Here is a 137,645-nt window from a genome sequence, read left to right as displayed (position 1 = left end):
GTGGCAGCGGCGCGGGGTTTGCGGCGGGCGGGGGGAAGGCAGGCCGGGGGAAGGCAGGCCGGCCCGGCTGGCCGCGCTGCGGCCGGCAGGTGGGGCTGTAGGGAAGGCGGCGCCACGCAGGACAGCGCCGTGGGAGCCAGCCAGCCCGCCCGCCCCCCGTTCCCCCCGGCAGCGGGAGCAAGCTCCGCCCCTCCCGCCCGGGCCCCGGCGCGGGGCTGGCGGTGAGCGTGCGGGTTGGGTGAGCGCGGGGTGCCCGCCAGAAATTTGCAGCTGGGCTGGAGGCGTTGGTGCCGCCACGCCAGCGGCACGGAGCCACGCACGCCGCGGCGGGGTCAATAGCGGGTTTCCCCACTCGCAACGCAGGTGGCCGTGCCACGAGTATCGTTTACGCTCGTCCTCCTTGCAAAGGGATAAGATAAAAAATAATATCAGAATTCTAGAGACGTTAAATATAATCCCCAAAACACTCAGGAGCGGGTGAAGGAAAAAGAAGCGTTCTTCTGGCCCTCCTCTTGAACCCATCCCGGTTGTGACTGCTGCCCTGAGGTAGATTTACGAATAGGGCGTCAAGTCACTGCACGTTGGAAGAAGAAATCGGGCAACGGGAGGAGGAGGGGTATTACTTCATTCATTCATTCATTCGTTTTCGTGAACAGAGCCCAGGGTGCGTTCAGAAAGGAGGGGCAGCGCAGTCAATGAGAGGGGAACGAGAACAAATTACTTTGTCTACAGAGGTGTCCAAAATGCAAGATATCCCTTTCCACCGGTCACAAATCACCATAATTTAGCCACTGAAAGAGGAAAGAACAGCCCACATCTTTAACATCAGTTCGAAAGTGATCCTGGCACAAATGAAGGCTAGAGATGAGCCCCGTGAAAACAACTGGAGGCAGCTACATCCAGGAGACTTTGGGGAACCCAGAGGGGCCGGGTGCTGCAGCCGGGGGTGGGCTGTGGGGCAAGCCGGCTGTGCGGGGCACCCTCAGCCCCCGGCGCAGGGGCTGCGGAGGCTCTCGCCGTGGCAGCGTGTCTCTGACCCACGGAGGTTTGGGGTTTTGGTGGTAACATGGAAATTCCTTGGGAGATCCAGTGGCTGCCAGGCGGCCTGCCTGCAGTTGAAACAAACTTACTTTTAGCAGTGAAGAACAGCAGTTGGCCTGTATTTAGTATGTCTTAGCTAATAAACCCTAGATTATATTAAAACCGTAGATACTAATCCCACTTTGCAGCTAGAAATCTGTAAGTAAAAATGGATACAGAGGCCGCAGCTGAATAGTTACTGTTTTTTTCAGCAACGGTGCTGAAGATAACAGAGTGTAGCTTAATTTTCTAGGAAAAATGCATGTTTGAAGTGTTTGTTAGTTGCAATTAGGGCATGGAAGACGCTGGACTGCATTATTGAGTCCTCAGTCACATAGTATCACTCAGTCTTACAAGAGTTTTAAATTCTGTTGTTGTCTAATAGGGTCCGTGGTCTCGTCCAACTACCGCAGCGAGTGACACAGCTTCGCTTAAGCAGTCACATACCAATCAAACGTACGGCTTTGCCGCCATGCCTGCCCGGCCTTTCTGTTCTCTCGTTTCAGCTGTCACTAACCACAAGACCATTTAATTCAACTGCTTTCTGTTCAGCTTAAATGAACAGTGCTTGCCACGGGGAACAGCCTTAACCAGGGTAGATCCTTCCGGCAGCTGATAACACTCCCCAGCAGAATAATGGAAACGGAGGCAGTTAGGAATCAGGTTAGATTCTCCCGAATCCCCCTAAAGATTCAAAATAACTTTTTGCCTCCAAACTGCATGGGTTTTCTTACCATGTTGTGACTTGCAGTCGTAAGGTGAGTTCTTGCTTCAAGTATTAAACTCAGGGAGATGAATCCGGCATCACTAACGCTCACATGCCTTGAGTCCCAGAAGGGGGAGGAAATTAGCTCTGCAGTGGAGCTCGCTGTGCTGAGCTAGAGATAGCGGCAGGAGAGAGTGGGGAACACGCAGCCAAGTAAGAGCCGGCATTTTTTACTTTCCCTTTGTGAGAACACTCTACGTGGGCTGAGCCTTCTATGGTCTGGACTCCAGGTTTTCAAACAAGGAGTCCAGTTATGGCAAACGTTTATGTCTAGGAGAGGCTGGAGGGTCAGAGGCTGGTACCAGCAGCTGAAGGCTGTAGCATGGGTATCAGGGAAGAAGGCTGAGGTAGGCAGCCAGCTCCTCAGACAGGAAGCCCTCCCTAATGAACCATTACTTTTTTAGCCAGAGCGTTGAAGAATAGAAATCTTTTGGTGAATAAGTTAAATAACTATATATTAACCTTCCCCTTAAAGCTGCACAAATTGGAATTAAAGCTATGCATGGCTTACTTATTCAAAACGGGAATCTTGTTAAATTAATTGGAAGCTATAAAATTACCCGCTACACAGGAGTGCGCGAGTGAGCGCGTTAACACAGACACAGAGCCTTGATCATACAAGACGTGTTGCCAGCTTGCCTTTGGCAACACTTACTACTTGTTTTGGTATGTGCTGCCAAGTATGTGTCTGCTCCTACAAAGTGCTGAGGCCTTCCTAAAACGGGGAGCAAAGACTGAACCTTTCAGGGTCTGCGTGTTGTTACAGGGCGTTGATCACTTCAGGCTCAGATACTAGGTAAAGGAAATCTCTGCCAGGCTTCCTGGCTTTAAGTGACCTCTGTTAGCTCTCACTGAAGGGTGATCGCATGGCCCCTGGAAAGATCAAGCCTGTATGAGCACTTGGGTGGGATGCTGTTTGTGCCTTTTGCTGTAAACAGCAGTATTTGTCGCCACAGCATACCTGGAATATGATGGGGAAACTGTGAATTCATTCTGGAAAATTATAAACAAAGTTGTCCTTCAATGATGTCATGTAGGGCTTGGCTGAACTATAAATGAGGAGAGGAATTGCCCTCCGACCCTCCACGAATTTTTGCAGGCTCTGTTTAGGATCTGCAAATCGAGTCGGATTCTAATCAGCTGCCAGGTCTAGCACTAGCTTTGGTGAACAAAACCTGTCACGCCTATATATCAAAATGTTTGGTAAGTGGCCAGCACAATTCTCTTCTCCTTGTTGGCAATTATACTTGCACACAGCCACATTTTCTTTTAGTTTAAATCCACGCACCAAAAGTCCTATTATTAAGTGCTTTTCTCCCATTGAGATTGTCATGGAAAAGACAATTTATAAATAGTACAGCTATCAAAGGAGGCACATCGTCGACTCTTAGGTTGGTTACTTGCAATTCATCAGCAAGGTCGTATCTGTGACCACACATCTAGAAGATGTACTTTGATTCCCACACTTTGTAAGGAAAGTAATTATCCAAGGCCATTGTTCATCATTTGCAGTATGTGTAAAACGTACGATAAATGAGTTCTGAAGTAAAAGAGTGACTTGAATCATAAGCTTTATTTTATTAAGCTATACTTCTTTCAAACCTAAGCATGAAATATTGCATTTTCCTTTCAGTAAAAAAAAAATAAATCTGGTCTCCTGCACCTTCAATTGTATGTGCTGCATCATGCTTCAGATTGCCAGATATACTTATGAAGAATTATATGCACTTATTAATTTTCAGCTTGAAGACAGGTATGCTGATTTATTACTCTGCAAAGAATTAGCTGGCTAGCTGATGCTTATGTCTCTGATACATTATGCAGAGCCGATGGATGTTCACAGCACAGCTCAGCAAGTAGGGGTAGGCGTTGCTGTGAATGACCCATCTCAGTCAGAACATTTGTTTAAAGGAAATCAAGTTTGCACAAAAATTCAAAATTGCCCATTGGAAAAGTAAAGTAGTAGCCTCAGCATTTATTATTCTCTAATATATTTGCTGTCATGGCATAGTCTCTGTAGCCTGGTTGGAATAAAGCATCATTTTCATCAAACATGCAGATAAGAAAAGCATACCTCAGTTTAATTGATGCAAACATCCATTCAGAATTTCTTGAAATGTGACTGTGTTTATTCTCCCCACTGCTCATCCAATATTTCTTTGTATTTACCCAGCAATTATTAGCTCCCCAGCGTAATCTCTCAAGCAGAGATAAAGAAGTGATCATCCTGCTCTACTCAGCACTTGTCAGGCCACACCTGGAGTACTGTGTACAGTTCTGGTCCCCGCTGTACAAAAAGGATGTGGACGGGCTGGAAGGGGTCCAGAGAAGGGCCACCAAGATGATCAGAGGACTGGGAAGCTGCCATACGAGGATAGGCTGGGAGAGCTGGGTTTGTTCAGCATTGAGAAAAGAAGGCTCAGAGGGGATCTCAGCACCATGTACCAGTACTTCAGGGGTAGCTACACAGAAGATGGAGACTCCCTTTTTACACAGAGTCACATGGAGAGGACAAGGGGGAATGGACACAGGTTGCTCTTGGGGAGATTCCGATTGGACACGGGAGGGGAATTTTTCACAGTGAGGACGGTCAACCATTGGAATAATCTCCCCAGGGAAGTGGTTGACTCGGCCACATTGGACACCTTCAAGATTCGGCTGGACAGGGTGCCGGGCCATCTTGTCTAGACCGTGCCCTTCCTAGAGAGGTTGGACTATATGATCCCTGAGGTCCCTTCCAACCTGGGATTCTGTGATTCTGTAAATCACACCTAACCAATACCATGCTGTCACAGAAAATCTTGAGCTGTAGCAGTGTGGCAGTGTCTTGGACTTTCTTGTTCTCTGTGACATGCAGTTTGGGATTTGTCTAATGACAGCATGTCTCTAGCGGTTCACTTCTAAATAGGCTTGGCTGTGTTTTATCCTGATATGCAACATATGTACACTGCATAGCCATGTGCAAACGATAGCTTTCGCTTTGCAATGAATAAAGTATGTTTGTAGGAACATCAGTACTTAGGGGAAGACATGACTCACTTGGATGATACCTGGCGCTGGAGACCAATACTCTGCTTGCTCCCTCTAGGTGGGATTGTTCCCACTATGGGGATGCTGTAGTGGGAACTCATGGTCTGCATGTTTTGGATAACTAGCACTGTTTGTCACACTTGCAGCTAACCGTTGTAGATTGTATTGAACTTCATGCTGCAAATGAGAAGCGCTCCTACAGCAGTCTTGTGCTTTCCTTCAGTATTCAGGAATATACAGTGTTTTACCATTGATGTAGAGTATGTTTACGTCAGAGTGTACAAACTAAGCTTGTTCTCATACAACAAGCCCTCCCTTCCCCTCATGAAATAGCATTAACACTGCACTAAGCCCAGACTAATAAATCCAACCCTGCTGAACACTTCTTTGTTGCTTGCCACAGATGTGGCAGCATTCCCTCAATGCCTGGGCCTGCTGGGCTATTTCGGTGCTCTGTGGCATTTGCTTAGCGTTTTCTAAGCATTTTTAAAATAATTCCATATATAATGGCAGGTAAATTGTTTGACACATAGATATCAACATTTATGTAACTGGCTTGTTACACTTTTATTAACTTTGCAAAGAGCAGTGGAACTGCTGGAATTACTGAGGAGCAGGGGAATACGTGAGTAGTTTTTAGCAGTGCTGCAATATGTTCTGGTTTGCATGCTATACATTTCCAAGAGGATGTCAGATGTGCTTTCATTGTATAGTCTGCTGTAGTTCTGCAGCCTACTGGCCTGGACAGATTATTGCCCATATGTGGCGTTTGCAGACCTGGAGGGATAGTAAAAGAAATGGCAGAGAATATTTTGCTCAGCTGAAAATACTTTGGCTTTTTGATAGAAGTAACAGACATGCAAATTTGTACAACAAACAAGCTATTTTCCTAAAAGTATAAATGCTTAAATGAGTGCCAAAAAGGGTGTGTGGGTGTGTGGGTGTGTGTGTGTGTCAATAAAAAGGAAGGAGATATCTGACTTCTGAAGCTTCCAGCACTTGGCTCAGTGAAGTTCCTCATTGTCTGTTGCCCTGGCCTCCCTCCTTGGGATCTCAGAGGAGTTTGGGGAGCAGGAATGGGGTAGTTCCAAGCCTGTGTCTGGGTCACAGGAATCAGAGGAGACTGTAATCCAGAAGCTGCTCTTTTCAGTTGTATGGAAAGGAGTTGAGGCAAACTGCTGCTCTCAACAATATGCTGAAGCATCCTGAAGCACAGAAAAGTCTAAGCATTCTGTGCCAAAGGAGGTGAAAGGGAGATGTTTATTATAATCCATTTCCTCTTCATCTACCACTCTAGGGCTTAAAAGCCTCTACAAGTATCCAGTGAAGGGAAGCGATCTCTGCTTTTGCCTTCTAATCTTTGCAAATGTCTCTTCCCACCTGAGCTGCCTGGCCTTATTTTTCAGAGACTTCTCTGAGGTCACCATATGGTTTCTTTCTTTGTTCTTCACTCCTACTCTTTTGAGACTTGAAGCAATTAATAACAGCATTATCTTCAAGGTTCTGGATATCTCAGAGGTGAATCCACTGAGACAGGAACCACGCCAAGCTGTTTTAGCTCACTGATCAGTTTCTGTGGTAATATTTTTGTTTGTTCTATTCAATTTACTCAGTCATTATGGCAGATCACCCTCAGGTGCAGTCTTCAGAAGCTCTAGAGATCTTGAATTTTATATCCTCTCTTCTTTCCAAGCGTTTTGAATACTGAGAACCACAGTACTGCACAGAGTATGTAGCAATGGATAGGTGCTGTGCCAGAGGACCGTACAGTTTTTTACTTTGGGAGGCAGATTAACTATGGACTCTCAGTGTGTTACGGACATCATATAAGGGAAGAAGGAACAGGCAGACGAACAGACAGAAGATCTGCTGAGACCAGGTTGGTGCCTGTTTACCCTTCTACAGTCAGTTCTAAAACTGGTGGGTACCCAGCCATCTCAGGAGTATCCAGCAAATAAACTTTGCTGCTGTTTATGCTAGTTGCTCCCAGTGGTGTCTGCAGCTAAGGCGGCATAGCCATGTGTTCAGAAATGGGAGAAAAGAAGGATAGCGCACTGCCCTGTCAGGCCAGAACTGCACTTGAACGTGCTCTGCAATTATCAGTCCATCTTATATTCCCTGCAGGCCAGTTCAAAGTTCATCAGGCTGTTAATGTCATTTTGCGATAAGTTTCAGAATATGTTTTTATGAACAGCTTAAGCCAATCTAAACCATAATAATGCTAAAAGGAGTAGGCCCGATCTCCCCTCTCACTCACCGCTCTTCTGCCCTTGCCCTTGTGTCAGCGCTAACATTCACGTGGTCAATGGGGAGCTGAATCAGGTTCCCAGACTGGTTGATTTATTTTTTTTAGCAGAGTTGTTTTTCAGCCAGATGATCAAGCTGAGCATACTCAGTGTGTGCCTTCCTGGTCTTAGACCTGGCACGATGGGGAGCACATGGCCACGGGCAAGGGCAGAGGTGGCTCCATTCAGGCTCTGGTTTCAAATTAGTTTGCACCAATTGCACCACAGGCCACGCAAGTAAATAGTGTTAGCACTTTACTGCTGGTTCACTGCCGTGTCTGGAGTGTTCAGTTCCCTGAACAGCCAGCTAGAATTATTGTCTCTCTGCCATTTGTCTTCTGCAGATGAGGAAACTCTGAAAGAAGGTGAAAACTCCATTCACATGCTTTCATTTGCTGGCATGGGCTGAAAGCTTTAAAATTTCTGCTTCGTTGCTAGTATAAATGGGATAAATAACTAGGACTTCAGTGGGAGACAACTGAGCTAAATATGAGTACAGGGACTCCCAGTATCATGGGACACTGTTGAGACCTTATTTGACATGCATTTAAAATATTATTCAAAGAGGATTTTTAAAGGAAAAAGGTTTTAAAAGAACTGCTGCTTTGCTGAGAGGCAGCACGACAAGATCAAATTAAATAAAACCTGAATTTTAAAAGCATCTTGTGATTTGAGATACTGCAGAGAGCCTCTTTAGAAGGTGTCTGAGACTGAGCACCCATCAACTGGGGAAATCCCTAACACTAGGGGCTTTAGAAAAATCTAAGCTTTCATATTTGAACTAGTTCTCCATACAGCTGGAAATCTAAAGTAAACAGGGCCTAAGCAACTTGGCCAAAGTAATTTAGGGAATCAGAACTGCTGACTGCTAATCTTAGCTCAAGTTTCTAGCTAGATGCCCAGAATCCTAATGTTTGGCTTTATTGTTTTCTGCTTTCTCTTTAGTTTCTGCTGCGAGGTACATTGGGAGAACAGTAGAGCAGTGAAGACTGTTAACATAACACCTTTGCCCTCCTTCTTAAGAAGGACCTGTTTTTTGCTGAGGCTTGGGGAGAGAAGTACAGACTACATCATAACATATTTCTGTGAGAAGTCATTTTTGGCTATCTCTCACGTTAAAAAAACATTGCAGATGGGAGGTTAAGGAGGGTGTGAATAACCTGGTTTCTTTTTTGCAAGGGTGATGTAAATGCAGCACATTGGATTCCAGGACAGCTTTGTTATTAGTTATGTGTTGTCATTACATCTGCATATCACAGTCACAGGTCAGCACCTGATTCTGTCAGCACTCTACAGACACCATAGGGAGATGTCAGTTATTGACCTGAAGATCTACCTTACTTTTAGGTTTTTAGAATAAGACAGTTGAATACAGGAAGGTGGACTGTGCAAGGTGACAGTTATTGATGAGCAAAATAAGCAGTTCTCATGGTTCCAACCTCCCTGGTAGCAGAGATAATACAGCAAGAGGATTTGAAAGAGACACAAAGTGGCTTTGTGAATGCTTACAGAAGAGTTCTGCCCAGGTGAAACAAGCAAGTAGGGGAAAAAAAAAAGGGGTAGATAACTTTTCAGATAATGCTTATTTTTTATTTAGGTTACCTCTCAGAAGACTTGCTCCAGAACCCTGATTGTAAGCCTTCTGGGGTTAACATTAACATTTTAGTTTGGGTCGGTGAACTTTTGAAGAAAACCTTCTGATTGCCCCCACTCAGTGTATGTTGGTTTACACCACAGACTGGTCTCAGAGCAGAGGAATTGGATTCCTTTTTAGTGAAACTAAATCAGAAATATGTTCCAAATGGCAGTGGGGGGTCAGACATACAGAACCAGACAAGAGATAATATAAAATAACTTTTAAAACCTCCACAAATACATTTAGCATGGAGTCAAGGTCCTCAAAACCAATTGCTTTACTCTGTAGATCCACTCCTATTGCATGGTCCTACTTGCTAACGTAGACATAAATTATCTTGTTTCTTTTGTTGTTGTTGTTGAAAGGAATACAGCTTTTTGATAGAGTTTCAAGTGCTCTTTGCTTCTGTTTCTTAAGTATGCTGATATCCTGTCGTCCGTAACACCTCAGTGGCACTTGCTCAGGCAGCATTATATGCTTTGCTTGGTATTTGCAGTGAAATTGCACCTATCTCAGGACAGTTTCCAGATTCACAGTAAGCATCTTGTAAGCTAAAATGGGGTATTGAAGGTAAATCTCAAATGCCTACTCAGCATTTTGGCAGTGGCACATATGGAAACAAACAGTTCAAGACAGTGAAGGTCAGAAATTCTGTCTCAGGGGATTTTGACTTGAAATGAGAGAATTTTAAAAATATGTTACAGGTTTTAACAGAACATTTGGAAACACTTTGCTCATAGAGTCATTCATCAGTCTCTCCTCCCCGCTTACTTGGCTCCGCAATGGAAATATCTAGGGGCAGTATACTGTTGATCTTGTATGTGTTTTATTAAGGCCTAGCACATTTTCAGATCCTACAGAATAGGTCAGAAGAGAAATATTCTGGTAACATGTGGAACACAAGGAGATGAAGTAGTGGGCAGAAATGAGGAAACATTCCCCTGTCTCCATACACTCAGGGAGAGGGAAGGGAAGAATTTACCACAAGTTGTTAAGGGGTAATGTAGCACACTCACAATCAACCACAGGGAAAAGGAGGGCCCCAGAGAGGTGAAACCTCATTGTTCCCTCAGGCTGTACTTGGACTGGTACTGCTACCCATAGCCTCTCCTGTAGTGCTCCATCTTAAGGCTTATATATGTATATAAGGTGGTGGTCAGAGAGGGTGGTCACAGAAGAATCCCAGTTTCACTGGGACTGAACTCCTAAGAGAATTACGAAAACAAATTTCACCACCTGTCACCACAAATCCCAGGCACATTTATTCAGCAAAGCCTTTGTAATACACTATAAATAAGTAGCAACATAGGCATTTAGCAGCAAGAAAACAAACAAACAAAAAAACAAACCCAAAAATTAAAAGCGTAGAACCCTTCTCCTAAGAAGGGTTTAAAGGACGCTAAACCACATGTCACAAGTGTCAGATCACACTTGTAATTCATTGCTAAAAGGACTTAAAAATGTGCTATGAAGACAATAAAGCTGTTTTAATAGAATAGAATACTCAAAATACATTACATTTGAGTGGTGTTTTTCTAAGCAGCTGATATGGCATTAAGTGTGTTGTTCACATAACCATACAAAATTAAGTCTGTGTAAAGACCTGTTCCGAGTGGGGTAGGGCAGCATGTGGCAGTATGCCGCAATGCCATTTTTTTTCCAGACATCAGCTTGCCCCTTTTTTTCTGGAATAACAGCAGCTTTCAGGAAGCCTGAAGAAGTGGTGTAGTAGCTACTGTCTCAGAGGAAAGCAAGCAATCAACTGCTGCCACTGAAGCCTTGCGAGTGCTGGGCAGCAAGCTGTTCTGGGAGTTGTTGCTGTACAGGAAGGTGCGATACTATCCAGGATTCTCATTTCTTTGTGCTCCAGATGCAGCAGGACCTAAGTAGTGCCTACTAGTTGATCTTTCTGCACAAGGCATGGACTTCCAGTGGGTCTTGGAGCAGACCCTGGCTAACAGGGTTGTGTTTGATCACTTCGGAAATTCTAACCAGCAAAAAGAATTTGTGTTAAAAGAGAAAAAACCCAAACTCATTTTGGCGCCATTGTTGCTGCTGTGCTAAGAGAAACAAAAAAGAGGAGAAGACTCCTTACAAATGTTAGTGAATATTTGGTTTGTTGCATAAAGTAATGCTGGAATACACATGGGGGTTACAGCATGCTGCAAACTAATTTTCTCATGGGAAAGTGAAGGCTAGAAACACTCGGAGTATACCTACACCTGCAGCTGGGTGAAGACACACCTCGCTGAGATTTATACCAGCAAGTGCTGTGAAGTTCTGTGGAATTGTGCAATTGGCTATCTTTCTAGATTTTTTTAAGATATGAAATATCTGGGTTTGTGTGTGTGTGCATTGCTTTCCACCAAAATCGTCCATTTCTCCCCAAAAAGAAGCAGATGTGGAAAGAACAAGCAAAGGAATGTGGAAGAAACATAGCTCCCCTAGCTAACAGATGCTGTCTCTTGTGATGTCCCAAGTTACCGTTTGTTTGCTGAAGGGTGAACTGTGAAAGAATTTCTGTGCCATTTTGCTCAAGAAAAAGACAAACCCATTAAATAAGTCCATAGCACAATATTGCACAATGAGAGATAGCAACGCTTCCTACTGCCATTTAGATTAGCAAGTAGCGGGAGGAAAGCAGTGTAGCAGAAAGATGAGGCAAGAGGCTGATGTAATCACCATGTTTTTCCCTGGTGTCTTGTTTGGTAGCTTTCAGGCCAGCAAAGGTTATCCTCTTTTTGACTGATCCTGCAACAGGGACTAACAGTACTGGGAGTCTGATGTTAAAGCAAATGATATCCGCTGCAGATGCTGCCTGTCAGGTTGTCAACAGTTGATACAGTTAATTCATTTTCTCTTGGTCTTCTGCCTTTGTTCTTCTCTACATCCCTTTCAGTAAGGACTTCTGCCTCTCTGGTTCTGGCAGAGGGTTTCAGGTACATCCAGGGACTCTCTATCCTTCAGCACCTTTAATTTGACATTAAGGGGTATTCTTTTACTTAGTGATATGCAGATGAAGTTACTCCCTGTTTCGACAAAGGAAAGACAATTGAAACAAAGAATTAGCTTAAAAAATGTAAGATTTATACTTCCCATGAGCTAAATCAGGTGTGATCTTTTAATCTTAAATATAGACTATAATGGCTTTCATCAGTAAGAGTATCACTAGAATCAGTAATGTGACAGTGTCATCTCTGTTCATTCTGGACCACTGAGTGAAATAAAGTGGCTGTACCCCCTCTAACCAAACTCTCCTGTGCTTTGCTTTACTGAATATTGCCTTTAAGTTCCTGTTCACACAAGAATGGTTATCTCTGGTTGTACTGAAACTTTTAACTCAAGTGGTCAACCTAGCAGGAAGGAAAGCATAAAGCAGAGAGGAGTTCATGTCCTCAGCTATTTGTACAGCCATTTTGCCTTACACAGCTGTGTGATGATATCACCTGAACAGGTCACAGCAATTCAGGATACCAATTTGCAAGGGACCAACAGAGTTATCAGAGCCAGCTCTCACTCTGCATAAGCAATCATGCCATACATTTCCATCCAAATTTATCAGATCTCACTTTCAAAGCCATTAACTAAGTTTGTCTTGCTATGTTTTGGAAAACCGCTGTTCTCCCACAATTACCCAAATTTGAAATTGTTGAACAAAGTGTTGTGAGAACAGAATCAGAATTTCTGAGCCGTTCTGCTCAGAAGAATGGCAAACCCATTGAGTAAGTCCATAACATAGCATTACACAACAGGAGATACATGGTCCTTGTAGGTTGTTAGTGCAAGAAAAGACAATACAAGACCTTAGGTGTGCAGAACATGATTTTAATTTCCAGTCCACAAAGGTGCTTCTAGCCATTCACGCTGTCATGCCCACATACCTGCAAGCACTAAGACATGTGCATGCCCAAGCAATTTTGCCATGATCACCTTATGTGATATGGATGGCAACAGCAAATAGCTTTCAGGTCCTCACTACACTTCTTGGGTTCCTTTTCATTGTTGATGATAAATTGGATTTGGACGGGTTTTTATACTCTTTAAGAGTCAAGAATTATTACGGGGCAATGTTTTTGCCTTAGAACCTTGTTTATTTTATCCTCCATGAATCTTCAGCAAGGTTGCTGCCCATTCTGTTTGCTTCTTCATTTCATATATCTTTATGATTATGGACTGTCTTAATGCTGAGATAACAGGAAGAGGAATGGCATTTCCAGTAGCTTTGCCTCTTTGCTCCATTGTTTCTTCTGCTGCTTTCACATGCACATTTCCATCCAGACCAATTCTAGGATTTCTTTTACATATTTTACACCCTGTAATGGCAAACAAGCTTTTACACGATTCACTGTAAAGAAACTCACAGTCCACCTCGTCTTACTAGTGCACTGAGAATCTGGGGTTATGGCCCCAGAAATCTTGGTGCTGCATCAAGTGTTGCTCTCAAGCACGTTACCTCGAGGGGCATTATTTAAGCATAAATAACTGCAGTGAAGTCAGCTTAAGGTCTTTTCACGTGCCTGGATACTTTCCTTTGACCCAAGGCTTTCCAACTAGTATTCCTCCCAGTATCACAGAGAAATTGGGGAATGCCTCACAGCTTATATGAAGGTACAAAGTTTATAAGAAGAAGTAATACTTTTTATTAGCGTAACAGGAAAAAAAAAAAAGACAATCATTCAAGCTCAAAGTTCTTTTAGCAGGTCACCCAGGGTACAAAAACACTTTAATGATGACTAACGTAAGTCTTGCAAATATATATTCCAGGCTGTTTCTCCTTGCTGCCTATATTCAGGGGTGCAGATATACTATGTCAGGTCAGCTGCAGAATAAAATGAAACCTTTAATACCTTTTTCCAAGTTGTGCAATCTCAGTGAAGAAATTTTGATAATGACCTTTTAAAATTTATACTTTATTTCCTTCTTCTAGCATTAAGCATGCTAGGTTTTGACACTTTTTTGGTTATTACAGGTTATTGACAGGCTCAACGAACACTCTGAAAACAAAGAGTATTCAGTTCAAATTCCAACAAATTGTAGTCACAAGACTGGAGTCACCAATATGGAAGAGATCTATCTCTGAAAGATAATGATTTTTTTTTCTTTTTTTAAATTTCTTTGCCTGATGGAAAATATTTCATCATCTGGAATATGGAATTTGTCATCCTGGCTTGAACCAGTCTAGTGGAGCTTTGTCTTCAGCAAATGCATCTAGCCAAGTAATGGAGGACTGTGGAGCCAAAGGGAGTAGTTTTTCTTTTATGACTCTTACAAATGACTCATTTATTTGATGAGGTTTGTTAGAGTGGCTTGCAACCAGTTAGTAGTCACTGAAATTACATAGCACTCAAAATAAAACATTGGTGCAGTAACTAACTTGGTGATCATCTGCAGAGTTTAACTCTGGATTAATTCCCTTTGGTATTGCAAATTTGTAGTTTGGGTCTTAGATACACATTTGGTAAAGAAATAGCTGCAACAATATAAATTGTTATTGACCAACTCTTTGTTGCTGTCCTTCTGCCAGAAGTGAACACAACCACATTTTCCACATAGTCCCCTGTCAAATCAATAAAGAAGAATGGACCTTCAGCCAGCTGGATGTGAAATCTAGTAGTCTAGTAACAGAACCCAAATCACTCTGAAAGGCAGTTGATGCTGAGCTTCCAGATTTCATACGATATTGGCTTAGGAACACTTAAACATTACTTGTAAGAGGTTTGGAAAAGATAACTGGGGCTGGGCAGGGAGGGGAGTAAAGATTGGCAACATCTTAAATCACTGCGACTGGTTCTTAAATGAAAAAGCACACAAGCTTTGGAATTCTAATCTGCCATCACAGTAATTACAGTACCATGGCTTTTGTCATCCTTTACAAACCCCTTGGAAGTGCTGATAGGAGGGTTCAGAATAGATAGGCTGCTCACTTACATTTGTTCCAGAAGTATGGCCATTAGTCACTCAGGAGACAGCTTAAGAAAAAGTTTGGCTTTTCCACGGTATTGAAAAAGAGGTACTATTTGATTTTTGCCTTGAAATGCAGCTTTCAACATGTTGAATGCGAAAACCTGCACGAAGAATGCAAGGTTCACCAATAGCAAAATTTAACAGGTTCTATTGTTTTGTTCCATAAATTGTCAGTTGTTCTCAATGAGATGTGAAAGAATGTGTAAATGCCTCCCTAGGATTTAATAAATTGTAATTGACAGCACGCTAAGGCTATGAAACACCTTCACAGAAATGTAGCTAGGAGCAAAAACATTCACCAACTGAAAGGCTTGTTTTAAGCTTGAGTGAAAAAAGAGGCATTATACTTCCCATTCAGTGTTATATATGCACAGCATAAAATCCAAAGAAAACTGAGGAGGAATGCTCTCCTGAAAAAAATAGGTGTTATCTTCCACTGTCTTTTTAGCACGGGAACATTGCCAGGCAGCATCACTCAGCAGCCTCTCAGAGCGTTCTTTGCTTCAACTAATCTGAAAACCCAAGGAATGACTTTGCACTCATGCTTGTACCAAGGAAGCTGCAGGAAGTTTTCCATCCTTGCTTAGCGCAGTCGGTGGTACTAAGAGCTGCATTTGTCAACAGCTTTGCATTGCTCTCGGTATCATGTCAGTTATCCCTGCTCCTGAGGTTTCTGCTGGCAGCACTGTCCATGCTAAAGCTGCTAACAGCAGTGCAGCTGAATCACTGTGAGCAGAATTCTTTACAATGCACCAAACTCGAGCTGACTCAAAATAGCAGTGATGCACTGTCATCAAAAAGTGTCTGCAAGTAGAACAGATATCATTAAGGCTGGCCAAAAGCCACCCAGTGTGAACAGCTATGCTTCTAGTATCTAGCTAGGGTAGATAGAAGAGTTGTCTTTTCAATACAGTAGCTTTGTCTAGAAGGCTGCAGTTATTTAGAATATGCACAAGTACACACCATCAAGGGTGGAATCAGGAAAAAATATTCAGTGGGGGATCTTTAGTGGTGCTGTAGTCTCAGTATTCACCTTTCCTTCACCAGCTGTGGGAGCACGGGCAGGTGACATAGCTTGTGGCATCTCCACCCTGAAGGCAAAGACTTAAGAAGTACTGAGGCTACCTTGAGGCTAGCTAGAGAGACTATAGGTGGTGTTGCCACATAGGTCAGTAGAGGCTGCAGAGCCTGTTTAAGTATCCAGGTAAAAGTTTGCATAGCTGCCCACAACAGCTATGCGAGCTGCTACAACATCTTTCTCTAAATCATCTGCCCAGAAATTAACTCCAGACTGTCCCTGCAAGCTGCGGTCACATACTTATTGTAGTATGGGCACATATTCTATTTTACTCAGTAATTTAAGTGGTCAAGCCCTCTATGAATTCATCAGAGTCCACTGGCAATCAGAAACTATTTGTTAATGAGGATTTTATATCCTCTCCCCAGGGGGCTCTACTGACGCAAGATTATTCTGAAATGATGTGTGGAATAAGAGTCCCTTTTTCTGCGTTAGTATATTCAACTTTGCTGGTGAATAATACAACTTTAGCAAGGCATCCATAATCCTGTAGTAGTTGTCGTCCACGTGTGGAGTTCCTCTGAAAAACTAGCCTGCACATTCTCACCCTGTTCTACTCCAGACTGATTTGCAGGTGCCCTGCTAGGAGGGGAGGTAGCTCACTGTTACTTCTCAACAAGCTCCCCAAAACTTTTTCATTTCTTCATAAATACCTCCCTCTTGGCAGACCCCTACTGAAGGGCTGTGCCTCTTCTGCTGGCAATTCAGGACCATTCTTTAATGTCAGCCCTGCCCAGCTTTTCTGTTCGTGCAATTTATTAAATACATCCTTTGCTACCCGATGAAGACATTTGCCTGCTCCCTTACACCTGCCAGCGGTAACATTTCTGTCCTATATAAGCTTTAGGGGCTTGCTTGAGTGCCGAAACGTGTTTCTGGGTCTGAGCAGGCAGGTACTTTGGAGGAGAGCAGCAGTCCCTTACCTCACTTTGGATCCCTGCAGCCTTATTCCACCTCCAGAGAAAGACCCCGCACCTTCCGTCCTCATCCTGCGCTAACCAGAGCCAGACTGGCACTCTTGCTCAGCAGCATTTAACCAAAGTGGCATCTCTCACCATGCCTCCAGTGAGACAGCAGCAAGGATGATAAATACCTGCAGTTTATGCTCTGCCTCGGGAGGAGCAGGAACGCCAAGGACCTGGCTGGATCCTTACAGAGCCCAGCTCAGGCAGGTGCTCGCAACCCAAAGCTCGGGAGCCGCAGCACCCCAGAGCACCGGCCCTGCCGAGCTGGCTCTGAGGGGGGCCCCAGGCCACCGGCAGGGCCTCCCCAGGCGCCCCTCAGGAGCACGCAGAAGGGTGTCCAGCACGACGTCATACTCAAAAATGGATAAAATACCTCCTACGCCTCAGTATGTGATTTTAGCCATCTGTGTAAACATGCATAATCAGTTCTTTTTCGCTGGCCGTAAGCATTTGTAATCTACACGCCTGCTGAAGTTTTTTCTTTTGCATTACTTTCTAGAGTGATTTTTATCTTTAAATGATCTGAAGGGTAGTGGTAAACAAAAAGTTGCAAAATTATTCCGATATTAATTTCCACCTTGCCACCAACTGTCATTATCTGGGGTCTCAAGTGGAAACAACTTTGCTTTCTTCCCAAAACCTTCTCACTACCCTTGACAGGAGGCAATTTTATTTAATGAAGACAGCCATACTTCAGAATAAAGGTGTCAAGTGAATTATTCATGAGCTCCTTTATCGCCAAAGCATTCCAGCTGCTTTATCTCACTGGAAAATTGTAAAAGAAAATTAAAGTTTTTTGTTGAAGTGCAGCTGTTGCTTTGAAAAGCATCTGTTTACCAACTAATATTGGGAGACTGTAACATCCTCAGCTTCTGCTGTCAAGCAGCAGAAGGAAAAGACCAAAAGAACTGGAGAAACAGACACACTGGAGAGAAACTAGCATAACTGACAACATCAGCACTGCAAGGAAATCTATATTCAGATATTTTTAGGTGCCTCATTTTCTGCAATTGATGTCTTGAGCAGTATTGAAAAAATGGAGCGGCTGAGCTTTTTTCCCCTCTTATTCCCCTTTCTTTAACATATGACTGTCCTTCACTGTGAGGTATTTCATTACAGAGCAGCCCTGTCATTAGTGCAGTATGTTGATGTGTATCTTTACTCATGAGGAAACCAATATAGTCAGCACAGCTATACATCAGCACAACAGCCTTTGCATTTCATCCGGTTTCAGAGCCAAGATGCACATACGCTGATTCAATTACGGAGTAAGATTCACTGCAGCAACTGTGGGCCTTATTCTTGCTTCACTGGCTATATAGTATATTAAATTTGCACAGATGCGCAAAAGCATTGCAAAAGAAAAGATTTTTTTTTACTTGTTGATGTTTTATTATTGTAAAAACTATATTGAGAAACACGGTTAAAAAATCACCATACCTTTAGAAGTCAGACCAAACTATACATAAGCAGCTTGCTGAACTTATTATAGCACTCTAGAGGTTTGTGAGAGCAGACGCGCTGCAAGCTCTTGCCCTTTATTTCACCAACTCCATCCTTCGACCTTGTGGAGAGAGTTCTGGCTTAAAAGGCAAGTTACCATGATTTACGCTTTTACCTCTTCTCCTTTACAATTTTATTGCTAAGCATTTTCTCATAGTTATTTAATCCTAAAGAAAGTGCACCTCCGTGCCTATGCATGCAAAGACTGCCGTGAACCACAGACACCACACATTTTATATCCCGGCAAGAGAAACTGGAGTTCATCAGTTATGCTGCTCGTGAACCATATTGTTGACTCGTTCACAGCTGTGATACACAACCCACCTTTGCAAAGTTCAGCGATGAATGAGTTTGGCAGAGAAATATCACAAATCACTGCCCCAGCTCTCCTTTACTTGCCATAACTGCCAGGCTCCACTCGCAGCCCAGAGCTGGCAGCAGACTCCCTGCCTGCTCCGGTCCAGCCCCCTGTTCTATTTAGCATCACATCTTTTAAGGCTTGTGAACAGCACTTCGAAACATGATTTCTTGTGCATTGTTAGAACATCTCTTTATTCGAGAAGCAAGCAAGGTTGTGTCTCCCAAACAGCAGGTCATCTGCTACATTCCATCACTATTTAGCAAATAATAGCTGAATATTACAGAATTATTTTTACCTTTCATTTATCAGCCTTTGTGCCCACAACAGGGCAGAAATAACATAGTGTAGGCTATCTTACTTGTGACACTTCCTAATTTTGGGGAATTTTATTTTTTAATCTCAATATTTGTTTTTGTGTAGGATATTTTATCTAGAACAGGCCTAATACAATGGCATCTATCCTGAGATACCATCTTCAGTTATCAAACCACAGTAACATTTAAAAATGTGATCAGAGTCTTAAAGGCTCAAACATAAAGATAAGAGAATACACGATCATAAAAAAATAACTCTCTTCAGTGCAGAGGTAGATTGCAATTACTCCTAATTAATTCTGGTGCTGCTGAGATCGGTATCTGGTTTAACATAGCTGCCTTGCCAACTGGATGCTAATTTCTGCCTACTGAGCATGAAGATTTTTCTCAGTTTTAATTTAACTGGTAACATAGGGTTTGGCTAACAGCTGCTATGGCAGCTATAGTGCTTCTCCCTGTTACATATGATGCTAAATTTCACAGATGATCAAGAGAAGCTACAAGCAAGTGCTTCTTGAATTTGGGCAATACCCATCTGCCTGGCTGGTAGGACAGAACTTCAGGAAAGGGAAGAGGGATCAATGGGCTGATTCTTTTCCATCAGTAGTCATCTGGACTGTGGAAAGCAAGAGAAAACAGATGGATCTAGCAAGGAATAAAAAAATGTTTCAATAATGATGTTAGGAGATCACTGTGCACTGGCTTGAGTGACTGCACCAAGTAAAAGGTAACTTCAATGCCTTCAAGTCTTCAGAAAAGAACTTTTTTGACTCAGGCTTTCTGTCAGTGTTGTGAAGGTAGAGACAGGCCAAAATAGTGCTCTCACTGGGGACAGCCTGTGGTGTTCCTTCAGCCCCTTGTGGGTTCCCAAGTATCTGGACAGGAGAGAACAAAACCACACTTCAGAAACCCTGCTTCTCACTTTTTTTTTTTTTTTAATTAGGAGTGCTGGTAAGTAACTTATTTTCCATCTGCATACCTCCTCTGAGTTTTCTTGGAATAAGCTATTAGGATTTTTCTGAATCTATAGGATCATCAAGGAATACTAAAGCTGACATTAAAAAAATCCACAGAAGAGAATCTGTCCTTGTGAACATCAGCAGCTCTAACATTTCTCATACGCTTTCGGTTTGTAAGTACTCCAAGCAGCAGACTGCCTCTGAACATCTGTTCACCAAATGTCCCAGAGAGACTGGGTTTGCACTGCAAATTTCAAGCATCTCTAATATTGCCGTGCTATACCGGCATCTTTGCTCCCCTTGCGGAAATGTTTTTAATGTATATAACTTGGAGAAATATATTTGTCTAAAAGCTGATAAATTCTGAGATATTTTTAAAATTCCTACCTATTTTTAAATTCCTACATATTTTTTAAATCTTGAAGGATTTTTGAAAACATACCCCCTCATCCTGCTTAGCTCTTCTTTTTAGCTTTCTATTTTCTTTGCATTTAATTTTCTTTCCATGGCATTTCTTATAACTGGAAAAGTTGTTTGACTTTTTGGATTACGACTTTTCATTTAGATGCCCGCTCGGGATGCAGCTTCAATAGATAAAGCTTCAGGATAAAGCTTCAGTGACAATTCACTAAAATAGAAAATTGTATTTTAATGTTTGAGATCAGGCCTCATCTGGCATGCTCATTTACTGCAAATCTTTACAGTGCTGTCTATCTTGCAGTAAATTTTTAGGCCATTTTCCTGCACACGCTTGACTTGGCAACTGTGTGTAGCCCTGTGTAAATTCAGTGTTCTTTCATGGATTTTAAAGTTAGGCACGTACAAAGAGATCTGGCCCTCAGGGTACGGGAATACCTGACTGTGTTTATTGTAGCAAGAGTGAGCAGAAGAAAGACTCAGTTATGCTACGGAACTTAGTAAAACTAACCCCCAAACTCAGTATAGCCATACTTTGGTTTTGACTCTAGATCTTCATACTTTATGAAACTTTTCTTTTTTTTTTTTCAATCCCAATATTGCAAGTTAATAAATATGACGCTGATAACATAAACTTTTCTAGAAATTAATACACTCCTTTGTAACTATACTACAATAGAGACTTCATAAAAATTTATCTTGTTTACCCTGAATGAGCAAAAGAAAAATAAATTAGCAACCAAAAAAACAAGAAAAAAAAAACCCTCCAGGCCCTTTCTGAGTGAATCTTACCCCTTCAAATCGATTACACTTTGAGTAAGTACACTCATTAAATTATAACAGACATGCTGGAAATGTTCCTCCGTTAAGCTATCCATAGTTTTAGAGAAGGCAAGACTTGCCAAATGCATGTTATTTAAACTATGTGGAAAGTACAACAGTGATCAGAAATACAACTGTTCAAAAATGCTTGACCACTTGCTAAAAAAAAGAGGCTACGTATTCACCAGGAACCCAGGGATTCTAGTAGCAAGGGCTTTGCTTTTGAGCCATCCTACTTCAGAATGGTTCTTCTGGGGCTTCACCAGATCCCTTTGCTGCTTCCGCAAGGCCACAAGACAGGGACACTGTTGAATTGGTTCATATGCTAAAGCAAAACCACCAGACATCCCTAGGAGTTTTAATTTAGAGTAAATTATATATTTACTCTATATTTTGTAATTTTTTTTTTGTATATTTTGTATATTTACTGTATATTTTGTGAAACCTTTTGTCTTTAGCTGTGCTTTTTTAGGACAGACTAATCCTGAGTTTCACTGCAGTGTTCTTGCACCCGAACAGTGGGGGTTGCCATATCGGTTATGAGCAGAACTGGCGCGTTGTTGTAGGAAATATTTGTAAAGCATCTAACTGACCAAGCGCAAGAGAGCAGCTACACATCCTGTGGCCCAACTTTAATTGTTTTTCTAACATCAGGGCCAGGAGCAGTTGATGTACCACACCCAGAGGAGTAAACAGGAAAGGCTTCATCTACCGCTTTGCTCTGCAGCGGTGCGTGCCAAGGGGGGACGCAGGATACATCCAGGCGGATCCACACAGACAACATGAGCTCTTCGGTGCTATGCTCGGAGCTGGCCAAGACAGCAGACAGGAGGGTGCTTGCACCAGTGCACCTAGGCAGCCTCCTGCTCACAACTACCTCATGTCCAGCTGGAGTCCAGGGGGAGAGGCGGAGAGCCTGAACTCTGCCTGCGCCTCTTTGTGTAGATGACCTTTCAGACAGACCTCTCTCTTTCCTTCTTTCCTTCCACCCAGCTGATCTCCAGTGTTAAAAATTTGCTGCAATTTAGAGCTGAATATTCAAAGGCAGCATCAGCTGTAGATTCCAAATGATGCACTTGGGCACAGAAGCAGGATTTTCTTATCGAAGGGGCTGTGTCCTCTGATAGAAGTGGAGTGAAGAGAGTCCTTGCAAAGACAGACAAGAGATGTCTTGCGGGGGGAAGTCCAGCAGGGGAAGATAGGGAACCCAGTGGTAAGTCACCGGCAAGTTGTATGAGAGAGGGATGATAGGAAAGGTGCCAGGTCACCCACAACCAGGGCAGGGAAAAGTGGGGTCACTCAAAGGAGGGGAGTGAAATAGGGCAAGGGCAGCTTGGGAGATGCTCTTTACTTCTTTCATATGACAGATGCTTCTGAAACCTGGTCTCTCCTTTTTACTGCGCTACTCATCATTCTCCCATCTAGAGCTCTCTTTGTGGGTGTTGCATCCCCACGCTTCTCCTGGGCAGTTGGTTCCTGGTGCACATCTACGTGACACTCTGCTGAGCAATACTGGAAATCCTGTAGCTAGCACGGAAGAGCTGGTATGTCACCACAGCCCAGCCCAGTGCCAGTCACAGATTGTAATTCGAACTCCACAAGGGTAACTTTGCCATTAGCCTTCACCTGAGCTTGTCAGCTTAGGCGTGGGCAGCTGTACCACTTTGATTTGCAAGCTAGCGGGTCTGGTTCCTTCATGGGATCTCTGAACTGTACTGTGGAGTCTAGTCGTCTGCACAGAAAACTGAAATAAGTTCTGAACCATGTAATCAAATCCTGCATTTCACCGAGTTCCTGTTAGTCACTGTCATCACACCTCAAGTCACACCAGTCAGTCCTGATTGCTAGTCCTTCACTGAGTTTATTTGACCACCCCTTACCCTTTCAGAGTATCTGTACGCACTACAAACATTATGTATACCTAATAGGACTGCTGTACAACTGGAAAATATTTTATTTGTACTACTAACAAAGAATGTCTGCAGGGTTGCATGGCAAATGTAGTGAAGGTAGGAGTGGTACCAGATTTTTCTGAGTCTCACTAAGATCCACTCCTCAGGCACAAGACTCTAATTTATCTTCCTTACACGCACCTTCCCTCTCCACCAGAATGCGTTTTAATATCTAATCTCTATACTGAATAATAATATCTCAGCTGTCAACTGCCTGGAATTCTTACACTGGGGGGAAAAATGAACATGTATAAATGGCAAACAAAATAGTATTCTAACAATATTTAGTCTTTGCCAGTCAATACTGGCAATACGAGCACATGTAACTAAAAAGTCAAGGTTTTATGTAATAATGGACATGATGTTGGCTCAATAACATAAAATGTATTTTAGTTTTAGACTAGCCTTTATTTTAGGCCTGATCCTACTCTGATTTTAAATCCTGGCTTTAGATAACCTCAACAGCAAATCTATAAATGACTTTAAGCACACTGAGTCGCGAACAGTAGAAGCCGTTACTTTCTCACGCTGCTGTAAATGAAGAATAACTTCAGCGAAGCTGCTGTGGCACCAGCAAAGGCCAGCGAGTGGGGAAGCAAGGCGGCAGTACTCGGTGAGGAGGCGGTCAGCCAGTCCTATTGCCTCCTGAAGTCTGCAAGCAGGAAACAAAGCTTGAAGAGGGGCCTGGGAAGAGCATCTTGCCCTACATTGCAAGAGGCTCCAAGAAGAGAGCAGATCCTGGGGACGTGCCGTAAACCATCTTGTGCTCTGTTTTTATTGTGGCCCAGGCAAGCTCTCTAAACCGCGTGGGAACGCTTGTGTTCAGCTCTGCAGCTCTGCCTTCTACATGGCACCTTCCCCTGCTTGCTTATTGCTGGCTGGCAATGATGTTTGGGCTTGCAGTGACATTAAGAGTCCAGCTGTGCTCTGTGTCATTTTTCCTGTGCAGTCTCCTGTTTGTGACCATGGGCTCTGATGGTCAGAGGCTCTCCCTGCTGTAGGAGGGCTCCACCAGAAAACAAGACCTTCTCCCGTGCTGCTGAGAAACAATGCCTGATCCAAACTAACGCCACTCAGGTCTCTCGGGTTTCTTTTCTTTGAAAGTGATATCCCAAGTATCTGTTGTGAGCTTGGAGGGGCGGGAGAAGGGAAATGAGGTTCTCACGTGACGGTGCAGTGGCTGTGCAACCAGGCTGTGGCTGGCACACCCCTGAGCTGTGCCACCCAGCCCGACCCCGCTGCCTGAGCGCTTGCCCCACCACCCCGCACCAGGCCCAGCTGCCCAGCTCCGGACAAACCCTACCTTGTCAGAGAGGTTATGAAGAGGTGCAGAGGCCGTGGCATGGTGCTGCACGTGAGGGAGGTGCAGCTCTGGTTGCTGGGGAATATGAACCAGCTGTGTGTTTCTCCATCTTTGCATGTGAGATCTGAGAGCTGGAGGTTGCTGTCACATCGCAGGCCAGGCTGCAGTTAGGAGCGGCTTTTGTGTAACGGGCGATGCAGTGCAAGTACAGCCCTTCTCAAACTGATGCTGAATGAAAAGCTTTGTCACGTGCAGGCTGCAAGCTGTATGGCACAGGGCATGTTCCTGCAGAAAATGCCTGCAACATTACTTACTGCAACTGCAATGACGTTGTAGCTGTATTGGGCCTGGTCGTAAATAGAATTTATTGTTGGTGTATTTCCACCCTCTGTTCTAACAGGAGAAGCCACAGCATATTGCAGCTGTTTTGTTTGTGTTTTATATTGAGTTCATGAGTTGACTAGAGGACAAGGTGGACCATTTGCTGTGTTAAAACGTAACTAGGAATGTGGCATAAGGGCATACCGTTTGCCTTAAAGGGAACTTACTTAGGTCAAAACTGCCTGCGAAGCATGGGACTGCGCTAGCAGCATTGAAAGCCCATTTTGGTCAGTAGGTAATCTCATAACTGAATACTTAGAAGTCTTTTCCAAATCTGAAGGCAAAATTTTTGAGAGACAAATTAGCAGAAAGACACGCAGAAGAGTGGGCATGCAGTGAATTTTTCCTTAACTGTTATTTCTTCAAATGGAAAATATGCATTTCGCTTTGCATTAATAGCTTCATTGTAATGATGAATGCCTCCGTCCCTTTCTGTGATTATTCTTCACTTAAAAGCTCGGTTGCCAGTAACAGTTTGTTAAAAGAAACAAGTAATGGAACATTAGCCACCTCACCAAGCACTAAGAAATTTTCTTTAATTACAATTTGTGCTCTTCTAATAGCCCCTTCTGCCTAACATGCATTCCCCTCCTTGCCCACCAGAATACAGTTAATTTTCAGGATATATTGCAGGATCTATCTTTTAACTGGTGTCTGTGGGAGCAGACAATCATAGCTCCCTCTTTTTTTTTCTTTTTCTTCCTGTGTGTGACTTCCAGGATCACGTAGATCTTCCCCGGCAGCATTTCTTGGTTCAGGCTTTCAAGTGTGCTGACAATGTGACCTTTAGGAACCATTACCCTGCAATACGGTAAGGTTGGGTGTATTCTGGTTGAAACCGGGTGTTTGGATAGTTGCTGGAGGCTTTGTGAAACTCCTAAGTTAAAGCACAAATGATAGAGGAATGACATTTTCTAATGCCTGGTTTGTTGAGTGACCTTTTGCATCTACGAAATATAAAAGTAACTAGGTAATCTTTCAAAACTAAAACTAAGAAAATAACAAATGTGCACCTAACATATTTTTTTTTCCAATTTCATGTGAAGCCATTGTTTTAAAGGAAATAAACTGCCAGGGGCTTTGGTGGAAATTAATGGAAATGAGGCTGTACTTTCCTGGAAAGTTACCTAAAAAGCAGTATAGTATTTCTGGCCTTGCCCTTACAAAGATGTGTGCATGCGCTTAGCCTAATGCCACTACAGCTCACACTACATGCATAAATCTTTGCAAAAGGACGTTGTAAAAAGACTCTTCTAAACACAACTAGTTGTGATATCATTATAAATTACAAAACTTTCCTGTAACTAAGGAACTGTACATACCAGTAAATCAAAACAATTCAAGTATTTACCATTTGCTAGAAAAAATAATGTCAGTTATGTAAACTGGATTCAAATTTGGCCTATGAAAGTATGGTTTAGATCTGTGTGTGGGCCTCCTTTTCTCCCCACCCAAATAATAAATACATGGATATTTGTCAAATATTTTATGACACCAACTGCTATTATCTGCTATGTACTCAGTTCCTTACAGAAGAAACTGTCAGGAACTGCATCTTCCACAACCTGCTCAGAGAAGGCAGTTTTCACCTATGATGCCATCTAACTTTTGAAAACAATGAACGGGTCAGAGCTAGGAAACAGCTACTATTTCGTAGGGGTTTTTCATGCATTAGAGGTATTAACAAGCTGGAAAACAGGGAATCAAATTTTACAGTTCATTAACCATTTCTCCTGTTTTTCTTAGAGATGGAATATCTTCATGCAAGCAGCAATGCAAAGAAGAAGAGTATTTGCACGCTGAATCAATACATGAACCGACAAGCTTGTCAACTCTATTCCAAGCATGCCTGATGCCATGGCTGGGAAACCTGCCCCACCAGTTGCTTGTCATCAAAGTCTTCTTTCATTTTGCAAAGAGCATAAAAAGAACTATCATTAGGAGCAATAGTGAGATTCACTCAGACTGATTTGGGAAAAGCTAAATCATGGTTTTCCAGCCAACCATTTGCCTGTGTTTCTGAAGCTTTGCTCAGTGATTTGCGGGGTATTTTCGCTGCCAACGGGAAGCAACTGCCAGCCAGATCTCATGCCTTTTGGCCTTTTTGGTCCAGGGCAAGATTGACGTGATCTACACCCTAAGACTAGTAAGAAACCATTTAAATTTGAGTGTCTGGTCTTTGGTTGTACTGCTCAAATACAAATAGTTCCCCGGATCCCCTAAATACTAAAATATTGGGACGGATTTTTTTACTGGTGATTATGTATTACATGTCATATTTTACATGACAATTTATACTGACGACTTCATCCTGAAGAAAAAATAAACCTATCATACCTATTACTACTATTCCTACTAGCACATCTTTGGAAGTAGTATTTATTAATTTTTTTTTTACTACGACTGCGGTCTCCCTCCCACACGTGATCACACAATTGTTTGCAGGACTGCTGCTGGCGGGGTTTAGAGTAAGTCATTGCGTTATTATTTGGGTGGGGAGGGAAGGAGGAAAGGAGGACCACACACAGATCTAAACCACACTTCGATAACTCAGATTTCAAGCCAGTCTGCATAACTGACATTTTTTTCCAGGAAACAATAAGTACTTGAACGGTTTTGATTTACTGATACGTAGCATCTCTTGGTTATAGGGAAGTTTTGTAACCTGTAATGACATCACAACTTCCCTGTAAACAGGAAGGTTGAACCTCTCTTCCTACGATACTTGTACGGCTTCCGTTATCATGAAGTGCCTCTCGGTCTGACGTAACGTACCTTCCCAAGAACAGGAAAGCACGCAGGGACCGTCGATGCCATTGCACAAGGCGTGCTGGACTATAGAGAAGGTGGCTCTGGCACACAGGGTGGATTAAAGCTCCCCGTAAGTATTGGGTTTAGCGGAGTACGTCTGTGTGGTTGGCACTGCTAAGTGCCGAAGGACGCCATCAATCCAGGGGGAGCAGACACCTGAGCACCCCCTGTGTTCCCCAAAGGTGTGCTCATGCTCACGGGGTGTTCAGCTCACGCTTATTACACCTATAACCTTACACTTATTTTGCAGAAATGAGAGGCATGGATTTCCCTGCCTCCTCCCTCAGCTTGTGGGGGTTCACCTCTTCAGTGTCTTGGAGATGACACGTTGGAGATTACAATACTGGGGTGGACTGGTTTTGAACACAGCCACTGTGTCATTTCTGATGAGAGTGGGATGTACGGAGAGAGGAATGCAGGTTTTACAGGCCAAGGAAGAAGAGAAAATTGTCAAAAGGAAAAAATAAAAGTCAAAAGAAAAAAAAAAAAGCAGCTGTGTTTGTAGTAAGAGGTGTGGCTGGTAAGAGAGCCTATTGTGTCCTGGGACAGTGGGTGTTTCCAGTATCTTCCTGCTATGGTCCACCTTAGAAACACTTAGAAAAACTGAGGCCAACACGTCAACAAAGGTCAAACGGTGTCTGCTGGGGCATTGGAGCAGGGAGTATTTGCTGTGACGAGACACTAGCATCACAAGCATCGAGCTGGTCGGTTATCAATGAGCATCTTCAGGCACAGGAAAATGCACAGTTAGCACAAACTGTTGACAGTATTTTCCTTTGCTTGTCAGCACAGCATCCCTCATGTTCCAGTTCAGCTGAAAGACAGCTGTTCTTCCATAAGCTAGTTTGAAGATATTGTTCTATTTTCATGATAGTCCTATAGTTAAATATGACAATAGTTAGGTAAAGCCCTACGTCATCTCCACACGGCTGGTACCGTTCCCTCCGACCAGTAGCTCGTACCCGACTGAAGATACAGAAGGAAGGCCAGTGACATCTCAGGACTCTCCAGGTGAAGAACCCAGCCGTTGTGGGATCGTTCGCTCTCTGCCCTGCAGAGCCTTCTCAAGAGGACTCAGAATTTTTCTGAGCTAGTGCGGGTCTTTGCCACTTTAAGTTGGGCTACAAGCTTCAGTTTCTGAAGCAGTGTTGCCCTTTTTCTAAACAATATGTTTTAAAATGAGAAAATACCATGACGATCTACTGTCCCTAAAGGGACAATGATTTCTCCGTAACACTCCATCCTTAAACACAGTCATCAGTTATTCACCCGCCAATAACCGCAGCTGACAACCCATTCGGCGTTCCAACCACAGAGAAGACAGGCACGGATTAGGTTAGTTTTGGATTAGAGGAATTAAAGGTTTGCATGTTTTGTGCATGGTGTGGAGAGGGTAAAGTAGTTTTAAAAAGATTTTAAAAAGAGATACAGGTCTTGGGTAACAAGGACAGAGGTGATGAGCTAGTAAATTTTTTTTTTTTTTTGCTTTAAGGTCCATAAATTAAACTGATAGCAATTTTAACTGAAGTAACCCTAACCTAATATTTTCTAGTAAAAACATTACGTAAAATTATTACATTTGGATTTTATATTTTGCCAGAATTAATTGTAAAAAAGCGTACAAAAATTAAACCACATTGAATTCCTAAATGTTTTGCATTTAGGAACACGGCCAACAACATTAGCCACACGATGCTCATGGTACAGGACTGCAAGCGAATAGCGGGTAACCTGGTTTCTCGTGGGCCAGTCTGTTGTCAGCACCAGAGCCGCGGTGAAGAGAACCGTTCGCTCTTCTGCGGGTCATCGGCATTCACGAGAACAAGGACCACCTTCAGGTTGATTACTTTATTCCTTGAAACACCCAAAAGAGCTGCTGGGAGGAAAGGCTCCAAAAAACAGTGTGAGACCCAGAAACAGCTTCTTCGCTGGGATCTACCCGGCCCTCCTACCTTGCGTCATGACCTGGCTGGCTTCTAAGGAGGTGCTCGACCTGTAAGGGGAACATCTACAGTGTTAACTGCTGACAGAGGAGTAGCAAAGAGGAAACTTGTCTCCATGAACAAGGGGCTCTTTGCCCTTCATGCTAAAGCAAAAACCACAGAGAACACGGTGAGGTGTTTCTCTGCCAACCTGTCATGGCTGATCCATTAGGACTCGCTTCAGGCTATTACGTTATTGCATTTCCTTACCGCAGCGCCGCGCTGCGTTTTCGGCAGCAGGTGGTACTTTTGGAAAGGCTGGCGACGAGGGCCCACCGTTATCTGGGGAGAAAAACGAGTACCCTGAGCTCCGCCAGCGCAGCCTCTACAGTGGGGTTGGCAGGTGAGGGACGGAGGCCCTCACCAGGGAGCCCACCCGCGGCGGTGCCGGCAGGGCAGGCGGGGGACCAGCAATGGGCACCGGGGATGGGCAGCGGGCGGCCGTGGTGTAGGCTGGGGAGAGACCAGTCACCCAGCGTCATGAGGGGTTTTGACGCCTCTGCACCCGCCCGGTGGCGGCGGCGCTGGGCCCCTGGGTGCCCGTGGGTCTGCCCCATGGCACGGTGACGCTCTCCCACGCAGCACCCAAGTCCCGGGGCTGGCGACAAGCGCAGGCGGTCGGTACTTAAGATTAAAACCAAACCAACTCAGGGAAAAGAAGCTAAAAACGAAATTACGAAAAAGGCGCCAGGCGGAGGACGGGCGCAGGCGGGGCGGAAGCCCTGAGGGGGCGGCCCAGCCACGCGCGACGGCGGGGTCCCCACGCGCGGCCGCCGGTTGCGGGGCGGAGCGGCGGGGCGGGGCCGGGAGGGGGGCGGTGGCGGGAGCGGGGCCGGGGCACTGCGGCGGCGGCGGCGGCCCCGCACCGGGCGGGGGGCGGGTCCTGCACCTTCCCCGCCGCAGCGCGGCGCCGCCTCCCGCCCTCGCCCGCCCGCCCGCCCCGCCGCCACACCTCCGCCCCGGCGGCGCGGCACCCGCTGCCCCGCTCCGCCTGCGCAGCCCGGCCATGGAGCAGGGGCCGGCGGCGGGGTCTGCTCCCGCCGCTGCCGCCGCCGCCGCCGCCGCCGCGGGCACCGGGGGTCTGCTCCTGCCGCTGAGCGAGAGCGAGCAGCAGCGCTACTCCGAGCTCTTCTCGCGGTGCTGCCCGCCCCCCGAGGCGGCCGCCGGGGGCAGCAGCGTGGGCGAGCTGTTCCGGGCCTCCCAGCTGCCCCCGGACACGCTGCACCAGGTGGGTCGGGGGGCGGTGCGGGGGGACAGCGGGGGGACCCGCTCCCTTCAGCCCGGCGGGAGAGGGGCTGGCGCTGCCTCCGCCGGAAAGTTAGGGGCTGGGCGGCGGGCCGGTGCCGTGCCCAGCCCTGCGGGGCCGGGGCGAGCGGCGGCGGGCGCGGAGCGGGGCTCGGGGGTCGGTGCGGGCGGCGGAGCGGCCGCACGCCGCCGGGGCCGGGCAGCGCTCCCCAGCGCGGCGGCGGGGATGGCGGCGCCCGGGGCTGCTTTGTGTCCGCGGTATTTTTTCCAGACGAGCTGCCTCTGCCGCCGGTGCTGGGTAGGCGCGTCCCGCGTTCCCTCCCGGTGCCCGTGCGTTAGGGGTAGGCGATGCCCCGTTTGTCCCTGCTGTGACAGGGGGCCGCTGGGCTGGGCGGGAGGGTATGCGTAGCCCTTGGGCGGCTGGTGGCGGTCTCCCGGGTCAGATCGGTAGTGCCATTAACTTCCTCAAAAGGGCCCCCGAATACCATCCAGACAGCTGCGTTCGCAGAGCCGCGCCGGGCGTGCGGCGTGTTTAATTTCTGATAACCTGATACGTTTTTTTGGTAGAAGAGTTTCAGTGAAAAAACTCTGTTGGTAAGCTGATGTTTTGGTGTTGATCTGGCTGCTCTTGAGAGCAAATGCATTTGGGTAGAGAGCAAGAGGCTCTCGCACCGCCGGACAAGCAGAGTCCCAGAAGAGGTCCCCGACAGAGGCGACGAGCCAAAACCCTCCTTAGTTTTGAGGAGGAGCTCGGTCTATATGCGAGAGGGCTTGTGCCATCCGGTTTCCCGTGACAGCAAAGAGCTGGACTTGCGGTTTTCACCTGTGCGTTAGTAATTCAACTAAGAAAGCCCTGTAGTTGCTTTTGACAATAAGCTAAATAGAGGTAGGGTATTCCTATTTTCTTTTATTTTTATTTTTATTTACAGGAATTCTGTTTTTTCAGTAGTCTTTATTTATCAGGCTGAAAAAAAGTTATGTTGAAATTGAGCTGAAGTATAGTTTATACCTGGGCACTGCCTGAGGGTACTAAACTCCTCTGCTGCTTTCCTGATAGCTGTCAGGTCGTCTCATAATGACTTATATGAATTCAGATTACACAGGTGATTCTGTATGAAAATGATGATATTTCGAGGATTTTTTTTTTCCTCTCTCACTTGCGCTGTTTACCAGATCTGTAAAACAGAAATGTTACCGAGCACTGTAGCGCCAGTTCGTTTTGGTCCTTGGCCTTGGTCTTGCAGGTGAATTGAGCCATGAAAGTAGAGATCTCGCGTAGACCTCGTGCCAAGAATAGGTCTTTTGCCAAGAGAAAGAAGTGGGCATTTAATTTCAAAGAGGTATACTTTAGAAACTTGTTAAAGCCCTGTTAGTGAATTTGTGTGACTTTTGTATTGGTCACTTCATTTTCTAAAGCAGGATGGCAAAAAACCTCTTATTTTTGCTATGCAGCTCCTTACCCTATCATTTAAATGAAAATTATTATCATAGTCTGTTTTGGGGTCGTTTTGATAGTAATGTGTGACTTAAGCCTGGAAACGTTTGGGCTTTTTTTGGTTTTGTTTTTAATACTCTTGTTGCTTTTTACTGTTGTAGATTATTTCCAGGTATATTTATGCCAGACAAGAATGTTACTGGGACACAAGCCCGTAATTGGCTTCAGGAATATTCAGACAACAAGGCCTGTGGGATCTGGGGCTGTTTCTCTTCCTCCTTCCTGCCCTCCCCCTCTTGTTTATATGGCACTAATCACAGTGGTGTTCTGCTCTCCGGCTAGAGCGCCTGTCCTCAGAACCCACCGCTGTCAGGTATTCTTGCTAACCTTTACCAGGACTTAAGAAAAATAATGAATTAATGTAATGTGTTTAAAAAAAAGAAAAAAAAATGGAAATGTGTATGTTTTCATAGGGAAAACCCCACAACATTGTTTGAGATGTTTGCTGATATTTTGTCTTTTATCATCCTCCAAAAATGTAGTCTAATAGTCTCTGTTTAAAAAACCCTACCATTCTAACAATAATGGGAACAAGGCACAGAAGTTCAGGTTATGTTTTCTGCTAGTACAGGGAACACCCATTCTAGGCAGAGGCAGCTCGTTTGATATTGTTAGGATAACATGTTTTCTTTGAAATAATTGTTGACCATGAAAGTTTTCATCTTTTTTTAAAGCTTTTTAAAATCCCCATCTGTCATAATTAGTGCTTAGTATGCAGGCGTCCCTACTGACCAACTGAGAAATGGTCATGCTGAGTTTTGCTATGTCAGAAGCAGGGAGATTTGGATTGGAAACTAGTTCTGGATTTCTCCTAAGCAGAGCCTGCACAGTCCGGAAGGTACTTAACACCATTCCCTGGCCCTTGTGTGGGCTGTAACAGGAGGCAGCTGTGGACCGTTTTGTAAGCAATGTGCAATTTACAGCTTCCTATTCTCAAGGTATTCATTGAGGAGCGGTTTTACAGATCAATGTGCTTCCAGAACTGGCATTTAGTGCCATGGCAGTCTTGAACCTGTGCTTTTGTGTTCAGGGATTTGTACTTGTGTAATAAGTGGGATAAATCTTTGAGAGAAAAAAGACGCTTTTCCTTATACAGTCTTTGATTTGAGATTTCTTGTTGATAAGGAAGATGCTCACAAGCATCATGGGAAATCTCCTTCCATAGAATCATAGAATGTCCCGAGTTGGAAGGGACCTACAAGGATCACAGAGCCCAACTCCTGTCTCACTGCGCAGGACAGCCCCAAATTCACACCACGTGTCTGAGGGTGTTGTCCAAGTGCTTCTTGAATATTGTCAGGCTTGGTGCCGTGGCTGCCTCCCTGGGGAGCCTGTTCCAGGGCTCCACCACCCTCTGGGGGAAGAACCTTTTCCCGATACCCAACCTAACCCTCCCCTGGCACATCTTCCTGCCATTCCCTCGGGTCCTGTCATTGGTTGCCAGAGAGAAGAGATCAGCGGCTGCCCCTCCTCCTCCCCTGGTGAGGAAGCTGTAGACCACGATCAGGTCTCCCCTCAGTCTCCTCTTCTCCAGGCTGGACAAACCAAGTGACTTGAGCCGCTCCTCATAGGGCTTCCTCTCCAAACCCTTCACCAACTCTGTGGCCCTTCTCTGGACCCTCTCTAGTAGCTTTCCACCTTCCTTAACTGTAATGGCAGGGTTTGCGGTCTAGACAAAAATCATGTGGGTGCACCCCTGCTGGAGTACTGCTGTTGAATTTGTCAGGTCCTGTGGAAAAAGCAGTGATGTGCCCTCCCAAACAGCAAACGGGCAAGGGTTTGGTTTTGTTTAAAGGTTAGCTGGCTTGATCCAAGAGGTTATTTAGATGAAAGAGGCTAAGTAACAGAGAGCAGGTAGGGAGTGTGAGAGCATGTGCCAGAAGAGGAAATGCTGGAGTAGATGGAAAAAATCCAAGACCAGGCGGGTCAGTAGGAGCAGATGGTGTGTACCCAAGAGTCCCGGGTCTTGCTAAGAATGAAGTGATTGAACACAGATTCATTACTTCCAGGCTCATTAAAGCCAGCTATTCTGCTGGGCGACAGGATACAGCAGAGGTTATTACCTATTTAACTTTCCTGAAAGAATGGATCAAAGAATGAACTCGGCAAGAGTTATTCCAGTTCTGGAAAAATGGTTGAAATTAGCACTAAAATTAAAAATGTCAGACACTTCACAGGAGGGAGAAGGGTACGACGGGCAGGATGGCGTGTTTTTTGCGGGCTATATAATCATACCTCCCCCGTGTACTGAAAGTCTTTGACCAGCCATATAGTGTGGTTAAAGGCAGAACTGTTAAGATTTTATTTAGACTTGCACAAAGCCTGTGGCAGATCTTTCACCAGAGGCTTTTAAAATAACTGTAAAATATCTGTAATATCTTGTCTGAAAGATCTGTGCTAGAATTGTTTTTATTTTTGTTTTTTTACAATATTTGTGACAAAGGAGGAAGGAGCAGGCTAGTCACGTGCCATGCCGTTATGTAGACTGTCAGAAATAGAGGAAACTCAATAGCATTAGCTGGATTTATATTTACCCATGTTGGTGACATTGAAAGTGGTGTTCCCTATGCTTTGGCTCCTAATGAAGGGAAAAAGAACTGAATTTGTGCAAAGAAAAAAATAATCCTGAGAAAATAAATGTTTTGAAGTCACTGGGGCCACAAAAATATGGCTAAAGCAAAGGCAATCCTGGAGCATACTTTGTTATGTAGGTCATTATCAGTAACACTTCTTAGGAGGGGAACAGGCAGGCAGAGGCACGCTAGTGGTTGGGAAGAAGGGAGAAGTGGCTGCATCTTGGGGCAGGAAGCACTGCTGATGGCTGTCAGTAGATGACGACAGGTTTGTGTGCCTGCAAGGGCAAACCCTCTCTGGAGTTTCTGGCCTTTTCCTTGGAGGAATTGGTTTGATTATACTCCCTGAGTGTACTGGATGCCAATACTCCATGCTAACTGCTGTGCCACAGGTGTTGACGATGGCTGATTTGCCTTGTCTCATTTTGGGTCATCAATTTGTGACCCCATTTTGAAGCTGGTTACCTCTGCTCCTTAAGCCGGGGACACCACAGTGTGTTTGTTAGGGGTGCCAAGTACCAGTGGATTCATGTCTGTATGGGTTTCAGATAAAATAGCAATTTATAGGGTCATCGCCCACCGATCAGCAAAGGAGAGGTACCTTGTACTAGGTTTACTGTTTGTTGGTATTACTGTGGTTTGTGAAGATTTTGTCTTAAGAAATGAGGGAGCAGGGTTGGACTCAAGGCTTACACTGAAATGCTTATCTCTTTTTATTAGTTTCTGACTTATTTGATTAATTCTCACTTGGTTGTCTGATGCCATCTTTAATTTCTGGTTTTATAAACCTTAATCTTATTTGTGGACTTGTGCTATCAGCACAGAGATCCAATTTTCTTAAGAAAACGCATTTGTTCCTCTGCAAATGAACACGCTGCGTTATTTTGAGCTCCGAGGATGACAAGTACAAATTGTATGATGCTGGGGTTACACAGACACGGCATTTTTCAGCTGGGCCTCTCCTTCTAGCCCTGTGTGAATAGGGAACACAGACCAGCGATCTTGCTTTTCTTCCATAGGCTTCGTGAGTTAATTTGTGTTTATCGTGACTTGTCTCGATAGTTACAACTCTGCAGTTTAACCATATTTTTGTGTTCAAAAAGCAGAAGTGTGATAGATTAAAAAAAAAAAAAAAGCTAAGTTGATTTTTCTTTGGAAAACAGCAGTATGTTTTTTTTATTCCATTAGCATAAATTAGTACCTGCATGATAGCTGGGGTGGGATTAACTGTCTGCCTCAAACAGGCAGAAAAGAATAAGAACTGTGGCAGTTAAAATAGGAGTGAGGGAAGTCTGGACTTATCATTACTTTATAAAAGATAAAATCTTTTCTGTTGTGCCCCTTCCCTTGACAGAATTTGGCATTGTGCTAGTGCTGGAAATGTGATTTAGCTGACTGACAGAAAGTCCATCAAAAAGTGATGTTAGGTAAGACTACACATGGAGAAATTATACCCTACTGATGCCTCAGAGTCAGGAAGAAGCAAAAGCTGGGAGCAACTTCATGTAAGCGGTACAGCCAGAAGACGAAAGGAAAACTGACATTTCAATATCTGTCCTCTGGCCACAATCCCCAAACTGTCATTGCCTTTCTAGACTCACAAGCAAACTTGTCTTTATGTAAGTAGGAGCATGCAAAATCCAGATGTAAAAAACATAGTAATATTATTTATTAAAAAAATAATCTAAATTATACCAAAGTAAAGGGTAAAACTTAACCTGAAGCAATCTTGCTATATTCCATTTAAAAAAAGTTGAGGTCTTAGTACATCTTTAAACTATTATTTATCATTTAAACGATCATTTACTAGTCACTCCTTACAAGATTAGTACTTCAGCGTTGAGGTACACAGTAGAAGATTTGTAGAAGCTGTTCCTTCCCAAGTGTGTTTCAAATCATGCTCTAAAACCAGAGAGTCATAGACCTGCTTTTCCCATACATTCAGTGTAATGGTTGGAATTAGCCCGGTCAAGGCCTCCAGCCTTTGGTAATTAACCCTCATTACAACCAAGTACAAATTAATTAATTTTCCAATAAAATAATGCTTTGCTGTGGCAGTGATCTAAAATAATTCTACAAGAGGGATGGAGGAAAAAGATCCATTGGGATGAAAAAGAGTCTTTCCTCACGAGAGATTGCGGCAGTATGAAGCAGTGATGAAAATGAAATTTTTTTTTTTTAAATAAGTGGTATTGTCATGGTATTTAAGTAAGTGCAGTGGGTTCACCAAGCTGTTCCCCTCACTTACTTGTGCATGTATCTGCAGCAATAGCAATATGCTGTCCATATCGTGATGCTTATATACAGATTGATTGATGATGTCCACAATCTGTTTTGCAGAGGACATGTAATACACAGAATTCCCCTACTTCAGTGGGGGAATCTAGCACAGAGATAAACTCTGAAAACATGAATTTAGCTGCGCTGAAAAACTTAGCCAAGATAGATTCATGAAAGATGGAACAAGCATTTTTGTGACAAGAAATCAGGATAAATAACCTATTTAAATTTGAAATATTATAAACTGAGGAATAAGTTTGATAAAACATTTGTAAAGCAAGATTCTTTGATGTATTAACATCTAAATATACCAACAGTATGGTAAAATAAAACATTAATGCTCAATATGTGCTAGTTCAACTTTTGAAGGCAGTTGAACAGCTGAGTGGATAATTAACTAGACAAGGTTGCTGGAGTAGAAAACCAACTGTGAACAAATAGCAATCCCTGTTATCCTGAACAGAGGGAATAGTTTTTTTCCAATGTATTCAGAAGCATTACTTGGTGACCGCTGCATAAAATTGAGAACTCTGTTGGGAAGTGTGGTTCTGCACCTCCCCCCCCCCCCTTTTTAGATACAATGACAAGGTGGGAGGATGTGGGGGGGACGAGATCCATTTGTTCTGTCATCTGGTAGGACACAGTGACCAGAAATAATCGGCTAAATCAGTAACTGCAAATTATACTTAGTTTATTTACCAAAGTGTTTAAAAAGGCAAAACATGTTTTTATGAACTTCAAAATGTTATATACATAAGAAGTGTGTGGTTTTCGTTTTCTAACAAATGAAGATGGTCTGTGTATTTTTAAATGAATTACAGTTGTCATCTAAATTTAACTTGGCAAATATTGCATGTACCTACACAAGTAGATGTATCTTTTACTAAAGATGATAGCGGAGCAAATTTCTTATGAAATAAACATTAAGATATATATTAAGCTACGTGGTTGCTTAAATGTTTTAAAATGCTGCTTGTTAGTAAAAACAGATGTTACCATATTTAAAAAAAATAATCTTGATTTAATGATGACTAAGTAGACAGATCTTTATCTAGAAAAATAACTAGGTAGTTCCAATACAAATAAAAAAAATGAAATTAGGGTCTTAAGTCTCTTTGGACTTAAATAATGTTTTAAATAACTTATTTCTTCTATGAATCTGCCTTGCAAACATGAAGGTTAAGATGCTTCATGCTGCCCGTTGTTTCAGACTGGGTGGTAGTTTGGAGAGGAGAGCTGAAGAAGCTGTCCCTGACACGTGTCCCCCCAGCAGGTTGTCAGGCCATGCAGAGCACGCCTGTGGTACGCGGCGGGCTCTCTCCAATTGGGACTAGGCCTGCTTAAAACTACCCCAAGGTTACACGCTGCCTGTTCAATTGTCGTTGTACCTGGATGGGTCATTCAGTGGCCTTCCTAATGTGCGTAAATTAGCGAGCAGAGCTGCGAGAGTGCCCCACTTACAGCAGCATGATTAGCAAATATCTTAAATAAAAAAAAAGTCTTGAGAAACTTTAGGTAGCCTGATGACCAAAGCACGTCTTCAGCGTTTCCTTCTGCTTCTTTATTTTTGATCTCTGTGGGGTTTTTTTCTGCCCTGAGCTGTCTTCCCCCATCCAAAACAAGCTGCAGATGGTTCTTCCAGTATCTTATTCCTTGCATCTGCGTAGTCCTGCAATCTGAACATGCACCTCAGCTGGTCGTCTTCTCTGCAAGGAGGTGGTGGGGAACTACGCCTTTGAGCAGGGCCATACCTGAAACACTGGGTTCGGACCCCATCATTCCCATTGGCTTGGTGGTACTGAGAATTTAGAGATGGGAAACACTTAGCTGAGCTTGAATTTAAGCTGTCTGAACATGGCCCGTGGTGTCTGTTGCTCACTACAGTACAAGTCATGAAGCTGAATTCTACTTTCAATAACAAATGTCTGTGGTGTTACTTGATGATGATGTGTTTTTTGGCATCAGTCTTTCAAATTAATTTACTTTTTTTTATTCCTTTCTTCTTAAGGTCTCTCTTTCCACACCAAGAAACATTAGATCAGCTTTGGCATAGGTAACATTTCACATTTCATGCATTATTTACTTATGGCATAATTTGCACGATGATGTCCTATGGAAGCCAAGATGATGGTCTTTCAGAGTAAAACAATGTGTCTAATCATTTGCAAAACAGGATGAGAGCTATGGGCTAACAAATGCAGTCAGAATTATTTTGTTACCAACAGTAACAGCAGTGGAGCAGTAAAAGGTGAAGCACTTGGAGGTTTCAAATGCCAAAAATAAAAATAAATGTGGAGGGAGGCAAAAGGAACTCAACAGTGTGATTTATGTATTTATTTAAATTTTTTTCTTTCCCTCCTTTGAATAATTGCTGCCTTTATAAGAACATCTCTACGTTTTAATAGCCATAGGCTGCCTTTTCTTTAATATGTACAAATAGAAATGCAAATACAAGTTGTGATATAAAATGTGCTATAAAATGCTGGCATACTGTGCATGGGCATTGGCAACGATGTCATCTTTGACTCTGTGTGATGCCGCTGCTGCTTTGAGGTACTGTGCTCCTTAGCTGAATTGAGGACGCAAACAAGAAGGTTCTCACTGACTGAATGACGCATTTCAACACATAAGGTGCAAGCATGCTGGGTGAAATGGTGATAATGTTAGGGTTTTGTTTAGTGGTGTGGAAGAGGAAAAAAACTTAAGCCGCTTTTCCAAGCGATGTATTCTAGATTCAGACTAGAGGTAAATGGGGTTTAAAATCAAGGGAGGGCAGGAGGTGTCTTTTGCACACACCGTAGGCAATGGAGTTAGCTACAACAGTACACCTTCAGTTAAGAAGTCTTTTGACAGCTTTTCAGTCTTATAAAAATAATCCATAACTCTCAACTAAAGAAGGATTTTAGTCTGTGATATTAAGATAACTGCACAACTGTAGAGGATAATGTTTTGAGTGTTCGTTGCATTGTCTTTAAAAGTACCTGCTGTGGTTATAAGCGCTAGGAAAATGAACTCAGGAAAAGTGCCAAATGTGACAGAATAAGATGGGTGCAGGGAGCATCAAGTCTTCTGGGGGGGAGCCAGTCTAGAGAATTGCATCATAATAACTACTGAAGAAAGAACCTTATTTTAGAAAAAATTATTTTGATGAAATGGGAGGTAAGTCCGTATGTGGTTTCTGTTTGTGTCAAAACTGCATCTTGTGTCACAGAGTTTTTCTCCTGAATTGCAGGGTCTCATTTTGTCTGCAAAGCAGAACAAAACCCAGAATTACATTTTTATGTGAAATGCCAGAATTTCTTCTGGCCTTCTGGGGCAAAGTTAACTGAGAAATGTTCACAAGAGAACTTGATCTGGAAATGTTTAAAAACCTGTAATTTCTTGAACTAAATCAGAACACTTTGTTTTGAACTGCTTATGTGTTAAAGCACTATGACATCTTAAATGCATAGATTTTTGGGAAGGAGGACATCATCTTTGTTCCTTTCTGTTGGATAGACTGATTCTGCCATTGTGTGTAGCAGTGATGGTGGCCAGGCAGCTTGTTCAGAAGGGAGGCTGTGGTGCCTTGTAAATGTCATCTGCTGAGGAACCATAAGGGTGTGGAACAGCAAAACGACAGCCTCTGCGAGACTCTGTGGTACCTTCGTATTAAGGCAACCTGGAACAAAGTATTTAATCTCCTGGCAGATATTTGAAAGGTCATTGGAATCCAAGTGGGGTTGGTGTGTGTTTTGTTTTGTGGGTTGTTGATTTTTTTCTTTGGGGCGGGGGGGGGGGGGCAGCACATGAAGGTTGGGTGGTTTTTTTTTTTTCCATGAAGAGACACAAGATTTTGCAGCATTTTCAATTAGCCTAGTTCAAGATGACTAGATCTGCTGGCTGCCATCTAGCTGGGGAGGATTTGTCAGGGTTTCCGTGTGTGTGTTCGTTGTCACTTGGATACTAGCTCTTGCGAGTTTTAGAAACTGGATCTGGATGCACTTTCTGCCACTGCTTTCAGAATGCCCCACTTTTTCTTTTTTTGGCAGGGGGGTGGTGGTGGTTTTTTGAGTTTGTTGGTTTTTGGTTTTGTTCTGCTTATAACTCTTAAGTATAAAAGATGGAGGACCGGGAGACACCAAGTGTCAGCTCTGCCATGCAGAGTTGTCCATAATTGCTTCTCATTCTGAGAAGTGGGAAGCAAAATGTTTAGCTCGCTGGCAAGTGAGTTTTTCTGACATTGTAAAAGTTGTGGAAGACCTAGATGATTGTAGCTGCTAGAAATATTCTCCTATTTAGCTATGTGGATGTGTCCCATATGTCCTGGACGTCCATTCTTCTCTTCCATAAACTCTGAATTCAGTATTAATGGTAAAAAAGGGTCCTAAAAATTTTCCTTTGACCCAAAATACAGTAATTCCCTTCTTAAATGGAGCAAGAGGAAGACTGAATACAAAGCAATTCCAAAGTGATAGTATGTTTCCGTGGATCATTGTGGGCTGACTTCTAGGTCACCAGCCGGGTTCCTTTCTGGGTTTGGTAACCGCGACGTTCATGTCTCCCAGCAGCTTTTTGTTCTGATACTTAGACGGGATCCCTGCGGTTCCAGTAGGAACAGATAAACTACAACTAGTTTCCCATTATAAGAATGTAAGACAAGTGAAGACCTTACCTGAGGATGAGGGAGCTGGGAGCGGGACAGTGGTGAATCTCATTACAAGCAGGGATTGTGAAAGAGACTGGAGAAAAAGCTTGAAAGAGTCAGCCAGGTGGCCAGTGTGTGTATTGGGGGATATCTGGTTTGGGAGATGATTAGAAGGCAAAAAAAAAAAAAAAAAATCCTGATTACATTGTTAGCTGCTGTTCTCTGTTGTTGAATAATAAAAGTCAGGAACCAGGAAGCTGCCTGTTTCTGTTTTTTTTTATTAGATGCTTTAAATACCATGGTGATGAGCAGGTTATAAATATAAATGTCTGCTGCAGATAGAAGGTAAAACAGGCTGGAACGTGATAACCTTTAACAAGGGCTAACATAAGGTTTGAAATTATTCTGATGTCTGAAACTTCCTACAGAGTCGTTGAGTAGTCTCTTGAAAAGCCTATCAATAGCAAAGTACGCCACAAGCTCAACCAAACCAAAACACCCGTCCCCGTCCCCCCAAAAAAAACCCACCAAACAAACCCAAAAAATGCAACCAACCCAATCCCTCAAAAAAAACCACAACAAACAACAAAAACCCAAAGCAAAACCCCAAAATTACACAACCTGAATCTTAGGCTGGTTTTAGGTTGAGTATCTCATGAGATGCCACCAAAGTTAAAAATGAAGAGAGCTTCAGCTTTATTTTTTTTCCACCTGGTATGCGATGGAGGGATACCACTGTAAAAAATAGTAGGTTTGGGTTTTTTGCACTTGCGTTGTAACCTGCTTCTACCCACACTTGATCATGGACTTTTTTTAAAAACAGCAGTGAATGATTGTTCTGGAGATATAGTATACTTACAATACAGCTGTGAAGTCATGCCTGTCAAAACATGTTCTGGGTGTTGTGAGAGGAAGGAACTAGGATGGGGAGCCTGGGTGTGATGATGTTACAGAACCTGGTACCTCACAGTGTGACAGGTCCTGGGTTCACTCGCCAGAGCAAATACTGTTTCAGGACAGGAAAGAGCAGCATTGGGCAGTGCTGATGTCAGCACAAAAAGAATTCTTAATGTTATTTACATCGAGTTAGTCCCTTATTTTCCTTCTGTGTGTCTCTCTCTCTGCTCCTCCCTCCAATATTATCGTAATTATCTCTTTTATTTGATCTAATCTAAATCAGGACTGTCCTTGAGGAGGATATTCTCCAAAGGAATATTTTTCCTTAGGAAATACTCATTAGCTGTTTTTAGACTGCATTATTTACCATGCATATATTTGATTGCAAGGGGAATGTGCAAGAGGTAAAGCTTTTAAGTCAAGTCTAGCAAGACACTTTATTTTAGTAAAACTACTGGATTTAAGCCCTGCAACAAAATAGGGCACTCTGGAATTGCAGTGAAGGTCTTGTGTTCGGATACTGAAGGACTGGTCTTAAAATAAATATCCCTGAGTGGGGAAACATCCAAAAGGACAAAGTAGAGGATAAGTTTGTGAATATTTTTTTCTCTCTCTCACTATACAGTTTTGATTATTTGGCAATATCTAAGTGCAAATATCAGTAACAACCAAATTAATACTGAAATAGGAACAGTAATACTTGGGTCATCCTCAAATTAGTACTGAGACAGGCGCATTAATACTGGGGTCGTCCTTCTAGTAACTTGGTCACTCAGGGTAAATTAAGTTTCAAAATATGAGTGTTTGACACTTTAATGAAGAAAAAGACGAGCAATGTGTCAAGGGCTGTGGATGTGAAATACATTAAAGTAGATGAGTAGTGTTATCTAGTTTTCCATGGTTCCCTTCCATATAGAGAATTTGGGTTATCTATAGTGCCTTAAATAGATGCAGGTCTGTCCTATGGTCAAATTGGCATTTACCCAGAACAACATTTCCACAGTTTTCCACAGCACTGTCTAGTTGAGTGGCATAGTTTGTTTGTGACTCTACAGAGCTAAATTTGTTTGGAGCAGTGAAATTATTTGGGTCAACTCTAAATACTTGAAATTTTGCTTTGCTTCCTGATGGCTATCAGAAGACATGTCTTGCAGGCAACATCGTACAGCAATTTTCATTTGTAGAAGAGCATTAAGCCATTTCAAAACCAGTTCACCATTGCTGTAAAATGGCCGGGGCTATATTTTTATAATGAAAGACCGTACTGGAGTTGTGTAGTTCCAAGGAAAGGTAGGTTTGAAGCATAAGCTAATATGTATTACATTGCCATAGTGAACCACTTCCCAAACTTCATGCATAAAATATTTTAACCTAAAATGACTTTTCAGTCCCCCTTTTTTTTTTTTGCTTTGGCGCTGATGTTCTGCTTCTGTTAGAAGCTTACCTCTCCATGCTTTTAATACCTTCTTACAATATGTTTCGTTCTCTCCTGAGTTAGCCGTTTCTTGTGGTCTGTCTGGGAGGAGCGCTATAAATGTAATGCTAGAAGTACTTATTGGCAGTAAGAACCCTTAGTTTACTCCTCCAAGGCAGCAGTAGCTCATTTATTACCAAGGTTGCAATCAGAATATGAAAGCTAGTTGTGTCCTTGTATGACACCCATCAGTCTCATTAACTGTTAAATGGTCAAATGGCTGAAGATATGTCTGAGTTTCTGAATGTGTGATGTGCACTATGGGGAAGGCACCCTCTCTCTGGTTCTCCATTAGGGGCTTGCTTGAGGTGTCACCCTGCTCTTCAAGCAACACAAAGTTTCATCTCTTCCTGGGAATGACCTACCAACTAATGGTCTTTTTGTTATCACTGTATGGCGAACCACAAGCTTATATATTCCTAAAGGTCTTGCCATTTCCTACATAGCTGTGTGGTTTCAGCTCAAAAATGAGGGCAAAAATGAGATGGTCTCCTTTACTGCTGCTTATTCCACTTCATCTTTCTTAATGTAATCTAAAATTTGCCAATTTCCCATGTCAAGGGTTGGGTTTTTTGGCCTGGTTTTCGAAAGAAATGAGGCTTGTGCTATGATGCTGTTAATTTGGCCCAGTAATAACTTCTGAATCTGTTAACTATTTCAACAAAATTTCAAGAATATTGAGAGACTTTGAAGTGTTCCTAAGACTTACGTGAAAGACCTAAGTAATGGGGTAAAATAAACCCTGTTATTTTTCCTGCTGAGGGAAAGGTCCCAAAGTGAGCTCAGACAAGTTTAAACATTAAAGAATCCATAGAGGAATGTCACCTCAAGACAAGGGTCCAGAGAAAGTTGAGATCTGTTGGTTCTGCTGCTCAAAGGCAACTTCTTAGAACCCATGTAGTTACTAAACAGCGGTGTGGGCATGAGATAAAAGATGGTTGAAGAACAACATCCTAAAGTTACTGTGATAGTGAGTGGGGAGGAGCAAAAGGGGAAGGAGAGTCTCTCCATATCTGCTCTGTGTCTCTATTTTTGTGCCCCTCTCTGCCCCCCCATCACTTCCCACGCAGCTCCACCTGTGCTGCTCTTTGTTCCCCTTGGTTCCAGCTGGCAATTTCCACCAGCCAAGAGAGCTGCTGCTTCAGCACTTCTCTGCATCTGCCAGGAAATAAATAAATAGTGGGAAGAGAAACGGAACGGATGTGTTCTTGCTCTTTTTGTAAGCTTTACTTAGGGCTCTTTTTAATTGTATGTCTTGCAAAAATGTATTACTGTGAGAAAATTTCCTTGAAACTAGAGCTGAATTCTATCACCTCCTTGGTTTCCTTAGTTTTCTGGCATTAAGAAAAAGGCAAGTGCTTTAACACTGATGCGTTGGAGATGGATTCTCATTTATACAGCTATTAAATATGCCATTGCCATTGAGAGGTTTAATGTAGTGCTCTGAGGGCTTGCCAGGTGTTGTGTTTTGTTTGCGTGCACCGCTTACTCATGCAGTGCTTTGCAAGGTGGCTTGTACCTGCAGGTAGCTGCAGCCCAAATTTGATTGCTGCATGGCTTTGGGAGCTGTTTGCCTCTCTGTCCTATAAATTCCCTCTAACTCCCTGGGAAGCTGAAGACGATGTGCTGGCACTATTTTTGCTCCTTTTGTGTTAGTTCTTTCTCCTAGTGTTTCCAGCCTTTATGGCTGCCATCTGTCCAGGAGCAAGAGACAAGAACATGCCTGTTCTCTTCTTTTTTTTTTTTTTTTATTGTACTTGGGCTCAGGTTCCCTGTCACCTCAAATCATGTCTCATCATATGTCAGGGATTCAGATGAACAGGTGGATTATACTTGGCACAAGCAGCAGGTGAGCCCCTGACATACAATGTGCCAGAACAGCATGTTGCAGTTGATAGCTGCCTCTAAATTAAATACCCAACTCCATCGCCATTTGCTCATTCCTCATTTGTTTGTGAAAGGAGGCATTAATTTCTTCATCCATGTCTAACAAGTCTAGATCATTTAGCAGTGGTTTCCCTTCAGGAAGTTTCACTGCTTGTGGTGCCGGAGCTGCCCTCTTTGTGGTGATGTGCAGGAGAGGCTGCCTGCCTGATTCTCCTTTACAGCGAGGTTCTCTCTTAGCACAAAATGCCATGGGTGTATCTCACTAATTATCTCCCTGTATCTATTCCATCCTTAATTAAGAGGATCATGCCACCTTTTGAAAGTATTTACAGGTTTTTAAGTATATTTCTTTACAAAATTCAGTGGGTTTTGTTATGAGTAAATATGAGTAATAGACTTCCCTTATTTTCGTACTGTGTCTCTGCTTCTGTTTTTCTCAGCTTGGAAGGAAAATTGGCCTTATTTTCAAACTTCCATTACAGAAATGTTTAAGTATAGATATTGCAGGGAAATAATTTCTTGTACAAAAACCGCACAACTATTTCCAGTGGAATTTAAAAATAACAAACATGATCATTCATCTCACTGCAGAGTGTTTCTGCTGATACAAAATCTTGGAAAAACTTTTTTAGCGATATCTATTATGATCTAAACTTTGCTTGACCATGTACCTTTTGACTTTGTGTACATGTTCAAGGTCTTAAGCTACACAATATGCTTGTGATGTGGTTTGAAAGACTAGTTGGAATGCAGTATAATTTCTGAAATGATAAATTGTTAACATTCTTACCTAGGGTTTTGAGGAATATTACTCAATACATATGCTTTTTCTTGATTAACACTTTTTAAATTTTACGAAAAATTGCACCAATGTGTTAGTCAAAGACACTATAAGATACATGTTGTCAGTCTCTTGGAAAGCTGTACAGTCCTGTATGCTTGTGTTTTACTGGCTTGCCCAGTCAAGAGCGAACTTCTTGCATGTCCTAAAAACACGAGGGCTGAGCTTCTGCTGAGAAGCAGGATGCAAGCAGTGGGCACACCTTCACCCTGGTCAGCTAGGTCTGAACATTGCTCTGCTCTTTGCTTTGTTACTGACTCTGCTACTTTCAGAGCAAGAAACCGGTGGGGAGGAGAACCAGTCTGGAGTGATCGTGGATCTTTTGAGTATACAAAAGGAAGAGGGTTTGATCATCAGTAAGAGAGGCTGCACGGTGAGACAGGACTTTGATTGTCGTTCTTATTTTCCATGGTGTAACAAGGAATAAAAGAAAGGGTAATTAGCAAAAGCACATCTCAAGTTGGTTTTTTTTTGTAGGTGTTAGGTGCCGCTGAGGTAAGGACCAGCGGACATGGTCCTGTCTTCCAGTACTTAGGACTCTTGTCCTAAGAGTCACCCTTGGTGTGCTGTCCCTCCCCCGCTCCTGGCCTTGCACACTGCCTTTTTTGTAGGAAGGAGGCACGTGGCAGCCTGAGTACTGCATAGCACTTTTCATGGGCCAGTGGTAGCATAAACATTAACAGGTTCAGAAACAACCCTGCGCCCTGCCTAGCTACCCGATGGCTGTGTAAGCACGGAGAAGGGGCCGAGCTGCGTCAGTGGTACTGGTCAGACCCGTGAAAATCAGGGGCTGGGAAATGCATTTCTCTGACACTTCTGCCCTTCTTTCAGACCAAATGGACACCAAAGCTAATGGGCTTTGAAAAGTATTAGAGGGAGGGTTTGGTGTGGTATGATTGTGTCAGCCCATCTTTATGGGAAGCTGGATTATCTACAGGCGTGGAAGGGCCCTCAGGCCATCCCTAGACACCCTCTCCTTCCCACAGCATAATCCCACTTCTGTGTCATTCTTGAGCAATTTGTTAATCCCTGGTAATGACTCTTTTATAGGCAATGTATTTTACTGCTGCCTTATGTCTAGATTTAAGAAGGGTTTTTTTTTGTGGCCAATGTTGTTGTTTACGGCCTGTCTACAGAGGATGTGGACAACAGATTATTCCTCTCCCTTTTCAAGCCAGCTGTTACTGTGCTTCCATTTAGTTTAATGTTGCAAACTGTCATTTACTTGTTTGGCCATTTCTGCAGCGAGTCTTGGGGAAAATAGAGAAAATTTTTCTTCCAAGAAACTTTAAGTATCATTTGCTAGTAAGATAAAGGTACAAGCGGTCATATCAGACGTAAGAATAAAAACCATACGGGCTTGATTCTTTAGAGGAGAGGGAACTTCACCTCAGCTTTCCTTGGGGCTCTAAGGAGGGACCCCCTTGCACCTGAGGCACACCGGTAGGTTTTCAAAGGCTCTCAGGGAGCTGCGGTGCCAGAGGGCCTCCCTATGGCCAGGGCTGTGCCACCTGGTCACGGGTCTGCTCTCTGCCTGGACGGGACCACTGGCCTCAATGCCCAAGGCAGCCAAAATGCACCTGCTGACTACAGGATCTTTACCATCAGTGAACTGTGCCCACACCCCTTTGCCCCAATGGGCTAATCTGTAAAGAATTAATAAAGATTTTAATGTTCATAAAAACATCTTAGCCTTCCAGAAAGGCAGGCTTGAAGTTGCAGTTCCTACAGATGCATTGAAATGGTGGATTGTATTCCATGGTGTGTTTGTCAGTTCTTTTTTTTTTTTTTTTTCTTTCCTTTAAATTCTAGTTTTAAAAACATGGTTCCTATTGCTAGTGGTTTCTTCTTGTGGTCACATATGCTCTTCACCCCCAAAACAAACCCAGAGAGCAGTTTTCAAAGGGCCCTTGCTGGAAATGTTGGCACCACTCTGTTTAAAAAAACAAACAAACAAAAAAACCCAACCCAGTGAAAAACCCAAAACGCAACCCAAAAACCTCTAAGGGAATGGACTCACAGTAAATGTCTTGTTGAGTAGGAAATGTTTCTTACTCGTTCCTTGAAAAACGAACCCTATATGAAGATTATGGAGGCAAGGTAAGTTGGATGGTTGCCATTTTACATGTCTGTCAAGACTTATAGAAGATCCGCAATTACCATGACAACAATTTTATTACAGAATGCTTAATAAAGAGACTTAGAAAAAAAGTTAAACTCTGGAGCTGTTTCTGTTACCTTTCATTCTGCTCCTCTAGGACTTTTATTCTCAAAGTTTCATTTGGTGCCAACTAGTTCAATGAGTTGGTTTTTTTTATACGCTGAGCTCTCATCTGTGGGTTTGTGTGGTAGGTTTCGACCTAACGGACTGTAAATATCTTGCGCAGGAAACCAAGTCGAATCCTTTCCAAATTTTTTGTAGAAAATTAATTTCCTGTGAGGAGTGTCAAGATTTTTAAGGTTAATACTCTGTGGAAATGCCTTCAGCTTTTTTAGCAAGATGGAAGAAAAAAGGCTGGTATCCTTATGCAATACAAATTAAATTTGTGCTCTTGATGTGCAATAAGTACAATTACGTACCTTGTTAAAATTTCTTATTTAAAAGCTCCAAAGGTTTTGTAGTCTTTCAGTTAGAATTAATTGCTTTTGACACTGAAGTATGGAGCCAAAGATTCTCAGTGTTGTGAGTATTATTATGGAAGCAATCATGAGGGATTTAAAAATGAGACCCTAGGGTGTGGTGCCCAAATGTTGTGACATTAAAAAGAAAGGTGCAGAATACAAATATATTCCAGTATAAACTGTAGTTTAATTGGATCACTTTTACATGACTTGTTCATTGTGAAAATTTTTTTTCCGTATTTCTGAATCTGGAAGAATGAAATAGACAGGTAAACCAATAGGTTTCGAAAAGGACATGGCTGTTTCAAGGGATCACTGTTCTTTCTCTAAAAAATTATTTTTAAAATTGTTGTTCCAAATGGTTTGAGGTTTTTTGGGTGGTATTTTGCATGCTTTTGCTGTTTAATAGAATATTTGCAATTGTCACAATTTTTCCATGACTGCATAGGAAGATACAAATAAACAATAGATGCATGTATTTCTCACTGCTTATCTGTGAGAAAAAGATAGCGCAGTTTGGCAGAATTAAAATCATCCAGGTTTTGCGTGTACCTCAAGAACGTCTGGATCCACAGGCATACAGTTCTTCAAAGCTATATTTCACCCGTCAATAGTAAACACCTCTCTTTGTGTTAGTAAGGTACGTGCAGTGCAGAGATTTGGAATTACTTGTGACATCAATTGATGGTTTTAAAATTGTAGTGAGTTTATTCTTTCTTGTACCTGCCATACCTGTTGACAAAAGACTTCCCCTCTCCCCCACTCCTCCCAATATTTTAAGAATTTGTACTGACCAGAAACTTTTCAGGGAATTAGGATCTTTAAAAATTTTTATTGTATAATGTACAGTGTTGTATTTAATTTTCTTGTTACTAGTTAGAGCAGGCAAGTTGTTTTAATTCAGAACTAACATAGTGGCAAAGGTTATTTTAAGAATCTTTTTACCTTGATGTAGGATCTTCCATAAAATCAGATAGAAATTGTTACAAAAAAAATATACACACACTGGTTTGTTTTCAGAAGAAAAAGTGCTCGTGGATTAAAGTGTTGAGCTTTCTGCTCAAAACAATTGTTTCTTGAGGCTGAAAATGCTTTGCTTATGTATTACAGAACAATTTTCTTAGAAAGTTAGTGTGGCTAAGAAACTGAAGAAAGACGAAACTCCCTTTTGCGCTAGTCAGCATTTAGCCTGCAACTGTGGTGAGCAGCAGGTCACTGATGGAGGTACTTTTTGGGTTACTTGGTGGATGGGTCATCCAGGAGCACAGATGTAAAACTGGCATTTCTCCCTTGCTCCTATGCAAGCCCCAGCAACCTGTAAGGCGCCCCCCAAAAAAAGAGCAATATCTTACTTCAACTCTTCCCCTCTTTCCTCCCTTCAACCTACCCCCAAAACCAGTGATGAAATATAATCTAAACTTAAATATTCACACATGTGGAAAAAAAACCATCCTGCTTTTTGACTGAAGACCTAGTTTCAACAGCAAAATAAAACTAAGCCACAGTTTAAAGATTTCAAGTGAAGAAATGTAGCAATAATGGCTTTTTCTGTTTTATTTAAATGTTTTTGTTATATTTACACTTGTTTTTGTAAGCTTTTAGTAATAAGAACATTTGAAAGTTACCTTCCCATTATAAAATAAAACTTGAGACACTCAAAATTGTTGGTACTTTCTGTGGCAACACTCTTGCAGGGCAACAGCAGGTAGGTAGAGCAATATTCGTTAGGAAGGACTGGAGTTAAGGGGGGTGTCAGGAATAGGACTTCTGTTGTTATCTTCCTTCTCATGCTTAACAAAGTGGTTGTTGTAAGTCTACTAAGCCAACAGATTCCTCTGCAAAAACACTGAGGGAATTAAAAGCTTAAGCGGTTCCTGCACTCTCAAGAGTTTAAATAGTTTAGGCAGGGAAAACGGGAAAGAGTATATATTTGCTAAGTACTAATGCTTTTGCTTGTTCTCAGTGAGGCTCCAAACTAACAAAGCAGTTAAACTTTGGTGTTTTCAGCCCAGGAGCTTTCCCAGTAAATTTGCATGGGGCTGTTTAATGTGAATCTCAGAGAGAGAAATCTTTTGAATTGTACAGCTCTTACACGAGAAAAGAATTTCTAGCTCAGTCATACAAAGAGTATGTGCTTACTAAAATATAAATTTATTACAAGTCTTCCGTGGTTTTGCTCTTTCTAAAGCTGCTGCACTTTGGCCCCCTTTTGTGAACGTGTTACAGGGTTTAATTGCATGATAAACTATCTGCTCTGCAGGATTCCTGTTTCATTTAGTTGAGAAATTGTGCGAAGTGTAAAGCAGAGGGTTAGGAAAGGAAAAGGAGGCTGCTGCCTTTAAGACATGAATTGGCATGCAACACAAGCTTGGTTTTTGGTATCCAGCTTTCATTTACTTTCAGTAATAAGTCGTCGCCTTAAGACTTCTGCCTAAATATAAACTCACCAGTGCTAAAGAACAAGAAAGAAACTAAACCAATTGAAAGGAAAAATGGTTGCTAAATAGTTCATTCACTGTCCTGGTGCATAGGCTCAATTTTCAATACTGAAGCAAAGTAATGCTAAAAATGAACAGATATTTAGGAAAGCTGCATGTGACAAGCTTCTAAAAATCCTTTTTATTCCAATATGTAGTCATGTGTACAGATGTCTCTTTGTTTTTCTAGATTAACTCCAGAAAGTCCTGTGAGAGAGTCGTAAAATCCTCACAGCTGATACTTGAAATACATTGCTTGTTGTGATGTTTTGTCCTAATAATGAAGGTATATTAAAGTAAGCATGTTAATTGTTGCATTGAGACCAGAGGAATGGCAAACTCCAAATATTTTTAGCATTTCAAATATGTCGTGAGCTCCTGCACATGCCATGGTGCCGAGAGCTGGAGATGGAGTGTTGACGGCAGCCACAGGTGGAACTGGTATGCATCTGCTTTTTTCCCCACTGCATCCCACTCTTTCCCAGTGCATCTCCGCTGAGCTCCTTTTCTTTGAGTGATGGACCAATGCAAAATAATTGTTTGCTCTGGCTGTTATTAGAGCAGATTGTAAACACTGAGTATGCAGCAGAATAGGCTTTGTGAAGGGAAGTGTGGCACTCTCTTCCTAAGGCAAATGCAGATTTATGGCCCTGTTTTCGGATATTATCCGAACATGGGTGATGCTCAGTTTGCGAATTTGCCACTTCCATTGCAGGAGAATTTCTTGCAGGCGTAAGGGTAAATGCTAGCTCATGTATCTTTTGTGAAATAGGACACGGATCACAAATAGCTATGCTCATATCCTTATAAAATGGGCCTGTGGAAATGAAAGGCAGGGGTAGAAGCTTTTATTTACTTAGTGCAAAAATGGCAAAATGTTACTTGTGAATGTGTTGGAGGAGGAGGAAGCACAGATGTAGGAATTGTTCTTTGAAACAGTTGTAGTATTTTGTCTAGAAAAGAGTGAAAATATTTCTTAAAATTGATGTCTGTGAGGTTTCCACTACTAGAAGAAAATCACTAAGATTTTATTGGACATTTTGTTCTTGCTTTGCATTTATTAGTTTGTGTCCTGCAGTGATCATTAGTGCCTCTGGAGATTGAAATCAGCATGCAGTGCCAGCCACGGATCACTCTCCATATTATCCATCCCATCAGAGTCAAGTAAATCAGCAGTCTTTTCTCTGCCCAATGTGTTAAGTTCTTCCTTATTAATTTGCTATTTTGAGCCATAAATGTTTGTTGAACGTGGTGCCAGGGACTTAGAAATTAAATGGGGATTTGCATACCTACTGCAAATCTCAGCTGTTGGGTTCCTCCCCTCAGCTGTGCAAGCCTGTGCAGTTCCCTGGTGCGGTGCAGCGGGTACCCTGTGTGGAGCAAAGGCTGTTATTAAGGATACTTTCAGTACTTGATTGAAGTCTTGGAAGTCCAAAGCACTTTTGACGGTCTCTCGGAAGCACAGATTATGCTATCATTATCTTTATTTAAGGACAGGGGAGAGAGGTTGAGCAGAAACCTCTGCGGCAGTGACATGTGATGGATCACACAGCATCTGTAATAGATGAGAAATAGGCTGTGCCATTAGTGACTTTTGTCTTTCCAGAGTGAACCAGCCTCAGCTGTTCTGCACAAATTGCCAAAGATCTGGTGGTTAGAAAAGCCTTTTATAGAATTTCACTCCGGACTTGCCTCTCTGTCAGTGAATTATGCCTATTTCACTTGAGTGCAATGCTCTTCATTACATGTCAATTAATTTTAAGTTGTACAAATCTCCACTCTGCTACCAAGGCTCGGAAAACAAGCGTCATCAATTGCTCCCTCTGGTACTTTGGAAAAGACAAAATTTAAAGGACCCTGTATGACTTCTGGTTTCCTTTTTTTAATTTACAGAATTTGATTTTATAAGTAGTTTTGGATTAAAAAAAAAGACTAGTTTTGCCAAATGGCTTGCTGAATCTTTAAACCCATGTTGCTAAAGGTTAATGTTGGATAATGATCTTTTTGTGTAGTGCTATGGAAGACTTTGCAAGAGAGCTGTGATTCTGAAGTATTATTTATTTTTGCATATCATGATATTTGGGTCTTACAGTTTTAAACAGTTAGATATTAGAGGGGAAAGGCTAGTGGAAACAAGCATAAAGGTGTTGCTGAACTGAATGTTGAAGCACTCGTCTGTATTGCAGTGGCCAGAGTTAAAAAATATGTTGATGAAAGGTGAATGATATAAACTATATGTTAGACATCAATGTGTAGAAAAGCTTTATTCTTATTTTTTTTTACGGGAACCAAGGCTCACTGAAAACAAATAGATCCAGAGGGATTAACTGAGTTTTGTCTTGTAGAAAAATCTTGCTGTGAACAGAGTCTTGTATGGGTGAGACCATCCTGCTTTGATCCATGTGCCAGGCTTTCCACGGTGAAATCCAGAAACCTGCAGCTAGTAACTTTGCTGCTGTATTTTTTTGGCCTGCTCTGCTACATATCAGTCACCGGTTGGGTTTGGGGCTCTGTGTTTTGGTGGGATCTGGGAATGTTTCCCAGGTGCATGGCCCGGGAATGCCCTGCATGCAGAAGCACTGGGAGGTGCTCCGGGAGCCTGCCGTCCCTCTGCCCTGGCCCTGGGCTGCCTGCCGGCCCTGGCAACCAGCCACGCAATGCTGAGCGGGTTTTCGGCAGGGCGGCCTGCGGATCCCGTGGGTAGCCAGAACTGAATGGCAGCAATGCAGTTTATCCACAGCTCAACGTGGCTGCAGAAAATTCAAATTTCACCTCAGTTTAGGGTTGTCACCTCTGCTTATTTTTAAAGACTGCTCTTCTTTCACTAATTGTTGATGGCGGCTACCCCTTCTGCATTTTAAAGGATTTGTCCCGGAAGTCACAGGGAAGCTGAATCATTTAATTGCATATTTCAGATGAAAGCTGAGCAACATTTGCTTTAACTCTTTGTCAAACCCTTTGTCTGTGTGTCTTCAAGTGAGGGGCTTTCCAGACTTCTTCAAAAACCCTCATGTGGGTGCACGAGCCCATGGAGGGGGAAGGTCTGCAGCCAGGAAGGCGCTTTTGGGTACTGCCCTGCCCGTTGTCCCGTGATGTGCCGAGGACATTGCGGAAGGGCTTCAGCGCTGGCTGAGCGGGAAGGAGAAGTGGGCGTCTCAAGCTTTGGACAAGGATTTTGTAAGAGTTGTGACAGGAAACCTAAGGATGGTTCAGTGCGCTTGCAGTCAGTGGTGCTACTGCTGCTTGTGGCTGAAAGAGCTTGGCCAAAATGAGGTAAAATACTGACAACGGCCAGAGGTTTTTTGATTACTGCTTCTCCCAGTGGCCGGAGTGACTGCATCTGAGCCATCCCTGCCTATGGTTTTTTAATCTCCCGGACTACCTCATTAGTTGAGGTGAATTCCTGGGTATCAGATGTCAAACAGCAGACATTCATGTTTATACAGAAACCTTAAAGCCAAAAGATTCCAAATTTCCTCACAGCCCTTGTACCCTAATGTTGTAAGCCGTCACTGAAATGTAAAACTGTTAAGGTTAGGTGTTCTTCTATAATCTTTCTGGTCAACTTTAGGTATCCTCTGTCTTCAGTCTCATGTCATCTACAACTGATTTGATCCCACAGATGTGCTGTGAGTTAAACCATGGCCCATGGGGCTCAGCGTCCGAGTCTCTTGTCCCTGTGCAGAGGGGAAGCGAACGAGGTGTCTTATTTCATTATGATCCGAGATGAAGAATTTATTTACATCTAATTTTTCTGAGACGTGTGACTTGGGTGCATCAGGGCTGCGATGGTGGCTGGAGGGGTTGAGTTCCATCAACAAGCAGAAGTGCACTCACTGAGAAGAAAAGGCTGTTAGCCTTCCAAAATAAGTAGAGAAATGTTTTTGCCTGGATATGTAAAGATAACAGTAATTGTCATGAGGTTTGCTGTGAGTTGCTCTTGGTATTCTTTCAGCTGTGAAAATGCCTGCAAATGGAACAGATCATAAAGTTATCCTGGCATAGCATCTGAGGGCGAAACTCCTGAAGTATTTCCGTGTTGTAGTTGCAAAGAAATGTGGAAATAATAAGGCAGCTGTTGTAGCAGCAGAAAAAGCATGCTGCGGTACCATCTGTAGGCAGTCCCGGAGACCTCTCGATCATGACGGCAAGTTAAAATAGCTTTGTTTTCTGGGATTCGCCTGTCACAACGCGGTGTACTCGGACGGAACGAAATCTTTAAACATTGCTATCAAATGAGAAAGGAAAGAAAGATTTAACTGAAAAGGTCCATATTTTGGGTAGCCTTGGCTTGAGTGTCTCAGTGGAAGTATCAAAGGAGACTTCTGATAGCAGTTAACTTCCATGTTCACAAAGGAGACTGTGGAACGGCCTTTCTGCCCATTTTCCCCATTGTAGTTTGACTTATTAGGATTTAGGATTTTAGGATTTATTTAGCAAGCATTTCCATTGTTTTTCCTTAGGTGTTAAAAAGAGTCCTCAGATTTGAAAAGATGTTTTGATTGCCTATTCCTAAAATGTTGTGGTGTGTCCACAGGAAATGTTACCTCCCTACTGCCGAGCTCAAAGCTTGTCACTTTTTCAGCTGTTTTAAGTTCGTTCTTGCACCTTAGGTGAGGTTGGAGAGCTTCTTTATGGGTGATGGTGATGGGTGTTCAGAAACTGTTACTTAGACTGAAACTTTGTATGATGATATTTTAACATGAGAACAAAAAGGAGTTGTATTGCTGGGCTTCATAATTTAGCTAGTTTATTGAAGGGTAAGTCGCAACAAGGAATTGATGTTATCTTCATCAGAGGGTAAGGTAAATCCTGCCTAACAACATGTCATGATGTAAAAAAAATGAAGTGAACTTTTCTGTAATACACATTTGTACTGTATGAGTAATACTCAAACTGAATTTTCACTTAAGCACAGAAAATTACTTCAACTCAAATCCGTGGAGCTTTTTATTTTTCTGAAAAAATCATCGACTTCTCAGTCTGTGGGGCATTGTTAAGAGGCTGACACTTGCCAAAAATAGGATAAAGATTTTTTGTATGGGTAACCAACTGCAAGATTCAGTCAAATGTTTTTAAGCAGGCTTCGTGAACCTTGCGTTATAAATGGCTTCATGCTCTATTATCAAATTCGTGTTTTCATTTTTTTTCCTTTTTTTAAACTCAGAGTATGTGTTTTAATCCATATCTGAACTGCAGCAATGGAGAGACCATTTTCCCTGTGTAAAAAAAAGGCTTGGACAGATTGGGGAAATCTTTCTCTATCAAGGTTTTATTGTTAGGACTGAGCTTCAAGTTAAGTTTAGTTTCAGTTTCGTATATACATAGTGTTTTGAATGGATTTTAAAAATATGCATATTGAAATACATTAGAGTTCATAATGTCATTCTAAATAATTCAAGTTTATAAATGTGTCATTTTAAGTCAGTGAAAATGTACTGTCAAGATGAAAATTTGCTAATGAAAATGCTGCTTGTGTAAAGTGTTCCTTGAAATAATAAACAACTTGGTTGCTTGAAGCCGTCTAAAATGATAAAAACACAAGCATAACCTTCCTCTAAAATCTGTCGATGTTAAAAGCCAGTGTTGTACCTTAACGTTCCTGTGAACATCCTGTATTTTCATTCCCTAAGGGTTCTGGGGCAGCTGCTGTGCAAAACGTGGTGTTCCCACTTGAGCTAAAGAGGAACTCCCCATTCACTCTCACTAGTAGTAAGGTTTAGATACTATTTTTAAAATAGCCTCCAGAAAACGAAAGTTTCAGGAACAGATGCATATTTCAGTTGGCTCAGTGCCAGTCCTGGCCAAATTCCGGTGTGGATAGCTGTATCCTGCCTCCATCAAGGTCCTCTTGCAGTGCCAGCTGTGTGTGGATAAGGGGGTTCAGGATTATGTCTCTGCTGAGCAGGCAGGAGTTGGAGGGTGTGGGTTCTCTTGTCTCGCATCCTGGACCTTCTCTGTGTATACGTCCCTAGATAAGTTCTTGGAAGAGAAGAGTGAGCAGGAGAATGAACAGAAATCCTTGGAATGACTAGTGCCTTTAAAGAAGCATATTTACAGTGCATGAAATGTATAGTATTAACTGTCTGTAGGATGGGCTTTGTGAAACTCATGTCTCGTGTGCAAGAGAATGAAATGCTCTTGGCAGGGACTTGCATCGGAGGAAATTCCGATAAGCCCTCTGGAAGCTTCCTGCAATCTACTTGTTTGGATGGGGTGGTGTGACAGCTCTCTACTTGCCATTTTACTTGGGACGTTATACTTACTCCCTTGCTTCTACAGTAAGATACGAAAAGCAGATAAAGCATCCATAATCCAATTCTGTGCACTCTGAAGTTTTCCAGGGGATTTCAGGTCTTAATAGTGATTTTTGGCAAGGCTGTGTGCAGAATTTCAGAGAATGACCTTCTGAATATCTGAGTTTCCCTATCCAGATGCTGAGGAACTGATTACCTACAAAGAATGTGAAGCGGTTCAGTGAATAAATAGACTCATACTTTTCTAAAAATCCGTGCTGCATGTTGGTATCCTTACGCCGAGTTATTAAATCTGGAGTAACCCGTTTTCAGGCTTTTTATTTTTGTGTTCCAAGTGTAATAAGCTTTATTAAAATTTCACTCATAATCCTATACAAATTGATTGGCACAAGCTGTGTTTATTGACCTGGATAGTTTTTTGTATGAATTTGATACAAACTAGTGAATATGAAACACAGATAGAACAATTTTAGGTGGATGAATGCTGTTCTCTGAGCATTTGTTTTCCAAATAATAAGAAAAAAGCAAGGAGGTTTTGAAAAGGATTTGCTCCATCTCTTTCACCCTTGCATAATTTTACATGCTCCTTAAAGGTGTGTGTTTAGCGAAGATGATTCTAGGCTTTTCTTTCAAAGGAAAGACAGAATCAGTATCAGCGAATGTGCCTAACCTCTGACCTAATTCTGTAGGCACTGCTGATGTGAAGATAATTTACTTGGCATGGAGACTTCCAGGTATTTCTCAATAATGGTGATTCTTAAACCTCCCAATAAGGTTGACATTAGATGAAGGTGTCCACTTTTTCGACGTGACATGCAGATAAAAGATTCATTAGCGTTTGCGTATTAAAGGCAAGAGGTTGAGCATGGGAGATGGGATTTCTTTCAGGTATGCTTCAATGCTTACAAATATTGGCATGCATCACCAGCCTTTATTCCCTGGCAGAGTTTTCCTAGCCAACACTCCTTAATAATTGGAATTTTTTGATTAACAATGCTGACGCACATGTTCTGGTAGCTGCACAATTCAGATCAATAACTTTTGTATCTTGTGGTATGCTGGCATTGGCAGTCCTCCTGCTTGAAGAGGAGTACTGCGTGACTTGCGCACTTGGGTTTTTGTAGGCATCTGCAGCTGACTCTTGTTGGGTACAAGAGAGGAACTCACTGACCCTTGCACTGACCAAGTACGACTGCCCTGCTCCTGCCCTGCCTGCTCACAAGAATCTTCACTGATTGAAAACAGTTGTGTTTGCAGGGTTATTTTAACCTCTACTCAGGAATCAACTTTTTCTAGCATATAAAATACTTCTGCTGTTAGGCTTCAGTGTGAGACTTAGAGTTGTTTGAAAATGGATTTAGTGTTTGTTTCAGGTGGTTCTACCCATGGCTGCGCGTGCGTGTGTGCGCTGAGCCGTCAGCCTTGCTGTTCTTGGTGGTGCCATAAAATGCCCTGCTTGGAGCTGCTGCAAAAGTGTTTCCCTGTTCCTGAAGTTGAGTGCTTTCCCCCTAGATGTGCAAAGGTGCAATGGCAGCACCGATGCATGCAGATGTGAATGGTTCTGGGTTATGCCGGGAGGAAGGAGTTTCAGCAGGTTTTGCCTAGCAAATGTGGTTGCTCTCTGCTGCTTTTACCGTTGTGTTAACTGAAGCTGCTAAGCTTTGGCAGTTTATCAGTAGCTTGCCTTGCAATTTAAAATTATGGTGTTCTTTCATGTAAAGTGATGATCATGCAGAGCTTAAATGGTGAGAACATTTTGAGTTAGGTCTTTAAAAATACACTATGTACATGTTGTCTCGTGTACCATAAACTAAGCCATTTGCAATTCCTTTTGTTTTGGGTGTTGGAACCATGCTTGCTCAGCATAGCTAGATCTTACTAAGCGTTTCAGGTGATGTTTTAAAAAAGGTCCAAAATAGATAAAACATCTGGTTTTGAAAGACAAGATGACAGAATAAAATAGTTACAGAAATACCACTGACATGAAGGAGCAGAGCTAAAGAACCTAATCCATAGCAGACCCTCTTCCTCGTACAGCTGGGTATGTAACTGCTCCAGCCTGTCCCTCTTCCTGATGCCTTGCCAGGCAGTAACCTTCCTGGATCCAGGATGTGTCGTTTCTTACTTCACTTTAAATAATGGAGAGAGAGGTACGTAGCCCCGGGTTCCAGGTAGTGTTACAGATTCTTGAACAACGATCTGCTCAGAAAGAAATACCTGTTCAAGAATGTAGCAAAACTCGTCTGTAATAAGCAGATCTAAGAGTCTGTAAAGACAAGTTTAAAAAAAACCAAGTGGGTAAATTGGGTCAGATGCATGACAGAATTTTGAGATAAGCTGTGATAAGCTGCTGCTGCAAATATTTGTCTTTCAAACAGTTATAAGAGGGTGGTTGGTCCAGAAGGGAGCCTGGGGTTGCTCTGCGGTTGTGGTCATGGCCGGTCACCCTCTGGAGAGCACTGGGCAAGGTGTGCATGGGCTAATGGCAGAAGCTTTTCAACATGTTCCTTGAAACTGGAAAATAATTCTACCTCATTATAGCTTGAGCAGGTTAAAAAAAAAAAGTAAGAAAAAAAGTGCTTTCTGGGGTTGGGCTGAGATGGAAGGTGCAGCAAGAAACTTTTAACATAGGAGCAAGTGATGCTCACTTTCTTTTTCTTTCTGAATGAGCTGAATACACATTCAGCTTACATGTGTTCCTTGCAGAGTCTCACAAGCCGCACAGGAGTTTGAGCACCTTCAGGCTGGGTTTGCCCACAGATGACAAGCAGCGGCCGTCTACATGGCAGGTAGCAACAGGCAAACACTGCACCAGCTAGGTACAGAATTCCACAGCAGAGTTAATAGCTAAATAAGAAAGCAAAAATTCCAGCTCTACCTTTGCCTTACAGCTGAAAACCTTTCCTCTGAGGCTGCAGGATGGTCATCTCAGCTTGTGCATAGGATTCTGGAGAGTTGTTTCTGATTTTACGTCTTGTTCTAGTTACTGAAAACAAACATCAGCTCTAGACTCTTGTTCGGTTCCTGAAATTTAGCTCTTGCAATCTGAATTAGACCTGCCCAGGGTGTTTGAGAGGTCAGTGCTCTTGGAGACTGCAGTGGAAACTCATTTGGAGAGAATGGGGAGAGCTGGAACAGTGTCAGATTGTGCTGGGAAAAGCTGTTTCATGTGGGATGTCTTCAAGGAGCAATTACAAAAATAACACTCGCTGTCAGTCGATAGAGCAGAGCAAGTGAGTGGGTAATAAATACAAAAATCTGCTTTGTGTTCCAGCATCTCAAGACGTAAAGCTTTCCTATTAGAAGTTCACATGGAGAACGATAATTTAAAACAGCCGCTCTTCCAAACAGCTTGTAGGTACATTTTAATGTTGATGAGTTGGAGATATATATTTTTTAAAAAAGTATATATTTTTACAACCGTAGAAAAACTTCTGGTGTGTCAGAAGGGTGTGCAGGCATCCAGATCTTGCTGTTTCTCCCCTTAGGGCTGCTTGGTAGGGAAGGAGGTGTGATTCATGTACAGAACGTGTTTTAAGGCTACCTGCTGAAATACCATTGAACTTGAGAGATGCTGTTCCAGGACTGACCAAGTATGAACACGAGATAAGACACTACAGCTTTCCAGTGTTCTCTGAGTGTTGTTCTCACATGTTGTGTGAAATGAACTTGTCGCCTTAATTGGCAAATGACCTGTGAAATTGTTTCAACATAAGCAGTTACACCTTGCTGTAAATTTAAACTCAGTTTTTGTCCATTCAGCATCGTGTTCTTGCCTTGCAAACCGTTGAATAGACCAATTTTTGACTAGTCCTGTTTATCATCCTGAGGTTAGATTTGGCAAGCAACATCTGTAACCTGCCACCTTGAAAAATTATTTCGCACATGTTCTTCATTAAACTTTTCTTCGATATTTGGCTGTCACTGGAGGATTTCAGTTTTCTGCTGAAGAACTAAAAAAAATCACAATGAAAATTGACTGTCAATAGTTCTGTATTAATCTCTTGAACTATCAAGCTATGCCAGTTGTTTTGATTTACATGTGTGCCTGTTTAGCAGGGCGCGAGTAGAAAATACCAGTTCTTTCCTTGCTAGCTTACTGAAAAGTATGCAACCCAAACTGACAACAGGAAAGGATAGAAAGAATTTGTTTTTAAACATCAGTTGAATGAAAGCAGAACTAATGTTTTCCCTGTCTTTCAGGGGATATTTTCATGTTAGTTCCAAAGTACTCTCCTTTTTAGTAGGGAAGGAGTCTAGTTTCAGCTTGAAAAATATACTGTATCCCATTCATATACAATGCCTTTAATTCAGATGGATCTTGGAGACTTTTAATAGTGTATCGCACAAACTAGCTTAACTTCAGTATTGCCCATCGCTAAATGTAATCTGCCGGTCAAGAGGCTATGCAAAAGATAAAACTAGGAGACAAAAAAAAGATAATGCAGTATTCACTTTAAGCTCCTGTGGAAATTTAAGCAGGCAGCATGTTCGGAGGAATTAATTTTGGATAAAGGCTAATCTGCCACCTAGCTCTGTGGCTGCTGGAGAGAGGGGCTGCTCCCACTAGCAGCTCTAAGCAGGGTCCTGATGTGGGTAGTACGAAATGCTGCCTGGAAGGGAACCCAAGTCCCTCTTTTCTTAACTGTACAGGGAACCTAATAAGAGTAAATGCCTCTACCTGGAGTTAATCTGTGAGAATACCTACAATTCATTGTGTAATAAATTTGGCTACTCTGTCAGCTTGCACCTGTTGTTCTGGGCCATTAACAAGAGATCAGGATCTAGTTGCAAAAATAACATGGAGGAGCTCGTGCCTATAAAATATTTTTTTCAGTTACCGCTGGAGAGCAAAATTACAGAGAGAGAGTTTCAGGTTGGTTCTAAGTGTGCTTGAGAAACGATACTGTCTTTTTAAGAGATGGTGTATCCTTGATAAAAAATTTTGTTTGCTTGATCAGAATAAAATGTTCATGTTTCTACATCAGGAGCAAGCAGAGCATTTATGGCATTCAGCAGCCCTAATATTTCAAAGTATAGAAAAATAGATGGAAAATTAACTCTCGGTATCTTTTCAGGAAGATGATAGCATGACAAATCCCTGTGTGAAAGTCCTGGTTGCTTGGTGTTTTCTCTTTTCAGCAGCCAGCGAGAGGAAACACAGACCACGGTAATGCTGTTGCTCCGTGCCAGCAAGTGTAGGATGCTGTGGCAGGAAAGCAGGCCGAGAGGAGAAAAATCCCTCTGGGGTATGCGTGGCCAGTGGTGCCCTCTTGCACACCCTGCAATTTTGTGTGCTGTTTGTTTTTTTTTTTTTTTTTTTTTTCTCTGCAGCAGCTGCCATCCCCAGGCACCATCTGTGGGTCCTGCAGGAGGTGAACACCCGCATCCCCCCACGGGAGGGCCTGGGTGGGGGCAGGTGCCCAGCTTTTTTGCAAACTACCTTACTCAGTGCTGGCCTTCATTTAACAAACCTCTCCTTTAACAAACCAGGGCCATGTACCCACACTGAATTTCAGCTTGGTTGAAGGCACCTGCTTCACCCCAGGTTGTTGAATTTGTTCACCTGGAGCATGAGGCAAGCCCCTGGCTGGTGGCTTCCTGTGTACCTGCTGTGGCGGCAGCGTTGTCCCCAGAGCTGTCGGGGTCTGGTGTGCCTGGGTGGTTGTGCTTGCGGGGAGCTGGCTGAGCCGCAGCCACGGTGCGGGCTCCGTGTCCGTCCTGGGTCAAACCGGATCAGCTGTGCTCCGCAGAGCTGGGGCCACTGGCGGGGAAGGACCGTGCAGGAGGGTGTGGGCAGCAGGACTGGGTGAATGAGGAGCGTCCAGGGATGAGGGGAAGGAAACCAGTACCTGCTTTGGTGTTCAGAAACGGTACTGATGCTCTGCCCAGCCCTCCCAAAACAGTGTCGGTGCTGCAATCGGCTGTGCTGGGAGCACGCCCGCACCGCAGGCAGGCAGGCAGCCAGGCGCTGCTCCCGCAGCACAGCGGGCACCCAACTGTGGTGTTGGCTCCTGCACCGGGACCCCAGGAGGCTGCTGTTGAGGGACCCTACAGCGGGCAGTGTTGCTCACTATGGCAGTGGGGAACCCCCTGCAGCACTGGGGTCCGCATAGTGCCGTCCACTGGGGTGGATGTGATGTGCTTGGCTTCTTCCCGCACCTGGGACGGGGCGCAGTTCTCCTCCAAGGAGTTCCTCTCCAACTGTTCCTCCCTGGCACACTCTCATTTTTAAGCATGCTTCAGCACCATCCATCTCAGGCACATGCCAAGTACCCTGCGTTCCCACCAGAAAATAAAAGAACTAAGGCCAGCAAGGGGGCAGGGATAAAAAAAAAAGCTGGAGTGTCTTCAGGAAAAAGATACATAGAGGGAAGGGAATGGCAGATGCTGATGCTTAAATGAAGCTGTCCTCGTACAGAGAATCAATCTCCCTTTTCATCAAGCAGTAAGAGAAAAGGAAGCTGCTTGGTACATCTTGTGATCAAGGAATTAAGCCATGCATCTCCAAAACTTGTAGGAAGAGAGAGAAAGCCAGAGCTCATTCAGTCAAAGCAGAAGCCACATCCAGAGAAGAAAGAGTTTGCTTGAAGATAACTTTCTTTGATTAGTAAGAATTACCGTTCCAAAACATTTGGGTTTTTTTGGTATTTGTTTCACCTGACACTTTGCCACTGTGTGTGTGTATGTATATATGTATAGATATAAAAATAAATTAGGAAAAAAACCAGACTATTCACGTGAGCTATTTGTTTATATACAACATGAAGATAGTTTCTGGCATGCTGTTGTAGCGTGGGAGTGGTCCACGGACAGGGTTTTCTGGGGAGCAGCACTTACCCATGAAGAACTGGCACAGCTCTACTGTCATCCTGCATACAGGCGATGGACCTCACCAGCCAGGAGACATTGCTTATCTAGGTGTATTTTTGGCGAGAACAATTTGGGGCTTCTGTTTATGTCTGGGGGGAACTGGGTTTTGCTCTAACCTCAATGCCTGGCTGAGGTTTGTTTGTGAACATCTGGGAGCTCCATGCATGGGAGAGTTGGCGCTTGTGCTTCAAACCTGCTGATAGCTGTTGTTTTAGCTGTTGTCCGAGCATGTGAATGTGGAGCTGTTTGCTTCGTAGAGCTGGCTGAGTGAAGCAAACAGTGAAGTATATGTAGAAATTAAACTTCAGTGCAGAGACCATGTTAACTTTTCCAAAGTGTTCCGCTTAAACTGTGTGACGGGGTATTTCTTGTGTCGCATTTATGTTCCAGTTACAGTAATTGTCTGAACTGCTGTTCTAAGGGCTAACATTGAGTACAATTTTCTGTGAATGCCATAGTTTCTGCAACGGAAATGTTTTACTGGACAGCATACGTAACAATTTATCATTTCACCTCCTATTAAAATCGTACGCAGTATGAAAACCCATAAATTGTTTTACAACAGCAATGTTAACCAGCAATGCTTCTGAAAAGGATAATAAAGAACTACTTGTCTCTGATACACTAAGGGGAATGCGATCAGACAGCAGTGTCCTGAGCGGAAACAAATATGTTTAATAGAAAACTTCAAATACAACAAGCATTTTGCTTTTTTGAAGAATTTTTGTCATTGTTTACATAGAGGTGTTTATGCTCCCTGGAAGAGTGAAACGCATTTAACGAACAATATCTCTTTTCTCTTAGATTACAGAAGTTTGTGGAGCCAAGCGCGTGGGTTATTTTGGTCCTGCTCAATTTTATATTGCTTTGAAGTTAATTGCGGCAGCACAGTCAGGGTTCCCAGTACGGATTGAAAGCATTAAGAATGGTAAGTAGCAAATTTTGCTTGCAGCACTACATGCTTTTTAAACTTTTTTTTAATGCTTGTCAGCTCTCTGTGGTGGTAAACTTTCCTTCTAGCATGTCTATGAAACCATTGTATTTTGAGAAGCAGAGAAAGAGTAGGAGGTAATGTTACGTTCTCAAAGTGACCGGCAGAACGTTGCAGTGAATTACACACATGGCAAAGCTGAGATGATGTCCCTGTCTGGAAAAGGCGTTACCAAAGGAATGGCACGAATGACAGCTGATCAGTGCAAGGGATGCATTTCTCTCTCACCTGCAGCCTCTAATCTTGACAGCTGTGCAGAGTGGGTGCTGATAGCTGCTTTGGGTGGAGGCATGTTGCAGGGGGCATGGGGCAGGTCAGGGGTCCCCCTGTGCAGGGCAGCTCGCAACACTCATCTGTTTTAGCAAATAATCCTGCTGAAATAAATGGGTAATGGTGACAAAATCATGATGCTTCCTATCAGTACGTATGGAAACGTGTATTAGATGTGGTTTAAAACTGCTTTGTTCTTCTCAAGGAATTGACGGTAATATTAAAAGTACCATTTTTGATGGAGCACAATGCTTCTTAAAAGAGGCTTATCCAACTGAAGTGATTAAGAGAGAAAGCAGGTTCCTTTTAGCTGTGAAACCTTGACAGTGACTAAATGGAAGGAGCTTGATGTTCCTTGCCTTGGCGTGATGCATGTTCTGCCTCAGGGCTCAGGCTTCACAACTTCTCAGGCTTTTCACTTGGGCTTGAGCCTGAACAGGTTTGAACCCTTAGCTCCCGTATCCTAGGCAGGCATTCAAACCATGCCATGAGGCTGTGCTCTGGGCAAGAGTGCTTGCCACCATCCTGCTGAAGGCAGCAGTGCAACCAGCCGCGAGATCTGAGGAGATAGGAAAGGCAGGACCTACCCAATAGCCTTGCAGTTGGGTTCACCACTTCCAGCACAGTTTCTGCTCTGCTGTCCCTGCTAAGGGCAACGAAATGTAAGAGTCACCTGTGTTACAAGGCACAGGGAGGGTGTTGCCAGCCTGGCTTTGCCCCATCCTGGGCGGGGAGAAGCCAGGCTGGCAAGTGCAGGGCATGTGCAGACCCGTGTGAGCAAAGCTCCCGCGATGCAAAGCTCCCGACCAAGTGGTGGGGATCGGATGTAGCTGACACGGTTCGGTTCGGTGCCTCACTGGCAGGGGAGTTTTTAAACCAGGGGTGAAGCGGGGTGGCCTGGATTTGTCTGTTTTCCTTACAGACAGCTTGTGCACTCTCTTGCATTGCTGTCCTTTTTAAGGATGTTAATTTGAGGAAAAAAATCCAACGCCCCCCCCCCCCCCCCCCCCCAAAAAAAAAAAAACCCAAACAAAACCAAACAACAAAACAAACCACAAAACCCAACAAATTAGAAACCTGAACTAAGTGAGATTTACTGCGTATGTTTTCCAAGTCCATCATCTGCAAATAATCTACAAATTGGAGTGAACAAGGGTACTTGCAGGCCTTGTATTGATATCCTGCTTACTTAGTGTTACTGAGACACTTCCAGTGTTAATTACATTTTCTCTTTAAATGTATGAGTGCCTTTAGAGTGGGGTGAGTAACAGGCATCAAGCTCCAATTGATTCCTTTTTCTTCCTGGTAGCAGCTGTAGGTGTAAATGATTACAGAGATGATGTATGGCTGTGCCCAGTTTTGAGCAATCTGTTAATTTTGGTTGTATTGATCTTTCAGGGTGACTGTGCACAAAAATGAATGGCGTTTCTTCAAAATAATTGTGAATTGTCTTGAAAAGTGACAAAGTGTCACTCTTTAGCTCTGCAGAGCAGATGCGACATGGGACCTTTTGACACAGTTGTCTCTCCAGGCCTTGGCGTGATCTCTGAACCCTACCATTTTTAATTTGTTCCTTTTATGATGGCAGTGTTAAGGATACTGTGATCCCGACTGATTAATTTGTCGTTTCCCACAGAAACTGTGGGACTTATTCTTCTCGTTACAGACAACGTTTTGAAGGCAGGAAATGAATTTGCTGCTTGCTTTAATGACGTGCACAAGGCTTACTTCTTTCTCTTTGCATGGAGAGATTATATATAAAGCTAGTGAATGTAGCTTTGTGTAACATTCACGTTTTTAATAAGACATAAAATAATCCCAGGAGTTCCACACTTACAAATGTTGCAAAATATAAATAGTACTCTTTTATAGATAAACTTTTCATTGGCTTTACAAGACGATACTGCTTGAAGTACTTTTAATATTCTGTAGTCTCAATTGACTTTTTCTCTCTTCTGATGAAGAACTGCCTCTGCCGCGGTTTATGGCGCTGAAAAATGACAGTGAAGTACGTTATGGAACTCCGACAGAACTCCATGGAGTTAAATTTCAGGTTCCACATGCAACGTTGGAAAAAAATTCCTTCAAAAGAACAGATGAAGGGGACAAACAGGTAACAGGCCCACCTCCTTCAGGCCAGTATGTTGTTGTGCATCCTCCATTTGGGTCCAGTCTTGTAAATGATTCCACTCATATGGGCTTACTCAGTTTGACAGTACTAGACAGGAGATGAACTCCTAGCATGCAAATAATCCTCATCGGAGCTGTGCTCTGATTTTGATGCATCCTAGTTGCTTCCCTGAAGGGAATTTCTTCATATAAGCTTATATAAAGCTGTCAGCCCTGTAATATTTTGTATATGTTCTTTCAGTGTTGTCCTCCTACTTAGTCCAGCACTGTTTCTCGGTGAGGACTATGGGAGGAGCAGCAAATAGAAATCTGTCTGTGAAACAGAACATGAAACAGAGCCATTTCTCATGGCTGATATGATCCTTAGTCAGGACAGAAATATTCAATTGGAGAAGAGGTGTTGAATCACAAGCCACTATTTCTGTGTGGGATACGGCCATCAGGTTTTCTTCGATTCTAATTTTCCCCAGGAATAGTCCAGAAGAAATCTGCGTTACTTTTGTCCTCAGTGAAACATCGTCCTAGTGTCTGTCGTTCTGAGTTGCCAATTTAATAAAGCTATCCAAGGGAGATTTGTGTTACCTGTATTTAGGAGGGTTGAGAGCACTTATTGTGATACAAGCGGCTTAACAGTGCAACCTTGATTTCCATAATTTTCCCTAGGCCTGACACCTTCTCTTCTGGTAGCATATTGGGTCATGTTGTAAATGCCTGGTGGCAGGTGCTTTATCTTCCCCCAATGTGCGCACACATTCACCACACAGCGCGTTGGCGTGAGTAACAGCGTTCCCAGCCTGAGGTCAATGAACAGGAGTGAGCTGATGACAAGATACATGGGTGGAATAAGAGGATGAGGAAGAAGCAGCAGCATGTATGCCTATCTGCCTGTGTGTGCTGACACTGTAGTAGAACGTTGCCCTCAACCCCTGGCTCCATCTAGGTTCTCTGTTGTGTTTTATTTTCCTTTTTACACAGGAAAACAATCTGTAAGTCAAGGTAAAGAGAATGCTGTAGGGTAGACACCCAGTAACACCTGCAAATCCAGAGTGCTTAAAATACCAATTTGGAGATTTATTTCAATTTTTTGAAAGTTTTATATGAAAAATGCTCTCACCCTAACTAAATGTGTTATGTAAATTCAAAGATACCCACTCACATTAAACATTCTGCAAATACTTCTTCAGGCATCTTTTGGAAGTAAAATACCTTAAGCTGTTCATTGTAAAGCTTTGCCGTGGCATTGCCATGCTTTACCCCTAGAAGGCTCAATACCAAATTCCACCTTTACCAATTTTTTGTTTTTAAGGATCCTTTTCTTGGAAATAAAGGGCCTCAGGGAACTACAGCACTTGCCTAATCTTTGTCCATCATGCTGTACGCGTTCAGATTACCGTGCAGGATTATTTGGTTGTTTTGCTGTTGTCTCAGAATTCTGTTTTGTTTTGGTGTGTTTTTGAAACAGGAACCCAAGTCTCCACCGATGTCTCCAATCTGCTCACCTCCTGCTTCTCCATCTACTTACCAGAGAATACCCTTAAGTTATGGATATGGTAAATCAAGAAGTGGGCTGGAGCAGCAGCATGGAGGTAGGATAAAAGCTGGGATGTGCACATTGTACTCATTTTTTCTTTTCTTCTCAGAAGCATCCAAATTTCAAATGCAACTGACAGTCAGCCTAATGATTTTAACACTTAATTAGACCTGTGTTTTGGAAGACAATTTGATAATCTATTTTTATTTTGATTGTTCAGTCCTGTTCGCTTTCTGGTAATTCAGTTAGATTTATGTGTCTCTGCTCACACATAAATGCTAGTACCTAACCTCTGATAAGACTGTGCAGTATATCCCAGTGACAGAGTGTTTGTGAGTATTTTCAGTGTACCTGATGCTTTTGGTTTCATTAGAGGGGAAGAAAAGCACACTCCTGATTTCAGTATCTGCTATACTGGTTTTCAGATTGACAATGAACCTTCCTTTGCAGGAAAGGATGATAATATCTCTGGTTTTGTAATGGAAATAACAATAGGGCATGAATATAGAAAGTGTCCCACAACATAACTTAGACAAAACAGATGAAAATAGGGCACTACATAGATGCTCTGTCCTTGATCACACTGCCATTAGAGTAGGTGGCGCAACATTTTGATTTTAGTAAGAGGTAATGGGGCAGAAGCCTGTTCTACTAAGGCTTTAGAAGCTCCTGTGAATAGGAAGTTGCCTTTGCTCTCCTAATTGCAACTTCTGGTGACCGAGATGGTGGCAATAGTAGGCATTGGTGTATACCATCCCTCTGTCATCCCTCCTGCTTTCAGTTAGTGTGTTTGCAGTGAGTGAGGAGCGGAGCATGCTAGTCCTTTAGCTGTTGTCCTTATTTACAAATCAGTGAAAAAACAGAGCTATTACAACATTTTGAAACTCACTACAGCCATTGTAAGAACGTGTTCAACACTATCAAGTGGCCTTCATGTAAAAACCATACCAGTACTGAGTCACAGGCATTCGTGTGCTGGTTAGGTAAACAGTTGTTTGTTCAGAGATGGGACTTTTCCCCATCCTTGGAATAACTGATCAAAACAGCGGTGGTTGACTTCTGAAATAAGCAACACTAGCGAGGATGTCTCGTATGACACGTGTTCTGCTCCAGTAGAGAAGACATGTGGCAGGTAGCACCCACCCTGAAGAGCTGAGCAGGAGGCAACTATCGGGAACAGCCAACCATGTTGTGTGCTCTGCTGTTTTCTGGGACTCTGTCCCAGATCTGTCAGCATTGGGGGGGAGTATTTTGGGTGTTAGGTTTTTGTTTCTCTGAATTTGGTTGCAAATGTAACTTCAGTGAAATTTCTCATTAAGTCAATGGCTGTGCAAAGTGAGTAGAGGCAGCTGCATCCAATCCAGCTATCAACTTCTAAAATTAATTATTAAACTGCTTGAATTTTTAAGGTGATAACATCTTAGAGGTGTAGAACACCATGGTTATTTTCCAGAAAGGGAACCTCCCCTGTTTTAATCCCCCTGGGGTGATACTTCAGCCAAAGGTATTCTCAGTGGCAGTAAGCGGGTAACGTTTGATTGCCCATGCTGTACCAAGTGCCAGTCTCGATGACCTACTGGCTCTTCCTGGCCTTTAAGATTAGGACCCTTCCAATTTTCTGAAGAGCACTCGTATTCATGTTCGTGCCGGAGGTGCTGGTGCCACAGCACTGAGCTGGGTGGGCTGTTCAGTACTGCTGGTCTGACCCTGAAACTGGGCAGTGTGGCTTCAAGGGCAGCCCTTCGCACTGCATCCGTGACTATAGACACTTTTTTTGCTTGGGAGTTTTGGAAGCTTTTCTTGGTAGCAAACACACAGCAGTGTGGCCTTGTGCCTAAATCTCCTCTCTGAGGGCGTCTGTATGTTTTCCCCAACTTCCTTCCTGTGTTTTTTTCCTGAAATTAGAAGTTACTTGTACAGCAATAAAAATAGATACTAATGCGGGATAAGACCACTCAGGAAAGCAAGGGGGTTAGGGATATAATTTTTAAGGTCTTCCTGAGCTCAACATTTTTAAGATTTCTTGGTCTCACTTTTCATGAAGAGTCTTTTAACTTCTAACTTCTGTCTGTCTAATGCAGTCTTCTTTCTAGTGGTACACTTTAAATACACTGGCAGCAGCAGTTCTCAGCTCTGTAAAAGTTTGTGAGTTGCCTTTGTGTTTGCATGCTTGACCTATTTTTAAAACATTGTTCTTAAACGTGCTGTTATGTCATTGCTTACTATATTTGCTGCAGTGGAATACAAGTGACTTATTTTAGCAAAAGAAGTAGTAATTGTTACTTTTGTTTGCCAACTATTCCAAATAATGCAAAGGGGTGAGTCATGTATTTGGGTTTTCAACAGAAATTAGGGAAGGGGGATGAAGAGTATATAGAAAATTAGTGATTTACTGTTTGATAGCATTGTCAAAGCATTTTTTTTTTTGCAGCTCAGTTGAATTACTTCTTATTTGTAATGCATTCTTGTGCTATATAAAATGTATCAACTTATAAACAGGCTATAGAAATATTTATTTCAACGTGATGAACAATGATTTCTGTTATCTAGTAATATATAACTGACAATTTCTAGCAATGATGTCTGAAGAAGAATGAAGTAATGTGAAAGACAAGTATGTGGCTGGAATTTTGTTGCAGAAGACAAAATGGGCTCTCATACTATGCCACTAGGTTCACTTGGTAGATGTTTGACAAAATGAACTTTGATACTGTGATAGTAGGTTCACAAGCTAGATTCTTGCCTTTGTGGTGTTTAATTATTTCCTTTAGCCTAGTAGAATCCTTCTGATTACTCTTTCATTTATATACTTTATTTTAAATGTCTGTAGCTACTTACGAAGTCAGACACTCTGCTCACCAGCAAGATGGACTATCATCGGGGAATTATGGAACCAAACCTGCACTCCCCTGTTCAACTCTTAATCGGGTAATGAATTGCATGTTTTTCTTTAGAGGTACTACTAATAAAACAGTACAGAAATTAAAAACACACAAAAAAGGGCAGAAGAATTCCCCCTTCAAAAGAAAAAAGTTTTGTCCATGGTGTTGTTACACCAGAGGCTGATGCATGCTTTTTCCTGTATATGAAAAACTGAAAAAAAGCTAATGGGAAGGAGAAGTTAAAATAAATAAGCCAATTAATTGAATTGCTGAAGGTAAGTACAGTGAGAAGCGCCAAATAGCATAGATAGGAAAACTAGACTGTGAATCTTCAATTAAAAAATAAATTTAAAAAATTGAGGTTATCCTAGAAAAAATAAAACACTTTCATTTAAAATAAGAGGTTTCACAGAGATTCCTGCTTGATCTAGAATGTTGTCTGTAACACGTGCACAGAATTTACAGCCCAGTGCTTTGCATAGCCTCTTTTTTTTTCACCCCAGTTGGTTAAATCACATCTCAAACAGAATGAATGAATTGCTGGATATTTGCTTGCTTTTATGATATGGGTCATATGTTTTGCTGCTGGCTGCAAAAGCAGGTCTTTCAGATGTTCCAGTGTGCCTGCTGTGCACTGACTAGGCAAACAAGTAGTTTGCCCTATGGAAGGACAAAGCTCTCTTACGGGAGAGCTTTTCCTAAATAAGACTCAGAGGCTCTGTACCTTTTCCCTAGTGCTTAGCACCTGACACCTACAATAAAATGTCACCTGAGCCTCAGGAAAAGATCTACAGGTAGTGTCACATGATTTGTGCTAACTTGAAAGGAAATAGGGTGCATTTGTGTAGCACTTTGAAATGAAAGTTAATATAAAGCTTTATGATGTTGCCTGTTTTGGGGATCTTTTGAGGTGTTTCAGAACCGGGGTTTTGCGCTTTCTTAGGAAATGGACCAGTATGTCAGAGAAGGGGTTGCAGAGCTGGTTAGAGCCTGATTATTGTTCATTCTTGCTTTTGCAAGAGTGTGGTCATCCAGGCTTAAATCTTGAATACTAAGTCATTCCAGTTTGACAAAGGCGCTAACTGTACCAGCAGCCCTCTTCTAGACACCGCCACCCAACCTCCCTTAAACAAGTCAATCAGAAAAAAAAGGTAAATGGGTAAAATGTCCTTCTTCTCCAGAACATTCTTCTTCCTGAAGGACAATTTTTACCTAAACCATGGGAAGCGACAGAAGGTTGAGAAGATCTGTAGGGGGTTGTAAGTCTCCCTGGGTCGGTTTAATGTGTGCAGTTACCTGGGTGAGCTGAGGGTCCAGAAGTGGTATAGCTCTGTAGTTACAGCACCACTCCTAGATTAAATACATAGTTTCTTAGCAGAGCTAAATTTTCATGCACCATGCTGCATAAATACAGCTTTAGGTCTTTCACTGGTTCCATCCATTTTAGTTGTATAGAGTGCAGGTCAGGGTTGTAACGCATGCAGCCAAAATGAACCCTCAGAATGAATCCAGAGGTAGTATGGTATGACTTGGACTTTCCTTTTGCAGTCAGGAGTAGTAAGATTTCCTTTTAGCTTCAGTCATGTAAACTTCCTTCAACTGGCTGGTTAGATACCCAATATTAGCCTCAGCTTTAACAGGTAAGTAGTGGGATGGTAATCAGCGTGGCCATTTCTGCTCCTCATCCTTTAAAATACCTGTCTCATCATAGAATAGAGTGAATCTGGTTTCTTGAGGTTGCCATTGCCCCGCTTGGCCCTTCTGGCCCCCTGCCTGTGGCTGCTGCCAGTGTCCCTCCCTTCAGTCTCTTTCAGCAGAGCGGGAGCAGCAGGACAGCAGCGCCCACTACTCAGATGACCCTTGGAGGATAACAGAGGAGCAGCGAGACTACTACATCAACCAGTTCAGGTCCCTGCAGCCCGACCTGAACTCCTTTATTTCAGGTAATTTTACCAAACACTGTGTGTGTCGAGTAGAGGGACGAGACTGAGAGGTGAGAAGTGTTAAGTAGTTAAATTATTTTTTTTCTCTCTGGAGTGAGTTTATGAGAGAGTTGATTGCATTTTCTTTTTAGAGGCAGACAATTGAAAGAGCAACCAATACTGTGGCCATTATGTTTGTTCCTAAATACCCTGATTTTAGAAGAATAATTACATCTAAGGGGAGAAGTGCTGGTGATTCAGTAAAAACTAAGATGAGCTCTCTGCATTTGATCCGCTATATTTGTGCATCACACCTGCAGTGTATATTGAGCTGAAATCCCGCTTAGGGTTGTGCTTGCATTCCCAGCAGAAAGGTGGCAGCGTCCATGTGATGAAAGCGAAGCATACAGTTAACTGTCCTGTGTAGTCAAGCCTTGGGTGTTTATGGCTCCGGGGGACTGAAATTTTTGACCTTTAGCTGATTAAAAGCAAATCCTGGAAAGCACATGCACGGTAAAAGTATTGTTAACAGCGTATTGAGATTGCATTTCCATCCTGAATAGGAGGATCAGGCTGCTCGTGGGAGGGAGGCACTGCAGGTACAGACAGTTGGTCTGGCAAGGAAGATACCACAGGATTTAAACTGAGGCAGTTTTACTAAGCCCTGCTCTGTTATTGGGGTTCAGGAGGCTCTGATCCAGCCAAAAGTTTAAATTACCTGCTACTGAAAAATTAATGCTTAACCAGTTCTTTGTAAATTTGAAAGTGAGTCCTTTGCCTCAGTTAAGTTCCCTTAATATAATTTGCTTGAAAGAGAAAATGGTGGTACAACAACATGGTGTTTCCTCACAGATGTATATATGTCTGTTACTATGTATGTATGTATATATGCATATACAGCCTCTCAGGTAGCTGTGTGTTTTCCTTTATGTTGAGCAAGAGTCTCAGGCAGTCCTTGCACATCCAAAATTACTATTTATAAATGATAAATCTGAGCTTCCCTGGCATCCTAAAATAATTAAGCTGTAAAATTCCTTGCTGCAGAGTGCTACAGATGCTAGAGGTTTGTCCAGGTTTAAGAAGTTATTTGAGAAACCTGTGATTGAAAGATCTGTCAGAAGTTATTGAATGTTTAAGTGCTACCCCTGGTTGAGAAAGTTCCTGAATCGCAGGTGGTCAGAGGTTGGGGGATATTCTGGAGCTACATTATTATCACGTGGCTTTGTCATGGTCACACAGTCCTCCCTTGGTATCCGGTGTTGGAGAGAGCATGCTGTGCTAGGTGAGTCTTGGACCTGCCCCAGTTACAGCTTTTCTTATGCCCTGCAGTGGGTGATCCGACCTGAATGCACAAAGGGAAGAGTAGCAGACACCTTAGAAGCGTCTGCGTTACATTTGCCTTACGTTTTGTAAGCCCCTATCCAGGAAGGGCTTGGAGGTTACAGGGATCTTGTGCTACCTCTGTAGCCTGTGCGGATGGGATGGTGAAATAATGGATTTATTAGCTAGGAGAAGAATGAGAACGGCTGTTGTGGCAGGGTGAGTGAGGATGCCTGCAGCAAGACGTAGCTATGCGCTATGTGGATCCCCTGGGTTTTTTCTTTTTTTTTCTTAACATTTGAGCCACTGCAGGGAGAAGTCATGGTTGCAGCCGGATCGTGGGAGAGCAGTGCAGACACTACAGCACTGTACGGCCACATACATGGCTTCTGGGTGAAGCAGAGCTGTTTGTGTGTGTTAGTTTGTCATTGGTGACATACTAATTATGCTGGTTAGAATCACTAGTACTGAAGTATGTTTTCCGTTTATTTTTCCCATATGGAGGGAATGGGGAAATGAGGTCAACAGCTCTGTCTGGCTTTCTCTCTCACTTATTCACCAAGCAACAAATGGTCCAGCAGCTCTATTAGCATCCAGTTAATCTGAGCATCTCTCGGACATAAAGTAACCAGCTGCTTCTGGTACAGCAGCCCCGGGCAAAGGTAAGTAATTTGAGAATTTATTTCCAATGGCTAATTAAGGCATGGTCTCCCAACAGGTTCCGTGGCAAAGAATTTCTTCACAAAATCAAAGCTGCCCATCCCAGAGCTTTCTCACATCTGGTAAGTACTGTAATAGTGTTGGGGTTGCGTATCCTGTTTTTTTAAAAGATGCTTAATTCAAGAGTTCTTGTTAAATTTTGAAAAGTGTCTTCAGTTATAATTGCTCTTATCACCAGAATCACTTCCAGGCCGAAGCAGCAGGGTGCTCATTGAGCTTCCTGACATGCTTGTTTTCTGGAGAGATGTTCGCCTGCTCAGCAGGGATGGGAAGGTTTGAACAGTGACATAACCGAGAGCTGTTCTTAAGTATATCGTAAGCAGCATCATTAGCTCAACGAACTGATGTTCTTCATGAAACAACACAGAGAAGTAGTACCTCTGGAATGTTTTAGATGTTCTGTTGGTTTTTTGTTTCTGGCTGTGTTTTGTCAGAGGAGGCCTGATTAATGCCTAATTTTTGGTAAGTACAACTACATAATTCATCAGTGCTTTTCTAATGAACCAGCACATTTTACTTTTCATGAGCTTATTTAGGAACGATTGCAGATGGAACTGTACCTGATAAAATTTGACAAGGAATCTATTATATTTTCATAAACAACATGGTGCTTTGTAATTCAGTGTCATCCTTGCATCTCAGATAGGCAGAACAAACAGTTTTAAATGTTGATCAAAAATGCTGATAGAAGTTTAACTTTTATGTATGCTTTTATGAAGAGAGATGAGAAGAAAAGCTTGCAAGAGCCTACACATCTGTCGGGGTCAAAGAATATGCCTGGAACCTTTTCAAAGCAGATTGTCAGTTGTGAAAATAAAAACAACTGAAGAAACATTGTGTTGGGGAAAGTAAATACTAGAATTTAAGACTATTTAAGAAGAATGGGTTAACCCAATGTGTTAACAAAACACTTTTTTTCAGTTGCTGCCACAAGTTGTCCTCTGTGCAAAATTTAAAGGAAAGTATTCCTTTCTAGGAGATAATTATAATTTTGTGATGGTGTGTTTTATCAGGCTGTGTCACTGTATTAAACACACGGGATGTTTCAGTCTTTGTTACTCTAACCTCAACAGTTTGAAAAATGCTCATTACTTTCAAAGAGTAGGAAGTTATGTGTTAGTTTATTTTAGTCCACATACTAATGATAAAATATTTATTTCTTGCAAAGAGTTAATTTATAAATTTGAATTCTTGAATTTCTGAAGTCCATTTTTATTGATTGAGAAGCATCCTAGAATTAAAGGCAGAACAGCTTTAGTGAGCACTTAACAATAACATTAAAACTTGTCAAAAGCATTTCTTTAGCTCTTTTCTTGAGGCTAGTCACTAGTGCTAAGTAGTAACCCTTTGCTGAAGTCCACTTTTAACTTCTGCTTGCACTGTTCAAGATCCTGCATGAATTAGCCAAAACTAGCTAAAAGTTAATTTCACCCTTGGAAGTACAAGATATGTATTTCATGTTAAATATATGCATACCGTTATATTGTTTGGTATGATGCATAACAAAAAAGTACCTTATTAAAAAAAGAAAAAAGCAACAAGTCAGTATTAGAAAACTGGTTTGCTTCATTTTCCCCGACACAAATGTACAAGTTAGGATCAAGTGCAAATGACAGAGGTGCTTGTCTAGTATTAGAATATTCCTTCTCAAAGTTGCATTTCTGTCCCTCTGTGATGGCACATGTATGTTTCCCTGAGGTAATGGCCTGGAAAACGTGTGCCATTGTACCCGCAGGGAGCTGAGCGATGTGGATTGCGATGGGGCGCTGACACTCCCGGAGTTTTGTGCCGCTTTCCACCTTGTGGTTGCGAGGAAGAATGGTTACCAGCTGCCAGAGACGCTGCCGGAGACGCTGCTGCCTGAGTACCTTCAAGCAGGTAATGTCCCTGCAGCAAGTTGTCTCTCTGGGGCCGTCTCAGGAACCCAACGTACGTGAGAGACAGGTTTTGTTTTCCACCGTGTAGGTGGGCTGCATAATGGCTCTCTGGTTGCTTTTTAACACATGCATTTTCGGTTGTGCTTACGAGGCGATTGCTGAAGGAACGTATAAAAGCACAAAGCAGCGATGGAAAACGTAGTTACCTGCTCCTTAATGTGCGCTTCCTTGCTCCAGTGCGCTTCAGGTGTCATTGCAGCTAAAGTGGCAGGTGATTATCTGTAGCAAATATAATCTAACAAGATTTACATGGCTTTTTAACTCTTTTAATGGTTTTCCCTTATGTACCTCTCTCTTGAAGATGTGTTGAAAACGACACTGGACTGCTTTAGAACTTCTTATTCTAATATATTTTGTTAGATGCAGTTACTGGTTGTATCAAAGGTTGAATTTTTTTTGTAATTCATTTTATGTAATCCACAGATTCTTTAAGTAATTTGCAGTAATGATGGGGGGATTACAACAGTTTGTAGCACAAGGATAAATTAATAAAAAAAAGCCTCAGTAACAGTGTACAGTGAGAGACCTGCCCTTTCATTTGTTCTCTTCAGTTATGTCTCTTGTAATTATAAATGAACATTGAAATATGTACTGTTCCATCTAAAAATTGTGCATGTCTTTCTAGGGCAAGGAGGATTAATCACAGATGATAATTATAGTGCTAAGGGATAATATTTAAGACCTAATAAAATCTCCATTAAATTTGATGACACTGAATATATTAAAAGTCAGGAAAAGAGCAAATCAAGCTGTAGTTAGGGAAGTTAAATGTTCACCCTGTATCAGATTTTTGAAATAATTTCTGGTGGAGCCATGTTCCTTATAATCCACTATCTTCATATCCAAGAGGAGAAGCTCCTGTAAAACCTGCACCTCCAAGTATTCATCACTTTCAGTGTCTCTAATTACATTCCCTTGTCACAATTACAGCTACCGTTTTCCCTCCAGGACCACAACTTTGCTCACTACTCTCATGCCTGTTCTCATCATAAATTAGCTTGTAAGCTCCTCCATACAGGTTCTTGTTGGTATGCCTTCACAGAAAGCTTTTTTAGGAAAACTTCAATGGAAATAACTATCTCTAGTAGTAGTGGATCATTATGTCAACGGGATGAAGAGCATGGTAAGCTGTGGTTGTTCCCTGGGAGTCCTCTTGTTCCCAGATGTGTCCCTTTCAGCACTGGGATCTTTACCATTTTCATAGATGATGATTGTTTCGTGGTGTTGCATGCAGTCAAGCATTTCAAGCTGATCTACGTGGAAGAGGTGAAAGGACTAACTGTTTGTTGTGGGGACTCTAAATAACTCAGGTAATATGGTAAATCTGGTTAGTCTGAGAGTCTGAAAATATCTCGTGCTTGTTCTGCTGCCCAGTCAGGATTCAGAAATCTGTCTTTTGAAAAAATTTTGTTAGTAAAAAGCAGAACATCTGAACACACTAATGCTGTGAATCACAAGAAAGTGTAGAGACCTGGTTGTATCAACTTCTGGAATGAAAGCATCAGTAAGCAAGCACCTCATACACTTACCTAAAATGCCAAAAGAAATTTTCAAGAGAAATTTTCTGTTTTCATGTTTTCATAATCTGATTTTTGTGAGACTTATTTTTCTGGGTTTTGGTTTGGGTTTGTTTTTTTTTTTTTTTTTGGCTTAGGAACCTGATGAAGATTACTGGAAACTGCTTTTCAATAGGTTGTTTTATTGGTTTTGGAATGAGGCAGAATTTGGTTCAAGTGAAATATTTGCATATAAGAGTGTTAAAGCTTCAAATAAAGTGGCTTGGAGTGTAAAACAGCATTTAAGAATGAATTAATCTTGCTAGTTTTATGCTTGTTCTATAAACTACAAGCACAGGGCCAAATGCTATCTTGCCACAGGTCCATTGACAGTTTGACCCATCACCTTCTTTTCTGAAAGGTTTTATTAAAACTAATTTACAGAATCTGTAAATCTATTTGCCCTGTATGTAACCCTCTATTGTAAATTAAGACAGATTTGCAGGAGCTTAATTTACTCAGATAAACTAGATACTAGTCAGAGACTAGAAATTTGATGTGAGAACTGATTATTCTGCCTTTCAATATATTGATCTTAAAGAAAAGCTGTTTTCCAGCTTTTAAGACAGATTTGTCTCAGAGGAACTAATCCCAGAGTGAGATCAGCAGAAGGACCTGAGCTTGTGGAATAGAAATGAGGTTCTTGTGAATATTCCTGTGAGAAGTTAGAGCCCCCACCCCCGCTTTCAATGCTGTTTGGTTAAAGGTGGTATATACTGCAGCATTTAATGTGTTTAGTGTCCTTGCTTTTTGCTGGCCTTCAATTTTAGTGTATAATGTAGATTCCACCGTACTCTTCAGTATTGAAAATGTCAAAAATTGGAGTTGAAGGTTTGGTAAGTACCTTTAACATTCCTAAGACAGCATGGTATAAACTGTAAGGCCGACTGAGGTGATACTGGACTGAGGAGGAAAAATATAAATAAATGGTTGTTGTTTGGCAGTTAATGTTTTCTAAAAATCACTTCTCCCAAGTTTCACAATTATTTCTAGAACAGAAACTAACACGTTATCCATTGCGTGACACTGAATTATTCAAAATATAAGACAAAGATTTTCTTCATGGTGTTTGTCATCTGTGGCTTGTAAATCAGTTCTGATATGTAGAAATGAAGGGCAAAATGATGCTGGAACAGTTTTTAAAGAACTGTGTGTTAACCAAAGACTTGGCATCTCTCTCTCTTTTCCCCTTTTTTTTTCCTCCCCCTGCAGCTTCTTTGAAGCCCATGCGTGACTGCGCTCTGTTTGATTCTTATTCTGAGTCATTGCCAAGTGGTCAGCAGACTCGGGACTTTGGTCGGACAGAGGTAAGAAGCCATAAGCAGGATAGTTACTTTGCAGAGTGCAGAGGAATAGCCCGGCTTCACAATGACTGTGGTATGTGTAGCAGCAGAACTTAGTCTTTGAGAGGGCTTCAGGAGTCTCTAAGTGTACCATTAAGCCATCTCAGCCCCCTCTTCAGCAATTCATTCAGCGTGTGGAAAGGGTTTTTCAGAAGATATTGCCAAATAAGAGTTCACAGTAGCCATCGAGGGACTCCAGCCTTGTGTGATTTTTTTGGAGTCTGCAGAGAAATACACCTTAGCTGTTCGTGTCCCATGGGGCTGCGTTTGGCCCTCCTGGCCGCTGGGAGCCAGCAATGAGGGGCAGAGCCCATGCTGCAGGAGGGGTGGTGTAGCACAAGGGCAGTGCTCAGGTGAAGTCTCTCCTGAATCTGAATTGGTCAAAAATGGCAGGCTGTGGGTGCAGACCTTGTTCTAGTCAGGCACTCCTGACTGTGTAGCTCTTGGAGCACTGTAACTGGAAGAAACACTCATTTCCGCACTTGCACCCCAAGTTTTGATGATGATAAGAAAAATGTCTTGGCTTGTCCTGATTCTTTGTACTCTGCTTCTTTGGAGACTGATTTTGTATAGTATGGACATGCATAGTCCTGTTCTAAGTGATTCAGCCTACATTTTAATGCCCAGCCTTCTTGTAGGCCAAGGAACTACCATCTAAGGGTCTAGGTAGTAATTGTAAGGAGCCAGGAAGAGTGTTTTGAGGGAAGAATAGAGATCCATTGTACCAGTATCACAGCAGATACCAGCCATGTAATGGAAGACTGTTGCAAGGAAAACTAAACTAAGGAGAAGTTTATCACTGTGGTTAAAAACAGAACTTTAAAGGTTCTGTAAAGCTGAAACTAACCATGGCCACTGAGTTGTGCCTGGGTGTTGCAACTGTGAACATACATGATGTGGGATTTAAGGGTTTAGTATTTAAGGTAGTGAATCAAATGGCAGACTGGCTGCAAGAACGGACCCTTCAGATTCTGCTTCCAAGTTAAAAAGTAATGGTATGTCATACCAGCTCTGCAATGCTGTTCTGCAGTTACTTCCTCCCTGTGCTTTGCTCTGGGGAGTTTCTGGCTCAAAACCCAGCTGTTCCCTCATCAAATTCAGCTTGGTATCGGTACCACCAAACAGACTTTCCTAAGCTGCTACAGAGCACAATGTTCACTTCAGGCAATGCTGCAGCCAATGCTTTGAGCATCCAGTTTATCTTCTATTAAAATATATGCAGTCTTCCTGGGTGATATTCCTTTGTGCAGCACCTTGGCCAAAGTACAGCAGTCATACTGGGTTTTCAGAGCAGTGCTGTTGTTCCTGCTGGTATGTTGGTAGCGTAAGCAGGTCCTTTACTGTAGCAGAACAGCCTTGCCCCTTGCAGGGGGCTAGTGCTTCTTCACTGTGCAGTCTTCTGGCAAAGCTCAACAGTCCCTTGAGAGTGTGCCACATTAGCATCGATGCATATCGGTTTCCATTTTATATAAGAGCCAAAATTGAAGGCGATTTGCATTGAAAGCTCATTTGCTGATGTCAGCGTGTGTATGTACATATACGTAATTCCATTTCCAGGCTGCAGTAAGAGTCAACTGAGTATTTGAGTTAACTCACTGTATCAGCTCAAGATATTTGTTTTTAGAGAGAATTATTTGTCTTCTGCTTAAAAACTGTCACATCCCTGTTGGGATGCTTTTTTGTCAGTAGGCAAGACCCCTGAGTGTCAGCTTCTCTCTCTCACTTGCATTTTCATATCCATATACAAATACACATGCATATATTAAAAAGATAGAGATGTATAATTAAATTATAATTAAATATAAATAAATATATAGTTGAGTATCTTTTATACACGTAATTAAAAACCTTCAGTTTATGTAATTTCTTGACTTCAGGATCTATTTCAGTATCTCTCTGGCTTCGCAAATGATAACCCAGATATGCAAAGTGGTCTTTGGCTATTGCAGAGTTGTGAGGAAGTTTGCTCCTCAGTAGCGCAGGCTTTGGGACTGTGAGATTACAGCGTCTTTTATATATTTCAGAAAGCTCAGAAATCTTGCTTTCAGAGTCATCTTGTGTTTCTTTGAAATAAAACGTAGTTTCAGTAACCTAACCAATACAATTTTATAATCTTATTAAATGTCTGGCTTTTTAGGCTCTTCTTGTTTGTGGATCTTGAATGTATGTGCAGAGTAAGGATAAATCTAGGAGGAGATGATTTCCTAAGCAATTAATTTGGTTTCTTTTTTGCTTTTTAGATTGTTCTGCTGCAATGGAGATGATAGTAGCAATATTATAGTAAAAATTAAATAGCTGTAGAGGGTATACAGCACAAAATGTAAAAAACTGAAGCAATAAGTCCCCCATCTTATGTTTAATTTGATTTTAAGCAGCTAAGCTTTCAGACCTCTTCTGCCTTATCTCTGCACTCTTCTCCTTGAGACTTTCTCACCATAACTGCCAATACATTGCAGGTTACTGTGCTACCTTTGTAGTCAGATAATGTTCTTGAAGGGACAGCTGGATCTTCTCCTCTGTTCCTAGGTTCTGCAAGGTAGCAGGATGTTCTGCAAAATCATTGGTTTTTTTAATGGCTAGGTTGAAAACAAAGAATCTGTAGCATGATTGCCTGCTGGCAAAGCACAGTGTTACCTATGTCACAATTATTTGACTGGTTTTGCTCCATTTCTGTCCAGGCCCTAGACGTGTAGGGCAAAGCTCTCAATTAGTTTGTTTCAGAGCCTTGTTATTTTCGTCCTTTGTTATCCAAGATTAATGGACTACAAAATCTCTTCTCAAACCTATTTGGGAATGATTTTGACTTGATTTTTTTTTTGTTCAATGAGGTTTTTATGTTCAGAATTAATTCACTGAATGAGCATCATTTGGAAGGTCAGTAATTCATCTCCCATTCATCCATCTCTGTGGGAAGTGCTGTAATTCACTGTTACAATTTAATTTGTAGCTTGGCTACTTGAGGAAATATAGTTTAGATAGTTGATCACTGCATAAAAAATATTATATTACCAATGCAACCAGTTATGCATTATCTCCATGTCTTTGTCTCTTTCCACCTATCATCCATTCAGGCTGTTTAATTTAATTTCAGAAGACCATTTTTACTGTGACTGCTGAACTACAGTACTGCAATACAATAGAAACAGTTCTTGAATAGATCCATGAAGAAGATAATGGTGGGAGTCAGGTCACCTGAATGCTAGGCTTTGTTAAACTTACAGGACACACAAAGACAGCTAATGTTATGCTTGAGAATGGTAAGGGTGACTGCTTTTTGTAAACTGAGGAGGTTTTGTCTTCCCATTCTTTTTCCTCAAGTTTTTGTCTCCCTCTCTGGTTCTGGTATCTTTTTTTTTTTTCCTTCTCTATTCCTTTGGCTCTTTTCAACATGGTTTCTTGCTGCCAAAATCTTAAAGATAAGACCCAAGATTTCACACTATATGCATAAAATGGCTGGCTGGGGGTTCTTTAAACTCCCTCAGGAATGTCATGCTCACAGTTCATTGACATTGGTGAGAGTCATTCCGTAGATTCAAGCATGCACTGAATTAGGTCTTTAGTCTGATGCTCTTTAGAGTGTCAGGGCTAGCTAGGGATGTGAAGTGTTTTGTTCAAACATTTTCAGATCCTCAAGCGTGTTTTTGCTATGTTGCTTCCTCAGAAGCACTAGGGAATCCCATGTGCAACTTTATAAAATTGATCTCATTGCCCTCTATGCTGGACTTGGCCTTCTTGACTTACTGACTTGAGATTTTGTTTGCTTTTTTTATGTCTGCAAAAATCTATGTTTGAGGTTTTTTTTTTTGAGGCCCAACAGATTATAACCTCTTCCATGCTCCCTGGGGAAAAAAACAGCATCACTTAATATTTAGGGAAGCTTGGGGTTACTGACATTTGCTTTATTGTTGTTTTGGCTGCAGAGTATGTCCTTGTTCTTCTAGATAAAGGTAGCAGAATTTGTTCCTGGTTCCTTCTTGTGAGCTATGCAGCAGAAGTTACAAGTGAAACAAATGCCTGTATTTTAAGTTGCTGCTGAAATAAAGAAAAGTTAAGGAATAAGACTGGGGAGAATTCCCTTGTTTTCCCATCAGAGGCCTGAATGTTCCTCCAGCAGACATGCTGCTGAAATTTATTTTTCCCATCTCAATGACTGCATGTTAAAAGTAAAGAGTAGTCCAAGGATCAGCCACCTCAGCTGAAAGACTTTAGATGCAGAACTACTGGGCTCTGCAGTAGGGCTTGAGGTTTGGCTAGAGAGGCTGTTGTGATGGAGACTGACTCTTGTGAAGGGGCTGGAGGAGGTTTTCTCAACCCTGACACAGATATTACACCCAAAAAGAAAACACAGAATGACATTGCTCTGTTGTGAGAAGTCTCTCCTTACATACAGTCCTTAGTTCCTTGTGAGTCATTGTTGAAGTGCTTCTCAAACTGCTGTGCCTTGAAGAGCAGAGTTATAGTTGTCTTTCTGAAGGTCCTCTTTGCTTCATTTTACAAAGCAAATCATGGTGCAAGAGAAAATATCACCTTTATTTGTGTTGGTCTGTAGTCTTAAATATTTGACTGTGGAAATGTGGGTGCTATGCCAATCAGTGTAATAAATACATCTTTCTTTAAGAAGGCATCAGCTGAAGACGTACCTGATAACTCGGCCCTGTTACAAGATGCAAAGAAAGGTGACAAACAAGGTATTCAAATAAATTACTCTCCCCCTTCTCCCTGCCCCTGTTATGGGTTAAGTTCTGTGTGTTGTTAATAATTCCATATATGCGCTGACAGAAGCAATGGTATTTTTACTTTCTAAGCTGGCTATGTGTTGCTATAGATTCAAAAGTAAGACATTGCTTTTAAATTGTTGGCAGCAGCTGAGTTGAAGAGAAATAAATGGATGAGTTTGCTTCAGAATTAGTTCTATCATGTGTGAATAATATGAAATGCACCTTCTAAAATACATGTAGTCCTAAGGCAATTAACGTTGCACTTATTTTAACAAAGGTGTAATTGTTGTTGTCAAGAATTTTGTAAGAGTAAAGACTACGTTGGTCCAAATTTTGGATTTCCCTTTTTGCAGGAAATAGCAACACTTCAAAATGAGTGTTCATTTCTATTAAAAAAAAAAGTCCCTATATTTTCTTGAAGAACAAAAATTTTGGACAAACTGGATTGAAAATAATTCATTTATTTCATTTGAAATTCATTGGCAGTAAGCCATGTGAAACTGAAGTGATCTTTCTTTTTCCACTTGGAAGTTAGGGCTTCCAGAATTGGCACTGGATCATCACACCTGATGCTTTCCCTGACCTTTCAGGTTCATGCTTGCTGTCCTTGTCCCTCAGCTCTGGAAATAAAACAGTCATGGGTGTGTTCTTGCCTTATTCTCAGAGCTGTGGACTATACTAACGTATAGTATACAGAAAAAAAAGATACATCTGGACCTCCCAGCTGTCCATATGCTGAGGTTGCATCAGAGCTATGAGACCAGGTAGTCCACATTCCTGAATCACCTTCCTCACTCAGGCGTGACCAAGTTTGGCAGATTCCCAGTGTCCCTGGTTCAAAGAAAGGTTGTCAGATATCTGTAAAACATTTTGACAAGTCAGCATATTCCAAGAAGTTAATGTTTTGTTGACGAGGTTTGTTGTGTTGTAAAATTTGTAATGGACAAGAGCAGGACTTGAACCTTGAAGGCTATTGCTTTCGTATGTCTAGGGCAGATTTACTTTTTACTTGGGGAATCTTTTTTTTTTTCCTTCCCTGTGTAGGTGGAAAAATTGTGCTTTGCTCTTGGTAGCTGACGTGTTAAGTCTGATGGGAAGCTGCTTTGGCACATGCAGTCCTTCGGGGCTGAAGATTTGCTGTATTTATGACATGGAGCCTGCCCTTTCAGCCGAAGAACAAATGCTTTTGTTCTGCCATTTATTGCTATTCTGACTAATGAAAGAGCAGATCATTCTCTTGACTGAGGAGATCTCCCCATAGTAAAGAACCTGTAGTTCAGCAGTATAGAAGCAAATTTCCCTGCATTTTCAAAACTATACAAGTAAATTAGCTCCGCTCCGTCAGATTATAGTATAGTTAAATGTAAAAGATAATGTTAATAGAACTGGATCATGAGAACCAGACTTTTCCCACATGTTTTATTTGATAAAGGCAGATGGAGATGAGACACTTCATTCCAAGTGGTCATTTATAATACTGTGTATTACAGTACATCAAAATATGCTACAATGCATTAAGAACACCTTAAGTAAGTAATTAATAAAGGATGCATAGCATCAGTGGAAGAGGAATAAGCACACCAACCAGGACTTCCTAAATTTTAGCCCTGGCTCTGTCGGTGCCATATGAGGTTCCCTGGGCCAGGCTGGTGAGGTTTCGGTTGCCTGAAGCAGCCAGTCTCTCATGTGCCCCGGCTTTCCAGGTTTGTAACTTGGGAGAGATGAGTCCCATCTCTGCCAAGCGTCACCAGCTGCTCTGTCTGTGAGAGCGCTACATCTGTGAAACAGGAGTCCATGGATTTGGACACCAGCCCCCCCAGTTCTCAAAATTTGGGATTATTTGGCGATATGGGCATAGGCCTTTCTGTTCTTCACTCTTGTGCTCTTAAAAGTTGTTACTTTTTTGAGTGCTTGGGTGTTCTGAGGGTATTTGGCTATACTTCTGTTTTCGAGTATGTTTAGCATTATTAGACATTGTAACTAATACTGGTTTAGATGCTCATTTCTCAGAGCTGATACCTGTAGATTTTACCTGCACATACTTAAAGTAATTTTTATTGTTCTGTTTTTTTAAGCTCTTAAGGTAAGCACCGCTCTCAAAACGATACCAAAGGAATTTCAGCACTTGACTGTGAAAACAGGTAAGAAAAAAATTGACGCGTTACTTCCATTAGAATTTTGATCAAATATTTTTATATCACAGTAAGCATAAATTAATGTAATTTGATTAATTTTTTAAGAGCCTTTTGCTCTCCTACTATTTTACTACTGAGATTAGCTTTAACCTCATAATTACTACTTGCAAAATAAATCTTAATTAGTACTTCAGGTTGTCAAAAGGTTTTCTTGCTGTCTTTCCCTTGCTGTTAGAGTATGTGCATTCTTCATGTGTGGGAAACATTTTTAACATAGCATTTTGTAAGGAGACTGAATTTTGTTCTTCTGTGCTACAAATGAGATGCCAGAGCATGAACGTTGTACTGCTTGATGAAAGCTCAAGTATGGAATAAGTATTCAGTAACTATTCTGAAATGGCCTGTTTTTTTGTAAAAACTGAGCTTTCATATTTTCTGTCAAGGAGTTTAAGGGTAGATAGCCTTTTGGAAACACAGACCTTGTGGTACTTACAGTGCTGATGTAAGCTTTTGATTCAGGGGGCGTTTCTTTGTTGAAACCACCCCTGATTTTTCTCTCTCCAACTCCAACATACACTCCTTGTTCCTGTCATACTGGAAAATGTTATTTCTGGAATGGCATATGTCAAAATTGCTTAGTTGCTCCAGAAACTTCCCATGCGTTCAGTTCATGAGACCTCCCTTGCCTTCCTGTTTGTTAATCTGTTTCCTAGAGAGAGGTAAGAGTGTTTGCAAGCCCTCTGTGGTCTCAGTCAAGCTAAAATCTGGACTCGCTTTCTTTTCCTTTTGCATAAATGTTTTTAGTTGTGAAGGTATCCTTGATTAAGAAAACTGACCCCACATGTCTGTCACAGCAGTTTTGTCTTACAGCTCGATTTATTCATGGCTGCTCAACAGCTGCATGCCTCATTTCCCAACTCTTTTTTTTCCTGGCTTCTTCCCAAACACTTGGCAGCTGCCAGATTTCCTATCTTCAGCTCCTATTCTCAAAACACACACACACACACTCACTCTTCCCTCTCTGAGGGGAGAGGAGGGTGGTTGCAAGACTTTCAGTTCCATTCTTTTCCCTGCCATTTTGCCCAGGAGCGCCCCAGGCAGTTTTATTTTCAGTTCAGCAATTCCATCTTTGGTACACTTAGGGAAAAAACTGTCACTGGCACATCTCCTGTGCCACTGTCCTCTTTTCCCCATGCCCTTCATCTCCAAATCAGGGAGGTCATCTGGATGCTGCTGTGCTCCTCCAGCAGTGTTGCTGTGTTTGTGGGAGATGGCGGCCGAGTTTCACCCCATCGTCATGACTCCTGTCACTGTAGGGTTTTCAGCCTCGCTGTCCTGCACAATGAGGGCTTGAGCAAGCACGTTCTCAAGTTGCATGATACGATTGATGTTAAAAGTAAAAATGTTTATCTATGCAGTGGGCTAGAGATACGCCACAGTAATTGAGTGGTTATTTTGGAATTGGTCGTCATTGTAATCATTAACCTTCAGGATGAAAACTCAGTTGGGATGAAGTGGGAGAAATTGTACATCCTTCTTTGGTTATTGAATTGGGCTGTTCATGTAAATGCAGGAAAGATGATAGTGCCATGGTTCATTATGGGAGAGGGTTTTTTTGCCATTAGGAGGACTAGAAATTTGAAGTCAGTAGAAACTTCATATGCTCAATGTCTGGCCAGATTATCTCCAAATGTCTGGCCAGATTATTTAGGCTCCGAAGTGCAAGATCATTGTTGGATTTAAAGGATTAAGGGCCAAATTTGTGAGTGTTTAAATTGTACGTTTCTGCCTAGGCCGCCAATAAGAGGCAATAGATGAGTTGGTGTGAGTGATTTAAACTAGTGGGGAATTCTTTGTTTTTTCCTTAGTAGTGTAGCATATTTGCACCTTTTACGGTACAGTTTTCTACCCGATAATCAGCCTGTAAAGCAAGGAGGCACCAGCTGAGTATAAGCCATCAGGCTACAGCCAAAAGTTACTGAGCCTGCATCCTTAGGAATGTTTAAAAGAAGTTGTATTGAGGGGTGGGGATGGGAGTAATTAAACACCCAAAACGGGAACCTTCACACTCTCCTGTGGTGTGAATGAATAAATAAGAGTTCATCATTGTATATGATTTTAATTAGTGCAGACCAAGCTGTTCAGTTCATCAGGGTGTACTACTCCAGGAATTGTCCAAACTTTTAAATAGTAAGTGTAATTAATTTACTCAACATCTTTAATTTTATCGGTTTCGTGTAAGTTAGGCTTATGTATCCTTAGCAATAGAAATATGGAAAAATAATGAACTGGATAAATAGTTTATTGTCTTGAATGATTGTCATCTGTGTGTATAAACCTGCACCTCAAATACAGAGTACGCACAGATTGAGCATACCACAATAACTGCACATTTCATGGAAATCCTGTCACAACTATTTGTGTGTCCTAATAATGAATTGCCTGCTTTATAATATTTTCTGTATTAAACTTCTTTTGAAAGGTAAAGCTAAGTCTGGGTATTGTGTAATATTGGCCTTGAATTTCCTGATTTTTCAAAAGCTTAAAAGGAAATCCTTGACAGTAGTATTCTATTGCTATCATTTTTTATTAGTAGTCATTTCAGGATTCTCTCTTCCATGTGTGCTTTCCTGTTTACCTCAAAAAGATGTCCTCAGAGAGTTTGAATGTCAGTTTTACCTGCAGGTTTTTAAAAGAAAGGCTTTCTAAAAGAAGTATGAACAGAATTATGGTCTCCATAAAAGAAGGAAAATTTGAAGGTTCTTAAATGTGGCTTAGCTTGGAAAGGATTTATACTGCCTATTTCTAAGTGGCATATATTTAATAAATGTGCATGTAATTTAATAATCAGCAATTTCTGCATTGGAAAAATTGGGTCATATGGCTGTAGGGAAGCAGTTTCTAAAGTTGTATTCTCTGGGAGTTTGAGAGAGAAAGAGAGAGGAGGATTATCACCACTGCATATTTTAATAATAATTCCCTCTCTCCCTTTTAGTTGCTAGGAAGAGTTTGTTGCACAGAAATCTGGAATGACTGTGAGCCAGTTTGGTGGTGACAGTAATCTACTAGAACTTGGTTTATAAGTGTGTTTTTGTGTCACTGCCAGCTACATTTGGGTTTATTCCATCCAAAGCACCAACTAGCACTGCATCACCTTAAAAGCAGTTTCTTTTATGAAGAAAAAAGTGTGTGGCTATACATGTGCCATATGCTGCTGCTTGTCTTCTGTAAGCCTAAAGCCTCCTACGGAGGGTCTATGCAGTAGTATGGTGCAAGCCATTATAGAGTCAGTATTTGCCAGCTGCTACCACAGGTAGCTCCTGCTCTGTGTTTTGGAGAATCTGTCGTATTCTCTGGTAATGCTGTATAGTAGCTGGTGGTAAATGTCTGACTTTGGAGTAGGCATATATCTGAAGGAAGCTAGAAACTCTGACAATTATGGCTCTTTTTCCCCCAGCGTACTTGCTTCTCTTAAGTGTTGTACTTTGATTAGCAGAATAATGGAAAAAATACAAGGATTCGCTTTGTGTGTGCGTTGGGATCATTGATGCTGCTGTAGTACCTTGAGGATATCTCAGTAGGCTGAACTTGAAAGCAACCACACAGATATGTTTTCTCAAACTTGTCTGATGTTAGTAAGGAGAGTAACAGAAAAGTCTCAAAAGACTCTGTAAGCCAAGGAACAGCCTTGAGGAATTACCCAGAGAAGGTAACTCAGCACTGTTGTTTTCCTATCACATAAAACCTGCATGTGGCAGGATATTTGGAATTCATCTAAATAAAAGAAACAGATTTTTACTTTAATAGAAATGTTTGATCAACACTTAGCCTGTAAAGCTTTTTACCTTTACACATCTTTCCTTCCCAATGTCAAAGTAGTGTCAACCTCACGTGTTAATTTTTTTTTTAACTGCGGTAAGATGATGTAGGTTTATACTGATGAGTTCAAGTATTTAGGAAGGGTGTAAACCTTTGTGCTTTGGGAAGCAGGGCAACTAATAGGTATCTGGACTAAGTGAGATGTTTTCTGCTGAACGTTTATGCTATTCCTTATGTTTCTTTGTGACAACACCATCCAGGAGTACAGGTCGGAGCTGTCAGACCTATTGCTTTTCCTGTGTTCCTGTAACCAAACTAAAGGTGAAAGTCTGATTACATGTGGGCTTTTGAATTCTTAGGACATTCACACACTACAAAAACACAGTGGAAGGAGAAATGAAAGTCAGTCCGTATTGCTCTTGTGAGATGAGCACACTCTCACATCCACATTTGCAACACTCACGTATTTAATGAACGCTGATCCTTCAGCTAAAGGTGTTTATTTAAAATATGATGTTTTAGAGGTTCTTTTTTTTCTTTTCTGTTTCAGCTGCTCAGGAATCTAATGCACTTAAAGCCAGACCACGATCCAGGTACTGCTTTCATTTCTATTTCAGAAGATGTACGTTCCTCCGGTGTTAGACACGAGGTGTGAGAACTGGTGTAGTGTTTTTAAATTTTTTTTAATTGGTGCTGTGCTGGAAGTTCAGCTCAGATAGAAGACATTTACCAGGAGAGATCTGTAAGCTACAGACCCTACATCAGTACTGCTTAGAGTCCCGTGATCTCTGGTGATACAGCACTGGGACTTTTGTCTGCTGTCCTAGCCCCGCTGCCTTGCTGGGGTGGTGACTGCCTCCAGCCCTGCCCCAGGGGCGTCGTGGCGGGACAGCGGGGACCATCCCATTGCGGGGAACATTCTCAGCAATTTTGTGCTGTTGAAACCTGCACAGTAGTTGTGTGTGGAGGAAGACAGTGCACACTCCCACAGAAACAGCGATAGTAGCTCAGCTCGGATGTGGGTGAGTGAATCGTTCCGTTGGCGATGTGTACTTGACTATGGCTGGTTGGTGTGCGATGGAAGGGCTTACGGACTTAGTCCTGCACTAGAAATGACACCTGCTGTATTTGGACGTTTGGATGAAAAGGGAAACCTGTGCCAGAAAATATTGTGTATAAATTGACTACGTGTTGGGTTTGGCTGTTCACCATTCTGGTGTATTGCCATATTGTGCATTCACCTCCAAACTTTTTTATTTGGTGCTAGTTAGAGGGCTTCATTGCTTTTTCTTAGGTAGTGAGAGTATAATCAGGAGATCCCTCCTTACAAGCTTGTCAAAGCCTGCTAACAGGAGAGCTTCAGCTATAAGCATGATGAATGAAGCTTGAAATCCTCTGTTCTTAGGACCTATATCCAGGAAGGCTGAACTGCCTTGTGTGCTATTTTTCTGCTGCTAGCCAAAGCTTTTTAGTTTCCATAGTGTTTTAAATTTTCTTGCTGTGTTACTGAATCATAAATTGCAAATATGCAAAAAATGTGTAAAATGCATTTTATGTAAAAATGCATAAAATAGGAAATTCTTAAACAAGTTTGAGAAGTCACTTGAATGTGACTAGTCCTGTGTGTGACCGCCTCACGTATGACTGTCACTACTTCAGTGCAGAAGCTGAGACTAAAGAGCCCATCCTTGAATTCAGACCTGCTGCTGCACTTGTCCTGCATAGCCTGGAGGGCTCTATAACCTGGAGGGTCTCTGTCTTCATGTGTGTTTGACCACTAGAGGCTATGATTTGAGTCTGTTACAGCTCTCAGCTCTGGAGTCCAGCTTTCTAGCCTAAGCTGTGAAGATTCTTAGCTGCTGACTCTTAACTGAGTTTTAGGTGCCAGGTCTGCCTGCTGCAAACGACGATTCACTGTCACAGGGCTCTGTGGTGCTGCTGCTGGAGCAGGCATATTTTTGCCTGGTAACTGCTATCTTATTCGATCTTTGGGGGAAAAAAAAAATAAATCTCAAACTGTTAGATTGTAAAATTTTAATGAAGTAAAATACACACTGCATAATATGGAAAGTAAAAGTGAAAACCCTTAAGCTCTGAACCCTGGTTCAGAGCTTTTTCATTTAATTCAGGATGGTTGGGTTAGGTCTGATATGGTAAGACTATGGAATTAAAAACTCTACCAAGACAAAAAATTCAGTATCAGCAGATGTTTTTGTCATACGTAAATTTTGGTGCAATTACAGCTTTCACTCCTGTATTTATTAAAGTTTACATCACAAACATAAGATCAGCATTGCCAAATGTCTGTCCTGCTGAAGAGCTGTTTTCTAACAGCCTGTTTGGCAAAAAACTGATCCGTTTCCCATCGGTGGGAGTTATTTCAGTTCTACTCGAATGTGGTTTTGGTCTTGTCTGTCACGCATAATGTTTTGCAGTAAGTGTAACATCTCACATTGTCAGTGCTGATTTTGAACAAAGCTTTTGGTCTTGCAGAAAAACTGGTAACTACAACGGCTGAAAAATATTGGACGCTATTCAGCAAAATCAAATTTCTTAGCAAAAGCACTGCATTGGGATTAAATGATTGTGGAAGGGCCTAGAAAGTTGTACAGAGTCATGGATTTGACCCATGTTGATCACTTTGGAGCCATTCTATTTTTCTGGAAACTAAGGGGGGGGGGGGAAATCTTTTTACTCAGCTTTATTCAAAATAGTTGCTACAGTTATCCTGGTGGCAGTTAAAGTTGTGTAAGAAGGCCTGAAGCGGTGTGTTGTGGTTTAACCCAGGCTGGCAACCAAGCACCCCGCAGCCGCTCGCTCACTCCCCCGTGGTGGGACGGGGGAGAGAATCAGAAGAGTAAAAGTGAGGCAACTCATGGGTTGAGATAAAGACAGTTTAATAGGTAAAGCAAAAGCTGCGCACAGAAGCAAAGCAAAACACGGAATTCATTCACTGCTTCCTATGGGCAGGCAGGTGCCCAGCCATCTCCACGGAAGCAGGGCTCCATCATGCGTAACGGTTACTTGGGAAGACAAATGCCATCATTCCAAATGTCCCCCCTTTCCTCCTTCTTCCCCAGTTTTATATACTGAGCATGACGCCATATGGTGTGGAATATCCCTTTGGTCAGTTGGGGTCAGCTGTCCCGGCCGGGTCCCCTCCCAGCTGCTTGTGCACCCAGCAGAGCACGGGGAGCTGAAAAAGTCCTTGACCAGTGTAAGTGCTACTGCACAACAACTAAAACATCTCCACATTATCACCGCTGTTTCCAGCAAAAATCCAAAACACAGCCCCATACTAGCTACTATGAAGAAATTTATCTCTATCCCAGCTGAAACCAGGTCACTGATATAAAAGGCCTTAAGCATGACCTGTGCCTTTCCCCAAACTTGTAGGTCCCTCTGTTGCCAAATAAATCTGTTTTGTTATAAGGGGGAACTTTTAGTCATTAGGACAAGGAATTCCCATCATGAACCTGAGTTCTGGTCAATGTATTTTTAGGTATTACTCACTGTGGTTGTTTAAAATTAATTTCTGAACTAAAATATTTTCTGCTTTTTTCCCTCCGGTTCTTCCTTAGGTCTTACTCTAGCACATCAATAGAAGATGCTATGAAAAAGGGAGAAGAGCCCCCTACTCCACCTCCAAGGCCACAGAAATCACATTCCAGAGCTTCCTCTTTGGATCTGAACAAAATATTTCAACAAAACACACAAGGTGAAGTTTGCTGTCTTTCCTGCTTTTGAGACCATTTAGGTTAGCTGCATAGTTGGCAACTTGATCTGTTTGCCCAAATGCTTGACAATACGTGCATATGCTTGCCTTTGCTGTAGACAGCAATACACTACAGAACAGAAGTTCCACTTTCTTGTGTTACATCGCCTCTGAGGGGAGAAATCACTGTTGCTGTAATTAAGGTGATTATAATGTTTTCTGGCACGATAATGGGAAGCTTTAACATATGGTAGTCTGTCATCACTGACTGTTTATAACTAGTCTGGCTGTTTAGATAATTCTCACCAGTAACTACAATATATTTGATTTTTTTATTACTATTTATTTTTTGTAGTTCAGAAGCAGGAAGAAAAATCTGTAATGTTTAAACCGGGAGAAAGTTGAATTTCTTGTGTGCAAGCATATTTGTTGTTAAAGTCTTCCACATGCGTGGGGGCAATCAGAAACCATCCTCTAAGCAAGAAAGGGTAATTCTTTTAACAGGGATGCGTGTTGAGGGGAGAAAGGGAAATGTAGACTGTAGCTGGAGTGAACTGGAAGCAAATGGCTCTCCAGCGCATCCGTGTTTGAGCGTTCCTTTTGCCTTGCACAGTGAGCGGTGGAATGAGGAGTGTTTGTTCAGGGAAGCAGCCACCCAGCATCGCTGTGCTTTAGCAGCGTCCTGGAACCAGCCCAGAGCTTTATGCAGTGCACACCAATCATCTGACTCAAGGACTAGGTTAAACATGGTCATGTTTATGCTTCAGAAGAAAGCCAAGGTTTGACTGTGTCAAGGAATGTTTTAACTGGGCTCTCTAATGTGGTTGGAGTAGAATAAGAGTTTCACCTCTTGCTATATGGGACGACTTCTTTTTTTGTGCAGGCAGACAGAATTCAAGTCTTGCGATGTGTGCTGAACCCTGAAACTCAATAGGAATAAACATATTTTTTTTACAGACTTCTTACACAGAGAAGCAATTCCTGATCTTTGCCTGTGGTTCCTGTTCAGGGATTTGTTGCCTCCAATTCTGATTTCATTATACATCAAAATAAAACCCAAACAGAGCCAAGTACACATTTTCTAAGGCAGCAAATCCTCTCAGAATCCAGGTAAAAAGTATAACTGGAAGGAAATAAACTTGGATTTAAGTTTCTCTTGGAATACGAATGAAAGTAGAATGTAAATTCTCAAAGTCGTCTTTCTGTGAATGAAAAGTAACATCTTGCTTTTGAAATGGATCATTCTGAAAGTCACCATTACCTTTGAAGTAAAGTAATGATTTCTTCTGGGCAACTTAACTGACAGTGTTACAGTGAGTGCAGGAGAGGATAACTTGTCCTATCAATACTTCTTTGAGGGTTTCCTTACTGGAAATGAGGCAATTAAGTAAGGATAAGCTTGCAATAAAAGAAAGTGCTTTGGTCATCCTAAAACTGTTCATCATGTTCTGTTCAAATTTATGGCTGTTTATAGTTGGAAGAAAAATTGGCTCTAAGTTGACAAAACCTGAAGCGTAGTGTGCAGAAATTGTCCAAATGTGGAAGGTCTCCCAGAGGTTCATCTTCCTCCTGTACCTGCAGGGTGTTGGCCTGTCATTTTTTGCTCTCTTGGATGTCCTCTGATGGCAATACTAGGTATTCTTGTGGTCGTCTTCCTCTAACGGAGCTGTTCTATTTTGTGTAAAAAATGTAAATACTCATTGGGAAGGTATCAGGAGGAATTTGCAGCCTTGAAGGATTCAGAGAACTTCTTGTTAAACAATTTGTAGCCCACCCTGAAGAATGGTTCCAGTTCAAATAAATCTGCATCATTAGAAGGAGGGGATTAAATCAACCCATCCTAGCATGTCCAAGTACCATGGTGCATTTACCTTGCCCTGCTTTGAAGTAAAATGTCTGCACTGGAAGTCGTATTTTCAGTTCTTCATTCTATGAAGAAAATGTGTGTGCTCTTTCCTGAATAGTAGTTGTTATGCAGCATCCTATGGATGATGTGGTTTTATGCAGCTGCTTTCTTTTCTTCCATTTTTCTTGTTTTGATCACTTTTTTCATCCTTTTCCCTACTGATCTTTGTTCTCAGTAGAAATTTCAGTCTCATCATTTTCAGGTACCTTTTTCATCTACAGATAGTTCTTCCTCAGGGAGTGGTCATTGTTCCAGAGCCAAACTCTTTACTGAGGTGCACTTTGCACTTTCTAAACAGGCGGTTTGTAGGAACACAGAGGGATTGAGCACTGTCACCTTAAACCAAAGAGCCTTGCCAAAAAGATAGCGTGTGTGCATGTTTGTGTGAAGTATATTGCACACAGTTGTATAATAACAAGCTGTATTCTTATTTCTGCTGACAATATAAAAAAATGAAGTTCGAATAGTTTCCATCTGCCATCAGAAGATACAGTTACAGATTTACAATATAGATGATGTAGTGACAACGTACTGTTTGGGTTGCCTGGCTATTGGGATAATACAGCCTGACATAAGTATTGAACCTGATGTGTTTCTATCCACAAGTCAGTTGATTACTTTCTGTCCCAATGTACTGTTAACTGAATATTTGCTTTATGTTTTCTCCCTGCCTTCTTTCCTTCCTAGGTTTTCAAAAATAGTCTCATTGTCACAGCTGAACCACAAAAATAGGTGGAATGACCGTGCCTTCTAGCACTACCATATTGCCTAGTGTCAGAACAGAAAACCAGACTGTAAAACCAGTCATTTTAATAGATTTCAGGGTATATCCAACATGATTAGAATAATCCCATTTTGGTACATTGGTTTTTGTCCTACTAATTCTTGTTCAGAAGTAATTCTGATTTTGGGAGTTTGGATAATGTGCTCCCACACCAGCAAAGGAGTGCTCAGTAGTATTGAGTTTTATTTTCAGTTCTTGGTTGGTCATGTTGATCTATAGGTATCACTTCTGTAACTGAAAAGCCATCAATGGTTTGGAGCATTTTTTTATTTCATTTTTAAAGGGCAGAAAAAAAAAACCTCTTTTCAAGTAAATTCAGCTGAAGACTGTGGCAGATCCTTGCCGCGGGCACTGGTTTTTTGGGGGAGCGATTTTGTTTGTTTTTCATTTACTGCTGCTATATCATGTTTGCTACCATCTTATGATGCTCCTCTCCTTGCAGGTATACACACAGAACATTTATCCATGATGGCTGGAATGTCCAGCAATGGATTAGCCACAGAAACTGTTTTAAAACTGTTGAATTGGGACATAACTGCTCTTGAAGGAGGCACCTTCATTCACACTCTGTATCTGTACTCTTCTGGGATGCTGTAACTAGTGTTACCCAGGAAAAACAAACAAACAAAAAAACAACCAAGATGACTTACTGAAAGGCTTCACCTTCTGAAATGTCCATAGGTGAATTTCTGCTAAGAGATATTAAGAGACAGAAATCTCTTCTATTTTTTTTAGTCATGTAGTTTTTGCATTAGCATCTGAGAAAAATTCAGTACTGCTAGAATCTCAGTGTATGTCTTTGAATATATAATCTCTGGCATTTGGCCTATGTACACATTAAGAAAATATTTGGCTAGGTTTTATGCATTCCTGGAAAGACAACAGCAGGTTTTAAGTAGAAACAAAAATGTCAGTTTAAATGCATACATGACCTGGTTTACATCTTCATTTCTCCTCTAGCACACTGTCTAGTCAGATACAAGCCAAGCGCTCCCAGAGTAAGACCCAGGATCCTGTGGCCCACAAAGCTTTCCTGCACTGTTCCCAAAAGTTTTTTGCAGAATGAGTTGCTGTCTGGGACTTGTTGTGCTCCCTTCTGTCTGTCCTGCCATCTGGGTGAGGGAGCAGGTATTGAGGGGGCCAAAATTGCCACAGCTCAGAGCCTGGCAGTCTTGCAGCAAGGCCCCTGGCCACCTTTTACCTTCAACAGCAGCAATAAACTAGGGTCTGCCTTGGGGTAACTCTGGGACTAGGGCAAGTCTCAGCTTAAGTATAAAACCAAGAGTTTTGCTTGGTTACGTTTTTTGCCCATGACAACTACTAAAGAATTTACTTCTTGGCAATTATAGGCAGTGACAGCAGTCTAGGTCTTTTTGTTTGATACAGATGCCTCTGAAATATTTTATTTCCCATTTAGTTTCATATCTGAATTGCATAAGTTCTTTTAATTAACAGTTCTGTTGAACAAAGGATACTTGTTTGGAAAAGAAAATTTGCTTTAAAGAAACAACAAAATTGTCAAACAGTGTAGTTCCGTGCTGATATGGAAGCAGACTGAATATCTGTGTAACTAATCAAAACAGCCATATAACTATTTACAAATGAATTTTTGACTGAAAGTTTTCAGCAGTCGTTTGCTTTTGAAGCTTGCCTCCTGCTGCGGCTGTCCCTGCAGTGAGGAACGTGTGGAATGTAGGCACCATTTCTTACATTGGCTTGTAAGCAGATATTCACTGTCACCTGGATTTCCCCCTCCGGGGGCGCTGGTTTCAGCCAGCAACACAGGGCTAGTATTTTGGGGGTTTTCTCCCGTTTAAAATGTGAGGTGTTAAGTACCACACCTGGTAAGGGGGAAACACAACTAGTATTTTATTTGAAGTGCAGTGTTTTCTGTTATGGATGATGTTTTCCTAACTACAGTCAGATCTGTAACCTCTACTTATCACTGCTGGGCTAGTGATGGCTGCCAAACAACAAAACATCCCCTCTGCTCGAAATGTAGTGTTCACAGAAAAGGAACATGGTAACAGATTTTATCGGTGTGCATCAGCATTCCTGTAAGTGATATAAATATGTCCCCACATCACTCTGTATTCCTTCATATACATGTTTCCCACACAGTTTGAGGTGGTACTTCCATCATAAGACTCAGTACAAATTCTTTCTGCACCCTTTCATTTTTGTTAGTGCTAGAGGAAGGCTGGTGTTCGGCATCACATTTTATCCTCTTTTTCATACCTTTGAAGACGACTCTTTGCTGCTTCCTTTACTTCATCAAACCTTCATTACTTCATTCAGTTAGCACAATCTTTCCTTGAACATACAGGCTTGGTGGGTTTTATTTGCCAGGTGTTGAGGTTTCTGAATAGTGTGTGTTGATGTCTTTGGTTTTCCATATTTGCCCAACCACAGCTGAATTTTATGTATTTCTAAATGTTTTCAGTCCACATATCAAATAAAACAGTTCTGTAATTGTGTAGGAAAGAGGATTTTGAAAATTAAAATGATAGTTGCTCTGTTGTCATACACTTTTTGATACAAACAGGTCCATATAGTTACCCTAATACTGTTTCCAGCTGTTTTCAGCGATCTCTTTTCAGCTCCATTGTATTTTTAGCTTAGTGAGCCAAATGCAAGTGATTTTTCCCTTGTGGGCCTATGGAACTGGGTACTAAAAAAGCTGCCAAACTTAACCTGGATAAGTATGGTTACTGCATTGTCTTCTGTATTCTTTTATGCTTCATTGTATTTGCTAGGAAATATCTGTATCTTCTGAGTTTAGCTGTCTGCAATTCTAAAGGCAGGCTTTTAAGGGGTTATGCAGGGGGTTATGTTGTTTGTGTTACCATAAATACAGATTTCTCAACTAACTTTTTGGTTCAAAGCTGAAGTGACGTGAGGAACGTAGAATAGTAGTGTCATTTTTATGCTGAATTTAAGTAATTCATTTTCAGAAGCCCTTCCTCTCATTGTGTTTGTATTGATCTTGATTTAGTAAAATCCTGCTACTTTCTTGGGTAATAGGGCTGGATTTTACTCATGCTGTAGTACTGTGCTGTCTTGCATGTTACTTTTGTGTTTATTAATCATAACAAAACACTAAATTGGGAATCAAAGAATGGTTTAGGTTGGAAGGGACCTTTAGATGTCATCTAGTCCAACCCCCCTGCAGTGATCAGGGACATCTTCAACTAGATCAGGTTGCTTAGAGCTCCGTCCAACCTGACCTTGAATGTTTCTAGGTGTGGGGCCTCCACTACCTCTCTGGGCAACCTGTGCCAGTGTTTTACCACCCTCATTGTGAAAAATTTTTCCCTTGTATCCAGCCTAAATCTACCCTCCTTTAGTTTAAAACCATTACCCCTTGTCCTGTCATAAGAGGCCTTGCTAAAGAGGTTGCCCCCATCCTTTCTATAGTCCCCCTTTAAGTACAGAAAGGCCACAATAAGGTCTCCCCACAGCCTTCTCTTGTCCAGGCTCAACAACCCCAACTCTCTCAGCCTGTCTTCATAGGAGAGGTGTTCCATTCCTCTGATCATTTTTGTGGCCGCCCTCTGGACCCACTCCAACAGGTCCATGCTCTTCCTGTGCTGAGGATCCCAGAGCTGGACACAGCACTCCAGGTGGGGTGTCACCAGAGCGGAGCAGAGGGGCAGAATCACCTCCCTCGACCTTCTGGCCACACTCCTTTTGATGCAGCCCACGATACGGTTGGCCTTCTGGGCTGCGAGTGCACATTGTTGACTCATGCTCAGCTTTTGTTCACCAGTACCCTTAAGTCCTCCTCCACAGGGCTGCTCTCAATTACTTCATCCCCCAGCCTATATTGATACTGGGGCTTGCCCCAAGCCAGGTGGAGGACCTTGCACTTTGCCTTGTTGAACCTCACGAGGTTCTCACAGGCCCACCTCTCCAGCTTGCCCAGGTGTCTTTGGATGACATCTGGTCCTTCTGGTGTGTCAGCTGCACCGCTCAGCTTGGTGTCATCTGCAAATTTGCTGAGGGTGCACTTGATCCCACTGTCTATGTCACTGATGAAGATATTAAACAGTACTGGTCCCAGTACGGACCCTTGAGGGATGCCACTCTTCACCGGTCTCCATCTGGACATTGAGCCATTGACCACTATCCCCTGGATGCGACCATCCAGTCAGTTCCTTATACACCGAACAGTCCACCCATCAAATCAGCATCTCCCCAATTGAAAGAGAAGGATGCTGTGGGGGACTGTGTCAAAGGCCTTACAGAATTCCAGGTAGATGACATCCATAGCATTTCCCTTGTCCACTGAGGCAGTCACTCCATCATAGAAGGCCACTAGGTTGGTCAGGCAGGATTTGCCCTTGGTGAAGCCATGCTGCCTGCCTCAAATCACCTCCCTGTCCTCCATGGGCCTTAGCATAGCTTCTAGGAGGATCTGTTCCATGATCTTCCCAGGTACAGAGGTGAGGCTGATGGGTCAGTAGTTCCCAGGGTCCTCCTTTCTACCCTGTTTAAAAATGGATGCAATGTTTCCCTTTTTCCAGTCCTGAGGGACTTCACCTGACTGCCATGACTCTTCAAATAACATGGAGAGTGGCTTGGCAACTACGTCAGCCAATTACCTCAGGACTTTGGGATGCATCTCGTCAGGTCTCATAGACTTATATATGTTCTGTATGTCAGAAGATGACAGTTCTGAAGGACCTTTATTTCAGAATAGTGATAATGGCAAATACCATCAGCAAAATATGCCATTTCACTGAATATCATTTGCACAGTATACAAGAGCTCTAGTGTTGCCAGCTTCGTTGAATGAAGAGTGCAGAGTCAAGTTAATACCTTTGGTTGTAAGGGTTGTAACAATAATTGCAATTTAAATTAAAAATGTCTCTTACTCATAGAGAACACAAAATTGAGCTGCTGTTTATACTCTTCTCTGGCACTGTATCACTGCAATGAAAATAATGTGAAATACTTTCTTAACATAAATGTTGCAAAAACATTTTTTTGAAGCAGAGAATAGATTTTTTTTTTTTTTCTTTTGGGACTCAGCTCCTGATCTGTTACTGGAGCTGCTGGTTTTTTCTAGTCCCATTCCCCTTCAGAATATGTGATCACTGAACTGAGCTTATTCTGAATAAAATATTAACGTCTTCCCTCTGATTTGGATGGAAGAGTTTTACATCTCTCAGCCTTTTAGGATTTTTATGAAGGATTTGTGTGTTTACAAATATGTAACTTATTTCTTTGCCAAACTGGACAAGGACTTAAGGTCAGACAGGCTGGAGAAAATAGTGAGGACATAAATGGATGAATGGTTATTACATGCTAGTTATCTGATGGGATAACTTATTTCTGCATTTTTAGATTTTTAAATTTTCGTGTCTGTCTCTAAGGGCTGAGTCCAGAGAGTACTTTTGTGCAAACTGGGATAAATCTTACCAGCCTTTCAAGTATAACTGTTTCTTGACAATTTGTGTAAATGGAACTTCTTTTAAGTTATTTTTTCCCATTTTTCTAATCTTAGTGCATGTCTTTCTGGGATTGAGGAATGGCTTACAGTCTGTTTTCATTCTGTTGTTAAAAATGGAATTTTAATCCAAAAACTCTTTTCTATTGAAAATTGCTAAGGTTGAAATGTTCTCAGCTGGCCCTACCAGCCCCTATGAACTATTTTCATGATCCCACGTAGGTTACTGTGTTCCATGAAAAAATGCTGGTTCATGGTAGAACAGCTTTACAAGTTAAACAAGAGAGAATCTTCTGTTTCTCATGTGGAACAGGGGGAGGGGGACAAATTGCCTCCCTTGGGGGAGACCCTGGAGATGCTGATGTCCTCAAGAAGTGTCTGAGCAGCAAGTGGGCTGGTGGGTGGTAGCTTATTGCTCTTCCTGGCTCCTGTGTGCCTGCTCCGAGTTGGTCTGTGTTGGAAATGGGCACAGGCAGCAAGTGCCGGAGCCCCCAGCGCTCCCACCGGGCGTCTCCAGAGGTGAGACACTCTGGCAACATGGATCTGTGGGATGTAGGTGGAGGGACTGTGCCTCCCTGTGGGTGGAGAATGAAGCTAAAGGTGAAGTGAGGGGGAAGAAAATCATGAATGGTTTTGTTTAAAGGGGGAGGGAGAAGGGAGAAACAGTCCCCAGAAAACACACAGAAAAGGAAGGGGTAGAGAAAACAGTAACTAGAAAATGAAGTGGTTTAGGGAAAATGAGGGACAAGAAGTTAAAAATACAGCTGTTGTGGTTATATGACTCAAAACAGAAAATAGGGGTTAAAAAAATCTGTTTTACAGCTTTTACATAAAATACGCTGAATTTTGGGGTGTGTGTGGTGTGTGTTTTTAAAAAAGACCATAAACACCTTCAATAATGTCTTGCTTGTTTGATTTGAAAGTGACCATCAAATACGTGAGCACACCAGCGTCCTAAATGAAGTCTCACTTGCGAGTTCATAGTGCAGAAGCATTAATTGCTTAAGGTCTGGCTATCTCTCTTCTTAATCACTTGGAAAATACTTGGATAATTTTCCATGCAGTCGAGGTACCACTGGTGTTCTGTATGATTAGCACATGAAACACAACTGTAACAAGAGTGTGTCTGTGATATCAGGTGTGTGTATCACTTGCTGTGATGCATGAAGCTTTGCTGCTGAGCAGGTTCCTGCAACTAACTGTGAGAAGAGAGGTTATTCTGGCGATGCTTTCTACAGTCTTTCTACAAACCTGATAGCAAAATCAATATCAGGAGTCTAAATCTTTTTTCCCATTACTATTACCTTCTGAGGAGACATTAGAAAGAATTATTGGAACAGATCTGTGGGTAAATAGATATTTCACAACCACTTTACTAGAATCCTTCATTAAATTTACATTCCTGGCTACAGCTTTTAAATTTTTTTTTCTTGTTGCAACTTTCTGTGGGCACAGTAGTGAGCATTAAATCAGAACTCTTGAAAAACAATTATTTCACAATCACCTTATTAATGCTGTTGTCAGGAATGTAAATAAATGAAGTGGTGAGAACAGTATTATGGGATATCCAAGTACCAATTTCAGTGAACAAGAAGGGAAGTTTTGAAAGATAGGTAAACAGAAACCAGTTTAGACACAGACCTTTTCTGCAGCCTGCCTTTGGCAACAGAAGTAGGAAAAGTATTTCAAAAGCTCTCCAAAACAGCCTCAGAGTGGAAGACTGAAAATGCTGGCTTCCCAGCTACCGAAGGAACCGAAGCCTTAGGTAGTTTGGGGAACCAAAGAATAGTTCATTCTGTTGGCGTATCTTTTGCAGATCCTTTGCTTCCTGATAAAATGAATTGGTTGGTCTTTTGTTAAACCTGATCTTGGGATTTATGCGCTCTGAAGCAGCATAAACGGCTGTAAGTCTGCCATGCAGCCAGCCCCTCCCTTGATCCAGCAGTGCTATAGCATCTACTTGAAAAATACCAAACACATCAGCCAGACTCTACCAAAGAACCCTATCAGTTTTCTGCCAATTTAAGTCCCTAGATGGTCCCCACCCGATGGGAGAAGGGGTGGTGGTGGGGAACCTGGATTTAGGCCATCTGGATCCAGGTCAGCCTGGATTTAGGCTGGGTTTGGTTAGGACTGCACCCTTTGAGCCCTCTTTCACCCTTTGGGAATGGTAGCTGAAATAAGAGGAGGGACCAAAATGTGGGTGCCCTTTTGATTGTGGGATGAAAGGTGTGTAGGGTTTTGATGTGAGATGAGGTCAGCCTCCATTGGTAGGTGATATTTAGTTAACTTAGCTAGAGAAGTTCAAAATGGCCCTTAACCCAGGAAGACCACCCTCTTTCAGGACACTGCTTATGAAAGTGTTCAATTCAGATGAGAAGGAGGAATAATTTTTTTTTATCCAACAGCTCTAACTTGTCTGAGGTGATATCCAGGGTAAAGTGATAGACATATAAAGCCAAGAAGGAAGACCGCTATAAAGAATGGAAATGAAATTAAGTACTTGACATGGAAATGTTCCAGGAAATGTAGTTTTATATGCTGCTGTTCTATTATTAATTAATTTTTAAAAATAGCATGTACCCAGCAGCTCAGTGTATTATGGCAGTTTTCTTCAATACTATGAAACAAGAAGACAAGTGACTATCATTGGGTGAGAGATGTGCAGCACATTGCTCTTACAGGTTGCTCTAAAGGATCCCAAGGGCTTAAATTTGTTCTGTTCCCCTCCTGCTGTGCCTGGTGAGCTGAAGACCTACTTTAAATATGTTTGATGGCCTGTGATAATTTTATGTTTTTCTTTGGTCTCCTCTTCTTAGATCAAATAAGTCAAGTAAAGGGGCTACTCTGATGGTCATCGTGATTTATATTTTTCACTACTGCGGGTAATGAAAGTGCTGAGGATTTGTGTTCTCTGCTAGGGAGGCTGGAGGCAGAGTGGCATGGCCAAATAGGATTGCCCAGCCTGTTCTCAGAGTGTAGCATTACAGCCTGGTGTTTGTTTTAAAACATTAATCTAGTTTCAGACTGGAAAACCTGGAGTTTTTATCTAGTGCAGTGTCCTTTTAGTGCTATCAGACCTTTGTAATTGCCGAAATACAGCAGAAAAATGGTCCTGGAAGCTTCCCATGCGATAATCTGCCTTAAAGTATAAACATGCTCAGTAAAGAGCCATGATTTTTTAACTGAAAGCCTTTACACTATCTTCATGGGAGTAACTAGTGTATGAAAATGCTATAATTTACAGGAATATGTGTGATACGGATACTGGATATACTTAAATCCATTTTACTAGTACCTGTATGGCCTTTCCACAGTGCTAAGATTTGCTCTACCTTGCTCACCTGCTGTGAAGGCCACCAAGCTGCTCAGTAACGAGGCTACTTGTGCAAGGCTCATCCTGCTCCCTCCAGCTCCCTCTGCTTTTGCACAGGGTGTGAAGACTTGTTTTCAAAGAGCAATGGCATGCATCTTAATCCAGCTCTGGGGTGTGCACCTGGATATATGACACTTGTCTGTTTGCTGCTCAGTACCAGGGTACTTGCTTTCATTTTGGAAACAGACCTCCCCCTGTATCTGGGTTTGCTTTCAGAGCCAACTCTAACAGCAAGAGCCCATCTGTGTGGGGCGGTCTCCCAGGAGGGCAGGCATTCTGGAATAGCTTAATATTACAAGTCACCTGCTGATACACATAAAAACCTATGACTATCTGTTAATATTGCTGTCTTTTAGGGTAGTGATACTACAGAAGACTGAAGCATGGAACATCTATCATTAAATTTTTTTTTTAATTGCCCTGTGGGGAATAAAAGTGAGGGTTTTTCTTTTTTATAAGTTGTTATGAATCTTCAAAAGTTAACTAACTTTTGTTGAACAATTGTGCTCACGTAAGCATGATTTCCTTCTAAAAGACCGAAGATGTTCTGCAACAGCAGGAATTTTATGAATATTTCATGAGTAGCTGAAGTTAGAATTTGCAGGATTAAAAAGAGGAAACTGGGTCAAATGCACATGGTGTAAGCATCTAACTTTAATGCTAGAGTCTTATATGTTGTATTTTAAAAGGTGAAGTGGGGTTATTTTTGGGAGGGGGGGTTGGCGGTTTTGTTTGTTGGATTGACTTGACCATCCTACAAAAAAATTACTTTTCCCTTTGGAATTTTGTGGGCCAAATCCCAGGAGACTTCTGGGGTTTCACAGTGTGTGCAACCGCTTCAGGAGAAGCTTTTCCAGCAAGCGCAGCACCTTTGTGCATAAAGACTAGCCTGCAGCTTTTCTAGGTGTATCACTGGGTTTGAAGAATCTGGGAGCAAGGGCAATAAGTGTTGTATCCTCTAGAGTTGAAATTCAGGCCAGTTCTCAATGGATGCAGCTCTTGCAGTAAAGCTTTTGAGGGCCTGCTGGAGCGTAAGCCAGCAGGTACAAAAATTATAAACCCTGGAGAGGGCTATGTACATTTGGAAGGGCCAAGGGAGCCTCTGAGGCCAGTGCCTGGCTGCAGCACCGCTGCCCCTGGCCCCATGTGCCCCTTCCAGGGACCCCCGTGCTCATGGCAGCAGTGCATTCCATAGCTTCATGTTCGGGCTGCCAGTGGCTCATTAGGAAGAGTGTGTGATTCGTGCTCCCCCATGACATTAAAGCTGTTTGGAGAGCAGAGATGATACCCTCAGTGTGTTAATCGGTGGTGGTGCGAGGGTAAGGTGCATGCAGGTGTTTTCCATGGGGCATCGCAGCACAGCTCCCACAAGGTTTCCTAAAGATAAACGTATCATGTTGAGCATATGTACTTGTCTGCTATTACAGTGTGGACCTACAGAGTGCTGGTGTTTGAGTTAGGTGGTGTTTTGAAATATTGTTATTAGCTGTAATTGCCAGAGCCACTGCCAGTGCTCAGATAAATGAAGTAATAATCTGAAGTTCGTACTAAAGGAAAGGAAGGTTTCTTACTCCACTGTTCCTTTCTAGATATTAGTTGCGCAGAAGAGATGGAGAATATAGCGACATCATCATGCTGGTACTGCAGTGGCCTTACAAACAGAAATAATTAAATGTAAGAGAAAGTATCCTAATGACCTTATCTTTTTTGAAATCACTGTGACACCTGTAGGTATGTTTGTGGCTCCCTTGCTTAACCTAAGTTGGGTTTTAATTGTCCTACCTCTCTCCTTGGTACTCTGTGCAGTGATATTAGGCTTCAGTTTGATTCAAGCGATGATGATACAGAGGACGTAAAAAACCTCGATGTATTATAAGCGTCTTTGGAGCTGTATATAGCCAATAGGACTGTTCTCAGTGTTTTCACCCACCCATTTTTACACTGTCCTTAATGGTTAATATCTTTTGTCTTTGTATTTTCAACCATGTAGACATTTTTAGACTTGGTGTATAAAACATGTAAATTGCTAAGCTGTAACAGGGCTCGTAATGGTCTTTGTGGCTTTTTAAAATATGCATGGAAATAAAAAGTGCATAAAAGTAATTGCTTGCTTAGCATTATTGTGGTAAAAGGCATTTCGGAGTTTAATATTGTTGGGGTTTCTTTTACTGTACAAATAACTGTGCAAGATGGACCGTCTGTCTTTGCCAGTGCAAGTACTGAGCACTCACTGTGACAGGAGCCTGGGGAGGGGCATCCACTGAAGGACTCCTTCCAGTCCTGGTTGGTTTGACTGTGCTAGCCTCATCCTCCTCTCTGCAGCTGCCTTTGGAAGCCATCTTCTGTCCTGTAGCTTTGTCCTTTCATGGGTTTTAGGTATTTTAGGGAAACTGAGAAATACAGTGGTGGGACCTGCGTGATAGTTTGAGCCAGCACAAAGGGCGGGTTTGTCGTCTTTGTCTTTTTTCTCCTCCTCCCTTTGAAATACCTCCAGTGAGTAATAACATGCAAATACAAAACATAAAGCTGAAGAAATTGATTTCTTTTTGGTTCATTTAGGTTTTTGTCATATTAATTTCATGCCAGATGTTTTCCTTTTAAGGGTGCACTCCACAACATAGTGTGCTTTATCTGGAGTGAACACTAATGTCTACATCGGATGCTAAAGCATCACTTTTAAAAAAGGCAATAATTTTAATTTCAAAGAGCAAAGTCCCAAGGACAAGTAGACCTTGTTTCTGGGGTTCTTTAACTAGAATTGGATTGCTTTAGCTACAGCTTTTGTGGCTGACTGGCTTCCAACTCTGCTTTTTATCATAACATTGTGGGTTTTTACAGCAATTAAATCACTGCTCATTCACTACTCATGAAGTCATTTCAAACAGGGCTTGCTTAATAAAGATCAAGTTTGGTTTCTGTTATTAAAATGTTGAATACTGCTTCTTCACTAGGAATTATTATGGAAATCAATTCTGGTTTTATTTGGAATTAAATTAACATCATTTTGATTGGGTTTTTGTTGTTGTTTTTTTTTTCATCTTTTCTCACTGTTCAGCTGTGAGGTCTGGCTGGCTGCCCCCACCACCGCCTGCACTGCCCCCTCGACCTTCTGTATCTCAGGTATGGATAAAGGTTTAGTACTTTTCTGTGTATTATTCGCTTATTTATGTTACTGTTGCAGTGGTTAGCACAAGTTGGCTTGGACGTGGCAGTTGTTCTTGCTTCCAAGTTAATAAAAATCTGCAGTTCGCTCTGCAGTTCCATGCACGTCCTTCTTCATTGGTCTGTCTAGCTGGTGTGTTGCAATGTCAAATTACAGACTAATTAAATGCCTTTCTAGTGGAGCTGACATGCACCCACTAGACAAAACTGTAAATTAAATGCTAGTAAGGCTAGTCTGCTAATAAGAGTTTCATGCCTGAAAGGCATGGGCTTGATACCTGCTAGTTGCTTCTCAAGCTTCAAATGCTCAGAGGGCATCAGCTAAGGGAGCCACGGCATGAAAGAGTATATTTCACTCATGGGTTTGAAAAATAATACTGAAAGGAAGCAAATGCCAAGTCAGTTATGCTATTAAGTTTCAAACCATTAGTGGCATGCTTTTGTTTTGCTTTCTGGGTGGGTTTTTGTTTGTTTTTAGAGTACCACATAGCCACAGCACAATGCAAATTGACTAAATCACGTGTATCTGCATGCAGATACTTCATGTTTTAGGAAATGATGGAGGATTGGCACCTTGTTCTTTTTATGTTGTTGGCTCTGTTAAGTCTTAGGTAGTAGTATGCTTCATGTATTACTCCTTTAGGTGAGGCGTATAATAGAAAACAAGTCCGCAGGGGAGCAAACAGCCCATTAAGGTTAAGAACTTGGTGAGGCACCTTCACTGAAACAGTCCTCACTTGAGTTTTGGATCTACTCAAGATCAAGAGTCTGCTGTTAAACACCTTCTGCTGCACAGTGCTTAGGATAGAAATGATGAAAGGCTTGTGGCCACCCCCAGCCCTATCAGGAGCTCGTTGCTCTTTTCATCTCCCCAGCCCTTTTTAGCATCTGAGTGCAGCGAGCTTCTACCTTGAGGACTGTAGAGCATTCTGGTTGAGTTTGCACACTTCTGCCAAGTCACGATGGCATTAGCCATGCTGCTAACACCACGTGCTCTGTAGCGCACCCATCACGTTCCTGCTTTCGCTAATGCTTCTGGAGAGCAGCGTTTCCCTCTGGCTTCACCCAATCCCACAGCACAGCTCCCTGCCTTGTGCGTGCAGCAGCCGCTGCTGCAACCCACACCGGCCCTCCTGCCGCTGCTTGGTCTCGCCACGGCACGCTGGCTCCGTGCACCACAAGCCCTCTCGCTGCCATTGGGAAAAGCAGTAAATAAAACAAATCCTGTTCTTGGCGGGGGGGGGGGAACCCCATTGTTTTCAAGCAAGGTTCTGCTAATTGTTAATTTTCTTGTCATGTGATAGTTTTGCATTTCCTTAGCAGGGCAGTGAGGAGAGATGTTTGTTTATTTATGCACGTCCAGCAGCTTCCTTACCACATCACAAATACTGAACCAACTGCTCATCCTACGCTGGGCCATGCAGAATATAGGACCTTTCTAAAACAATAAACACCAGAAGGTTCTCATGTGACATTCTTGATCCAATTCTCTTCAATACAAAAGTCTGTTTTCTGAAAGAAATTTAAAAGGTAGCTTCTGTGATTACTCAGTAATGAATATATGGATGATGCTTTGGTTACACACGTCACTTACATTTACTTAATTTATTTCTGGTGATTTTTAAAGGTATTCAGTCAAATAGCTCATGAAAATAGTCGTGTTCTGACGTCTAGCAAAAATACACATAAAAGCAGTTCTTGAAAACATAATAAACTTCACGCTCTTCACATTCTGTTTATTTTTCTCCAAATGTGCCTTTCTGTGATTAAGGTAACAGTCAGTAGGGAAGTACATGTGGTGGGGTCGTAATTCAGCTGAGCTGACCCTTACAAATAGCATGTAAGCAACAGCAAGCATATGGATTACATTAGTCCAGTGGGGCCCTTGATTTAAAGAGCGCAAAGAAGTTGGAAGGAGGGATCTGCTTTCAAAACCAAGGTGGGGTCAAGAACTAGAGAAAAACTATGACACTGAAATGACATATTCACATTTTTCCTGTTTCAGGATTTACCAAACTCTTCTTAAATTTCTATTTTAAATTATTTTTCAACAATGTTATTGAAAATCCTTTTTTATTGCCATAACATTTTGCTGTATGCCTGCAGTTAAGCACTGTGAATGACAAATGTAGCTTGGAAATGAAGCGAGCCCCACATATTTCAGGTGGCTATGCACCATGTAAGTATGCTTGTGGTGTGATTATTTTGGCTGAGTTTTGGAAATCAGTTGATGGAGGAGGAGAGAGAAATAATTTCTTCTGAGGGCTACAGTTTTCTATAGGTGGCTGAGAAGCAGACTGGACCAGTTGGCTCTTTAGAGTGAGATTAAAGGGCTCATGGGATGTAAAGGCCAAAGTGCATAAAAGAGAGGTGTCAAGGGGTAGGTACTACATTTCACTGGAGAAGTCATTCTGTGACCTTAATCAATAGCAATATAGAAATGGTAACTTGACTTTGGTCGTGGGTTGCTGTTGTTTTTAGTATAATCTGTTTCAGCCTTTAGGAAAACATTATTTTTCCTGTCAGAACCTCCAAGGTAATCAAACTCAGTAAGTTACTGAAACACTGGTTATTCAGAGCGTGCCAAATGTCTCTAGTCAAATCACAAATTTATTAAATTATGTCCACATCCAACTCTGCCTCCATAGTGCAGTCAGCTGAGTAATGAGGGAGAAGGACTGTGTGCCTGGGTGAGTGTAGCACAAGGTAAAACTCAGAGCTGTGACCGTGACTCCAGTGCTCAGTGGGTGCACAGGTTTACTGTGAGAGGCTCGAGCCTTGGAATCCTGCAAGGACTGGGCCAGTTTATGGGGAAATAGCAGCGGGGCTGGCTGCTCTGGGTTTCTGCGGCCAGCCCATGCTGTTCCACACCTCTGATGAGCAGACATCTTTACAGGTGCGGCTGCATCTCCTCTTACCTCTACAACAGCTTTTAGAGTTGGTGGATTAACTCTGCATTTTTCTTCTTGATGGCCTCTGAAAGGCTATGGTAGCTCCATTTCCTTGGGGTTTTTCTCCATTGCCAAAGTCAGCATTGTATTGACTTTGTATCAGCCCACAAAGTGTACCCAAGTTCTCCTGTTTTTTTCCAATGCAGTGGTGCTTTCATCTGAGGTCCCTACGGTGTAAATAAGTTTATTAAATAAAGATGGGTGCGAGCAAGTGTGCATACACCATTATCTCCAAGTTATCGTCTTTTAACCCAAATTCCAACCCATATCTCTCCATGCTGCAAGCCATTTTGAATTGACGTTTCCAGTAAAATGCTGTAAAATGCAGTATGAAATGCTTTATTAGAATCCTCAATTCATGTTGCTTTCCTATTAAAAAGAAAAAGTAATTCAAGTTTTGCCTAAACTCTGTAAAGGGCACTTGGAAAGATTATCTACAGAAACAGGCTTATACAAAGCCTAGAGTTTTGTTTTGGATAATATGTTATTTTGAAGTGTTTTCCTCTTACTACTGTGTATATGCCTGTGTGTAACTTCACTGACACCTTCTGTAATCCCTAGTAGCACATCTCACACTTAGCAAGTCTGCAGTAGCTGCTTGGATTTAAGGATAATTTTCTCTGTATCAGTTTCCCTATTTCTTTGCACCATAAGTATTTAATATGGGGGCAAGCTATCGTACAGGCTTAGGACACCGGCACAATGGCTTGCTCATTTCTCATGACGTGCTATAGTTATGGCTTTTCCACACTTTTAACTTGTTTGTTTCTTTTTAAGTTTTTAGGGTTTTTTTGTCATCCACATCATCCCCCCACACCAAGTGATGGTATAACCTCTAGCTTGTTGAAATACCTAATGTGTTTTTTTTCCTGGGCTTCTGGAGGGCTGGATTCAGTGGTTCGGGTAACTTTTCCTGATCCTGTTCCTAACTTAATGGTAAACTTAAGTCATCAAGGACAAATGGCATAAAGGTGGCCCCAAAACTTCTGTGCAGACCCAGAGCTGTGCATAAAAAATTTGTGTAAGTTGGAGGCAGTAAGAATCATGATAGGAAGCCAATAGCATATGTAGCTGATTTGCAGTGACACAGATACCAGAGAGGAAATAATTTTGGGTGCTCATGAATAACGTGCCACTGGAACCATATGTGTGTGCACATCTCATATAAGCCTCTGTTATTTTTTAAATGGAAAACAAAATAATACTTTACTGTTGGTTTTTAAGCCTACAGAAGTCATTTACCACAGCTGCTTACTGTGGGAGATTTAGTAGCGTATTTATGCTAATAGGAATTACAAATGAACACTGAAGAGCAAATATAACTGTAGGATTTTATCCAACATCAGCTCACTGTCTGCAACATTGTCCAATTATATCAACATTCCCTTATTTAAATTACTCTATTTCTTGCCTTCCCATCCAGCAATGAAGGTGTATCTTCAATCCTGCCCATGCTGCATAAGGTGATTTGAAAACAGTGGGACTGGAAGAAAACCCTGTATATCTTGGCTGAAAAACTGATGTTCCTAATCTCTTTTCCCAAAGTCTAAATTTTAAGCCTATTGGTTTTGTAAATTCACACTGATCTGTGCAGGACTTCTATTTCTGGAGACCTTGGGACCTGGTTTTCCCACTGGTTCCACACTGGCAGTTTTGACAGGTGCTGAAGAAATTATGGACAAAGGCAAAGTGGTGAAGTGGAGGAGGTAGGCAGCTGTTCACGTTATCAGACTGAAACATCCCAAGTACGTTCCATCTCTGAAGATTAAAATCTGTTATATGAGCCCAAGAGTTAGGCTGTCAGTTTAGTGGCCATTGTTACCATTAGATGTTATTGATTTTTGGTGAAATCATGGAAACAAAGTGCTGTTTCCAGGGATGATAGGTGGGTCACCTTACCCACGCACAGGCACCCGGTGTTGTTGGAAAGCAAAGATATTATTCTTTTTAACATAGCGAATGTTCCACTCTCCAAATGTTACTTGATACTTCATAATTTGTTGAAGCTTTTTGGCCATTCATCATCCAGAATTGCAAGTGGAAACTGGGACCCAGTTCAAGAAGTTCCCTGCTAACATGCCTCCATGCTCCGCTGAATCCACAGAGAGCCACGAGCATGGGGCGCGCTCAGGCTGGGTCTGTAACCATCAATTATGCGTGTCCACGCTGATATGTGGCGCCGAGGCCAAGAAGCGGGGAAGGGCTCCCATCCGTCCTGCTGAGACCTCTCAGCCTCCTAAGTGGGGATGGCCACGTGCGGGCTCTGTGCTGGGAGCTGGTCTGGGGGTCTCCCCACGGCCAGTGTCCTTGGGTAAAGCCGAGATACATGGAGGATGAGGCAGGGTTTGCTTACCTCTGTTAGAGTTGTTTGGAGAAAGTGTTCAGCCAACTGAGGCACCTTCTTACTCTGTAGAATTACGTGAGGAATTTTAAGTGCTGGCAGGACACCTGGAGCTTTATGGGAAGGACTCTTTTTTAATAGAAATAAAAAAAAAGTGAAGATTTTGCTTTTGGCAGGATGCTATTTGTATACATGATGTTATTCTACCAGGCAACCGTTTTATATTAAACCAGAGGAATACCTTTTTTAGCTTGCATTTACAACCACCGTGCAAGAGGAGGGTGGTTTTTTTGATCATCTCCATGGTTTTGGCTGCAGAACAACATATGTTGTATAATCAGTGCAATAGGTACTGAAGAAGCCTATAACTGTAATAAAACCGAAAGTCTTCTATAACATGAAAGATTTTGCCATCTGCCGCTTTAATATAATACAAGTAGATTATCTTCCTCTCATGAAAATTATATATTAAGTCTAAAACAGCCAGACAAAATAAATTATGGTTTAAGAAGTGGTGGAAAGTAGCACAGTTAAAATTGAATTTGGGGAGTAGTTGATGGATGCCATAAAATCCTTTCTACAGAGATTTTTGGGAGAGTGGAAGAAGGGTGAGTGTCTTAATCAAAATGTGTTGTAATAATTTTTGAATCTGGCTTCATATTTATTGTAAAAACAGCAACAAAAAAGAGCTGAGAATCCAATGCCTTTATCTCTGGTGGAATGCACATACCCCTTTCTAGCTTACGCTAATCTGGTTTTGTGGAAGTGGAGTATTAAAACAGATGGTTAATGCTTCCATCTGGGTCCTATTCTTTCCTTGCGAATGGGCTGAACATTGCAGCAATTTGTTTGTATTTACTGCATTTTTCCTCAACTTTATCACCAGCCCTCAGACAGCTCAGGGAAGGAAAAAGCTTATCAAAACTTCAGGTCTCCCCAGCACTGAGAAAGCAGGCAGCGCAGTAAGACCGTAGCAGCTTGTTGCATTTGCATCCCTATGGGTTTTCTTTCCGTCTTACCATTTTCAGTTTCTGTAACAAGCAATAAAAAGAACTGGTGATTCACTGTGGGATGCACAAGACTCACAGAAACTGGAATTGAGACATCTTGACTTCTTAGGAATTGGCATTAAGCGCACAAATATGAATGTTTAGAAAGGAGCAAAATACCTCTGAAATGAATGTACGTAGAGATGATAGAAGATTGCAATAGGCACATACTGAGCGTTAAGCGTATTTAGTATCCTACTCTTTCTTACAGATAAGCTGTTCTCAATACTTTTTTGCAAAGCTAAGCAGCAGCACTGTATAGGTAATGACTGTGGGCTAGTCCAGTGAATGCACAGAGATAATTTCATTTCTGTGAGCAGTGCTATTGACTACAATGGGACTATTTTCATGTGTAAAGTTAGCCTGGAGAGCATAAGTGTTGGGCGAGATTGAATTCTGGGAAAGATTGAATATATACTTCACCTCTTCCAAAAAGGCACTCAGATAACAGAAATATGAAAGGTCCACGTAGACCCTCTGTTCTGGAATATCAGTTATGGATTGTCTTGAAAAGTGGGTGTGAAATCTTCATATAATCCAGCACTGCAAAGCAAAAGAACTGGAAATGTAAGCATAGAACCAGTATAGAACGCAAGGTAACGCATTCTCCTATGGTTATGAAAATCTTTCATCTGAGGCTTTCGAAGCACTTTGTGCTTAAGTGAGTGTTACATATTCTTTTAGAAAGGTACTGTTAAGTGTCATCTCATGGAGCAGTGAGGAGATTATGAATGGCTAGTCAAGGATCATGTGAAGAAATAATGAGCATTTGCGATTCCTAATGCTCTCCTTAAAGATGAAGAATTATCTGTCCTATTGCTCAATATTGACCATAGGCCACAGGTTGGTCTCTGGCCATGGCCGTTGTGTAGAACTTTATCTGCTGCCTGGAATAATGAGGAAGGTATGGCTATTCCTAGAAAATAGGAGACTGCGCTGGGGGAAAAAGGAGGTACTGCCTGTTAATAACTGGGCTTTGGGCTTTGCAAAGAGAAGGAGATTTGGAGTAGAACACTGCCTTGCTCTTTTCTGTGGTCACTTACTCTTCTTCTCAAAGTCAAGATATTCTTAGGCCTGGTCTGAAAACTCTCTTTTGCACTGCTGGTAGCACACAGCAGCAGGATTTTCTTTGCCCAACTACTGTAAGCCTGGACGTGGATGTAGGCACACCAGTACAGCAGCAGTTCCTCTGTCAGTAGCTTACTCCATTCTGTGGACATGAATGAGGTGCGCTTTTAAGCACTTCTACACTATTGCAACTGAATTTTCCTTTGGAAGACCATATTGCATAATATATAATCTCTCAGTTTTATAAACCAGTGGTGAAGAATTTTAAACCCTAATATAACGGTGAGAAGTTTCCAAGATGTGGGAAAACTTGAAGGCATTTATTGCTGTGCTGGAGGAAGGCAGTTTATTGCTCTGGTTCTGAATGAGAAGTGAGTTGCCCAAAGACTGTACTAAGCACGGTATAAAAACAATGAAGAACTAAAGGGAACCCATATCAGCTGCTCCTGATGGATCACCTTTTCCTTACACTCCACTGTAGGAGCTTGACCTGGAGTATCCTGGAGCCAGTCTCACTCTACCCGTGACCAGAAGGCTACAGGTGCTTTTACCCCATGTCCAAATCAGCCAAGAGAAGGAAATCTGTGAAGAATTCCTCTACCAAAAGAAAAAGCAGAGTGATTTTTCCTTTAAAATCCATGTGGGGCCAGCTTGGGGAGGCATCAGCTTGTAAACGTATCTGTAAAGCCTCTCAGGCCATGCCCAGAGGACTTTGTTGGGTTTGCTGATTCAGCTAACCCCGTCTTTGCATCAATGCACGTTGCATTTAAACAAAAGATTTTTGCCTTGGTTAAATGCTGTCAGTCCCTGAACAAAATCCCCTGCAACGGCATACCGATTTTTTTACGCTTGGGCACTTGTGTCATATTGCTCCGAGGAATGGAGATCTTTCGTAGAGGAGAACTTGCAGCTCTGCTGGCAGATCATCAATGTGTAGACCGGGCTTCTGCATGAGAGAGAAAGGAGACGCTCCAGAGAGCCGAGGCTTACCATGCCCAGCGCCGGCTGTCTGCCCACCCTGGGGGGAGGCTCTGAAAGATGCAGACAGCTATTTTTTTTGGTACTCTCCTGTAAGCAAAACACTCAGAAATGGCCTGTCCCAAGTGCCACTAGGTGGCACTTTAGGGACATGGCAGTCACTTGGTTTTTTCATTATGCATGAGCTGCATCGCCAGAACTAGTTTTTTGGCGGTTGGTTGTTGGGTTTTGTGGTGTGTTTTTTTGTTCTGGTTTTTTACTTGGTTGGGGTTTTTTTGTCAAATGTAACTATTTATTTATTTTTACCACCTGCCTGCTCCAGCCAGTCCTGCCCTGCTGGCTGCTGAGCTTTGCCATCCTCACGTCCTGGCAGCGGGGGAGGAGTGGCCAGCCCAGTGGCCCAACCTCAGCCAGCAGGTACCACAGCCCTGCAGATCAGCGGTTGCCACAGCTGTTAGGCTGACAGCCATATCAGAGCACTCAGCTAGTAAAAAAATGTATCTTGCATCATTAAGAACAGCGATAACTGAACTGCTGGAAATTTTGAAATCTTACCCTTCTTGGCAGCAGCACTCCAATTTATATTTGCTTCCATCAGAACACAAAACTCACCCTTTTTTTCTTTTTAAGTTCCCTTCACTTTAAAATAGTATTCTGCTGCATCAACACCATAAAAAAAAAAAAGTGGGTTCTGCAAAAGTTTGGGGTTTTTTGTCTTTTTTTTCTCCTCACCCTGGTCCTTTATCTTACTGTGATTTCAATTTTCCTGATTATTTGCAGTTGACATTGTAGAGTACCAGTGTATGTAGTTACTTCTACACTGTTTCTAATTCACTGGTGCTTGAAAAGTTGCATTTTATCTATGCATAAATAAAACGGTGTTGGTCTCCCTTCTTTTTCATTTTGTGGAATAAGTTACTGTATTCCTGCTTTTGATACAAGGTTTAACACAGACTCCAACAAAAGTGTGAGCACCAGAAGCAGCCTGCCTGGCCGGGTTAGGAGGGTATCTAGTGCTCCTGCTCCAAGAAGGGTCTTTAAGAGCTGGCTCCCGTATACCCCTCTCGCTGCTCAGTGTTGTGCAGCAAAGCTGTAGTTACATGTAGACATATTACATGGCGCTCTGAAAGGCTCTGTCTACTCCTGCTGTCCCTAAATGAATGATTTGTTGAAGTGATGTGATTCAGTCCCAAATTTACTGTGTGGCTCTGCTGGGTATTTGAACTTTGCTATCCCCAAATCATTCACGAAAGCCTCATGGACTTTGCCAGGTTACAGTTACCAGTGCTTAGAGCCTTCATTTCTTTCAAATATATAAAAAGTGGTTGTAGAAATCAGGGAGGTTGCAGGCTATTCCGGTTGCTGATAAAGAAATACTGTGTTGCATTAAATGCGCTTTTAAAGGTCTTTGATTTTTGTAGACAGAAAAAAAGATTGCTTTTTCCATTTCACACTCCTATTTGTACCAGAAATGTACCGTTATAGAAGCTCTTCAATCTATGCAAATCTTTCCAGAATCGAAATGTTAGTATCAAATAGTTAAGATCCAAATATGTAAGATGTTAGTATTCAAATAATACTGGAAAATTACAGGGTGGGTTTGTTTTGTTGGTGGGTTGTTTTTTTTTAACCACCAGATAACACTACACATGTAGCATACTTAGAAGCTGGGAGGGAGAAAAATCTTGTCAGCCAAGACACCTTTTCCTCCTCTCCAGAGGAATTTCACACGCATTTTAAAAAAAGATGACAAATCTCCCTTCTCTGTGCACATGTTCAACACTGTACATGGAGAACAGCAGTAACCTGACAGAAGCACGTTTCCCCTGCAGCCTTTCTGTACAGCTCTTATTGTGTGTGTTATGAAAGAAATGGAAGTGGTATGAAGTAGTCCCTCCTTTTAAAATATACAAAATTCTGTATTTTCTGTCATTTTTATTTAACTTATAGTTAAGTGCTGGGAAACTTGTGACTACTGCAGAGCTTGATGGGCATACACAGAAACGTCTTGGCAACAGCAATGTGTGTTCTTCGGTGTGTGACAGATGATGGTGATGATTATTATTATGGCTAAAATCCTGGCCCGTTTAAAGTTTGAAGTTTGCCTTGAACTTGGTTTTAAATGCAAGTTTTCACCTGTGTAGAAACGAGCCTTTTTTGAGGGAAGAGCTGGATGGCGGGTTGTCTATCCTGCCTGGGGGCCATTGTCAGACTGGCTCCGACTTGGCAGAAGTTGGGAAGGAGAAGGGGCCATCTGCCAGTGCCTCCCCACTCCTGCCTGCCTTCCCTGTCTTGGAGAGCCGGCCCATACCTTCTGCACAGAAAACAGCCGCACCGTGTTTATAACGTGTTTGCTGCAGTGCCCCTGGGGACAGGCAGCTCCAGTTCCTGCTGCCCTCCCTTAGCTGATATGCTGTGCCCTGTCCTGGTGAAGCAAATCAAAAGATGCTGGAAGATTTCAGGGGAGGTGAGGAAAGGGATTAACCCTCTGTTTTAACTTGCTGCTTAGTCAGATACTCTGGGGGGAGGGTGTTTGTTTTGCCCAAGTGTAGACCTGCGTGATGGGTGTTCAGCTTGATTTCTGTTTGAAACGTGAGAAGGGAGGAGGGAAGGTGATTTATTTGGCTTCTTTTATGACTTGTGTTTTCAGTAACTTTACTGGAATTTTTGTATAATTCAGACTTTCTCACTCCAGCCTTGCAAACTTCAAAGACAGAGGCTTGCTCCAATGAATTTTCATCGGTTTCAGGAGATGATAAGGTGACAGGGCACAACCGAGATCGTTCTAGCTTTTATCCACCCCCCTTAGTCATCATCTGAGTATTTAGGCCGTAAGGCTAACTCTAGAAGAAATTCTGGGTGCTAGGTCATTTACATTCAGAGAGATGGTTCCTAAAGCTTCACAGAAAAACTCTTCCCTTGTTTTATTAGCACAGTAAAATGCAAGAAAATGGTTTCATTAAAAATCTGCAAAAGACACATGTCATCCATTCAGCTGTCACCCTGGATCTCTATTTCCCCTACTGTTGAGTTGTTAAAGTAACTTTTGTGTGTAATGCTTCCTTTCATTGACTTTATTGTACGTGACTGCTAGTTGTTTTCTGGATGTAGCAATGACTGATTTGTTGTTGCAGACAGAGCAAGTATCTGAGGTTGAATTACATCCTCAGATGAATAGACCCCCGTCGCAGGCAGAAGAGAACAGTTCAGCAAAAAAGGTGAGACCTGTGCTTGTACCATTGTGGAGTGATTTGCCTCCATCAACAAATGTGGCTGTTTTAAGTTTTAAAGCAATTAAATAGAGGGTTAGGGTTATATTTTTACATGTTTTCCTTCTCTGGAGGTCAAAACGCTAGAGAGAACTGGGATTGTGTGTGACATCAGCTCAGATAAATCATTAAGAAAGCTCTTAGTACGTACACATCGATGCACGTGCTTTAAGACAGGCAGTTTGCCATTTGTTTCAAATCAATAGGGGCTTGTGGAGCCTTAGGGAAGACAAAAGAAGAGTTTGATTGTACTTGACCCCTGTCTCGCTGTAATTCTTCCAAATTGTGACACACTTCTTGCTTCCAGTTACTGAGGATTCAGTTTTGATGTAACCACACCTGTTTGCTAGAGGTCAGAATCTGCTACAAACTGTACATAGACTGGGAGAGATTTGCTCAAAGTGTGCAGTTTCTAATATGCTTTTGTATGAACATATAATTCATATAAAGTAAGCACTGAAATTGCAATGGCACTCTTCACAGGGCCTTGCTTAGCGATCGAGTGGCTTTAGCAATGGCTGCGAGCCTTTCCCCGCTCCTGGTCACGCTCCCGCTGCCTCCTTCCACCAGCCCCAGCCAGAAGAGGTTTTTGATAGGGAGCAAATGCAGATCCTCCCTGTGCCAGCCCCTCCTGCAGCCAGGGAACACCTGGCATTTGCTCAGCCCAACCAAGCACTGTTGGCAAGCTCTGTACCTCCTGCGTACCTTGCCCAGGGAGCATCATCGCGCTTCTTACCCTAATGGGGGGCACAGACAAATATCTGTTGTCATCCCCTATATGCAGTAGGGCTTTCAGGGCAGTGTCCTCACTCCAGTTTTTGCTCACTGCATGCTACTACTAGCCTAGCCTTGCTTCCTCCTTGCTCTGCTTTGCAGCCCTGCTGGGGAAATGAAATCCCTGTGGTCCACCTACTTCATGCTCACCCTCGTCCCACCTGGCTCCGTAATATACAGAGAAGCCTGGGCTGTGGGGTGTGGGAAGCAGGTTGTTGGCGCAATGCTGACCTACCCTCCGAGGCCTGCTGCAACAGCAGCCAGCCAAAGAACTGCTGCAGAGGGCTCTGCTTTTAGGTATGGGATCGTTTCTAACAGTGTTGCATTTGAAACGGAAGAAGGTTTAATCTTAAAGATTTGGTAGGCTTTTGGCAGTTCAGGGTAGTCTGGGATCGTGCATTTGGCATCCCACCAGTTTATAGTTATAAAAGGCATATGGAAGTTCCTCACTTGCTGTATGTTGTGTGTTTGTAGGGAGCTGCACATACGCATAGGATTTCAGAGCACAGTATTACCTGATGTCTGTGCAGTGCTGATGGGCTGACATCCTCATCAAAAAACCTCATAATATTTTTAGAATTTTTATTTTCAGTAATGATAGAACTTTAATGTTGAAGCCCCGTTTCCTTATAATTCTAATTCCTCTAATAATTGTAATCCCTTGAATACTAATTATTGATGGTCTTTTGTTGGTTTCATTCTGTATCACTCACAGTAGCCTCTTCTGCTGGACAATTTTATACATTTGTCTTCCTAAGCTGTTTTCAGTGTTGCTTCAGTAAGAGAGGAGAAGAGCAAGGAAAGACTCCATGCTAGATGGGTGAGGTAGTAACTTGGTACATGAGTGATTGATTATTGATTATTACCAACCAAGCATAATTAAAAATAAAACTTGTTTTGGTTTTCATGCTTTTGGGTCAACTGGAGGCTAGTATATGTATTTATACCCCTCTCTCTGTGCCCCTCCAAATGCACACAGAGCTATACAGACCAGTTCTGAAGAGCCTGTTATCCAGATGAAGACAAAGCACCAGTATAATAACTTCATTCATTAAGGGACTGCAAGAGTTAATGTTCCTTTTTTCAAAGTCAGAAACCTGAGAGGCTATTACCAAATTTGAATTAAGCTCCTGTGCCTCTTTAAATTATGAAATCTTAGGCCAGCTGTCAGCAATTTCTGTGTCACAAGTATTCCTCAGCCTAATGACGGGACGCATGTGGCCTGACTTAACGTTGCTGTGCTTCTCCCTTGCAGGAGGTTGTTCTCGCTCAGCCGCCATCCAAACCTGCCCGCAGGAAGCTCCGGACGGAGGTGCAGGGGCTGGAGACCCCTGAGCTTTCTCCCACTATAAATGTGACTTCTTCCCTGCCAGCAGTCAAGCCTCACCTCCCAGTCCAAAAGTAAAAACCTTTACCAAGCATGCCAAACTGCTCCATGAGATCTGATGTGACAGGGTTTGCTCTTTGCATAATTTTTTGCTTAATAGTTCTGGTTTTGAGAATGCTTCACAAGATACATGTCTCTGAAATCTACATGTCTTCTCAAATGCAGGCTAACTCTGTAGTGACTGTGTAAGTTGGTAATATTTGACTGATAAGCCTCTTTGAAGGTGTCCTGCCTCTGTATCTGGTAGATGTGTCTGAAGAGCAAGCCTAAATGTTCAACCAGCATCTCTAACACAACTCCGTTTAGCTCTGTGGGTGTGTTTTTGCCTTGCACATATCTTGCTGAATTTTGCTCATTCATGTGGACAGATATGACCAGATAAATGCCCAGGAAATTGAGTCACGAAATGCTTGGTGTTGGTCATATCCTTGTGGTATTTCTTCATCGCAAGGCAGGTTGGAAATGAGCTTGCCACTGGTATGAGCTGAGCCATAGACCGCTTGAGATAATCCGATAATTGCCAAACCCAGCATGTGTTGTTTGGTCTCATAAATTAGCTGTAGAAGCTGTCAGCAACAAAGACTTGTAGGGATTTCATTATATATGTATTTAATAGCAGTGGAGAAGGGGCTGTACAAATGGTAAGTGAAGGCACTTGAAGCCCTCTTGGGTCTATACACCCCCCTCAACTGAAGCAGTGTGCAAACATTATAGCCTGCCTTCACCTGGAGCCTTGCAAAGACATCTGGTTCAGTCTGAAACAATGAAACTGCCCAAATCAGTTGAGTGGTTCTTGTCAAACTGTTTATCAGTAAACGGAATCTGTGCTGCATAATTGGAGATTAGAATAAGTAATAATACTCCTAATAAGTAATAAGACTCCTAAGATGCCCTTAAAGTGCTATTTTGTGCTTTGGGAATGCATATTCCATAGTGGTTCAAAGAAAGATAACAGCATTTGTTAGCGTCTCAACTTAATCCTGTCTTGCCTATGTCTTTCCTAAAATGTTTAAATGACCACAGAGGTATATCTCCCTGTTTGTTCTATTTTCTTACTGTTATTACTTTATAGCCTATGGAGAGTAGTCTGAAGCAAAATCACGAAGCAGAAAACTGGCAGTTCACTGGAAGATAACAGCATAAAGCCCTGCCTGTGCTGTGGAAACAGATCCTGTTGCAAAGATCAGTGCCGTCGGCTCTGTTAAGAGAAAAGAGCTAATGGGGACTGTGTTCCACTATGGACCTTATTGAAACAGGACATCTGTTTTAGAGCAAATTTGTCATTAGAGCGCTCTTGATGCGTCATGTAAAACGTTAAAATAATCTATTTGGAAAAGGGCTTTGATATTCAGCCATTATTTTCTGTATTATTTTTTTTTCCTGTTGTTACCTCTGTTTCTTGGAATAGGTTGGTCCTTATGAACAGAGCTGTCTCTTTTTGTACCTGTCTGCCTAACTGTAATTTCCTCCAAATCAGTTACCATGGGCTATAGAGTAATAATAATAGGAGAGAAATCTTTTCTTTAAGCAGCAAAAGAGATGAGGAAAGTCCGTAAGCCATCTACCCGTTCCTGTTTGTGACATTAGATGGTTTTGATGGAAAGGACTGCTTTGAATAGAAGAGAGATTAATTTCTGAAGTAAAGAAGCATCAGAAACAGCAGTGCCGCCAAAAATCTGAGACAGTGTTTTCATGCAGATGTCCTTTCTTTCCGCAGAGATTTATTTCTGTATTTTCTGTTAACTGCTCCTGAATCTTTAAACTTCGCAAGTGTCTGAAAACACCTAAAGCAAAGATGCTGCAATAAATAGAGCTGTGCAGGGATTATTCTTAAGCTGAATCAGAAAGCAGTGATTCTGAAATAATTGAGACAGCCTGAAATGTTTCTGTCATTCAGGCTAACAGGTGTGACTGTTTTACTTTCAAGCAGTCCACCTGATTCAGCCATCTCATTTCAGTGTTAGGTGTTTCTTCTCTTAAATGCATAGTTTGTACCTTGTCTTTGAAGTGTAGTCCCGTGTGTGTAGAGTACGGACACGCAAAATGGGTGGCTGGCCTTCTGGCCTCAGCCACTGTTGAGGCTCTTAATTGAAATGTTTCATATTTATCTGTCTGGCAGACAGTCTTCCAAGCAGAAAAGGGCTATTCAGACTGCTATAAGAAAAAACAAAGAAGCCAATGCTGTGCTCGCCAGGTTGAACAGTGAGCTCCAGCAGCAGCTGAAGGTAAGGAATGCATTGAAAATAGGTGACAGAGCTCCCTGCAGTCATTTACATGTCACCTCTGGCAGAGAATCTTGTTCACCCTCTCAGATGAAACCTACTGCATTATTTCCTGCTCTCTGGAAGGGAATAACTATACTGTATGTGTGGGTAGGATGAGGCTTTCTGGCAAAAGTTACAACCTATGGGCCTACAGCTCCACTGACAGAGTAAGTCTAAAGGGTTCACTTTGTCTTTCTGAAAAATTTGATGATGTGGTGGTGTCACCTAGTGCAGAAGAGTAACTCAAGCCTAGATTTCTTGTCTTCTGGTCAGTTGTGCTACATAACTGTCTCCTGGAGTCAGGGATTCGATATACGTGGACTGGCCAAGCCATGCTTTTTGTGACCGTCTAACACTGATTTTTAATGTCTACCGACTTGTCTTTTAATGTGTTCTCAAGGGACCGTTTTCTTATAAATATCAGTAGTGGTTCTTCTGTTTTCTCAGTCCAAAGGTAGTGCAGACTTTAGTTTTTCATCTGCTACAGCTTTTTCTTCCACGCATATTATGAGCACACTTGCGTGGAAAGGCCGGTGAGCCCCCCGTTACACTTTTTCTTCAAGGTGAAAGTTTGATTTTGTGTTCAACATTGCTTTAACGTAATTTCTTAATTGGCTTTCACTGATGCAGGTTGGAGAGCCTGTACTGATATCATAGCAAAATATAGGACAACGATGGAAATAAGCATGGAGATGAAAGCTTTTAATGACAGCACATTGCCATCATTCCTTGGCTCAGGCCTTATCTGCTTCCACGCACTATCTTCAGCATGCTTAAAGTCCCTGACCTTCACAAAACACGCCAGTGCTGTTATCTGTATTTTATGGTAGGGTGAAGGAAGCACGTAAAGACAGAGAGATTTGCCTGAGTTCACACAGGAGCAGAAAACTGAACTTGTCTTTCAAGTTGTGTTGCTGCCTGAAAGCTTTCTGATGGAGCAGGGCCTTTGTGTTTCCGTGGGGACCAGAAGACTTGATGGGTGCCCCTCAGGCACAGCTTGGACTGAAGCGTGGGGAGTGTTCAGGTGCGCTCCCAGGCTGGGGCTGTGAGCCTGCCCAGATGGAGTGCCAAAGCCTGGAGGAGTCACAGGTCAGCCCGGCTCCCACATGGGCTGCGGTGAAGAGCAGCCAGGGACAGGGGCAGCCTCAAGACCAGGAGGCTGATCCCCAAATCCTTCACAGTTGGTTTCCAACTGAGACTGACGATCTTCCTGGCACAGCTGCCAAAGAGGTAGATTGCAAAGCCTGTGTCATCTTAGAAAGGCTGAGTCTCGTTCATTTTCAAAACAAAAGAGGTTGGTTGTATGAACCAAAAATTCTCAAAAAGCAGTTTTAAGGGAAATGTGATTTCAAAAAAACCTCATTTTCGTCGGTAAAATTGCCGACCTGCGGCCAGCGTTGCTGCATCCCAAACTATCCCACGTACAGTGGCTGTCTGCTCCTCTCCACGCTCACCCGAGCAAGTGTGGCATTGGTGGAGTGTTTTGAGACCACAGGGAGAGTTACTTAAACAGCAGAGCCCCTAGCTTCCAGCCAATGCCAGCGGTTTGCCTGGCTGCTCTTCACCGGAGCGGAGGGATGCAAGCGAGCATCCCAAAAGTTACAGCACGTCTCTCTCCCTCCTGCAGGAGGTTCACAAGGAACGAATTGCCTTGGAAACGCAGCTGGAGCAGCTACGTCCTGTCACCGTCTTGTGACCTCCCGCAGTGCTGTGCAGCGGCAATAGCAGAGCACGCGTCCTGACAGCCTTGCAAGGAGAGGAATGCGGCGCGGCTGGGCAGAGCTTCTGCTGAGGTGGTGGGGGGGACCGGCTTGTCGGGTCTCCCTTCACCCCGCTGCATGCACTTGCCTTTGTAGGTGAAGAAGGTACAGAAACCAAATATCTGACTGCCGGATATTTCTGAGCGGGGAGGATGCTTCGCCTTCTTTCCTCCCTCTTCCCAGCCTAATGTGTAAATACAGTTTATTGCTGAAACGAATAAGCTGAGAGTATTTTATTTATGTAAAGAATTCCTGATTTATATGCGTTCTGGCAGCACCTCCTGCCCGATCATTAAGAGGTACAGCATTTCTGAATCCTGGCTTAAATTTAAAACTCATCCTCTGAGATGGGCTTCTGGATGTTACTGATTCCTGTAGGGTTGTATTATGGTAGAGTACCTCTGGGTTTAATGTACTACAGGAATAAAACTCTCTAGACGTACAGAGTCTTTATCCGCAGTCACATGTCAGATAATTATTTTCTTAGCACTGTTTATTATGCAATCACAGATGTATTTTAATGTTACAGAACTCGTATTTTATAAGTCCAAATCATATGAGAGAACAGTAAATAATACTAAAAAATTTAATTATTTTGGAAATTACAAAAAACAAAATCTGTTTTTTGAGCTATAATGTTTCATATCACCAGTGTTTGATCAACTGCTTGCAACTGCCAGTGTCTCTGCATACTTTTAGCATGTTTGAGGTCACTGGTTTATAGCTTTTTTCTTTTTTGTCGTCTTTTTTTTTAACCAACAGTGTATTTCTAACAAGAGGTTAAATATGCATTCTGGGCATTTTTATAAAAGCTGTCTATGTACATTTGTATTAGTCTGCTTTGTTGTCTTAATAGCTGCTGATGTGTTTTAAGGATGTGTACAAGAACTGAATTTCCAAAAGCTGAAAGATAGCAGAAGTGCTATATATGAGGTTATAAAATGTGTGATGGAAATAATTGCCCTCTACAACAGGCTTTCATTAAGGTTCCTTTGCACCTCACTGGAGATGCTACTGATAGGATGAAGCTACTAATGCCCATCTGTTTTCTAAAGGAAGAAGGAAAGATTAATTTTTTTACCTGGGTGTGATCAGGCCAAGTGAATTCCATGGCAATTTTTTCCATGGATGCAGTGGTCATCGGCTTCAGTCTCAGTTCTCACCGTGGAAGCTGGCCAACTAATGTTGCTTTATTTCTTGGGCCAACACTCTTGTATTGGGTGACTTCAGACATAACAGTATCAGCCCTGCTCCCTCCATGGATATGATGTGCGCTTCATTGCAAGGGAACGTCACCTACCTGTTACCCGTCTTAAACATGAAGCTGCACGTGTTTCATATCCTGTTGTTCACTGACCTAATTTAGGTGTACGCGTTCGCCTTGCAGAAACAGCGCAGCAGTGTTTTACTGTTGTCGGTGTGATGCTGTAGGGTGGCTGAGAGGGAGGAGCAGCAGGTTTGAAGCAGCTGGGTAGCCTCCCTTCAGAGTGTATCGTGGAATGGCTGTGGTGGGGTAACAGAGGACACTAGAGCAGCCAAACGCTTTGTTTAGAGATGAGAAAGACATCAATGGGAATGTTTGAAGTGATGAGGAAACAGCCCACTTTTGCAGAAAGGGATATGGATGTGGGACGTGGATCCAGAAGCCCGAAGGCAAAATAAGCGTTTGCAGAATTGTTACTGAAAATCTGTTTTTGGCACGCATTGGTTTTGATTCAACGGAGTGTCGCTATGTCAACAAGCAACAACCGTTTCTCTGGATTTGGGACTTGTTTTCTGTGGCTGTTGCATAGCTGGGGTCAGACGGCCATTCCTGGTCAGTGACAAAATGTGAGAGCTGCAGACTTTTCCAGCAAGCTGCAAAACAGCCATTGCCCCCCTGCTGGTAGTGGTAAAGTTCAGAAGTTATCGTCGTTTATTTCATACGTTCATAACACTGAGTCATGTCTGAGATTTTAATGAGGTTAAGCGCTCCCTCTTTGTTTGCTTCTTAGTTCTTGTATTGTCGTTTGGTTAAGAAGCTCCTACTATTCAACAGGAAATAACAACGGCACGTTTGGTTTTTGTTTTGTGGTGATTTTTTAAGGAAAGGTTTTCAGTGATTGCAAAGAAGTGTGGATGTTGCATTTTTAAGGCAGTGGAGGACTTTTTCATGTTCGATAGGAGCTTCCTCTAGAATAATCCCCCATTTATTTCTCTTGAGCTATTCATGGAATAGATGCTGTTCAAAGGAAGAGTGGAAGAGTCTGCTTTATGTGTCCTTTTCAAATGTCTCCCTTCTAACATACATGGGTCTTTTTTTTCATTCACTGGAAGTTAGAATACTTGGTTAGCCAAGAATGAAGTATTTACTCAGTTGTTACCTTACCGCAGGACTTAATGAATTTAAAATCTAACCGTCCCTGCAATTTTAGGGGTGCAATCAAATGCCCCACTCAGCTTCAAGACCCAGAGTGTGAGTTGTTTTGTATTCTGTTTGGTGAAATGTTGGCTGTGATGACGATATGCTACTTCACATAGACAGTGAAGTGAAATATTCAAGGGAAAATGACAGCGGGTTATACATACGATGCAGGAAGTTATTCTTTTGTGTATCTCCATAGTTAAGCATTCATGGTAGCCCATGCAAACTGAAAAAGTGTCTGTGGGTTTAGGGGGCTGTTAGCATTTTGAGAGGGAGAGGAGAAGGCATCGTGAAGCTATAGACACTGCTTCCAGCAGTTCCTCCATGCAGCTGTGCTCATGGCTACTATTAAAAACCCCAGCTGATAAAAATTCACATCTAATTCCAGTACCACAGATTTGCTCAAAAAAATATATTTCCTTTGGAAAAATGTGGGTACAGTGAAGTCGTCATTTCTTGCAGAAACCTTTACTTTCTGAAGCTTTGGATGGCAGATGCTCCTAGACCCAAGGCAGACCATGTGGTCAGAAAGGGAGACAGCACAAGCAGTTTGCTCAATGTTCAGGGCACTTTCTTGAGCTACAGGAGAGCGATCAACTTTAAGCCTCCAATGTGCCTGACCCAGAACAGCAGCTAGGACCTGCCTGTCCCAGCTTATGGCCTGACCAAGGAGCGAGAGCAGCTTCCCACATGTGAGGTCTCACTCTCCTCTGTTCACGGTTTCTGTAGGTATTTATGCAGAGCAGAACATGCCCAGCAAGAGGGGATGACTGGAACAGGACCTGGAGCACGGCTTCATCTCAGAGGAGGCGTAGACTATGAGCCTGGTGCCCCTTCCTAAGTCCTCAATTTCACGCAGCTAGTCTGGTTTGGAGAACTAAATAGTTTTGTCTGCAGGACAAGACTAGATGGAGCAGATAAGGATCCCTCTCAGTGTGTGTGTGTTAAGTGTACGCTCACACGTCTTCTTTTTGATCATGCATTTCTTTATGGATCTGTTAATGTTCATATCACCTGATACCTTTCTATGAAATATTTGTTTCAATACACGGTAATTCAGTGGTGAAAAAAGAAAAATGCCCAGCTAAGTGCAGTGACTGGTTGCCTTTGTAGATCAAGTAATTTTTATTTGAGCCTTTATATATAAATAATGACCTGGTAATTAAGCAATGCAAAGAGTTTCCATTTCAGAGGCGTTCCTTTAAACAAACTGCCTGTGAACAAACAGTAATGCTTCATGATCAATGTTCTTCTCCTAGTTATTAAATTTGTACTAGGATGCAGTGGAAACATTACCACCTCTTTCCAGTTCTCTCTTCCAGAGAGTTTTGCTGATGTAGCAAAAATGTCAGTGATTAGTGGATTCAGCCCTGTTATTGGTAAGTTGGTGAATATCCTTTTTAACTCAAAAGATTACCTCCAAACTGTTTTATGTGTGTGGCCGTAGTTTTGCTGCTGGGAATTCTGTATCCATATCAGGATAGAGGCTATCATCCAGACAGTCCCAGCTTGACACTGCCACGGCTAACCAGTGCAGCATGGTGATGACTCGCATGGTAAAACGACCCCAAAGGGATGGTTGGGACTTGGAACCCTTCACAGGAAGCATTTAGGATGGGCATGATATGAAAATTGCCTTGTGGTGGTATATAAGCTGCTTTCCTCCCAGCTGTGCTTCCAGATCAGGAGAAAGACTGTAAAAGTTGCTGGCCAGGGAATGAGGGGCGTCAGTTTTCCAGGACCATCAACCCTTCGGCCTTCAGCACACACGGTCCTTGACAAGAAAATACATGGGGTTATAAAAGAAGGAAGGAGGCCCTCATGAAGCCACATATTTTATTGACTAAAGAGTAAAAGTACATTTTTCGGGGGGGGGGAATCACAGTGATGTAGTACCTTTGAGAAGAGATGATGTATTTTGAAGCTTTTTTTCAGTTATCTTCATGATAATGTGCTATGAATATATGCATTATGTTTTACTCTGTTACTGATTTTTTTATATTAAAAAGTTGTATTGCAAGCATTATCGTTGTTAATCTAAAAAAAAAACCCTGAGGCTATTATATATTTGAATTTTAACTTATGAAGTAGATAGCCAGATTAAGCAATTTGTTTTCACAGCTGCAGACTGTCCACGTGGTAAGCTGCAAAATGTATAGTGTTCTATACTGTGCCCATCTAATTTTGGAAAATGTACGTGATATGGAGCTGGGTGCTACATTAAAATAAAAGCGGCCAATAACTTCAAATTGCCATGCTTTTGTGGTTTATTTAGGATGTCAATTGTGCAGATCTGCCAGGAGAGCAGAAACTGACTCGCTGTGGAAAAAACACAGCGTTGAAATGTCTGACCTTCAGCTATGAAAGATGAAATCACTTACATTGGGATTGTGTGTATGCGAGAGAGAGAGAGAGACTTACTTAAAGTGAAATCATATTTCCTTAGGCTTCAGTTAAGTCAAAACTTCATCTTTACTTTGTCAGGCCTTGCTTTGTCAGAATTCAGACTCGGCTCTGTGATTAAACCCAAAGAGGTGCCCCCTTTTCTAACCTGGATGGCACCACCGCGAAGGAAAAGCCCTTCCAAGCCTCCAGCAGATACCTTTGGTCAGAGGGCATCCAAGGAGGAGCAGCAAGAGAACTTGAGCCATTTCCCCCAGCACCCCTGTGATCAGTGGTTTTGGCCCCTCGTCAACTGCAAGAGCTGAAATTAAACTGGGGAAAGGAAAACGTTTGAAGAGCTGACCTTCACCGTCGGGGAGCTGGAGGGGATGGTGTACTTCTGCTCTTTAACTAGTGTGATTTTTGAGAATTATGTCACAGCTATCCGAAGAGCAGGGCTTTAAAGGAGGAAATAATTAATGATAAATTAATTCTTACAGCATTAAGCTATGACAAGGGATGTTTTATTGGCCTAAAAGTATGTCTCTGGTGTACGTGAGGCACAAGGCCAAGGTGCTAAAAACTTGTAAATATCCTGTAGGGAGCTATTCTGCATCGACAGTGGGATGGATTTAGATGGCTCTTCCATTCTTAGTTTTTACAGTTAGATGGTACTCTGGGGTGCCTTCATGCAATTCCGGATTGGCTCTCCGTATTCAAATTCACATTTCCAATAATCTTACGTAAAAAATAAAAGATGCCTCTTCCTGCTCTAGAAAAGAAGTTCTTAGTGGAAGAGGGCAAGAAAAGCAATAAGAGAAGATTGAAAGATTTCAAAGAACATTTTTTATCCTTCTGCTATTTTTAAGGTAACACTGCTTCACAAGCGTGCCTGCTTAGATGCAACGCTTACATGGCTTCTGCGGCAAAGCAGAACAAAGGAAAGTTAACGAAAAAATTGCCGCAGTTTCTATAGCCCATAGCTGGATCTTCCACCTGATGGTCTCATCACTCCTCCTGGTTACCTCCCCCACCAGCCCCCCTGGCGCTGTGTGCCCTCAAACAAATGCATGGTGGAGTGGGAGGCCCTGGGTACATGAGGTCAGCTTGTGGCAGGCGCTCAAGTCCCCCGTATTCCCTCAGCACCCGCCACTTTGGGCACGTGTCTGGAAGCAGCTGCATTAGCTGTGTCGTCCCAGTAATCCCCCTGCTAAATGCTGAACTGGTATTCCTGGTTAAATCCTGAACTGGTTTACGTTTAGTGATTGCTAACTTAAATAGCACAAGCCAGGGAGAATGTCTTACCTGAGGATGTTTTGAGGCTGCTTTATGCATCAGAAATGTGATGGGCTAGACAAGACTAAGGCTATATATCGCATCTAGTCTGGTTTTTGCGAGAGGGAGGGAAGGAGGGAGGAAGAAGGGGATTTTTGCCTTAGCTAGGCTGCTCCCACAAGAAATGTCATTTTTTTACTTCCCATGCTTGGTTCATGTAGGGAGCTTAACTCATCCCTGTGCTGTGGTCTTCAATGAAACATGGATATAACAGCTGGAAAATGCACAGGTAATGCCTCTCTGCCACAGGCCCCCCCCCCCAGGGCCTCCTCGCCCTGCAGAGATAAGCAGTAGTGGCACGGTGAGAGCATGTCCAGCCCTGTGACAGCAAATGGCATACAGAGCCCAGCAAGGAGGAAAGCAGAGAAGCAGGCACTATGTCAGCTCTGGTGGGACCACAACAGAGGGAAAAGGTGACGCGGGAAAGGTAATCGTTCTTCTGAGGTAGCAGGGAAGTCAGTGCACCTCCACCACCTTGCTCCGCCCCCACACAACAGAATAATATGCTTAAAAAAACCCCTGCTGGACACCTCGCTGTTAGGAGGCTTGGATGTCAGACTGCTACTTGATAACGTGAGCTATTCTCTTCCAAGGTCACTTAAGGAATTCAGTAGTTCACGCTGTCTGTCACAGGCTTAAGGTGCATTAAGCCAGTGATACCAGTGTTGGGCAGACTGATACAAGGCGTGCATTGTTTACTGCAGTTTTCACGCTCTTATCTGAGAGGGAAAAGCCAGCACATGATCTCACCTGGGTCCTGTTTCCCAGCCCTGTGCTGTTCCTAAAGGACACCATATACTCGATAAGAAATAATGGTTTCCTGGGTTATTAATGAGTTCTTACAGCAATTTCCCTTCAGAGTAGTCATCTTGGGTGATGGAGGTGTGCGCTTTCAAAAGCGATTAGCCCTCAGAGGGGGCAATGCTGGGATGCACCACACTCTGTCCACAGAAAAGCAACTCCCTTTTGGGTGTCTTAGCTTGGACACTAAAGAAACTAGTGCTGCCAGAGTCATCAGTCACTTGAACCTATCAGCCAAAATGTCTCCTGGGCTTAAAAGAGCCTTCCTTGGGAAAAAGTTTGTTTCCAGTGCTTAGTACTGTACCACATGGCAAGAAAAAAAAAAAAAAAAGGAAAGAAAAAGTTGTTGCTTTAGTTGCTCTCCAAATATCTGTGTAATTGTGTTATTCGAGTGCTTCTTCAGGGGTGTGATTTCTGGATCTGTTAATGCAAAAACCCTCAGTCGGGAACTTTGATCCAGGCATCCCAGGGCTTTTAGGGGACTCTGATTTTAAAATGGCCTTCATTTTTCACCCCAACCTATTTATTCCAATCACCCACATTAGTGCAAATAGTACCACGTATTTTTAAGCCCATACGTTTATCTTTACAGCCTTTCAAACTGCTGTTGTGGGTATATCATGCTCCAATTAGAGCTGGCCATTAAGTGCACATGGAGCTATGTCAAAGTGCAGGTAAGCAAGTAACAGGTATTTGTGTCAAGTGGGGCAGGAGTGTCGTCCTCCTGCTCTGAGTTTTACCATCATGGGTGAGCTCTAGTTTGAGGAGGAAAAATGCAGTTTTATTTCCCTGCCCTTAGTTATGAAGCTAACTTAGCTTAATGCGTATTTTAATGGGTTGGACCCTCAGCCATACTTTCTTACTCTTTCCTCTAGTTTGATTCATTACCTTGTTTTTAAAATTTGTCTGGCACCCTGCAATTGCTTGGTTTTGCACAAAGTGGAAAGACTGAGCAGAGTGCAGGTGCTTACCAGCTGGTCCTGCTTTCAGCCCCTAGCCTGGGAGGCTCGGCATGCTTTTGCTCTCGCACGCAAGTGTATGGTTGGGTTGACAACTTTGTTCTGGTTTGGTTGATTCTGGAGGTGGCTTTGGCTGCAGGTGACGAAGTACAGGGGCCTCTTCAGGACATATTGGCTTGGTGGAGATTGTCTCACTGTGGACGTGCAGCTTTGCAAGCTGGATATCAAAATGGTCTATGAAAATCTGGACTCAGCTCAAACTTTGAGCACAGAAACCTGAGGGTGCTTGGCAGAGTTTGGGAAAAGTTACAGAAATTATATTTGAGACTAACAGCAATGCTAATCCATCTCATCCAAGATGCCACTCTAACACTGGGCAGTGACAAAAAGTGTTGGTGTAAAAGGGAAGAACCCCAAAGTTGTCAAAAATGGTTCAGTGAATAGACTTTGGATGACCACTGCCTTGGCTGACATGCTGGCCTTTCTTCTGGCATCTCTGGAACCTGACGCGTGGAATGCTGCAGTCTGCTCAAGGCCAGCATCTGCTTCGCTTTTGACCACAGCAATTTCTCTTCTGTGTAAATCAAGTTAGAGAAATACCTGTAATACACACTCAGCAGTATAACCTCTATACAAACATATTTACAGAAGTTTCTGCTTTACTTTTCCATTTGCCATGCATTATTTGATATGTGTTTTTTATCATTTCCTGTGTTATTTTTCTCCAGTATAGACAGAGGAATTCCCATCTGTTCAGCCTGTCTTTTTCCAGACATTTCTTTGTCTCTAGTTGGTTTTTCTGCCTTTCTCTCGGCTTTTTCTCCTTCCTTTTATTGTTTTTGTTGGGTTTTTTTGTGGTTTTGTTTTGTTTTAAAATAGGGAAGCCAAAACTGAAGCCAGTTTGTTGTCACCTCATTTCTAAAGCAGTGACTCTGTAAAATACAGCATCATGATACCCAGGAGTTTATACTTCTTTTTTTTCTCTTCCCCCCCCCCCCCCCCCCCCCCCGTCTGGCAGACCTGCAAACATCAGCTGACATCCTGGAAGGGTAGGACCACCCTTGTGGATTGAGAAATTGTACATAACACTGTACAAG

At 42.3% G+C, this 137,645-nt stretch overlaps 1 protein-coding gene across 1 annotated transcript; it reads left to right on the top strand.

Annotated features, from left to right (window-relative positions):
• The first annotated feature begins 30,427 nt into the window (after positions 1-30,427).
• On the top strand, positions 30,428-133,320 carry REPS2 (RALBP1 associated Eps domain containing 2). The gene is made up of 18 exons (XM_064474855.1): positions 30,428-30,837; positions 65,962-66,085; positions 68,383-68,531; positions 70,011-70,134; positions 72,910-73,007; positions 74,766-74,904; positions 76,922-76,985; positions 78,659-78,801; positions 81,629-81,723; positions 86,378-86,447; positions 88,553-88,618; positions 92,982-93,024; positions 96,013-96,149; positions 110,720-110,784; positions 122,348-122,431; positions 124,512-124,657; positions 126,763-126,868; positions 128,535-133,320. The coding sequence occupies exons 1-18, from the start codon at positions 30,616-30,618 to the stop codon at positions 128,601-128,603; spliced, it is 1,944 nt and encodes a 647-aa protein (XP_064330925.1). The 5' UTR covers positions 30,428-30,615; the 3' UTR covers positions 128,604-133,320.
• Positions 133,321-137,645: the final 4,325 nt, after the last annotated feature.

Source organism: Phalacrocorax carbo, chromosome 1 (assembly GCF_963921805.1).
Source record: "Phalacrocorax carbo chromosome 1, bPhaCar2.1, whole genome shotgun sequence".
NCBI classification, from domain to species: domain Eukaryota; kingdom Metazoa; phylum Chordata; class Aves; order Suliformes; family Phalacrocoracidae; genus Phalacrocorax; species Phalacrocorax carbo.
The sequence above is the reverse complement of the archived record's forward strand: the minus strand, read 5'-3'. Positions and strand labels throughout refer to the sequence as shown.

What these genes read in the sequence shown, in the direction of transcription:
- REPS2 (XM_064474855.1), top strand. Translation starts at nt 30,616, where the DNA reads ATGGAGCAGGGGCCGGCGGCGGGGTCTGCTCCCGCCGCTGCCGCCGCC. An exon ending in GATTGAAAGCATTAAGAATG is followed by an intron (nt 66,086 to 68,382) that starts GTAAGTAGCAAA and finishes CTTCTGATGAAG; the next exon opens with AACTGCCTCTGCCGCGGTTT. An exon ending in GCACTTGACTGTGAAAACAG is followed by an intron (nt 88,619 to 92,981) that starts GTAAGAAAAAAA and finishes TTTCTGTTTCAG; the next exon opens with CTGCTCAGGAATCTAATGCA.